Genomic DNA, 140635 nt, shown 5'->3' on the forward strand with positions numbered 1-140635 from the left:
AGACGTGCTTTCAATCAGCCCAGAGATTTGCTTGGCATGCCTCTGTCCTAAGCTGGAAGATCTCAGAATGTGGTATCAAAATTGCACCATATGCTTTCACCTATGGACAAGATAGTGTTTCTTCCCACTGTCAGCGGATTCAACTGCGAGATCGAGATAACGACAACGGCACCATTCTGAACTGCTGAATCGTTAAAAACAAACGTGTAATATCATCAGTCCCCTCGTTTCACGGTCCATCGGAGTATCTAAGTTCAAACTAGGGTCTCCTGTGATGGGAAACATTTGGCGGTCCGGAGGTGACCAGGCTACTTACAAAGTTGCACGGCCGCAACCTACTGTATGTTGTTGCAGGTGGGCGGTGCCGTTTCATGTGCCAAAGACGAAGCCAGAAACTAGCACCTTATTTGAAAAATCGAAATTCTACAGTTCCTAATTCGTCCCAAGATTCTACCCTCTGCACTAAATGACCTGGGGAAACATGCAGTTTCCATATTATGTTTCAAAAGGCGAGTACATCTACAGACGTTGATAAACAGTACAGATTTGTATCACAGACAACAAACGAAAGGGGCATTAACCACGCCAAATTGAACTTTAAACTGCATGCCTTCTCTACAGAGAACGTCACACTGACAGAGTGCAACACTATACTTGTTTTGTAGCTGACTGATTGTGTAGAGTAGAGATGATGATCAGTAACATGATAGGAACGCGTTCAGAATACCGTGTGACAATTGGCTCAGTATGTGGGGCACTAGGCACCGTTTGGAATCCGGGGTCAGCGCTGGCGTGCAGACACATATCAAAACCACATGCTCCACTCTTTTCTCTCAGTGTAAACACGTTCCCTTGCGATTGTATCTCTCAGTGGAGATATGCACTCGGTATCGTAATGTGAGGAGACGAGGTCCTGTCAACAGGACAGAAAGTTTTGAACCACAACAGCTATCGTACTATGACAAGTAATAACTCATTATCTTCAGAACTGAATAGTACGCACTGCAGCATAACAGAGAGGCGTGGCCAAAAAGCGGAACATAGTAGTCATGTAGTCAAAATGTACAATTTGTTACAACCATACGTGTAGCTGTAGCTTAGTGATAAATGATATCTAAAATCCAGTACAAGTTGCGCATTTCTCCTTTTATCTAGTTGATGCTAGCAGCATATGTTGGCTACAGTATCGTGTGAGTTGTCCGGACTGCCTGTGACCCATGGATGAGGCACCATGGCGACCTGGCCTCCTCCCTGCTTGTGTACAAAATCCTATCCTCAACTTTATACACTTACCTGCGCTGGCTCGGCTCTGAAAGCTCACGCCACATAAACATTTATCTAAGTCCACGCCACATGAGATCAAACATCTGGACACACTCACCTATGGCGAAGAGCTTGAGCTTGGGGTCGTAGGCCATGGAGCTGGGTCGGTGCGGGAAGCCATGTTCCACGGCACGCGTGAAGCCGAAGCGCGCGCGGCTCCGCTCCAGAGACTTGGACTTGAGAAACGGCATTGTTCAGTAGCGCTGTGTACACGTATGCACGGTGCTGTCACAGAACCTTGTTCCTTTTCACACACACAAACAGTAACTTGTTCCACCTCGGTAATCCTGCAGAACTCCCGCAGTCTTCAACTTGTTGCTATGTCCTCTCTCTGTCAGTCGTCAGCGCTGTAGGGGGAGAAGAAAACACAACTCTTAAACATCGAATCAGTAGACGCAAACATACAGTTTACTCTACCTAGATGTTGTTAGCTCCTTACCAAACAAGTTGCCTCATCGACGCTGGCTCACATCATGACAAAGAGGAACCACTGGCGAAGCGAAAAACGCTGCTCGTTAAAATGAAAACACGGAAACCATGGGCGTTTCCACTGTCTCTCCGCGTTTTAACTAAGGACTTCTGACGACAGCCCTGGACATCGACCAGAAATACCCCGCTCAAATAGGTACCAGATGTGTGGCGAATGCCTGGAACATGTACGGTAGTTAGCGAAAACGAGGGAGCCAATATTCGTAAATCCGCGGCCTCAATGATGGGAGAGATGCCGAGGTAGTAGAGACTTACTCTTTACGATCTCTGTGAAGCCTCACGAAAAGCCCATAACATGCTGGCACTCCAACCCCGCGAACATGCGGAGTGACTCAACTTTAGACTGATATGGCCTGCAGCTACGGACGGGCATCGGGGGTATGTGACCCGCCTGTACCGCGGAGTCCCTCCCGTGGGCCCGTAATGAGAACCAGCGGCACACATGAACGATTGTTTGTTTGTGCAAAACCAGGTGTTCTGGGTATACACAGAACCGCGGGGTCCTGTGTCAAAAAGTTAGCCATATCCCATGAGTTCGATACCCTACATATACATATCAATGATAGAAAAACATGTTTTGAAGCCAGGGATTGCTACGTAAACAATGTTTAGTGCAGCATCTGTAAAAACTCAGGAGGAAATTGAGTAAAGCGATTCTTATCACTAGCTGCTAGCGATGCCCCCCGCCCCTGTAAAGTTCTAGCATAACGCAGAAGTTTGATAAGACATGACCTCAGTGTAAGTCCCTTGGGGCGGTAGATCTTATGAACTGGTCTCTTTCCCCTCCCCACAATAATCTTCGACGGTAAACCCTCACAACAAACATATCTTCTATCCCCAATAGACACATTTCCAACATTCCCTGCTCTGCGGCGACAAAAGACATGACCCATATGTGCGTGAGCTATGATATCTCAACTCTCATCCCAAGCTACAAGTCGTACTCAAAATGGCCACAAACCGTACCGTTCGCAGGTGGTTGTCGGTCACGTTCAAATCGCGTCCAGTTCTTATTCATAAAACACACACCGACACAGCGTAAGGACTTGTTGATGTTGGTACTAACCGTACGTCCGAAATGGAGATAGTACAGGAAACGTTGACACCCGACGTTTTAACAATTAGACATTTCTACAAGTGACACAGAACACACCCTGTCCTCGTCTGCTTGGCGTCCTTTTTAGGAGTGAACCTTCTTCCAAGTGGATGCGCTTCCTTCCCACAGTATGATGTCACCCACCGCGCCACGCCTAAATCTTATCAAATAATAGGCTACGCACAGTCCCACCCATTGGAGGGGAAAAGACCAGGGTTGTTTACGTGAGAATGGGGAGGTGTGTGCGTGTATCGGCAGGCGCAGGCCCAAATGTCAAGGTTCGGGGGAGCCCGATTGTCCAATGACCCGCCCTTGTCCCGGTCGTCTGACGGAACTATCAATCAAATCCGCTCAGGTCACGGGAGGGGGACCGATCATAATTACGTTTGATAGCATTGGAACACTAGATATTTGGGATCAAATACCAAATTTGTGATGTCTTTTGTGCCAACCAAAATTTATAATACGTCGACATTTTTCTGAAACAATGTATGGCATTCAAGGTGTGACACAACATTCCTTTTCACTGTGCAGATTGCTACTAGTATAGTAGTACGTCCTATAGATTTTTTTGCGTACAGTACATTTCTTGTGCATTATTTGTGGACGAAGATTTTGGTAAACAAAAATCAACAAAACTTCAGAATTGGTTTAAAAAAAGGGAATGTGTGGGATGTGGAAACGAATAAAAACATGGGTAAAAGCTACAAGTATTAAATAACCTATCATATAGGGGGAGGAGTGACATAGCTATAAGTGGGGGGGGGTGATATTGTACCATCCAACAATTCATTCTTGAATTATAAAACACTCACACCAGCGCTATCTTTGAGAAAATCGCAGATAGGAGATGCCAACGGTGCCATAGCGAGACGACCCGTTCCAGTCATTTAATGCCTGCCCCCTGCCCTAATTTATATCGACTGGGGCGTTTACAACTATTACTGGATCTTTAAGTTAAAATAAGACCTGTTAGTGTCAGGCATGAAACATGGAAACAATGGCACTCTTTGCACAATTTATGCGATGTTGCTGTAAATTATTTGCTGTTGTTGTTGTTGTTGTTGTTTTTCTTCGGAATCAGCCTCGTACTAATTAACTTACATGATTTATTGCTGTCCAGGGACATGCTGACAGTACCTGAGTCATGTTCAAGTCCATGCCGTCCTTACATGCCGATCCTACGCGAAATATTTTAATCCAAAACAGACAGAGCCAGAAACAACAGCGGATCAAAACCACCAGGGACAGAGGGAACGGCAGAGGTGGGAGGGGCATCACGTGTGGTCGTGTACTACACCGGAATGGCCCGAGAACATTTTCAAACCACACTTCTAATAGAAGCTTGTCTATTTTGGCAACAAGAGAGGTTAACTGGAACGTCACTACTGTAAGCTCACAGACGAGGCATTCGAAGAAACGAAAAACAAACAGTCGAAGTAGTCTAAGGGGAGATGCAGTACCTTCAAGATCCTTCAAGTATAAGCCTCGTGGCATAATTTTGACGGTCGTTTTCTTCGCCTCAAGGCAAGAAATCTAAAATATCGGCCTGACAAATTATTCTCCCCTTCTTTATATTGACTTTGTCAAACCAAAGAATTGGGGGTACGGAAGAATTACGGAAGGATATTCAAGATGCCCCATGCAGATTTGGAGATTGTTAGAAAACTAGGCCACGTCAAACCCTTGAGAGACCCTCACTGAGTACCAAAACTACCGCCTTGAGGTAGAGCGGAGAAACCGAGACCCTTGCCCTCGCTTCCTCTAAAGAAACCACATATCTTAAAGTGGTTTCCGGAAAGATTGTACCATCTAAACTCGTAGCGTACTTACATCCTTCTCAAGTCCACTATTTCCCGTCCAGGCCCCCAACTCTCTCTATCCCTCGCACCGACACAAAACTGTTCTATCCGTAAATAAAATCCAATCTCCGCAGAGGTCCAGGGCCAATTCCCACCGGCGCGGGTGTGCGCATGAGACCGAGGTAAAAATATGCCCGCGAATACTGCCAGAACAAGCCCGGGGCTCGACAGGGTCTCGTCCAATTAAGCAAGTGCTGCCTGAAAGCGTTACTGAAGATATAAAACTGGCGGGAGCGAGAGGGCTTCCAAATTTGAACTCAAGGCCCTAACCGGAAAAACGGACAGCGGGAATAGTAACCCATTCGTGCCGCCGCTTCAGTTGCCGATAACAATTCAATAAAAAGGACATGTACACCCACCTCCTTACAAAACAATGAGCACGGTGTGGTTATTATTAGTAGGGAGAACAGTTGTCCTTGCATTATTTTTCATTACCTCTATCTATTATAGTTATTATATGCTGCGAGACAATATGGCCATACACAAGTCGCTCGATGTAATTGGGGTTGAGACTGCCCAAACGTGTCCGAGGGCCAAAATGCAAACGGCGCGTCTGGCCGTCAACGTCATATTTCTACATTAGGCTAAATTGCAATGCAGACGACATGCTTGTACAGCAGGTTTATGCCTGTCCCTTGCCTCTCGCTGCTCCTGTTTATTAATTTCGATCTGTGTATCATAAATAAGGATTATAGTTGCTAGATACACAGACGCGTGGTAATAAATGATCATAAAAAATTCATGACCATTGTGACAGAAGCGAGTGCCTTCATATTTTTCACCTCTGACGTCGGGCGAAGTCTTCAGCGGATGGCGGATTTAATTATGCGTATCTGAGGGGCCACGGTCGGCTTGGGCGGTACAATGAACGAAGCCGGTCGGAAAGCAATTATTCTGGGCTTGGTGCGGCTACTTCTGCAGTCTGGACGCGCATGGAGGCTTCACCTGAATTCTAATTTGGCCTACAGTCGATAGTTTAATGCCAGGGACGGCGGGCGGCCGACAATCTTAGCGCGACGGATTTCCAATGCGCGCTGGCCATGTTTTTTTTACAACCTCAGCTATGCAAGACGAGTGGATGACACTGCAAGCTTAATTACAGAGGAGTTTATCATTGATGAAAGTATAAATCGTCCCAGACTACGGTAATGGGTGCTGATTATTGGCCTAAAGCTCTCCCACAGATTACACGATGGTTTGCTGCATTCTACATCCTTCTGTGCTATCTAAAAATCCATCCCTCTACGTCCACACCTTGTGTACGTACGAAGCCCCGCGTAGGCATTTTTTCGGCACGACTGTAACGATAATATTGGCCGGTTACAAGCATACCGACTAGACATGCACGTTAAACCAGCCCGCGGTAAAGAGCTCGGGGCTGGGCGGGGATGCGCTGAGATAATTACCCCCGTACAAAACAAACGTAAGCGAACGATCACCCGCGGTCCAACACGGGGAGGTTTGTCGGTAAATCAGGACGGTTGTTCTCACCTTTCCAGCGGCAGGTGGGTTCCCAGAACGTTCCGACGACATGAAGCTCAGGTGTGGAGAGGGTGCGATCACGTACGTCGCCGTTGACGCGTGTGTTTTTTTGCACGGTGACGCGCGCGTGTTACCTGTGCGCCCCCCGCTGTAAGCCCGATGAAGAACGCGCCGTGCCGCGAGGCGATGTTGTCCGCCCGCTTCCCAGAGCAAGGCACAAAGGGCTGCGTATGCAAATCAGCGCTGGGAGTGATAAATAGCCCGGCCGAGCCGTCCGACTACCACAGTCGGTCACTTCCACAGCTAGCGCGCGCCGAACCACGTTCTCTTGTGCGGGGATATTCTGATTTCTTGGCAGGTGATGCTATATGAAAGTTTATTGCAAATTCTTGCCCGGGGGCTAATTGCAAATTACAAAACATAAAAGAACAATGAAGTAGGGTATAAAATAACTAAAGTCTACATGAAACGTTAGTTGTCTAGAACTATAACTATGTCTAAAACTATATCTGAAGGGTTTGACTTCTCTTCTGTAAACCATGGAAGACGTAATGTCCCACCTTTTCCAAAATTTGTGGGTTTTGGGAAGTTAAAAGAAGAATAGTTTTTTCTTGGTCTGTAAGTTTAGAGAAGTTGGGATAAATTGTAGAAGTTTGAAAAGTCAATTCATTTCGAGCGTCGTTATGGAATGAACAGTTTGAAATAAAATGTATTTCGTCTTCCACAGCCTTTGCACTACAATATTTACAAATTCTTTCACATACAGGTAGCCTTCTATACCGGCCTCTCTCTATTTCCAGAGGATGGGCGCTAACTCTAATTTTACTAATGGCTGAGCGTAGTTCGAAATCTGCGATATCGAGATATCGTTCTATGTTGTACATAGTTTTACATTTTGCATAAAATCTTAACTTACCACTATCAGTTGACAAAGTATGAAAAAATGTTTGTATATGCATATCTGTAAGTCTCCTTCTCAGCATTTTCACAACATGTTCAGGGTCACGACGTGAGTTATCGGAATGCCATAAAAAGGAATATCCATTGTGATCTAATATATCTTTAACACGTTGCAATAAAGTCCGTCTACGGGTATTTGTCGGAAGGCTATGCTGTAAGAGGAGTGCGTCCCTTTGAAGGGGGTGTGAGGTTGTCTCCATTTGTACCAGTCGTAACCAGAATTTAACTATATATATACAAATATCTATATCTAAAGAAAATCTACCTAGTTCTGCTCTACATGCGATATTGCTACTATTTCTAAAAACACCGAGAATATTTTTACAGAACTGGTTGTGTACATTTTCGATAGGTGAGGTATCATGTTGCTGTTCAGTCCCCCATATTTGACATCCATACAGTAAGATTGGTTTTACACATGTGTCAAAAATCTTTAGGAGGCTACGTGGTGAGACTGATGAACGGATGATAGATTTAAAACTATAAATGGCTTTACGTGCCTTCAGTGATAACTGCTTTTTAGTCAGGGTGAAGCTTCCTGATGATGTAAGGGTTAGGCCTAGATAACAGTAGGAGGGAACGCTGTCTATTGTGTTGTTTTCAAAGTAGTACTTTTGTTTTGGAAAGGAACGGCCAGCTTTGTTAAATATAACAACTTTTGTTTTTTTCAAATTTACTTGGAGCTTCCATTTATCGCAAAAGCTACTCAATCTATTTAAGGCCGATTGTAGACCTTTGTCTGATTCTGAAAGTATTACAACATCATCAGCATACAATAAACAAGAGACATATAGATTATGTAGAGCAGGTGGCATACATTCTGAATTATCTAATTCTTTCACTAAATCATTAATAAATAAATTAAAAAGGGTGGGGCTCAAGTTACACCCCTGTCGGACACCCTTATCAGTCACAAATGGCGGTGTAAGGCCAGATTTTGTTTTGACACAGGTTTCGGGTTTACTATACAAGCATTTGATTAATTTATAGAAATTCCCCCCTATTCCCGAATTTAGTAATTTGAAACGGAGCCCTTCTCTCCAGACTGTGTCAAATGCTTTTCTAAAATCTATGAAACATGTATATCTGAACATATAAACATGTATATATGATATCGGGTGGGAATATTTCCAAGCTGAGATATGATATAGAAATATCATGTATGCAAAATATACAGTGAAACCCTATGCTGCGGTAAGCTATACATACGTTTAATATGACAGAACTTCTGCAATGATAAAGACTGCTCTGAAAGTATATACCGTCAACAATTTTGCAGGGTTTGCAATGAATGAGTGTGACCTATATCTAGTTCTAATTGCAGGGGTGGACACTACTACAATGACTTAAGTGTTAAGAAAAGTGAGTCAAGAAAATAACAATAGAGTCTAGCAATACGCCAGAAGAACACAATTTCCATTATTATTAAGATCGTGATTGGAATATATTCACTTGGTTGTACTACTTCAAGGCCTTAAGGGCTATCAACGAACGAAAAACAACACCTAACGCAGATGATCCTCGATAGAATGATGAATGACTCTCATCATCTTCCGTTCTGGTTGCAGGCCAATCTTTCTGTGCTCGTTGATCCCCCTTAAGACCTTTTCCATCTTAACCCATCTCTGAACCTCTTCAAGTCTCCGGGCAGGCAATTAACGGGTTATCAATTTCGGAACGAAGGTGCCTTGGTGAAGAAGGCCGAAGATTTCCCACCGCTGTTTGCAGTAATTAGTGGAAGTGATTGGGACGCGCCAAAATTCGGCCTTCGGACGCGTCAGAACTGACGATTGGACCATGACAGTTGGGTGGTGACGTAATGTTTTTTTTGTCTTTTGTTGGACGTAATAGCCCCCTCAGGCGGTGGATTCCTTAACCGCAGGTGTGGAGTTCCGTTGCTCGGTACGTAAATGCTAAGACCGCTAAGTTATGGCTGCCCCCGGCACCACGAAGACTCCTTGGTTGCCCCGTCCTAAGAAACGCAGCGGGAACGCGTTACGTGACTCGAGATGACTCAGATATTCCGTTATTTCAGTATCGCACTGGTGAACTTATGATGTGAAGCGAGGTCAACACAATTGCTGCCCATGTACGTAGTGGAGAATTTAGGCCCATAAAATGTACATTATTATATTACAAATATGGTGCGGTAGGATGCAACGACGAAAAAAAAATTTCGTCCACAACATCTACTTCAAGATTTGCATCAAAGCGGGAGAATTTGAACATTGCACTTATGAAATCTGCTTGGAGATCAGCGCAAGAATGGGACATAACAAAACATGGGACGAAAATTGAACTTGACAACGGACGGGACGGTTCTGCATGGGGAGGCCGGCGTCGCGTGGGCCGGTCGGCAAATATCATCACCGCCGCCGATAGGTCATGTGTACTGAAAGGGACGGGCACACAATAGTCACGGCTGTACTCCTACGCTACGGTAGAAACTCGTAATTTTCTTTTCTGACCGCGCTGTTTCCGCTGACCTTCAATAGGGAAAGATTCACTGCTGAATCATAACCCGAACATGTGGATCTTTCCATGGTCTACTATATATCTTTTCTGTCGTACAAAAACAATAGGGGAAATATAATTCTGACAAAAAGACAGGCAGACATTACAAGTAGCACAGGTTACATGTAGTCGATGGTTCGTATATTATATGCCTCATGCTGTGCGATTGTGTTAAAAATAGAATAGTCTAGGGTTTTACAGAAATCCCATGTGTGATAACATCCTATACTTTTGTCCCAAGGGACGACGCTTTGAGAATACCTGCTACCTTCCCTTTTGCTCTCCAAGAGCATCACGGTAACTATTTTTCTATTAAGACATCAGGTCTGTGTGGACACGACAAGGATGCCTCATCCACAAAATCTAATTAAATCCCTGCCAATAATCTTGCCGTGGATGACCTCAAACATCCGCCGTGGCGTCACTAAGAAGTTGGGACCTTGTTACTGTTCCGCAGGGCCTGACCCCAGCGCCAGCCCGCCCAGGTGATCTCACACAAGGTGCCTGAAGGGCACGGCAATCAGACTGACGCATGTTTCCTCCGGATCATTGGTCAGAAATAAAGGACCGGGCCGGCTCAGGTAACGTAACGGAAGCTGGAGGTGTTCGGGCATAGAAAATGTCCTATCTTTTATTTATTTGAGATGCCAAATCACATTGTGGGAGGAAAGAACAAGGTCGTCCTGAAGTATGTGATGTCGGTATGACCAAGGAGTTTTAGAATGATTTTAAACCTCCTTGGTATGACGAAGAATGTTTCTTAAAACTAAAAGTTGATCTCCGTTGGTATTCTCAATTATGGGACACAATTAAACTATTTTCCAACACAGACATTGACCTTATTCAGTCCTTTGGGTTATACTGCACTTTTTCTGGGGACAACTGAGGGCTTGTTTCTTATCGTATATGAACCTGTTCCATTTTTCATTCAAGTTAGTTTTCTCCAATGCCTTATTACCAAGGCGCTGTAATATCAAATATGGAGATCATTTCGCGGTCTATTCGCCCTCCCCCTTATACATACTTGAATTTGAACGAGTCGCGAACTTGCCCTCTTAATCACGGGCGTAGTTTTCATGTAAATCTGCCATTACTGAGATGAAAGCAAGTCTTTACTTTCCCCAAAGGAAGAACATTTAATGCACGTGGATTTGCCGCCCTAATCCAACCGGCCAGTTGCCCGGGGAATAAAAAAAACAAACCCAGGAAATCTACTGGGATTCTGGGAGGCATTTATGTGGCACTTTCGCGTCAACAGACTCGTTTGTTATTGGGAAATGAAAATACGGGAGAGGCGGTTACTAAGTTACTTCTTACGTCAGTCGCATGTAAAGTGGACTAGAGTCTTATTTGTATAGGTTGAAAAGTAAGGCTTGTCTAAGTAGGCGAATATTCACTGGCAAAACGATCACCTCGACACTTCAGATTGCGTAGGCTGGCGTTTAATATAGAAAACTGTAGTCGTAGCTTGAAGTGGGTGGGTTTCTAGGCAATGATATTTCCGATGGCTTCACTACTTCCCAAAGAAGGGGACAACTGCATGTAGCCTGGTTTCCAGGCCTATTTAAGCTCCCGAGTCTTTAGGAGAGGGTAAAGACTCGGGAGCTAAAATAGGTCTGATAACCAGGCTAGACAAGTTCTCATCCAGTACCCATTTCCCCGCACTGCCACCCCCGACCTTCAGACCGCTACTTCATCTTCAAATTCGACAGACGACAACAAGGAAATCTCGTGGTCTTCCCTAGGGAAAATTAGGCCTCCCCTCGCCCTCCATTCATTTTTGTTGACCCCCGTTTTTCTACCTCATGACCGCATTAGTCTTCCCTTCAGGAAGATGGAGGGCGATGGCCTTGGAGCACTCAGAACCACCACATGAATGCAGCAACATGAAAGGAGCCGGCACTAAGTGGTTTTCTTGTTTAAGAAACTCGCGGAGACCAATCAATTCTTCTTTAAGGAAGTCTTGGGAAGTTCGTGCACGGCAGCCAAGACTACTAATCTCCAAGCAGATGTAGGGTTGGGCTCAGTGTTTTAAGCGTGCTACTGCAGATTTGGACTTCCCCATAGACGGACTATTTTCAATATACACAAAAATAAAGATATGGTACATATATAGATAAATCTATAGAATCTCAACGTATGATCTTACATAAAAAATACTTGCTATCTTGCCTCAAAGTCAAACTAAAGCACATAAAAGACTTCAATACAGTGTCATCAGTGAGTCTCGGCAGTTGGCACTGAAGTGTGTAGCAACCTAACACTAAAAGCGTGCGCAAGGCAACAGAGATGCAAACAGCAAGTGGTTTGAACCAGACAAATCCTAGAAATAAAGCGCAATGAAATTTTCCTTTGACGAATCTTACCTGCATTGTATTTGATGTCAAACCACAGGAACAGATTACAGTTCAGATAGAAAATAGTTGGAGGTCCAATAGATACGAGTGCAAAGTTGTGAAGCTTATACTTATACGAAGGATTAATAATTTTGATGCCCTCGAAACACAAGAGTGAAAAATCTAAGACTAATAAGGCCCCATTCCCACTCTGAAAATTGTCCGGATTGATCCGAATTGATTCACTTTGATCCAGCTCGCGCTTCGATCCGGCTCGAAGCAGGTTGGTCTTATTTCTTCATCCTACCCTTGACAGGCACTTGGTTCTGTCGCTGATTTAAAAATTCCTGCACGTAGTCAGTTCCATGATGGGATTAGGCGGTCGACTTTCCATGTTTCTCAATTAGGAGCGAATCTAATAACAGTTGCAGTAGGCAAGGGTTCGAGTCCCAGGAGTCGACATAACGGTGCAAATAACCAACAATCATAATGAAAACACTTCGCTTTTACACGTCTTGTACACTTCCTACAGCAGGGCAATAATTAGAAAATCACACATCGGCGTCTCGCTGCGCACTCATCTGCAAATATTTTTGACAGAATTTATTTCTTTTTCAATAGGAGCGGAATCTGGCCATGACTTATTTGAAGTTGATTTATGAGTCGTAAGGCAGCTGTCTGGTTTAATTGCCGTAAGATGACTCCGTTCCGCGTCATTGTAATGAAATTATATACCACGGAGGTGGTGGTTAAATCATTTCGTAAAAAAATAAGAGTAATAATTTTTGTCTCTATCGCAGAAATCCCCACAGCAGATGACGTTGGCAAACGTCGCACCCATCTGCGTTACTATAGCAACGGTGTGACGTCATGCGGGGAGGGGGGGACTTGACCGTCGAGTCAGGGCGAAAACAATACCTTGTTCTGCAGGGGAGTCACGTAACAGACAGGGCGTTGCCGTTATGTACGTTATCGCATTGTTTCTACATCAGCGAGTCTTGACAAAGAAAGGTGCTGTTGTGGCGTAGACTGTAGTAATTTATACCCAGACAAAAGACAGTTGGGAGGATTGACGACACTGTTTGTCATACACCACGATCCTTTTGTTGTTAGTCATGGGAGGGAACCTGTACATGACCAGCATATCTGTAAGTTGTTTATACATGCTCATGTAAGTAAGTCGAGAATGTAGTCATTTAACCCCGCGTTTACACCTATACTACACCTATACCTTCAAATTAATAGGAGCTTGCGAAACATTTTCAAACATGATCAACATGATTAAATGCACCTCCAACAAGAAAAAGTATTATTTGTGTGTGCCAAGGGTTTGTGTGTGTGTGTGTGTGTGTGTGTGTGTGTGTGTGTGTGTGTGTGTGTGTGTGTGTGTGTTTCTGTTTTATGTGTTTGTCTGTGTGCCTACTAGAGGAAGGTATTCGTCATGAAAGAAACAAGTAGACATTCGACCTCCTAGCGGCTTTCTTTGTTACTACAGTGAGTCGACTCGAGTTCTGTCATTTCAATGGCAAATAAATGGTACAACCCTGTGTTTCCTCGGTACGGCAAGCTTCTACCCCCACCTGGCTGGCTAATTCCACCCCGGGGACGTTCCTATTTCAAACAATTATCAGCTAAGCGTTGTAACAGTGGGGTTCAAACGCCACTCTTACAGCGTCTTCCTCAGGTGAGCAGGGAAAACTTTCCTCGGGGGCATGTCGGCCCTGGTACCGAAGAGCTGGCCTGTGTGGGCCCTGGTAACCGTCCGGGATTCCAGATGACATCCCAACGTTCTCTGATTGATTTCTCTCCAGTCGTGTCCAGTCATCAGAACGGCCTGTCCATTCAATTTTGAGGCAGACAAAGTTCAATACAGAGTGATGAACGCCCGGCGTTCCCAATGGCAAGGTGTAGTCTCCTCGATAAATACAAGGATACAAAAACCATTCCTCCGGCAAGTCGGACAATTCACTGTGTAATTCTGTCCCAAAATACCTTACCATCATGTGACTATACAGCTCTGCGGCAAGATGTATTTCATTCATTCAGTACAGTGAAGTGAAGTATATATCTTTACAGCAGCTGCTATTGGCATAGGAGCAAAGGTATTGGGTATAGTGTAAGTCAAGCTGAAAGCACACATATATAAGTCGTATTTCTGACTCACCTAGCGTTCATGGATTTTCATAGTCTGATCTTGACAGATATTGTTCGCTACTCAGATTTAAGACCTCACAAGTTACCCAAAAGGGTTTGAGTCTCTTCAAGGCGAAACATCTACCCCTGGAGTTCACTCAGTTGAACGGTGCCACAAGCTGGAATCAGGTCTGACTATGGTACTGAAAGCTCATCAAATGGATCGCTATTAGAATCGGCAATATGCACATAGCTTTTCCCTTTCAAATCTCTGTACAATTATTCGATTTTTCAATGTTCTTTGTTGATAGATAATTTATCTTTATAAACTTTTATTGCCATGTTCACCAAGTGTCACCAGAACGACCTTATACATATCCACTCATGTTACCTCGATGAGGTTTTTGTGCCAGAAATACATCGTAAGTCCGCCAATGAATCGTAGCAAATCGTACAGCGGCCCTTGAAGGCACAGACGGATAAATCACGGTCAAGAAGACGACAGTTTGATAGTGGTAGATTTGCTGAGTTCTAAAGGTTGCAGCCCGGTAATCAGCCACTGTCCATGTCGTAACAGCAGACTGCGGCATATTGACAGATGAGTCTAGAAGCCGGCGAGGCGCGGCGTCCTGTAATTAAAAACCGTCTGATCGGATCCGTCCAATTTGGCTCCTGATTGGTCTCCGTCCCTCTGATTGGCTGTCAGGTTCAGGCAGATTAAGGGTGTGTTTGTTCTCTTCCCAACAACGTAACGGGTTCGCGCAGGGGAATATAGAATTTAGAGGCATCCAAGGCAGTTTTTAGGGCTTGAAAACTAGATTTTTAATTCACGTCAATATTCTAAGTCACTTATCTACATACTGGGTTGAAATTAAACCACACTATCCCAATGTATATCGACATTCATGGAACAGACATACCGAAAATTCTGAGGAAAAATGGTTACTGGAAGGGCCCTGGGCTGATTTTTAGGGTACCACCCAGAAAATAAAGGACTAATCTTGAGGCTTGTTTCTGCAGTTTTAGATGCCCAAAGTATGAAATACTGATTCAAATGTGCTAATGTTGGGCAGTGTGTGTCAATATCATACAGATTGCTTTCTTTAGAATAGTTCCAGTCTTGCCGTCCTGAAATTGCGTTGGATGCCTTTAAGGGTAATGGGCGAGAATGAAAAGCGTCTGAGAATTTATGACAGTTTTAAACCTGATGGAGGACATGGAGGGAGAGAAGTCGAGGGAAGTGGTGTCATGACCTGAACTTCATACACGGTATAACCCCACCCACGCTTAATGTCTGGTATATAAAGGATATATGTAAAATTCGATGCTTATTTTTATGGACCTCCTCTCATGATACCCATTACATGTAAGTACAAGAACGGTCAGAAAAGGAAAGGAAATTGTTACTGGCAAAATGATTTTTCCATCGTCCCGAAAATGTGCACTCGCGTGGAATTGTCCTCTAAAATTGCTATGCAGCCACCACTAGTACTGTTACTAACAATCTCCCAAACCGTGGGGGTATTTCATATCCCACTACACTACAAAAAGAAATCAAACCCTACACTGGCTGACTTACAAAAGGTACAAGTAGATAGGTTCCCCTTTAAATATCATGATCAGTTTGTCGTTTACGTATTTGCAAATTGACTAAAACGTCCTGATGTAGCATTGTAGTAATTGGCCTTCGGGCATGAATTGCACTTACGCTTTTAGTTACTGGAAGACGTTTGTGAAAATGTTCCCGCACCCCTGAGTATGTGTTCCACATGCACAGCACGTTTCAGTAAAGCCTGTGTTCCGTTCCAACCTTCCCCAACCCCGGCAAATGGCCCCGGACTTATCACAACCCGGCAAATGTACGGTCAGGCCTGGTCACTGATGGATACCGGACAGAACATTAGGGACAATCCATTTCCAAGTGACCGATTGCCAACGCGCTGCGCTGTCACGGCTCGCTTGGGCTCCAACAACATCAGTGTTATCCATAACCGTTATTCAGTGCACGCTGAAACATCGGTTATGTGTGATGTACAAAGGTGGGGACATCATGCTCACCTCACATGTACGACAAGCCATCACTTGCTGCGGCTGAGACAAACTTGTCATCAGTTATCTCAGTCTCCCAGCCTTGCCTCTGGCATGGAGAGGTGCTTGGAAGCGATATGGAGGAGAGTTAAACCGACAATACAAATGCTGTTTCAAATTTTAGCTTACTTTCTCTAACCATTAAATCTTTTCTACGTATTAATAAAAGCCGTGAAAGCTATATGTATACCATATAAGCCACATCCATTGTTGTTTCCAAATTATTTCCAACAGACCATATACTGTAATGGCCAACACACAAAAAATGGCCATCTACATCGGGGCATTACAACCATCCCTCAACAGAGACGGGGGGCGCCACAGACTCTCTTCAAACTTATTTCATAAAGACCATATACTGTATTTTCTTGAAGTCTCGGTTGCACAATTCTTGTGGGATAATAAGAATAAAAACTACACAGGAAAATATAAGACACGGCTCAACAGCGTATAATGTACAACTTCGCCACATACACGTCCTGAATGCACAAGTATGGTCTTCACATATTGCATCATAAAGCTACTAGTACTTTGGAACGAGAGTCGTGATGGTAGGATCACCCTACAAGCTAGCAACTCAACCAACCCATCAGAAAGGGCTTAGTGACTACATAGCAGGACGTCCAAGGACAGGCCACTTCGAGATTTCATGTTTATATAATCCTCGACTGATTTGATTGCCATTTATTGTGTATTACCAAGTAGATTTTCTAGGTCAGGTTGCAAGGTCATACAGAGTTACGGTCACTAGTACTCAAAATATCGAGTACCACGATCGAACTATGCATTGAAATTTCTTTGTACAGTACTTGGGCAAATACAAAATTCCAGCATTTCAAGCTCAGTTGAACGAAAGAAAACTTAAATATTGTATCCTTGCGATAACCAAAATGCCTGAGTAATACACTGCGGGACAAAAACATTGGCGATTGTATTTGTAATAAAAGCACATTCAGACGAAATGCTATGCAGCGATGAAAAAAAATATATCTGTTCACTAAAAGAAGAAACTTATGTCGGAGTTCCCCAATGTAGAACATGTATTATATGCACGTATTCTTTAGTCAACCGGCAACCCAGTTGTTGAGAACGTGCCGATCTCTCTTCGTCAAGGTTCCAGCGGCTGGTCGATGCACACGCACGGTCCTGGACTCATGCGGACCCCGTGACCGCAATAACTGTACACGGTGTCTGGAAACGGACGGCCAGGCAAGAAACTTACCCTTCCTCACGTCTGTCCCTGTTGCACATTAGGCCACAGCACGTAAATTTTATGGATGACATCCTCCGGAAACTACAAATCTAATACGATAGGGAAAATTTTCAAATTTTGACATCATAAACTATGTTATACAAGAAATTATACCTATATTGCGCAAGGTTTACTGCCAATTATTACAACATTCATGTCTCACCGACACAACTTTGAAAAATAAAAGTTTTCAATAATTGTACAAATGGTTTTGATTCAGTGGGATCACCACATAAAAGGAATGAAATACATCACTGCATCAAAGTAAAAGACAAAACAATAAATCAGAGCCTTGTCTTCTCTCTCTTCGTATTTATCTACCACCTACGCTCCGGCATGGCATCAGGCATTTTTGAAACAAAATTTCTTTTTTTTTTCAACATCAGGCGAAAATTAATGCGTACGCTGACGTCATCCATAAAAATGACCTGCTGTGGCCTTATGTGACATACGTGCGGCACGTAGACCATGCTCATTAACTACAGGCTGGACTTCATTGTTCCAGGGTCGGACATGCATCGATCCAATGGTCTGTAACATATATTTGCGGAAATATCTAATTTCGTACCTTTCATGATGAATTGACCAGTGCATTATCATATATCAAATCAAGGGCTTTCCATTATATTTCCAGAACTATGTTACGGAATTTCTTGAGTTAATAACAAAATGAAGAAAAAGTCAACTTACTAGCACGCATACCGGCTGGCTTGAAATATGTGAATATTTAACAATCTTCTACTAATCTTCTAGCTTTTAGAAATCGCCAATAATAGCACTGCTATTGTCGGACGGGAAAAATCGATGCATAGAAATCGATCTAGCACCGGGAACCTCATCTGGCAAAGGGAAACTATTAGAGAAGAACGGCACAGGCTATCAATGCAGATCTATTCTGTAATCAGGGTATCAAATTTTATACAGATTCCTTAGCCACTGCTGGATCTTAAGTTGATTTTAATTTTGCTTTCTTTTCATGTTGCCTTATCAAATAAGTGAGCCAACAACGGTGGATCGTTTTGTTGATATATTGTGTGACGCCCCCACCCACTAAAAAGACACCGTGAACTCTTGAAATATCCAACGAACACTGCAAAAACATGTTAGAGATCGACGTTGTACATCACATACACCGTGAATGTTACAAACGACAACCTGACAACCTCTAACGTTAATCACCCGCACACGGCTTTTCTTCTATAACGATAATAGATGTCTGGGGATTTAATGCCCCGTATTTGGCCTCGGCCAGACCCATACAATAACCAGCCGTAACGCTGACTGTGCGTTTCGTTGCGTCAGAACAGCTAGCTCTTTTCTCTGGCACGAGCAAGGCCAATTCGATTATTTCAACGTAACTGACTCCTAAACTAGTGTCTGGACAGTTTGTGAGCCAATGAGTCGTTTTGTGTGCTTCTCCAAAGTTGTACGACCATGGAGGCAGACGTGTTATAAGGCGCACAATGAGGGAATTACGAGTTTATCTATACCCAGCAGTTGGAGACACAAAATAAAAGTCCAAGCAATTTGCAGTTTGCAGCTAATTCTTTGCCAACTCATCCAACGAGTAATATCGATCATGAACATGGTCGTTGGATTCAGATACACAAGACATAAATTCTCCTGGTCGATCATTTGTCATTCTTTTTCTTTAAAATTCATGAACAGTGACTTTTTTCATAGAAGCAACAGGTGACACGCGTGTCACAACACTCTGCTCCTCAAGCGATGGAAATTTATTTTCTTATCGCTAAAGATAATCCGTCCGTCCTCCCAACCCACCCCGAGGGGCGCGCGATTCAATCAGGACGGTCGGTATTCATGAGCGGAGTGCGATCCCAACTCCCACCGGCACACTCCGGCGTGACAAGTCATCCATCCTGACTGTCGTTAGATGGAGCTTACAATTCAAATTTTTAACCATCTCTCATTACAATTCAGATTTCAAACCATCTTCCTTGTTAATTATAAAGATTCAACTGAAGAACATTTCTAGACCCAGTAAAGTGGCGATGATGGCTCAATTAAAAGGCTCCAACAGAAAACCAAGATCTCAATTTATAAAACTTTTCTTATAAATGGAGGTTGAAATTTTCATCATGTCATATATATTAAGCATTTAATGCATGACATGAAAAATTGATTGCCATTAATCAGCAAATTAAAGCATTCCAGTTATCCATAATCAAGTGACAAACCGGAAAAAAACTTTGATGTCTCCTCCTCCCATCTAGCTGTCTATTGTAGCCTGGTACCCAGCCCTGTACGTGGTGCACTTTAAACTGACACTATCTTTGCTGAAGAGGACTGGATACCAGGCAATATCTATAGGTCAATCAAACTCTTTGATCGTAGTTAAGCACTAACTGACATGGAATCATCTATTGGCTGTGTTGGTGCATTTTTTAATATTGCACTTTTCAAAATTTCACAGGTCATATAGTGAAAAATAAATACATTTAGATCTTACCTTATCTTGAGTTTTCCTGAGGACCTTCTCTGTGCATCTGTCAGACCAATAATGAACCTTCCCCTAACATAAAAGTCTTCAATAGACCATAAACTGTGGTTGGGACATAACTGGATCAATATCTATGAATAATTAGGAAAGTGTTCAGTATATGATCCAGTTCTGACTCACATTGTGTGCTGAATCAATACCTGTATAGACTGTGCTAAAAGCCACAGCAGATGGTTTGCATGGTGAGTTTGCATCCAACAAAACCATGTAATGGTAAAAGACACATAGATCAAAGCACACAGTCTTTCTAATCAAAGTAAAATGCTAGAGCTCCCATAGATGTCACCCTTTTGCATTATGTAACAACTGATGCGGCAGGTATGGAACACACATTTGCTGTAATTCTCCGTCATTTAAAACAAGCAACACAAGAATTATTTTATCAAATGTCAACTTTCCTGCAACTATCTATACAACCGTTTTAAATTTCATAGTCAAATATCAAATCTTTTATCTAAGGTACAATAATAACATCGTGCATACATTATGAACATTCCAACTCAAAAATGTAAAAGGCATTGTTTGGAATATGCCAATGATATGTTTAATAGATTGATTTGTTCTGATTCAAGACATTTTCAGTTTTTGCATAGTTTGCATTGTTCTATGACTTAACATAGGTTACAACTTCACTTCTTTAAAAGTTAGTTTAAAAAAAAAACAAGTGAATTTACATTTAAGACACTTTGTTCTTAGATACATATCTCTCAGAATGAAGAAAATAAAAGTTTATTATGTAATAATAGATCTATACCTTTCTCTATTGCAGAAATTAGCAATAGTGTAATATTTTAGAAGATGTGAAAGAAATGAAAGGTTCTGGAGTCTGAAAAGTCATTTCAAGGTCATCTGGCCCAGCCAAACAAATCACCTCGCCGACAATTATCGGCAAACACATTACCAGTCTTCAGCACACCAATATGCAGCCGGCGCGGGAAGGTGCAATGAGACGTAATCGGTGTCTCGTCCCGACGGCACCCCAAAGCCTTCCCGGACTTTGTCTCGTGTTTATTGCTTGGCTGGTGAAGAAGTCTGAATCCCACAGATAGATTGGTGTCAGGAAAGCAGGTTAAATGGTATTCACGATCACGATTCCTCCAGCTTCATTGCGATAGTACAGAGCCTGAAAAACAGGTAGATCAGGGCTTAGATTTTCAGTACAACTATATGTATTTCTCACAACGTTTGCTAATATTGTATACCAGAACTTCATGCAAAAGTGATTCCTTTGTACAAAAACTTCATGTTTCCTTTGTCAGCTAAACTTCACACAACTTTATGACTTACACGTACCTACACTGTAAGTCTGGAGTAGCTATACAATGACAGCATACATTCATCAAGTACATGTACGTACATTTGTATCCATCACTCCATTTACTCTAAGGCTAACATTACAGAAAATAATGACAGTAAGATTCTAACTGCCTTTAACCATTATTTCTCCCCCAACAAGGGATTATTTTAAAAGCTAGCAAAGTATCCTATTCCTTTCTGAAAACAAGGAATGACGTCATGCAGTGCCTTTAAAAGCTTTCCAAGCTGGATGGGAAATTAGGAACGGGTCCAAAAACGGATGGACTTGGCTATATGGCCCCTACAGTTGCCAAATGAAGTTAGAACCAATTTTTGAACTGGGCTTCAGGGAGTGGCAGAACCTGGGCTCATCCGGTCACCTGCTACCATGTCTAGACTGGGGGAAAGCTTCGGGGAAATTAACTCTACTTGACTTTGTTAGTGTTACGTGTAAAGTGTTCTGTGGATCAATAAGACAATTACTGTATGAGGGCGTCACAGAAGTTCTTCATTTGCAACTGCTGAAAGAAAAAAGTTTCTGAATGCAGAGGAGAGCTTCACCTATTGAAATAGGAAAATTTGTCCACAATGTTTCAATGCATCTTATACTCTGGGCACTAAAAACTGTTTATTTAATGTTAGAAGTGTCTTCCGGAAAACAAAACATGATGACACTGTATTATGAAGCAAATCTGAACATTAATTTCCAACACAAGAATTGGAAATGTACCTTAATTCCTCACACTTGAGGCCTGGCTAGAACACAACTGGCTGTACTCATACATGTACATTCTAGGACAATTATTCAGCTCGTAAAATACTTCACTATGTCTTTATCATGCCTCATAAAATAGATGATAAGTCTGTAATCTTATAACAACATCAGTCAGGATTCCTCCCTGCTTGTCTCTGATGAGACACCTATCAGACATCAGGATGGTCCACGGGGCACAGAGAAAGGAATCCTCCTCCTGAATCTGGAGGTTGCAGACTGAATGCCTCTCTGTGATTTGGGTCTAATATCTATGGACTGTACCAAAAAGTCTGGGGGGTGCCTTTAGAAAATGTAGATTGGACCAGAACCATTAAGTATGGCAACATTCAGAGAAAAGTGTTGTTAATGGTGGTCAATAGTTGGTTCTTTTCTTTGTTTTCTGTAATATGTGACTAGTATTATTGCTTGACATATTTTTTTCCACAATCTCAGATGTAATCAGATGTAATCAGTAATTTTAAGCCTCTGTAATCCATGCAATTTGTGTAGCAAGTAATTAGCACCTGGATCTTGTTTATATTGTAACCAGCCTGCTTACAGACACTGGCTTCCTGAATTTAGCATTAAATGCTGTCAGAACCCATCCCCCCTAAATTAATGTGTGTAACCTACAAGTTTACAAGGATATCCCCACTTTCCTGAAATACCCACTTCATCAATGTTGTATGGAACAAGGTACAAGATTTGGCCCAAGTTGTTTTTGTGTACACTGCACAATATGAACCAGTGACCCAGTAAGTGAGAATGTCATGCCAAAGGCATGTCTGCCCACCCGCAACAACCAACTCAACAAGTTCATTAAGATTCTTGTGTCAAAGTCCTTTAGAAAAGAGGTCATCCTCCTGTTAACAACACGTCATATATATGGGAATCGGTGCACGGGGTTTGTTGACGTGACTTACGACAGTTGGCTGTTGTTCAAGTTAATCTACCTGCAGCTCTGGGTCTGGCCTTTTTTGTAGAAGAAGGAGAAATCTGTTTTGGCAAGAGAACTAGTATGTATAAGGGTCAGGGTAGCCAGGTTGCAGCACGTTGTATTGTTAGGTACACGTAAGTATACACTAACTGCTAATAAGTGAAATACTATGTTTGCTGCATTTCAGTTTGGCATACACTGCACCCGAACAGTACAATAAGTTCTGAAAGAAAAAGGAATTTGTTTTTCTGAGAGCACTGCAAAAGAGGGCAAGGACAAGATGAACAACAAACTACAAACTTAAATTTAAGGTAATGATTGGAAAGTCAATTCATAATGTTTACCTTCAAATGGTCTAGCCTAACAAACTACTGCTCTGTCTATTCTCACTCAAACAAATTTCATATACATGTATATGGTGACCAACCCATCCAGCACCAGTTACCATGGTGACAGCTATCTTGTATAGGTCATTGACCTTACTAGGTGTTTGGAGAAGAAGATGAAACAGAGCAAAAACAATGTTTACTTCCTACAAAGGTTAACATAACAATTTGACAAATAGGTTAAAAAATTAGTATTTAAGATAATTGATATTATATGAAAGGCAGATTCATAATTTTATTTCTCTTACAGGTTTCTAGTTTCTTCCATCCAATCCTGAATGGAAGGACAACATGGGAAGACAACACCACAGTAACTACACACATGTCAAAAGGTGAAAGGTGGCTGAACCCATTAAGCAGGAAAGTTGTGTGGCCCACCTGTTCTGAATGGTACTGCCCTCAGGCAGATATTATACACATGATCCTCCCAAGTGTTATCTACAAAACAGATCTACCAATTTCAAGCTCTGTAGATGACAGGGGAATGATGTACATAAAGAAGAATGCTGTTGTCTACGACACGTGCCATTCTGCTGACATCATGGGAAAAACCTTGACAACAAAACAGGACGGTTGTTGTCTCAAAGGACAGTAGGGAGCCAGTTATTACATACATTTATGTATGCATGTACAATGTATGCCCGGGTACTTGAGCACTGTATACTGTAAATATATCATTCCCTGCATGGCCTTATAATTAACTTAACTTAGAGGTAGGAGGTGAAAGAACCACCACGATCATTTAATGATCACAGTCATGTTGAATACCAGTATGTTATCAATGTTAAGGTTATGTTTTTGTGGATGCTTGTCTGTTTAGTTGCCAGCCATTAGTTATCTGGTCGACACTTTAATATGTACATGTATCTTGTTGTGCGTATGTCTTGCCTCAAGGAAGAATAAGGGACCAAATATTAGGTCAGATCTGGATTTTGATGCTGTAGGAATTTATGTTAAGTCAGTCTTGTGTATTGTGTGGGAGATGTGGTTTTGTATGGATCAGTAGTTGTGGGTGTGCAAGCAAAACAAAATATCAAGATTGTTGACATGATAACGACTAAAGAAAAGTGGACTTTACATGTTGTCGTCAACAAAGAAAGTGGTTCCTTATCAGATGGCATCAAATAGTTAACTGTTTATCTTTCATAACTTCTGCAAAGTGTAGGTGTTGTTCTATGTGGGGTATTTAGGAAAATCTGGGTCTACATATGTAATGAATGTTTTTACACATCTAAGTACAATGCTTATTCTTTTAAGGAGGGATGCTTTGAAAGCTATGACATGACTGAAATTGACATAAAGAAATGGGAAGTAGCATTTCTTGTTAAGAGTGGTCCTTGTCTATGTGATAAATGCCGAACAGTTATTAGGTTTCTAAGGACCAATTCTGGCCACTGCCTATTTCCATTCATACAATGTAGGACAGTTCAAAGAGCAAAATGGGGAATCTGGGTCATTGAACTCAAAGCACTAAAGACCACCCTAATTCTTTTAGACCTTAGAAGTGTGAGAGAGCACCTAACAGCATGGCACTTTGCAACATGAACATGACTTGAATGAAAAAACGTAAAACGAAAAAACGAAAAAATGTTTCCAAAGTACCGTAAATAGTGATATTTTTGCAGTGACTTTTCAAGTTGTCAACTCATCTCACTAGAAATATGTTCTGTTTTCTGTTGTGTAATATACTACAGTCACTGTTGTTTCGACTGTGACCACTACATTACATTACAGACTCAAAATCATCACTATGCAGCAAAATTTAAATGCTGTGAACTAAATGAACCTACGGTATATGGCAGGTACAATGTTTAATTGATCTAGCAAGGCCATATATTAACAGGCTAGTGATTGACAGTAAAGGGACAGATTATGATGAGATATATATTCCACTGTCCCTGATTGTAGTTCTCTTGATTGTATCAGAATGGCAGATAGCTATGCTTCTGCAGTGCCAGTAAATTAGAAAATGCCTGATACACAATAACGACATGCTCTCTATCAATGATGGGGACGATTTTGAATGAATGAATGGTGCAACTTGCCAAGCAAGGTGCAGGCTGGGAGATTTGAAGGGAGTGTGCCAGCTGATACACTCATCTTTTTCATTACTGGAGGATCCCTGAATATAATGGGTTTCTATCAAATAGACGCATTTCATTATGCTACAAGAAAAAACAAGCTGTGCAGCCACCAAATGGACTTCTATTACATAGCTATTTTGAGTTCGCTATTTTGAGACTAAATTTCATTTTCAATTAGCACCATTTCTGTTCATAAAAATATATTCTGTTCCAGACATTCGATGATTGAATGCCTGGAACAGAATATATTTTTATGAACAGATTGAATGTAGTGCCAGCAGATGTCAAACAACATGTTCACCCATACTGTACACGAGTATCGTCCGACGTAACATCATGACTTTCCGTGCACAATCTACGGGCCTGTACAAGTTTCCCATCGCGTGAGGTCATCCCGGGAAATAGGAGAAATTTATGACACCAGCGCAGCTTTCTTTTGATTTATCATTTCTGGGGTGACAGTAAATTCAGAGCTCTACCTGCTCCCCATGCACACGGAGGCACCAGGTGCGGCTGAAACAGTCTCCCACCTGACAGGACCTCGGAGAGCCATTAACGGTCAACACCACCCATCTATTTTCAGAACACCAATGACTCAGGCTTCAAAAGGGCAGCCCACGTACCAGCTGCAATGGTTTTCTTTTACAAAGGTCCATGGCCTTTTGCAGCATACATCTACAGAAAATCAAAGTCTTCTGCAATGGCTAACACCTTGATGTTCATGTATACCAAAGTCTTTTGTGATGACAGATCAAGACTTTTGAAAAATATTTGAAAGAAAAAATAATACATGACATTTGTATGTGCAATATGTAACTGTATATTAATGGTGCTTCAAAGATATACTTAGTCTAGACACATTTCGCTTGACTGTACTAGTGGGTAATAGGTAAAGACTAGCCAATTTGATTTCCTTCTGTATTGGCCCTGCAATCGAAATTTCGTTACGACGATAGATTACTGATGACTTAGCCAATTAGATCATATCTCTGAGTAAATTCAATTTCTTGATGACCTAGTCACTTACCAGTAAGCTTGTCAAGGGGGAAAGAACACAATGACTGGCAAAACATTTCTGACTCTACTTTACAAGGAATATTTACACATTAATAATCTACAAAATGTTGACTGTGACATTTTTAAAGTATAAAATCAATATTCTAACCCACAAATTCAAATATTCCTGGTAAAGTCCACAAAATAGGGGTTTAACAAAATCTATCCTTTTGAAAAAGATGTAAAGTTGATCATTCAGATAACTATGTCATAGACTAAATTAACATTCAGAATAGAACAGATAAAAAGTGATACAGTATTATAATATTATTCAACACATATAGGAAAACATTCTAACATCTACCCCAAACTTTCCACTGTTTTCTTACGGACGGTTGATAGTATGTCCCTGTCTGATGGTATGTCCTGCCTTCAGGGCATGATCTATCTTCCCTGAGTAGCTGACCTAGTTTTGCCTGCCAGCTCACATGATGAGAATGCTGATATGCCAAGGACAGGCTTACATGTAGGCCTCTCAAGCCTGGGGATGAAGATAGACACCTGTGATTGGATGAGGCTACTGACTGTTTCTGTTCTGTTTAGTCATCCTTGTCAGAGATGAAGCATGATAAAAATCATGCTTTTTCTATTAGCTATGCTTGTGCAATGCAGCTTCGCTACAGCTCGCGCATATATAGGGGCTGATGATATTAACCCCACCATGTGGCTACTACAAGACGGAGGTTTGCCAGGCCTCTGTTTGGGCCAGGCCGTCGCACACCGGGGCATACCCCTACTCTTTTATGAAAGGTGTGGTAGGTTCTTAACGTGCGTGGGGCTCTCCCAAAACACGGGAAATGCAACTGACCTCTAAATATATTATCTCCCTGCCCTCCATGTTTGGTACATGCAAACATCCTTTTGAAGTTTTTGACAGTTGGAACTCTCTATTACCAATCAATATCCAGGTCAGAGGTCAACCATCCTTCATAAATGACTTCAAATTTCAATTACAGTTGACCCAAACTGATACTGCAGGCAGGCAATATTTCATTTTAATCCATCTGTTTTGCATAAGTTTCCATGGTGACTGCCATACTGGCCTCTCATTGGCAGTTCATTTTAATTAGAACAGTTCCACCTACTAGCAGTTAGAGTTCTGTCTCCACAAAATTCATGGAACAGGGCTGCAGTGATCATGAGAGTTTGTCTTACATTCGACTAACCCTATTCCAACCTCCATCAACGAGTAAAACAAGCCCTTGCATCTCCGGCGACCTTTCGACCTTGCAGCAGAGGCTATTGTACTGATGGGTTTGCAAGATACATGACATAACTGTTCATCCTCCTGAAATGGAAGCCTCACACTTTATGTGCCATAAACATTATACCAGTGATATCTTTTACATTGTAAACATAAAGTTTTAGATTGTCTTCTTAAAGATCAGTACTTGCAGATTTTACTACATGTACATGTCAATGGCCAGCCATGCAGGTGCATGTATTTAACACCCATGAGGCTTAGACAATAAATGAAACTTTCTGAAGGCCAGGCATCTTTGTTGCAGTTCCTTGAAAGAGGCTTTCAAGGATCAGTCGGCCCCAGGACAGTCTTATGTGCGTCTAGTCTGAGCACTCTGTGCTTTAAATCCATCTAACAGCCTTTAGAAAGCTGCCAACCTTTTGGATCAGCACCACAGGAGTGATAGATAGACCTGCCAGGGGTAATATTACACTCACTAGTGCTTTAAACTTGCCTTTAGAAGGCAAACTCCAACCATAGAAACTTTCTATACATGGCAGGTTTATATGTCCTGAGATTTTATGGTCGACCATGTGAATGTCATATTGAGAAGCAGAAAAAAAGTAATCCTTATTACAAACTCAGTTCATAGACATGTTTTTCTGATAATTCACAGTCCAATTCAAATATTTTGAACCATTCATATTTCATAATGTACAGTACTTTAATATCTCTATACTGTACTGTAACATTTGTATGAACTCAATGTTTTGCCTCTGAACTTTGATGCAATAAATAACGGTAATATTATATTTAAGACTGTTTCACCTGCAAGATGGACGAACAAATGTTTAATGATCAATAACTACATGTATTGTCAGAAGTTTGACTACATCAGACATTTCAGGTATTGACTCCAATATCTTAATTGTTGCCAAACTTCTAACAGTAATCAATGATTATTAAAGACATACTTACTAATTAATCTGCAATACGTCTGCTTCTCTGCCTCCCCTGAGTGGTGCATGTTCACATAGTCTTGTGCCTTTGCTGTTATTGTCTTGCGGAGATCTTCATCAGCAAGGAGGCCCTTGGCTTCACTCACAAATTCCTGAACAAACACAGAAAGGTTCATCTTAGATTTAATGAAATTACTTTACTTTTTGCTGTATTATAAAGGTTCCATCAAACATATCTCTAGCTTTAACATTTTATAAAGAAAAAAGGAAAGTAAAACAAAGATAAAACAATTTTTCATGATCATAACCCTTACTAAGGCCCCACAATTTTTTATTTATACATACTGTAGACTTTTACAGAAAAAGTTTCCTTGCTGAAACCATTTAATCCACAAAGAAAAACATAATTGAATAGTAAGCAAGTCAAAGTCTTTCTGGTTCTTGATAGATTGATTACCCAAACTTACATGTACATAGACTCATGACTTCATGTGGCACTTAATTCCATATATAGCAAGCCACAAGCCAGTTTATAGTAATAAGCGAGATGGATTACTTTATTTTGAATTTCTTTCAGACTTTTTTTATTCATTGCTATGCAGATAATAATCAACTAATCCCCAAAAGAAAGATAAATCCATGTGCATGTGTCCCTAGTATGAAACTGCTCTTGCTTTTGGAATAAAATCCCTAGAACATAATAGCTAGACATCACTCAACGTGATATCACAAAGGTAATCTTGTTATTGTACATTTCTCATACTTGAGTATTTCTATTCAGCCCTGCCCTTTTGCAGGACGGAAGATAGAAAGGAGAACCTTAATTTAGTAGGGTTAATACGGATGTTGTGGGAAAGAGATAATGTTAAGCTGAATTAATATCTACCTTACATTAGAGATCAATCTATTTTCAACCCCCTTTGCAAAGCAGACAGCATATTTAGTAAGATATACTTTGAGGCCACAGCAATATAATTTGATGGTTCTTGGATCTATAGAAAATATGCTAACCGGAAAAAAACATGAGAACAAAGCTTGAGGGCCAGGTTATTAATTCAGGTGCATTCAGTTTTATGGAGTGAACATAGTTGGGTTTAAGTCTTCCTCCCTATCCTCTGCTTTAAAGATGTCTTCTTTTACTTTAAAATATCTGACTTAAACCTAATCATTAATACATAGTGCTTGTGTTGGATCTCAGTCTCTTCTTACTTACTTACATGACCTGGCAACTGTACACTATAGTATGATTTGAACACATCCTGTTATAACATCAAGTTCCACAATATTCCTAATAGAACTTGACTTATGACCTATCACGTACATGTAGAGGCTGGTTCTGCTCATGTACACATGTATAGCAGCATGATTCCAGTTAATCCTTACTTGCCTTATAGAAAATCATATAAATCAATTCTGACCGAAAGCAGGTTCAAGTGAAGGACACTGTCACGTACACTTAACATGCACTGGATTTAAACACACTGCCAAAAGTTCACATGGCCACAAGCTGAATGTCACATTGGAAATGGCAAAGACTTAGTTATGACTGACTAAACAGCTTTGACATTTTGTTGTATTCCATTATGCTCAGTTAGACTGTGAGAATAGCTTTTATTTCCAGTGTTGTTGGAGATTCGTTGATAAGGGTGACTGAGAGTCAGAGGTGGGTTTTATGCCTTAATGCAGACGGGGCTCTAGCCAGCTTGAATTTTTTCTGTCAGCCCAGGTTCATCATTGAATTTGGGGAGGGGAGCACCCTAGGAATTTTGAGAGGCAAATCATGGTGTTAAGAGTAGTTGTCAGTGGTCCTTCGGATGTTTTTATACTTCTACCCAAGATTTTTTTGTTGATTTTGTATGTCAAGGTTGACCGAATGGTTTAAAAAAAAATTCCGTCACACTCCGCAAAGTTCCAGTAATTGACGGAAAAACTGGTGCTGGCTAGAGCCCTATAACTTATAAGGTTTAGAGGTAGGTGATGATGCCTATCTGGCCAGGGATCCTCACTCACTTTCATCATAAAGTGCGGCTTATCTTCTTCAGCTCTATTCGCCTTGGTAGAATAGAGCCCTGCAGTGCATGTAAAAGGTTTAGCTTTGGATGCTGATAGGTTCTGGGACAGACATGGCATGAATATCAAACGTGTTGCAATGGCTTACTCATCACTGAATTATGTTATCTTTATTTGGCTAGTCTTAAGATACTACTGTGGAGTAAAAGAACTAACTACATACAGTAAAAACCTGAACATGTTATACCTCCTTTGGACATTCACCCACACTTTTACTTGCCTCTGTGAAAAATTTAAGGCCATGAATTGATTTGATGAAGAAACCTCAACTTAAAATGGGTGAAAAGGATATTTATAATATACGTATGCCCTGAGGATATTTGACAATTAACGATATGCTATACATGACATTTAGCAGAATAAACACAGCCAAAGCTAGGGCTTGAGACTCGTCCTTTGAAACTGGAGTACATGTTATGTGTTGATTTATGCCATCTACCAACTGCTGATAAAACGGCTCATAAATGTTGTTGCATCTATTACAGCAAACAGCTCTGAACTTACCACATAAAAGTTTCATGTACGGTTGCTGAGTGCATCCCGGGGGCAAGTGTCATAAAACTCACCTTTACTGCTGATGCTGAGGATTCTCGCTGACTACTAAACAACTGAATCAAAGGGCAGCACAGCACATAAAAACTTGTAGGTGGGCCTTCAAATGTTACATGACTTTGACATGTTTTTAGAAGTCCACGTATGAGACATGTTTGCAGTGGTACCTGAAAAAAGGGCTACAGCGTACTAAGAACATGCATCATGTACCTAGATAGGATAGATGAACAAAATAACAAGCTATTTATCTTGAGAATTTAATTAAAATCCAAAAAAAATGAATAGCATAATAATTATTGAATCCACAGTTAATACATTTGGCACTAAGGAACTTAATTTTCACCCTTTGAAAAAAAGATTTAAAAAGAATATCACCTTGAACTTAATTACAATGATCCCTTTTGTCCTGTGAGCTTTATAATTAGTCTGGTAATTTCCCACTTTCATTTGGGGCAGCAAAATATGAGGCTTTATCCTCTAGTCATTCCCAATCACCCAGACTGTACATTCAAGTATCCCAGACTAATTTAGTTGCTGGAAGACGGCCAGGTCTCCCAATGGGAAGTAATTTCATAGTTTTTATGTCAGGGGAGAGGCCATAAGTTGTTAAGTTAACATCGGCCAGGGTGATTGTGACCTTGAAAAGTGAGACAAACTTAATGAAAGTTGCTCCTGGTGCCAAAACAAGGATGTATCAAAAGCCAAGACTGCAATGAACCAAAAAGATAGCTGCTATCTATCTGCCTAAACCTGGTATTCAGAGTTGTACAGCTTTGGTATTTCACAGCTGTAACACACTGAACTAAGGCCATGTTGATTTGATTATATGGATGACATCCGCACGCGCATGAATTTTTGGCCGTTTCCAAAAAAAAAAAGTTTTCAACCATACTGTAAATCGTACAAAACAGTTGCAAAATGAGCAAAAATATACCATAAGTTACAAAAAAATTAATAAAAACTATACCAATGTCGTAGAATGCCAAAATCAAACGAAAAAAGACGAAATTGTAAAGAAATTAATTTGAAGACTAGATTATTCGCCAAACCATATTCTGTGCCATTTGCTCAACCCTCATGACCACGTAGATTTCATAATGAAAAGAACTCGTAAGAAAATTCAAACTCTACTACTGGATCAGTTAACGGATTTATTTCCGGACGTTTCGAGTGACATCCATCACTCTTCTTCAGCGTCACAAATGAACAGAGAACCGATTCACTCTTATATACAAGTAACTAGAAAAACCGGTTAAACAACAAGGTCCGTAAGAAGCTTTATCATGTAAAAGAACGGTTCACTCCATGTACAGGAATTAGAACTAGAAAAACCTGTTTAACAACCGTAAGAGTCTTTGTCATGTAAGGGAGGTTCCTATGGTAGGAAATTACCATGGAAAAGTTAACCGGTTTTTCTAGTTACTTGTATATAAGAGTGAATCGGTTCTCTGTTCATTTGTGACGCTGAAGAAGAGTGATGGATGTCACTCGAAACGTCCGGAAATAAATCCGTTAACTGATCCAGTAGTAGAGTTTGAATTTTCTTACGAGTATCGTTTACCTGGATGTCTAACCTTCATCAACGTATAATGAAAAGAACTTTTTTTTTGCAAAACTTTTTTTTTATTCGCACGCGCGCATCAGTTTTGGGGCTCCCGGAGGATGTCATCCATATAATCAAATCAACATGGCCTAATGCTGGATTACTATATATTGGTCAACTTTAAAATGACATGCATTACATATGATTTCTTGACAAAACATCCTGTTGACAAACTTTTACACAAGACATAAATATCCATATCTATGCAGGTATTGACTTAAGTTTATCAACTGAATTATGATATATATGACTATTTTTAACTTGCTGACACTTAATATATTTGTATCCTCTTTTGATACAAAATCCACTATGGACTGTCACAAGAACATGGCAACAGAAAATAAAACATAGCAATTCACAAGATAGATTGACAAGAAATATCAAATTCTGGCCCATCCAACCTTCCATAATGGAATACCCCTTTCTTTATTTCACCTTTACCTGTCTGTGTAACCTACATGTATGAGGTCAGTCTGGCAAAATAGTTAGATGGAGATATCCCAGTGGCACAATTTCTTTTTCTTCGATCCCAAATCTGGCTTTCAGTCAACCCAAATAACAGGAATGGTCTTGATTATGATAATGAAATTCCATCATTAATATTTCGCTCTGACATATTGACATATTCCTATCACTTGTTCCAGGAATTATTCTGCAAAATCTCCTAGGAGTGTGGAAGAGAGTCAAAATGCAGCAGGGGAGATGCACTATGTCTGAATAGAAAGATGTAGGGTGAATGGTGAATGGTCTTCCATACAAACAGAATAAAGTAAATCAGATCGTATTAATCAAATACACCAGAGCTCTACCTAGGGACCGGGGTGGGGGGACAATATGGTAAAATGACATGGAAATTGTCAGATGTCATTTGACTCATTAGTCTAGCAAATCTAATTCATCTTGGCATCACTAATTTAATACCAAGTAATCCTATATGCAGGTGAAATTACCGTGGAATTGAAAATAATTTTTTTTTTACCCAAACTCCTATATGACCATTTACAAAAAAAAAAAAAAAATCATCTTTCTAAAAGCTGTTACAGTAATAAATTTACCTACATACAAAAAGAAATATACCCCTATAAAAATGGTACAACCCAGCCATATATCTTGAGAGGTTCTATCAGTTCAACCCTGGAATAATGCGTGTCATTTAGAAGCGACTCACGTATTACAGGTGCCACCAAAGGGATACAATTTACCCAGAATGGATCAGATTTTACGCATTGGCAATGCTTCACCTGTGATTTGGGCTTGGGGCTCCCAACCTCAATAAAGGGGCTTTCAATATTTAGCGAGGGGACATGGTTCAGCCGATCGCCTCGCAAGGCAGTCGGCATTGATTTTCCTCAGAAACGCGAGAGAAATGCATGGAATTCTGTCGATAAATGGCCATAATGTGCCGAGAGGATTGAACAAATGTTCTGAGTGGGATATTAGGCAACATCGTGCCAGCCAAATGTCAAGTCTTTTAAGCCAGGAATGAATGTAATAAACTATTCGAGTCAAGACAGATTCATAAAGCACTGCCCTCTGTAGCACTGCACATTCTGATTGGGAAGGATTGATTTAAATAGGATGAAGCTCTCGATAACTTTATCATATTGATAAATGTGCAATGATTTTCTGTCATCAATGGTTACATCTTTTATTGTACAGTATTAAAGAGAGGGCATGGCAGAGAGAGGAGTCACTTGATAATACTTAAGGATGGATTAGTTTAAGTCTGCCAGCCACAGTCAGGGCTGATCAGAAGTACCAGTAGACTTCATAATCACCCATGACACTGTAGGAGGAATATTGGGGGTACAGAGAGGAGATTATTTGTAAGGGGCCCTGCATGCTCTTTTTTTTGTAAGGAGTAATCATATACATGTATGTACCTTTTAATTCTGTGTAATTCACAGGCAGCATCTCAAATTCAATGTAAATTTGTAATCAGTTACGTTTGTCGTAACACGTACAATGTAATTTACATGATACATAGTTGGCACCTGGAATTTTACTATAAAACATACATGTGTAAGTAATAAGTTATTCGTCAAGTGTAGTCAAACTTGCCTGCTATTGCCCAAAGTCACAGACGTGTGTCTGGCTGTGTGTGAATGGAGGAGGCCTACAAACAACAGTTTCAGTTTTCACAATTTTCAACTTCATTTCACCACAACATCACTTCTGGTTTGTCCACTTACCGGTATGAAAAAACTAGGGTGAACTGTTTTACATGATATCAGGGTAGACAACCCTGCCTGCACCCTCCATAGCCCGTGCCTCACCTCTGATACAGTGCAGGACCCAAGCAATTTCACATAATGTATATACATTGGCCCAATGGCCCTGTTTCCAAACTCTTAATATTCCACGGTGTAGTACAATTTACGAGGGGTCACGTTATGGTGTGACCCTCGCCTACCCTACCATGCCAGCACCATCCTGACAAATTACTCGCACAACGTTATCCCTCGCTACTGTTAGAGCCTGCATATAGCTTTAATGAAGGAGGTGCTGTGTCCCTATAACACAAACTCTTGCTGTTTGGCCCCATAATCCCATTGAGTGTGTGAACATACATGTACATGTAGACTTCTAACTGAAGGGAACAAGCTTAAAAAAATGAACCACCAAAAAGAGGCCAGTATGGCAGTCAATGAGGAAGCTCACGTGAAACAGAAAAAGAGAACAGTTTTGATTGTGACCACGGTATAACAAAGCATGGCAACCATATGCTCAATTTTTTGATAATCAAATGTAATTGGATTATGTTGCCGTACATTGTATTTGGATTTGGCCTGTTTCACCTGGCTTACACTAGTTACAGGTATTTGTCAGCCATTGCCTATAGGACCTATCATTCAGAAGGCACTGCTAGTGATGCAATAAAATCAGGCTACTGTGGATAGTGTCAGGTACTTTCTGTAGCTTGAAGTCTAGATCTGGACAGTAAGGGAGCGGGCTTCTTGTCATCCAATATACTAAATGCATTATTCATTTGACACTAAAACTAGAGGTCACAGAGCTCCAGTGAACGGTAAATTACCCAGGAGGTAGAAACACATAGCGTCAACTTTACATGAATTTTATGACAGCATAAAGAAGATGATTGCAAAGCTTCAGGACATTACATTGAAATTAAAACAGGTTCTAAAGAGAAGATGATTCGTAATATGTGTTTTTTACAACTAGAAATTTAAGCTTGAGGATGAAAGGTAATGAAATAAGGAATTAATGTTTCATACAAGTCCCATTTCATGGCATGTTACACTGATTAACAAAGTACATAATCACTGTACAGAAAAAAAAATGTATTGAAAATCACATTTACAAATTGTATGAAGCACAAAATAAGCCATACAGAGGTAGATTATGGATGTGTGCATGCAATTTCTGCAGCAGCATGTAAGAAATTAAACGTGTTCCCTTTCCCCATATTGAGCGTTGCTGACAAAATGGACGGCATTATGGGCAGGGGTAATAACGTGCCTCCTGGCAGCACTCAATTCCACCGATGGACGTCAGGGGAGTGGAGGCTACCCTGGGGGGAGGGAACTGTCCCAGATAACAAAATTCTCTTCCCTACATTTCCTCTTTGTGAACTATCCTATGTCTGTTTAGTATATACACCTTTACCTCAAAGGGATCCACTGCAGTTACAAGCTAATGTCTCCAGGTGGCTTCACTGTTCAATTCATGAAGCACACCAAGGAATATTACACTATCAGTATATACATGTATTATAATGAGATGCTGCTAATGTCATCTGATGACAATAATAACCAGTAAGCTTTTATGGCTTTATTATGGACTATGGTAGTGGTTCATAACACATATTTTCCATAGCAGTCTGAATTGAAGTGAGTAATGTCCCCCCTTAGGGTGATGATATATGGGTAGTAAATCTTATCTATTCAGGCATATAATATTTTCAATGCATGTTTAAGTTGGCATAAAACATTTGATATGTTGAGTATAATACATGTACTAATAGACTAATGTCTTAGTTATATGAAATGCTTGTAGATGTTAAGTTGACATATGATTCTATCAATCGATAGCATCTGATATAGTTTTGTCTATGCCAATTTGTAAATATAGCCAACTGGGCCACAGTTACATTGTATCTGTCACCCGAAACCCTTTGCAGGAAAGCTTTTTCTTTCTTCATTGCCTTAGCTCATGTAGCTATATCATAGATTTTCCATTATGTCAAATTACTAGTGCTTAAAGCCATATAACAAAAAAAAGTGTCCATTGCAGGCATTTTGGCTGAAAATTTTCTTACTTTTCTACTCAAAGGTTTAGATGCGCATGCAGAGCAATGAAGTATAAAACAAGGAATTTCGCGTGGATTTCTTGTACAGCCTGACCATGAATATCTCATCAGTGACCCCTAAACCCCTTTGATACCCTCGCAGATTGCGAGCAGTAAAAGAGGCCAGGTTGCAGAGCCCATGAAATTGATTTCCTGTCAATCACCCTAAGCTGGTAATGGACAATTCTGAACTCCCAAGCCCCCTGAAAGTGGCACGTATATTACAGGCACTGCTCAGATAAAATTTCCAATATGGATGGAGCATTCCATTGTAATGGGTAGGGACATTGACTGGACATAAATGTTTGTATTCTGTAGTCAAATGAGTAATATATACACAACAATACCTTTTGATGAAAAGTTGTAATATAAAACGTGTATAAAAATGAAAACAACAGTGTGTTCACATTTCCCACTCTCTATTGAATCTTAAGCATGAAGGAAAAACACAATCTTCCCTTTAGCCAATCTGCATATATTCTATGCAAACTGTAAATTGAATAAGACATTTACATAATGTTGTCATTTCAGGCCCTTTCCTAATGTGATTGGATGTGTCTTAATCATGCATTCTAAGTCCATGCATCTGTTAACTCGTGTCAACACATTAAGTCTCTAGGAATGATGATATCAAAATAGAAATACATGTATACATTAAATATAATGTTTGAAATGAAATAGGCATAAATCAGTCAGATGGTTTGTAGTCATAAAGACAAGAAATAAACAGTCAAACTAATCAGTAAAATGAGTCAAATCAGTATGACAATTCAACAACATTAGTATGATGATTATACAATGTACTTATCAATTTTGAAATGCAGTATTGAAATGGGACACCCAAGATCTACTGCAGTACTTGTGCTAGTTGATAGGTGTCACCCATGCATACATGTAAAATTTGCTTCAGATTGTTACAACTCTTTTGCATCAAATAAGGATGTTCAAGCCCCAAGAAAGCCCCTCCCAAAAAACTGGATCATCCACATTTCAGTCTTTGTTTTCATCAGGACTTACCTCTGGACTGTTGTAGAGCAGTCCTGTCTCCTTGTGTGTGATGATAGCAGCATTGCTGGCAATGTTCCTGGCTATCACAGGCACTCCCAAACACATAGCCTAGTCATTGGGACATACACATGTAAGAAGATTCAAAACTATCTAAAACTTCTGCACAACTTAAGTCTGATGATGTTCGTCCATCACTGTCTATGACAACCCTGACTTCAGTTGCCCTTGTGTGTTTGGGTGTGGCTAATGAGTCAAGTTTTTATGTCCAGTAATTTAAATGGACCATTCCAACTCAAAGTCTACAAATACAAATACAGTGTTGATTACAGGACAGAGTGCGACAACCAATGAAAGTTTGAAAATATTATCAGAAAGAATGGTTGGAGTGTGTTTCACCTCCAAGATGGCTGTTGACATCCCCTCGCTGACTGAGGAGTTGACCACAGCACAGGAGTGCAGCATGAGTGTGTGGAGGTCAGTCTGGGGGAGGGGGGGCAGCAGGAGGATGCCTGGACATCTGGGAGTGCGGCACAGATATAATACATTACATTACATCGCATACACATCGTAGAAATGTCATTCATTTTTTTGCCTATCCCAAATATATACTGCAACAACTATGAAGGTCACAATTTAAAAATGCTGTATTCATTTGGTACCTGCAGATTTCACCTTTTACTTTTCTTGCATAGTCCTCATTCATCTGAAACAAACAAAAATTAAAATTGTTTTGCATTTGAAGGGGATGTTAAACTTTTGGCTCAATGCGTCGATGAAGGTTATACATCCAGGTAATATGATACGCCAAAAAGCAGTTACTCAAGCAACTGCATATGATTTTGGAAAATCCAAATCATATCCAGTTGCTTGAGTAACTGCTTTTTGGCATGTTGGTTTTATGTTTAAGGAGAGCCATACCACAAAAATGTTAAAGAATTCACCACACGTATCAATAGAAGAGGTGATTCACTTCATGTATTCCCAGCCAGGATGCAATCCAACAATCCAACCTATTTCTTAGTGCAGCTTGTATTCAAAATCAAATCAAGCTAGCCATGATAGATACAATTTTATTCATTGTAAAAGGATGTTTCTTACCTCTGGTCCCACAATAATAAGAAGAACCCTGCTGTCATTTCTATGCCATTCTGCAATACCAAAGAAATCAATCTTAGATTTGCTTTAGTAAATGTGGGCAATTGTATACATGTAGGTTAAGAGCACTTGCAATATCTACACTACATTTTAAGTGCAGAGAAATGTATTGCTGTCTTACCAGAAAATGCCTGCAGCAGGTATAGTGGGTCCTTCACTGGTCTAAGTCCACATACAAGGAGGAAAACTTTTGTGGAGTCATCCAAATTATCTGTACAACCACCTGGTAATTAACAAAAGAACCCTTTATCAACAGAAGATGTGACTAAAGCAAAATCATGTACAACCATGATATGTTTAACTGACTCAAAATCTACATACACGTGTCACACATGCAAAATTGTACACAATGTAGTTACAATGCAGCACTCTTTTTGCTTACTCAGAGTCACTGTTATGAAATGGCGCTTTTATGCACAGCTGTAATAGCAAAATTACAGTGACAGCTTGCAGGTGCAGCTGACCAGAATATACCCCTGGCCAGAATATTCCTACATGTACTCTAGATCTAGCCAGCTTGGGGTATGTTCCAGACTGCTACACCTGTATTGACCTATAGTGACTTACATGCACATGAACCAAACTCAGCAGTTCTGTAAGCAGTTAAGATGTCACTGCGGTGAGATGGCGTAGAAGCATATGTACAAACACCTGCAACAAAAACATACAAGCAAAATACATGTGCTACTAAGAACAAAGAAAGGCCTTTTTTCCCTTCCAAGTATGAGTATAGATCAGATTATGGGCACTAGATATTCAGCAGCAATGTAAAAGAAGCACACTCAACTTTCAATAGATTGAAGTTAAACAAATATCGGGTACCTTGTGGCTGTATGTGGATCTTGTCAAGAACATGGGGCTGAAATGTAAGTAGGTTCTTATTCATTTACAGTTCTTAAAATTCATTATAATAATCTCGTGACTGTCTTATGATACATACATGGTTTGTATGAGGAGTGAAAAATATGCATCCTGAAATTTAAACAACAAGGTTTCAACATAATCTGGTAACCTTATGAATGTTGTACTCACCCAGAGTCTTAAGGCTTGTTGTTTAAGCTCTTTTGAGAAACACACCAGAAATCTGAAGGTCAAAATACAGGGTATTAAGAACAATAAGGATGACAGAACCGTCATCATTTTTGTCTGGGATGGGTGGGATTAGGGTGAAGCATACATTGTAGTCCCGGTGCAGACCTTTCATAGCTAGGGTCGACTGAATGGTCCCCAAGCATGTGTTTTCTTACACTATAATTGTTGGCAGCAATCTTGGGACATTTTTAAGAGAAAAAAAGTGAAAAGGTCCACCAGACAGTGATGTTCTCACCTGGCTTGGTTGACAGTAGCTGTCATGAGGTCCATACTGTCTGGAATTGCTGGACTTTCATTCAGATCTGTCCCTCCAAATACCAGTCCAAATGGTACTGGGCAGTCTGCAATCATATATCAAAGATATTGCCATCTGGTTACACTCTAAAATACCAAAAACAAGATTATTGGGCAAGACAAGTTTTGATATACAGTACAAAATGCATATTTTACAAATCCCTGGTATACACCATTTTTACAGTAACTTGTATTAAATTCTGCCGTTTCAACGAGTGCACATTTAACATTACCAACATGATAATATTACTCTTGGTGTGGCTGAAGTATACTATAGTCATCATATTTGCATATCCCTGCTCACCCCTGAGAAGAAGTCCTGTCCTGCAGGCGTTGATTCCCATAATGCACCTGATGCCATTGTCGGTGATGAATTCCCAGAATTCTTTGCAGCCATCAAAGTCGCTGGTACACTTCCTGATACACCTGTGCCCACCGCTTTCTAAAGACGTCCTGAAAAAAAAAACAAAAAAACTTGGTTTCAACTTTTAAGAGGAGACAAAATTTTCTTGGCCTCCTGATAACTCTTGCTGATAATTGGACGTAGGGTTTTTCTTTTTCAGCACTGTACCAGTACCCTCAAACTATTCCTTCAATTTTGCTTTCTTTACCCAATTTTCTAATGCACCACTAACCTTCCTACATGTATGCATTGGGGTGAAAACATTTTGAATTCAGACTTATTTTATAAAAGTTATAATTTGTCTAACCAAAATGAAACGTTACCTTTTGCGATAAACTGAAAGACCCGAACCTTACCTGATTCTCTCTGCAGTTATTAAGTTCCCTGAACACGGGAAGCAGTAGGCCAGCAGGAGGGTTGTCATGACTTGTTCTTTCTCACATCCTAGCTTTGTTTTCTCTTTCCACCTGATGTAACCATATTAGGAGAGATGAAACATATGTTTCATAACTTATTTATCTGTTCATAAGCTCCTAAACCTTCTCTAACGCTACGTCATGTTGAAAAAGGTCACTATTGTTTCATTAATATCAGAGATAACTTGTTGTTTCTTCTCGTTTGTGTGGCACGTATGCAGATTCAGTTATATCAAGCTAGATTGTCACATATGCATGTAGTTCAAACTGTTGAAGGCGGCTGCCTCAAACGAAAGAAGAAGAAGTAGTTAGCTCCACAAATACGTCTCCAAGCATGCCCAAAAAGTTACGACGGGCTTAAAAGCGTCTATAGACTTCAATATCGTCCTTTGGAGACCAACTACTCCGTGCAGATTGGAAATTAGAACTCACAAGAAAGTTTTTGGTCTAAATCCGCCATGTTGTCACTTGCGCACTTTGACCTACGGTGGACGAGTTCACTTCTCTTGGAGGGGTGTAATTTGTTGGGAATAATTTTTAACCACATCTTGTGGGAGTGTTTTATGTGGCGAAGTAACGTTACGTATTATCATTTCTAAGGCCACACCAATTTAATTTCTTGGTTAACGGATTTTTCTAGAAAAATAATGGAGCGGGCGGGCGAAAAAAAAATAAAAATAAAAACAGGCCCAGGCATCCTATTATGGCCCAAAATGGTACAATAGGAGCCATGAAGTCAACACACCAGGCTGGTTCAAAATTTAAACAATGAATTTTCAACTTTTAATGAAACCATTGCATTGAAAGATGGCAAAAAGGCCTTTTCATCCTAGCCGTTACAGTTATTCCAACTGTTCAGGGCAAAATATGAGCATTTTGCAGTTGATTCTGGATTTTTATTTTTATTTGCAAATCAGAAAAAAATGAAGCGGCGAATCCGTTAACCAAGAAATTAAATTGGTGTGGCCTAAGATAAAGATTTTAAGATAAGATATCAAACATAACCTTCATCTCTTGCCTACCATAAATTACCCTCTGCGTCAATGGCCAGTTCCTTTCCCTGTCCTTGGTGCTGAAAGCAGCTTTCACCAAGAAATATCTGCAGCAAGAGTGTTTCTTTTGTTCATAGTAGGGCTGTTAACGTTTTCCTTGTAAGAATTATCCTCCACGAATTTAATGCCTTGTAAATATCATGTTTGTATGTAAAAACATCAATGGTACCAGTGTGTCTTCTTTGTCCTTGTCATGAAACATAACACAAGCCTAAATCGTTTTTACTTTTTTTACCTCCAAACAAGACACTGCTTCACAAAATAGTTGTCCTACAGATTTCAGATCCTTTCCCCTCATTGCAAGTGTTCAATACTGCACTTGTAAATGTACAATATAGCATGAACTTGTACCACTCCATAAATATATCCTTTCCCCTCTATTTTTGCCCCTTCCAAAAAAGATTATGCAGTTGATAAGGAAACACAACACACACCACCACTTGAGAGTAGAACATGCTTTATTTGCATTTCCACATAACAAAATATAAGTTTATTACCTCTTCCAAGCATGGAGACATGGTGAACATATCCATGTATACCGTTTACCACAGTAAATATGGCAGTTTGTGAGCTTTAATTAAGTCTATCACCTAAACTTCATGTTAGGTCTACATACATGTAACATTTACATTTAGGAAACCATGAAACGTGTAACATGATCTTGACTGGTGCTACAAAAGTTTTCTAGAGAAAATCTACAGAAATCTTTCTCTTGGTCAGTAGTGGTTACAAAATATATGAAAATAGAAAGTTCGATCTGTTAATATACATATATAACGTTACCTTTTTTTTACTAGCTCTAGGCCACACCAATTTAATTTGTTGGTTCTCGGATTTTTTCAGAAAAAATATGAAGCGACAGGGCGAAAAAAATAAAAAATAAAAACAGGTCTATGCATCCTATTATAGGCTTAAATGCTACAAAATGAGCCATGAAGTCAACACAAAAGGCTGGGTTAAAATTTAAACATTGAATTTTGAACTTTTAATCAAAACACTGCAATGATAGATGGGAAAACTGTAACAACTAGAAAGAAAAGGACTTTCCTCAACTGTTGGGGGGCAAAACATGAGCATTTTTCAGTTGATTCAGGACCAGAATCAATTTTTTTTTTTTTTTGCAAATCAGAAAAAAACGAAGAGGTGAATCCGAGAACCAACAAATTAATTTGGTGTGGCCCTATGTGCTAACATCTACACTATGGGCACAATAACAGAGTACAAAAGAGCAGTCCAGAACACGACAGAGTGAAGGTGAGCCAGGCTTGGTGAGCTGATCATCAGGGAGAAGCCAGGGGGAACCTTTCTGCCGCTCCCGTCATTGGCGCATTGGCACCAGACGTGGGTCACAGTCAGTCTGTCATGAAGTGCCTAATGTGGGAGAACCATAAAAAATTCATACAAACCATGCTTGATTAGTTACATGCTGGTTTCATAGCCTATCTAGATACAATAATGAAGAGATACAAGCCCTCCACATGTTAGCGTTACATGTAACAGTTAACGTTACATGCTTTGTTACAACACATTACAGTTTTTACAAAATACTGAGACTGAATTCTTTTTGTAAGAAATAAATATCTGTGCCGTACCTGACTTTTGTAGCATTTAGAGATCTTTGTTAATGGCCTCCACCACCACACTAGGCTCAGGGAACTTCAGCTTACGAGGTGGACCCTTCTTTATCCCTGTCCACACCAACATTTCTGCAAATAACAAACATCAAATCATCAATATGTCTATAAGGTAAACATTCAAAGCAATTGTGCAACTAAAAGAAGAAAAAAATGATAGCTTGTATCTCAACAGCTCTGATCGTTACCAAAAACTGCAGTATTTGTAATGGGAAATGCTGCATAATTAGGACAAAGATGGCCTCATCTGCCTCATAATAGTCATATATTTCCATCTTTTGTCCCAACCGGCTGCATTTGGATCACTATGGATCGTCCCATGATCAGAATAAACTTTCTTTTCACAGATACTAGTACTCACCCTTCCCATCATCCTTTACAACGGTGCACTCAAAGCTGTTCCTGCGCCCGACAGCGGTCTCCACGGTGACGTCAGGAAACTCCGCCCGCAATGCCTCGGCCAGCTGGTCAGCATTGCGCTTGTACACGCGTCAGCTCTTGCTGTGAGGGCAGAATGCTTCTAATGTTAATATGATTACATTTTTTCATATCTACAGTCATCTTAATTTATATTACGTTATACATGTACAGTAACTTCAATGAGATATCAGGTAACATTGCAAAACAGGCCTCTCTACAACAATAGCAGACTGAGTTATACACTCCATTTGTGTTGGTATATCTGACTCTAATCACTACACATGCTACAGTTAAAGTGGCAAAACTGATGTATGAACTATTCAATGAAGGCAAGAAAATGTTAGTCCTGCTGAACTGATAGGGGAGGACCAGGATGTAGATGGGGGTAGGGAGGAGATGCACATTACCTTGCCAGGACAACAAAAATGCTCACGCAATTTCTCTTTCCTGTGTTGAGCTGTTAAAGTTGAGTTGTCCAGCTTTGTTTGTTTGAATTTGTTATATAAACTGACAATGACGCTAAATGAGCTTTTTAGGTCGAGAACTGATCATCATCAACATGGAAACACAAGGACTTTTCTTCCCACTAACCAGTGCTCGATTTTCACCCGAAAGGACGCTTTTCCCGCGGATTTGACCTTCTTCGTTGCCGGAGCAGCTGTAGGAGTTTCTGCCACAGGTTCCTGTCCGGCGTCGGTGCCTCCCTTCGCAGCTGGGGCCTCTTCTTTACCAGCATCCGCAGCTCTTTTCTTTCCACGAGGAGCCATGTTTTCTTCTGCTCCTCACACGTGCAGCCCGTGCAGCAAAAACGCCCCTTGCAATTTGCTCACATATTGCAGACAGATTCTTGGGAATGCAGGTCATCTTATCTTGACTTTGGATCCAAATTTAGCTTATCTGACCAACCAAATCGATGCAGTCACAAGAAATGGTTACTGATAACTGCAAAATGTTACATAGGAGACTTTGTTTCGGTTTGACTAAAACCTACACTATTTAATACCAAAGCCTCGCTAAACGATTTATTACGCAAAACACCCCCTTCTTGTAGTGGCTCATTCCAAATATTGAACCCGGAAGTGGAGTGTGTTTGTTTGTTGTTGTGCAGCTGTGTAGTGTTGGATGATCAACGTCTAAAGTTCACCCATATAACAATAGCAAATGATCGCACTTTGGAATATATTACGAGTAGTTTGACAGTCCTACAAAAAGAAGACACGATGAGTGCGGAAGAGGAGCATATTTTGAAGGAGGTAAACTAACGCGTTGTTAAATATTTTTCGTCTTCCACTGACTCCAACACAGAAGTCAAACCTACAAAAACGTAACTAAGGAATTATAATACCGGTATGTTATGTTGCGCTTTACTGTTTTTGCCCTGTTACATGAAATTGGCCTTCAGAAAAGAACTTGCAATGAACTTCTTATTGAAGGTCCTGCGTTCCTTGAGTTGTGGTGCATTATTAACTGAAGGTCAAAGGAACCCCTAGATATTGGATGTTGCAGATCATACACTGATCGTATTTATCGATATCCAGCCGCCTCAAGGTACTTCTTTGGTACATGGTGTATTCAGTCCCCAATATATAGTAGGTCTGAAGCCCAGAGGGTGGAAGCCATACCCAGTGTTTGATAATTTACACCAATCTATAGCAAGCCCCATACAAGTTTAATACCAGATGTTCTCTGCATAACTGTTACACAGTTCCGTGAGAGACTTCAGGATGTTGCCCAGCCCCACATGGATAACCAGTACCTCAACAGGTGGCTGAAAGGTGAGGCTATTGTTAAGTTGATTCAGAAGTTCCTGAATGGACCCTAACAATTCTTGATCTTGTTCCTGTTTGTTCTTTATTGACAAAATATCACCAAACAACACATAATTTTGTTCCGTACCTCAGCTGAAGTTAGTGCCACTGTAACCTCGTCTACAGAATACTAGTATTACATGGGTTGTTTATTTCATTGAAGTAAGATTGAAGTAATTGAAATTACCAAATGTTTTGCTCACGTTTTTTTCTGTGTTTTCCTGAACAGCAAGAAGGTATAAGATTGACAAGGCTGAGCAGATGTACAGAGCAGTGAGTATACTTCAAGTTATTTTATGTTTGTTTTCCTTTTTTCCCTTCCTCCTTTGGTACAATGTTACCCTTATGATTCTCTGTTTCATTCCAGCATCTTACCTTTAGGAAAAGTATGGATGTTGACAACCTTAAAAAGAACTTCAAGGAGCCAGAGGTAACAGTCATCAACCTTTACCGCCAACTTTATTTGGCTTGTTTTTGCTTATTTTTGCTTGATTTTGCTTATTTTTGCTTTCTCTGTAGACCCGTTATTAAGTACATACTTCTCTCCTGTGTTAAAGGTTATTGAGAAGTTTTTCCCAGCGGGAGGTTTCTGTGGTGAGGACAGGGAGGGTAGCCTGGTGTTTTACCAGGTGTTCGGGCGTCTGGACGTCCACGGGATGATGAGATCTGTCAAGATCCTGGATGTCATCAAGTTCCAGATCTGTATGCTGGAGATGGTGGAGGACATGTTAACTGCACATTCAGCAAAGGTAGAACATTAGGAGCCATTTACCACAGAATATAAACTTAAAAGATTAAAAAGAATGCAAAGATTACAAGTTTCACAGTTCAGCTAGCCTGAGTACCAACATGGTTAGTAGATCCTTTCCAATAGTCACTACCCATGGTTGTTGTGTAGTGACCATTGGAGTGGACATAAAACTAAGCAGGATAGTACCCAGGCTACTGGTCAACTGTTGCTTCTCAAAATAGCTCTGGTATGGTACTGTATGGTAATCTTACATATTATTACATAGAAGTAGCCGTGTGGTTACAGGGTTTAACAAAAGAGAGAAGGTTAAGAGCACCTTTCATCACTAAGCACCGTTAACATTGGTACATTTGTGATTATCGTCTCTTACCCCTACTTTCTATTAGACTGGCAAACAGACATTTGGGATGACTGTGGTGTACGACTTGTACAACTTCGGCATGCAGCATCTTTGTAAGCCAGGTACATACATGTAACGTTACTAGCTTCATACAGTCAAAAAATACCAGTCTTCTACTTCGTGTATTTGCTACTTGTTTGCTAACCGTTTGTTTGCTAACCGTTTGAAATAACTACTAGTAATTAACAAAATTCATGAAAGTTGTTTTATTTTTTCAGTTGCGGAGGCATTTGTTCAGGTACATATTTATCTTTTTTGTTTCTTTATTTTTTTATTTCAAAATGTTCCAAATTCCATACATGTTTTTGACAAATATTTCCCTTTTTTATGTAAAGTTTCTGAAGATGTTTGAGGCCAACTATCCAGAAATACTGAAAAAGGTCATTGTGGTACAAGGTGTGTGATATAATGTTTTTTTTTCTGCCACAACATGATAACTACATACATGTCTTGTATATGTAATACAGTAAATCATGAGGATATTCAATGATAACTGGAAATTATTTTTTAATAATTTAGTTTTTCCAGTAAGTATTAAAAATACCAGTTGCAAAACTCAGTAAATACATCATATGCAAGCAAAGAGACAAACATTATATTGGGCATATTTATTTAGTTTTATCACAAAATGATACAGTAGTGAAACATTGCAAATATCGTTGATGATTCTTTTTTCCCCCACAATACAGCACCTTCTGTCTTCCCCATTGCCTACTCTGTTGTGAAACCCTTTCTGAGTGAAGACACCAGAAACAAGGTGTTTGTCTGTGGCAGTAAGTACTAACTACACAACATGTTACTGAACCTAGAGTGAAATTTCAGTAAGGACTAGTTAGTGTGAGTACAGTTTCAGTTCCAAGGACAGAGGCATGCTGGGTAGTGTAAATACAGTTTCAGTACCAAGGCAGGGGCATGCTGGTTAGTGGGAATACAGTTTCAGTACCAAGGACAGGACCATGCTGGGTAGTAAGAATACAGTTTCAGTACCAAGGACAGAGGCATGCTGGGTAGTGAGAATACAGTTTCAGTACCAAGGACAGAGGCATGCTGGTTAGTGGGAATACAGTTTCAGTACCAAGGACAGAGGCATGCTGGTTAGTGGGAATACAGTTTCAGTACCCAGGACAGGGGCATGCTGGTTAGTGAGAATACAGTTTCAGTAGCAGGGACAGGTTTACATTCTCACAAGTTTTTTAAGGTACTGCATTACTGTTGAAGGTCAAGAATTACTGAAAAAACATAAAGCCACAAGTTGAAAGGTTGATGGACTTGTTTTTGGTACAGGTAATTGGAAGGAGGTCCTGGCTGAACACATTGCACCTGACCAGATCCCTGTACACTATGGAGGCACCATGACTGACCCAGACGGGGATGTCATGTGTAAGTCAAAGGTACAGCCAATGGTTTGTCATTGTACATTCCTCATCCTGACTCTGTGTCCATCAAATGTGTTTCCAGCAGGAGAACTCAACGTCCTGCCTCTGATTTACATTAAATTCTCTTAGAGCAGTGGTGAATGGTATTCTGCAACTGACAGAACAAGTGCTAAGACAATCAACATGTCTTCCTGACCTAAAGTTATGATGATTAATGACTGTTCAACTGTATGATATTGAAATATTACATCCTAGTATGGGATACAATGTCTCCTATATTGCCTCCATATCTTTAGATCAGATATGGGGGTGTGGTTCCTGAGTCCCACTACTCACCGGGAATTCCTGCTGAGATCCTGGAACAGATGAAGTCAGCAGACGTGGAGCCTGGGACATCACTGGGGCTGGAGGTGGACGTGAGGACCCCTGGTGCCGTCCTCAGGTACTGCAGGACAAAGCTGCTCAGCTATATGCTATGAGTTAACAGTTTGTATAGTCATCAAAGCTATCAAGTTTATAAAACTGTTTGTCTTTGTCCCTCAGGTGTCCCAAATAGAAACTATATTCCTAAGTCTAAATACGTTGTGTCAGACATCATGGTTTGATGTCTGTCAGACACCTTCCTTAGAGCTTCTGACTAGAGTAATGCTTCTCGCCACTATATGTAGCTTATGTAGGGGGCGCTTTTGTGTCAAGAACACACTTATTTTTTTAGATCCTTAACTATCATGTCTGTTCTAGGTGGTTGTTTAAGACAGAAGATTGTGACATCGGGTTTGGAGTGTACAGGCAGCAGGGCAGTGGTACCAGATACCAGGACATGGAAGAAGTAGTGCCATGCTCCAAACACAACAGTCACCTCATACTGACCGACGGGGAACTCTTGTGTGCAGAAGCTGGCAAATGTAAAGTTTGTTTTTGTTTGTTTGTTTGTTTATTCAAGGAATGTATTAGAAGTGAAGGTGTAATGCTACTGTTTTATATTTCAAAATTGATGTAAATCACACTATATATTTACTACAGTATGTATGATCCACTCAGTAACTCTTCGGAGTGGATCATACATTTGATGAAGGTTGATGAGATCAACCAAAAATTTATTGCAAATTCCTTTCTTGTGTTGGAAGAATGTTTAAATTCTACAACTGTGGATTCTACCAATGCAGATGACCTTCCATTCGAATGTATTAACCATATACTACAGAACGTTGTTACACTGTGTATTGTATCTTGTTTCATTTTATGTCCCCACAGATGTTGTTCGATTCGACAATTCCTACAGCTGGGTTCGGAGTAAGACACTTCGCTACAGTGTGGAAGTGCTGGAACCTGGCGATGAATCTCTCACAGGGGTCAGAGGTGATGTGTCACAGTTCAGGGATGGGCAAGATTCCAGCCAAGAGTAAGGGTAACAAAGGTCAAACCTGGCCGGTAATGTGGAAATCTTCCAGCTTTGTAGAAAAATGTATGAAAAAGTACCATGTAGGAAACAAAGTTGAAATAGCTAATGTGACAATGTTATCTACAAAATTGTGCCTCAAAAGAAGTCATTTTAGCAGTGACCAAATAAGATTTCCAACATTTCACAGGGATAAACCTGTGGAAAGAAAGTCTTTAAATTCAGGGATGGAAAGCTTTGTGAGATTAGTTTTTTATCATTTTAATAAGTGAGAAACACTTGCCTCCTTGACTTGCCCTAAAGAATAAATAACAGAGGTGTTGCAGGTCTTGACTTAATTCAACTATACTCTAGAACTGTTATGTTTCAACTACTTCTAACTGTTGTTTATAATCTTATTATGATGGGACAAGAGTGTAATAATACTAACATTCATCTATCAGCTTTTTTGTTGCAAGTTTCAAATTTTGGTCCAAAGCCCTAGTTGTGGGAACATTGCTCAGGCAGAAAAGACCAGAATGCAAAAGCACATATTTGTAATAAATCTATTATATTTGATTTTCATTGTAAAAATCATTCTGAAATTGCAAAATGTACAAACATATTACATTAGCTTTGTCATTAAACATAAAACTACGTCTCAAAATATATCAAGAATGGCAAATAACATATCAGAAATAAATATCCACATGTATTTTGGTCTAAACTAAACTGCAAATTTCAATAATAAAATGGACCTTTGTTGTAAGGTCTTGATCAATAAACTGCATAATGTTACAGAAGTTCAGTGATTACAATGTCTCATCACACTTCTTGTTTACTGGTAAAAATCATAAATGCAACAGTTCTCAACAGACATACCTAAAATTATGCATAATCATACAGTTCTTAAAAAAATAGATAAGTAGTCAATACTACAATTTTCACATGAATTAAAACAAACGGTACTCAATTTTTTTTCATCTCAATTTCAGATTTTCACACACTTGATCACTCATTATCAAACATTACATCATTATCAGATCTTACTATCTGCCTTATCTCTTTATAACTTGAAGTTGTGAACACAACAAAACCTTAACAGTAATGCACCTGGGTGAAAAGCGTACCCATTCAGCTGATCGGTTTGTACCCTGAGTATGCCCAATGGAATTCCTAACCTACATATGACATGAAACTGCACATCTGCATTCTAGAATCACCATTATAATTCCCCCCCCCCCTCCAGTTTCAGGGTGAGAAATGTCGATGTTGTAAAATAGTTATAGTGTGACCTGAGAAGAAGAGAGTAAGGAAGCTAGTATATATGCATATGACAACTTAGTTATTGGTTGCCTGATTTATACAATGCACATTATAACTTAATAAGCTATTGCTGTACCTCCTATATATCCATGAGATTCCTAACATGGAAGGAGCAAAAGCTACTGATGCCTTCTATCTTACGAAAACAGTTTTGACCATGAGTGTCATGGATTGTAGCCAATCACGTTCTACAAATATTAACTTTCACACCGACTACTTGGTGCAGTAGCAAGGAAATTTTTAGCACGTCAAAGTCACTGAGATTGTGCTGTGTTTATCAAGCTGAACACTAAAAGCAACTGCTACAGTTTCCTGAAGAAAATCTGAAAGGTTTCCCTAACAGCCACAAAATTAATCAACAATTTATTCCTGATTGTCCTATTACAAACATCTAAAAATCATCTGGCAGAAGTTATGCTATGAAAAAGGATTAACAGTAATCTGTACAGCCGGTATAACCGTCTTTCGGGGTAACACATCAGCACCAGTAAGATAGCTACTAGAGACCCAATAAGACATAAGTCTTCACATACATGATCATTGTGCATTCCCAACTTGAAATGTGAGTTTACTATAGATGGATTACTAAGAAATTATATCTTTTATTCCAAATTTTACACTTCTCTTTCAGATATAAATTTTGACCACATACATTCACAATTTTTTTTTACCAACGAGTGTATAATTGCATAGAAAGCTGATGATCTCTTTATATCAAAATCAAAGAATAGAACTTTTCTACTCAGAGAACCAGTCTTTGTGTTTTGGCTTCTTTTGCAAAAAGTCGCTTCTCAGGAGGCGGAAAAACAGGAAGACGTTGATGATGGTCATGATAGCGAGGCCAACGCTTCCGAGCGTGAAGGGAATGATGGGAACTGCGTCTCGATTGATGACGATCCACCTCGTCATCCACGCTAGCGTACAGATCCGGAACAAGATGTACATCCCGATGTTGATCATGCTGTTTGTACGGTATATAACGTTCCGTTTGCTGACGCCGCCCATGTGTAAGAGTTGTCGAATGTGTAGGAACGCACTGCTGAGTTCTATAGTCAGGGCCACCAGAGCAAACCCAGTGTACAGCTTGGTGACGACAGCACAACCAAAGCATGATATGACCTGAAGGGAAGAAAAACAATTTGGAAATAAGTATGTCATAACGGTAGTAATGACTATTTGTCATCAAATCAGCTGTAAATGCAAAGAGGACAGGTTTTATGTTATATTGTATCTAGTCTTCATTCTAATTTGGAAAAAGGATGATATTTTAGCAAACCTAAATAAAACTCTTATCATTTATGACAAGCATTAGAAGTAAATACCTCCCTAATGCTCTCTATTTTTTATTTATTTATTTATTTTTTTAACAATCTTTTTTAAGGGACTGCGGCTGCGCTGTAATTTGTTTTCTAATTTAGAGGTAAGATAGCACAGTTGGGCTTTAGTCTGCTCCATTTGTTGCTACCCTATTGTACTGAATTCTAATGATATGCAAATGCCGAACACTTGGAGTGAAACTGGGGCCAAACTTGTTGGCAGGAACAAACAGTTGGAGTGGACTATGCAGTTGTGTTGTATGCTTGGTCTGAGGATAAAGCCTGTATTGCATTGTTACAATGTCAATGAATAACCCGGCCTCCTCCTGCTAAAAGGTCACAACCCCAGAAAAAAGTCCACACAAAGGGCATTCTCACCAGGTGACCTAGATTTTATATGGTCTTCAAACAGTGCTTCAGCTGGCCACTACTTCTCCTTTTGAATAAATCATCTCTAGATCTAATGTTACTGTAACACACGAAAGTTAACGTTGTACTGATACATGATATTTTTACATGCAGATGTTTCCTTTCAACTCTCTATTTCAAACAGTGTAACATCTGCTGACAGATCAAATTCTGCTGGGTACCCTTACACCACCACATTTTTTTTAAAAATGCAAATTCAATGGGTACCTAATATCAAGGCCTTCTCAAGAATGTTTTGAACACCTGGATATCTGAAGTGTGCATAGCTTGGGGGATTACTGATGCCACATGAAAAAGGATTGATAGAGGGTCTCTCCCATCCCATCTGGTATTAGCCTCACAGATATAAAATAAGAGATAAAGACTGACTCATATCCTGAGTGTCAAAACGTAATTTAGCTTGACAAGACAGGGCTACTTTACTTTAAAAGGGGTGTGGTCCCTGTTCTGGCATGCATATACTGTTGTTGCGTTGGGTTGGGTTAGCGTGGGTGCCATACTGGTTAGTTTATGCTGACTCTAAGCTAACTATGATGGCAACAAGGCTTGGGTTGGGTAGTTACATCAGATACAAAGTTTTGCAACAACTATTAGCAACAACTATTAGTAAGCAGAAGTTAGCACTTCTGTGTTTGTCACTTTAGCCGACCGTTGGGGTTTACAGAGGATACAACAGCGAGAAACACTTCTTTAGTCAGAAAGAAAAACAACGTCAATGGAAGGAATACTGCAAACAACATGCCAATTACATGACACAGACACCTTATTAGGTCCTCTGACCCATAGCTCAGCTACCACCTTGGAGTACTAAATCCCTTCACTCAGACTTGGACAGTAGCCAATCAGACACACCCTCTTATTCTACTGGTGCCAACAGCCAATCAGACACACCCTTTTTTTACTGGTGCCAACGTGCCGGGCAACTTTCCAACGCCCTCTTACATGTTCACTCTCACGTCCACAAACAACCTCTCCCATTTCATCGCCTGCATTCCTTCTCCATACATAAAGTAAAAGCCTTCTAACAGAAAAAAAAAACAAAAGAGGGGAAATACATACTGTAATACAAAAGAGTGCTTTAAGACATTTATCTATTGTTACATTCCTGTATAGTTTTTTTAAATCCATTTTCAGCAACATTACATGGCATTGATTAGTTCTGCTGGGGGTAGGCATTCCCACTTTTGCATGCATCTGGATTGTCAAAGGATCATGTTATACAAGGAGTAAAGCCTTGACCTTAGTGTCAGGGTCAAGGTGTATTTGTTTGTTTTGTCATAGGGTGGGTCACTATTTGCTGTGTTACTGTCTACATTCTTCACTGTTTTGCCAACATCTGTGCAGCATACTACAAGATTCTTGAGCCCAGGCAGAGCAGCTATCAACAAAGATGACATTATCAACTTGTCAACAATCTAGCTGTGTCATAATTCTCTCTTTCTTGTCCCTTCCAGTTTGTGTTAAGTTACTTAACAAGCCAATAGTGATATCTTAACACACAGTAACCAGACTTCATTATGCCTTTGTGCTAGTTTGCTTGGCTTAACCTCAAGCCCTCAGAGAAGCTTTAAAAAGTCAGCAAGTGCAGTTTTCTGTCGAACTGTAGAGTTGGTAAAGTGGTTTGCAAACTGGGTTAACTAATGAAAACATGTACTAGGTCTACTGAATCCTACCTACCAGGATAAATATAGCAGCTCAAGTAATAATACATGGTGCACTTCATGGGCAATAATGAAAAGAAAAAACAACATTTTTTTTGCCTTTATCACGTTGCACACGAGGCACATTAATGTCTAATAATGACACCATCCATTTTAAAGTATGCCAAAGTTACTTCCTGTCTTTCAAATAACAGTGACTTGCACAACACCACAGAATATACTATACAGTAGTAATACCATTATTCTTAACTTTGGTTGTACTTTGGTTGTAAAATGAACTTACCGTGATGTGATGAAGAACAAGCTCCCAGTGAGACATTGCCTTCTTGCTTACAAACAAATCTAGGACATCGTACATAAAATAACCTGGAAAAAATATAACAAGCAATTACTTGACACCATTTCATTACTGCAGATACTCTTATGTTACCTGAGGTGAAAATCGACAAACATTGAAAATTACTGATCAACAATGAAAGGCTATTTTAAGCAAAAGAATGCCTTTATAATACATGTATAATATCAATGTAATAATATACAAACCTACCTGTAGACAATGACACCAGTAGATGTGAGGGCATAGTAACAGGTGTGATCAAGTCTTTGGTCATGTCTGGTGCAAGGTAAAAACTGGGGAGAAAAGTAGGGAAAAAGTATTAGAAAATTATACGGGCAAAGCAAAACAAGATATCAAATTGGTCTGGCCCGGGGACAATGAGCTAAATTATGTTATAATTGCGAGAGGACTGTTACCTGGGTGCTGGGAGGAATCTTGATGAGCTCTTTCATTGATGTTATCGATACAGATACAATCTTTGAATACTACTCTGTCCTCTGCGTAAGTTGAATCTTGATAAAATCGTACACGCGTTGTTTATCTAGCTACTAATCTGTTTAACGCATTAATTCTCTAAGCTGCTTCATCAACCGATGGGTGGTAATCATAAATTATGTCTACAATGAGAAGTGTCGTTTCGTTGCCTAAAGCAAAAAATGTTTTAATATGAACAGGAATTTCTTATGGCAATCGCCCAGAATATTTGTCTTCTTATGCGTTACAAAGCTCAAACTGGACAATAGACGAATTTAATAACTGACTGGCGACCTCATTAAAAGGACACCTCATAACAAAGCGCCAAGACGGGGTGTTCCTTACTGTGTTACGGTCCATTTCGTTTGCGATCGCAACACTTTCTGGGTGACAGAACGATACAGTTCCCAACAATTAAAAACATATGTCTTCCATGTAGTTTTCCAGAAGCGAAAACATCTTCAGTGATTTTCAACAGGAGATAACGTTTCTTTACACACCATAATCCATGGCAGTAACGCTAAGAACAACGGGACAGGCACAACAAGACGGCGAGATCTTCCCTCTAACTTTAGTCTAAAAACCGCCTGGACATCGCACTTCCTTATTTGAAGACGATCTGAAGCCCTGCTGCGGAAGACATTCTCAAGAGGTACCGAGGCGTGGGCCGGGTTTGTTTACTCACCACAGTAGAGCGCCAAGACCCGTCAGCGAGCTGTGGACGAGCGACACGAAAGTGTTGGTCCACTTCCACGGGTTCCGCACACTTCTCGGCATGGGAAGCCTCAAAAACGTCCTACTGATCATGCCGAACACTACCATGGACGTGACGGCTACAGAAGGCCCCACGATCCCGCTTTCCACGCTCATAATGCCAGAGTTTTCTCGGAGGTAAACAACTCGTCTTGAAGGAAATCCTCCTCTACTCACGCTGCCCACGCTCCAGTCCGCGCCCAAAGCAGATTTGATTCTGGTCACATGGTCAGAGATTGGTTGAGTAACAGGACGGGTCAAAGTTCAACAGGGCCCGTGTTATGCAACATAGCCTGGACAGCAGTCTTCTCGGAGGGTCTTCGGTTACGCCGCAGGGTAGAGTCATGGAGGTATACAAGGACCTCCGTGGTAATATTCACAAATATTATGTTTGATATATGTATAAAACTGTAGTATCAAAGCTATCTGTATGAAATCATAGAATTAAAGCTAGTCGCCAAGGCATTCTTACAAAGGGCTGGTTCGTGTTTAAGGAATCATTGCATAACGGAGCAAGGTGTGTTTGTATCATGATTATGCAAGCAAAAGGGTTCAATAGGATTGCGCCGTATTTGGGTCATGAGAATAATCTCCTTATCGGGCTTGTGCTGTATTGAAGGATCGGTTGTGTAACAGCATAAAGATGTTTATATTAGTTGCGTAAGGTATTGTTATGCGTCGTAGTCGTCGAGGAAGGATGCAAAGTACAACAGCTACCGTGCACACTGGAAGTACGCACCGCGGCCGTGCTTAATTAAAGTCTTCGCTCCGTCGCACACTTACCAGATAATGGTGGCATTCATTCAATACTATATGGTATGTGGTATTATGTGTATATGTCACACTACACGTATCTTGATTTAATTTTTGGTTCCCATTGGCTATTGAAAAAGAATTTGTAGTGAACTTTTCATAGTCGAAGCACCAACACGCCAGAGAATGGCCTTGGAGTTGTGTAAGAGGGGGGCGGGGCATCGTCACATTGCATATTCGACGGATAGCATTACTTTTATTATAGTACGTGGGTTTACTTAATGTATTGACATAAATCTGAAATAACTTATGGTGAACTTTATAATTGAAGTAAAGTTCAAGCCTAGATTGCCATGAGGAGTTGCTAACATGTTCTAAGGTTGTTTATGGGGTTGTTTGTCAATCTGGGGACAATTAATTAAGGTTACGGTATTTCAAGTTCCCAGTCCTAGTGTTATGGCTTAGGCCATGTTGATTTGATTATATGGATGACATCCTCTGGGAACCCCAAAACTGATGCGCGCGTGCGAAAAAAAAAAAGTTTTGCAAAAAAAAAAAAGTTGCTTTCACTATGAAATCTACGTGGTCATGAAGGTTGAACAAATGGCACAGAATATGTCATGGCGAATAATCTACTCTTCGAATTCATTTCTTTACATTTTTGTCTTTTTTCCTTTGATTTTGGCATTCTACGACATTGGTATCGTTTCTAAATGTTTTCCTTGCAACTTATGGTATATTTTTGCTCATTTAGCAACTGTTTTGCACAATTTACAGTATGGTTGAAAACTTTTTTTTGGAAACGGCCGAAAATTCATGCGCGCGAGGATGTCATCCATATAATCAAATCAACATGGCCTTANACCCTTGGGTCGCGCATGGACCCTCTCTGGCCAAATTGGATACTGCCTGGCCAATTTGATACTCTGCATTATTATCTGAGATTATTTAAAAGCAATATATTACGGGCCCGTATACCTCACTAGATTGTACCACTACATCAAAGATTTCAAGGTTCCCAGTCCTAGTGTTATGGCTTAGGCCATGTTGATTTGATTATATGGATGACATCCTCTGGGAACCCCAAAACTGATGCGCGCGTGACGAAAAAAAAAAAGTTTTGCAAAAAAAAAAAAAGTTGCTTTCACTATGAAATCTACGTGGTCATGAAGGTTGAACAAATGGCACAGAATATGTCATGGCGAATAATCTACTCTTCGAATTCATTTCTTTACATTTTTGTCTTTTTTTCCTTTGATTTTGGCATTCTACGACATTGGTATCGTTTCTAAATGTTTTCCTTGCAACTTATGGTATATTTTTGCTCAATTAGCAACTGTTTTGCACGATTTACAGTATGGTTGAAAACTTTTTTTTTGTTTTGAAATGGCCGAAAATTCATGCGCGCACGGATGTCATCCATATAATCAAATCAACATGGCCTTAGTGGTTGAAAAATTGTTTTGCTTGGCAAGCAATTACAGTATGCCATTGATTGGACGTCGTGTACTTGTACCAGGGACAGGCATGGCTTTGTGTTAGGTGTTCAGTACCAGGGACAGGCATGCCTGTATGTTTGATGATCAGTGCCTGGGACAGGCATGGCTTTGTGTTAGGTGTTCAGTACCAAGGACAGGGATGGTGTGTTAGGTTTTCAGCACCAGGGCAGGGACATGCATAGTTGTTTGTTGCATGTTCAGCACTAAGGACAGGCATGCTTTTGTGTTAAAGAATGAGGATATAATGTCTACCTGTACAATACTTTTTTGCAGATAACATTTTCCTGCTCTAAGTTTTGCATGTTTCCTGCCATACCTACCAAGTTGGAATCATCAGTGGATCACACCTCACTATCTCATCAAGCCCATCTTAGGCACTGCAGCAAAGTTGGTACAGATTCTTACAGAAAGGTTTAGCAAAACACCAGACAAATGAGGATGAAATTATATATTTTTGTTTACTAGTATGTTCAACATATATGTATACATCAACATTAACATTGTCAAAATATTGTCTATAGGGACCACATTTCTACAAAATACTATGATATGTGTACAAAGTAGTAAGATTTGCATGTTACAAAACCACCGAAGTGAGGTGGAAGATTAAACATTTTCTATTGCTTAATTTTTAACCAAATGGAATGACCATTCTGTGCTTGTGAAAGAAACAACTTGAACACCACATCTTTGCATTTTTCAAAAATATCCACAGCATGAAACTGTTTTGATTGTAGAATATTTGTAGTGGTCCAAACAAGTTGAAATATATAAATTATGCATGTCCACGACATAAGCTTCTTTTCAGACATGTCTAACATATCAAATCACAAATTGCACTTGCATCACTTCAGAAGAGATGCTCTATAAGCTAAACTATGGATTTAACGGAAAATTAAATCATGAAGTAAATTAAGTCTTCATATTCCAGACTTGATTAATACAATTTTCAAACTGAATTAAATACATTATATAAGTCATAACATGACAACAGGTGTATCATATGAAATATGTTTGAAATAAGCAAATCATAACAGACGTACATGTAAAATCAACATTTCTAATAACTGATTATTAGCTCATTGAACACCAGTACTAATTTGTGCAACATTATGTGCATAGGCGGAATATGTATGTACAAATTGCAGAGTGACATTGGATCTTTGTGTGTCCTAGTGTTTTCCCTTCTTCTTTTCGTAGGATTTCGACTGTTTTAGATCCTTTGCACCCGACAAGTCATATGTAAATGTCTTCTTCTGTCCGGCTGCTTTTTCTTTTTTAATAACCTTGAAAAGAAAAGAAAAAAATGAGTTAATAAAAATATGATCAGAACAAAATGAAAATATTATGGCTGACACATATAAAATAAACTTACAGGACCATATTCACCGACAGTACTAATTGTATACTCTCCAAGCAGATGTTGCATTGGGAGATGGTTACCACCTAATTTGCCATTTTCTAACAGCCATCCATTCAACAGAGGACTTGTGGTCAGGACCTGGGAGCCTAAAACCATCAAGATTTTGTCCCTGAAGATCTGCTTGGAGGTTTGAGTTCTTGTGTAAGTCGTGTACTCACCCCTTTCATGACCCTGTTCTTCAGTTCACTCTGTGTGAGCGGTCTCTGGTCTTCATCACTTGGCTGGGCAGAATCATCACTGTCATAATCATCACTGTAAAACACCAGTTTGTCTGAGTTAATAGATGTTTCCATGGATGATTTTTACATCCTTTGGAAAGTACATGTCAGAAAATGGGATTCTACCAAAGACACTGACATACATGTACGTACCAGAAGAGAATGTTTCACCATAAGGGAAGATTGACCACATATACTTACCCAGTAGTGGGAGGTTCTATTTGTAGAGGAGGTGGTGGTTTGGTTGGTCCCTCCCCGAGCAGACTGTTGAGTTTCGGGTCATATGGTCTCTCATAGTCCTAAAAAAAGTAATGGAATAAATGACAATTAAACAATAACACACACTCACTGACAATAACAGTCTAATAAAAGTTATTATAATAAATTTTTGGGGATCTGACACTAAATCTTTCAAATCAAGTCACCTACATTTAATACGGCTTTAATTTTTTTTACCATTGCATTACAGATCAACTTCATTGTTTTTTGAAATTATCACTCCAACATTGATTCCTACTTCACTGACCTTTGACATGAGGTATGCTTGAGATGCCAACAGTTCATTGGTCCTCTCCTCGATGACCCCCAGGTATTGCATCATGTTGTCGTTCCTGACACCCTCCGTCCCCCCAAGCATGTCCTGCAGAGCTGTCCGGTCACAGCTCAGCTTGTCGAAGAGCGAGTTTATCCCTGTTCACAATGAAGAAAGGGAGGGAGTAAAAACATTGATATTTTCTGTGTTCTTCCTACTCTGGTTTGCTCGTTGCTTTGAGAAAAGTTACAGGTTCAGACAATTTCCTTTAAGAAATATTTCATGAATAACCTGGAAAACAATTTTCATGAAATTATCATTCTGAAGATAGGATAAATATCATTTACACCATTTGTCCATAGCACTTGTGCAAAAGAATTTTCTTGCTATGGTGTTTTCCAGGGCCAGAAAGTTTACCATTCAGATTGTCAAACCAAAGTCGCATACGTCGGTGAAGATTAGACATCCAGGTAATAAGATAATTTTACCCCAAAAAACAGTTACTCAAGCAACTGGATGTGATTTTGGAATTTTTTTTTCCAAAATCATATCCATTTGCTTGAGTATAAACTGTTTTATGGCAAAGTTGCATCTTTACAGCATATGGTGCCTACCTGCTTTCAGCTGGTCCAGGATCTTGTTTATAGCTTTGCTCCTCTCGTCGTGCTCGTTGGCGGTCTTGCCCGCCGTCTCCGACTGCTCCTCCAGGTCCTTCAGGATGAGCTGCCGCTGCTGCTCGATGGACACGCCCTGCTGCTGGAACCGCTTGATCTCCTCCTGGATCTGGGAACACCAATTTGCATAATTCATGCTAATTCTACATGATTTATGCTAATTTACCATTATGATAATTCATGCAGCTTGGTTGTTAAATGAAGGTTCAAATTTTTGTCATGCCATTTGTAATTAGAATTTTTGCTTCTTGTACTGTAGAAAAGTTTCTGCTGAGAATCTAGTCTGCAAGATATTTCATGGGGAAAATGTGAAGAAAGGACAACATTACTACGTAGTATTATATCATTCTAGTGGATATGCTTACAGTTTGATTACTCAAACAAAAAAGGCACATGAATAAAGACGTTCCTACCTCTTCAATTTCATCATGAAGCTTCTCCAGCTCATTGTTCTGCTCATTCACGTAGTTGAAAAGTGCAAAGTTTCGATCCTCCGCTGTAGAAAACACAGAAAAATTAGGATCTACAGAATGGAAAAAAAACTGACAGCTCTCAAACTTTTAGAAAGTCAAATTTCAAGTAACAAAATATCAGACTCTACTATCTGAAGACTCATTACTTTGTTTTTGATGGAAGTCAAATACATTTGTATTTTCAAATTTACAGCAAAATAGATCACTGTTCCTCACTCTCAATAAACTTTTCCACCAGGAGATCCAGGTCTTCTTCCCCTGTGACTTCACGAATCTTCATGAAAGCTTCTTCGTAGGTCTCCACACTTTCCTCCTTAGCCTCCTTCTTCTTACGCTCTGCTTCCTCCATCTCTGTTACAAAATGCACAAAGAAGTGTAAAAAAAAAAGAAGCGTCAACACAACAAAATCTTTAAAAAAACCGACCCTAATTTCTTTCAGGACTGAAACCAAATATTTTTCTTCCTAAGCCCTACAGCCATTCGATTGATTGATTGAGACTGACCCCTCTTAATCCTCTGTGCCCGTGCCTGTTCGTCCTCCTCCCTCTCCATGGTCTTGATGCCCATGAACTCCTTCAGCTTCCTGTCGTGGTCGATGACCCGCTGCAGCTCCTTGGTCTCCTGCGTGTGCTGCGCCAGGTCCTTGTCTGCCTTCTCCTTCAGCAGGATCATCTTGGCCTGCGCCTCGTCGCGCGAGTCGTACGCCGCCGTGGAACTCTCGATGGTCTCCCCGATCTCCTTCCTGGTGTCTTTCAGTTCCTAGAGAACCAATAAAACCATTAGACAACGGGCATGCTTGTGTAGGCAGACCTTGCACAGCCTACATACATCACCTGTGTGAAGATGCAGTTTGCAGACTAGAAGACCTGCCCAGTACTATGGAGGATAGCGCTATGGGCTGGCGGAAAAGAGTCCTGAACAACTGTGAAACTCTCACAACTAGATGATGATGATGATGAGACAATGGAATATCAATGTGATAACAATGGGATTTAATCTAGCAACCATAGCAAAATATTCTTTCAACTTTCACAAAACATTCATTGGTAGAATGCACTAAGATGCTACTACTCCCTCAACAATAAAAATTACATCATCTTACCTTGTCCAGTTTCTTGAACAGCTGCTCAAATCTGGCCCTCTCAGTCCGGAGACTGTCAATCTCCTCCCTCAGTTTTGCATTCCTTGTCAGTGCCTCATTGAAACCCTTCGTACTCTGAAACATATACGACAATCATTTCACAACAGCTATATGAATCAGAGGAAATGTGGAGCAAAAAAAATACTCAAAAATGTCATTTACCAAAAGGAATAAATTTTTGTTATACTCAAAGAATATTTTCCCAACATTTTTTTTTAAACATCATTGGACCACTTACCCTGTCCAGTCTGTTCTCCAGGACCCTCATCTGCTTGCGAACCTTGACCTCGTGCTCGCGGCCGATGTTGCTGCCTCCCATCGACTTCCGCTGGCTGTCCACTTTCCTTTCCCACTTACGGATCTGTGGGGCAAGTTTATTGGAAATATTCAATGGTACTGCAACTTTTTCACAATAATGCAATGATAAGCATATACAAATCTTGGATCCCTTTACAAATGTGTGAGTCATGTTTGATAAACTGATGAGAAATCCAACAGGAATCCATAGTTACCTCGATGTCAAGTTCAGCAATTCTCTCCTTTTCAGCCTCAATGGCTGATCCATATTCATCTGCAATGACAACAATATATGATTAAAAAGTGCACTTCACTCAATATAATCTTTAATCTCAGATGTAAAAGGTTTTATGACATAAAACATGTACCAGTAACTTTCTAACTGCCTAAGCAATACTACTTTTGTGCCAAAAGGCTGTCTCAGTATAGAAAGGGTTGAGCAGCAAGATTACTGGCTGGTGATCTGTAAGACAGCACCTTTAGCAGCCACCAGGTTCTTCAGGACGTCCTTGTTTTCCTCATCCTTGACCTTGTTGAATTTGCTGCGGGACAGCTTCAGGTCCTTGAACAGCTCGTTCTGTTCTGCCTGCAGCTTGTCAATCTCAGCCCTAAACAACAACAAGAACAACAACATTGATATCCGTGACGTCCCTGAGACATCATCAAAAAGTGGCATCTTAGTTATTCTTCTTGCAGCTCACTATTAAATACATGTACTTCATAAAATGAAAAACGCATCTGATTTGGTCACTGCAAAAAACAAAAAGATCAACAGCATTGCAATATACTTGACAGTGAACATAATGTTGCTTTATTATTATCTACTAGCATTATACAGTTCATCATGCATGTACTGACTATCTCTGAAGGGTCTTTTGGAAATCCACCCTACCTTTGTCTGCGAATCAGATCCTGTGACTCCACGCTGTATGCCTGACGATCCCCCTCCATAATACGGTACTGCCGCTGTAGCTTCGCCAGCTCACTTTCAGCTGAAAAAAAGTTTAAGGAAATTATGGAATCAATGTTTTGTAAGTTGATGTGTGTTAAACAAACTTATAAAATTCAATAAAAGTCACATCCTATGCATTAAGCAAGCTAGAAACAGGAAACTTACCCAGTCCCTCCATATCATCCACCTCACTCGCATCGGAGCGGCGGCCTGCGGAATGTCTGCGTGGCATGGTTTCACTTCAACTCAGCAGCGTCTCCAGCAAAAATCTGACAGAAAAAAAAGCAAATCACCTTCGTGAGCACTGTATAAGTTACTGGGTTACTGGTATATTGAATGTGAACAAAGATACCCCAAATACCCCAAAAGAAACTTTTTCTCAGACCAGGCAACTTCTGAACCACCTGTTTTGAGCTCTCCAACAAGTCCCATAATCTTACTACATGTAGCACTTTTCACAACCAAAAAATGAAACAGCTGGCATAGGGTGGCTCTTTGCAAACTATGAACTACAGAAATTACAGGATGTTTTTTTGATGAAGCTGACTTTAAGATTTTGATGAAGCCATCTAACTTACAATCAGTGGCAAGTCAGGGTAGAATACCCTATGATTACTTAAAATAAATCACAACCCGTCTACACTCTTAGTCTATACAGCTCTTTGAAAATCACCCAATTTCTACCCCCCTCCCTCTTCCAACTTCAGCTATATAGGTTACCCGATTTTGTGGCGTCTTGATCGACTTAATTCTCGTAATCAAGCTGCCGTCTAACGAGATACTGTCACCAGACCCCTTGCTGTTTCTTTGAGGCGCCGGTGTTACCTGTTTCCGACTGTTGTTTCCGAGCTTGTAACCGTACAAAAGGGAACAGGTGTAAAAAATACGGCTTCCTTTGTGAGTTCGTAACCCGAGGCGATGTCACAACAATCGCCTTTAAGGAATAATAATTGAAGGGTCATTAGTGTTACCCACGGGAAATTATTCCTGTGGTGATAGCAAATCATTATGATATGGAGTGGAGCAGCTTTTGGCCAAGACAAACGCCTTAATATGGGTAAAACGATACACGTTCCTCCAAAATGGCGACCTCGAGAAATTACCAGGTTTCTTTCTTGTGCCCGAGCCAAATTCAATCAATTATAGATGCGATTTTCTTTGTCAAATTTGCAAGTCATGCATGGAGTCTTTAGAAACCAGATTTTGCCAGTTCTCTTTGAATTTGTTAACGTTATCTGACCAGCAAAACGTGTCATGTTTTGTTTTGGGTACAGATTTTTGGCACTGAAGCTTCATGCTCAGTCACGCCGAAATATGCCTTTAGGGACCATCCTCACAGGAATATGGTAACAAGATTTAGGTATCACGCTGTCTTACCTGAAATTACGACGTAACAGACGACAAGCTCACGACAGAGGCTCTAGACAGCAAGGGTAATCAGAAATGGCGAGAAATTCTGCATAAGCATCGGTCACAACTCTGTGTCGTAGCACTAAAGCACACAAACTGTTGTCGTTGTCAAGGCGACTGCTGTGCAAATACCTCTTCAAGTCCGCATCACTGAGCAAAGAAGGCCCCAAACTAGGGTGTCCGCCGTACCGAGCTTTCTCCCTGAAAACCTGTGCCTACTTTACCGTTTGCAATACAGCCTTACGCGTTATTTTCCCAAATGGAAAAGAAAAAGAAGCCCTTTATATCTATCATCTAGAATAGTTAGGTGTTTAGTGTCATCATCTGATGGTACATTATAACTTTTACGTGATGTTTACATCAGGCAAAACATTGTAATATTGTGGTCTGTCTTGGCGGGAAATTGGCATAGATACGCTTTGTCAAATTTAAATTGCATGGCGAATTGCAAGAAGTTTGTCCTATCAGGTACAGATCTAAAATGCTACCGTTAACAAGTATATTGCAACATGCTTTATTTTCTGAAATAACATATTGCCATAAGACAATTATCATTGATAGCGCTTTCATTCTTACCAAGGAAACCATACGGAATATAACAGTTATATAGATAACGCATGATATCAATGCACACAGCATGACTTATATGCGTGACCTATTACATAGCATTATCATCCACGTGTAACAATGAAAATTGATTATCTAACAGTAAATCAATTTTATTTCATAGATGTCATACTTTCTGAGTGCTGGAAGAACAGTGGTAAACTAGCTAATTACGTACAAGGGAGAACCACGAAAATTAACCAAACAACAGAAATAACTTTTGTCAATGTTTAATCCGCTAATGAGAGCGAACATGTTGTTACGACTTAAATGAGGAGAAAGTACAAAAGAACATTATTTTTCGACATTTCTACACGACAAAAGAAAACTTCAAGATAGGATTTTATTAAATTACATATAGCAAATCCAAATGAGTGGACATAGACTGTTTCAGTAACACTACAGGCCACGGAAGTGCCTCTTGGCATAGCCGCAGAGAGCTGCACCGGGACAGTCGGTGTCCCCACTGCTGGCCCCGAGATCGGAGTGACAGTCCATGGCGTATCCGCGCCTGATCTTCCCCATCGCCACCCCACAGGCGATCAGGTTCTTCCCGGCCTCCCGGGCTGCTCTAGTCGGGAGGTTGTCTTCGAAGTACCCGAGGAAGTTGATGCCGATGGCGATAGAGTTGCAGCAGGGAGTGTGAGAGCCCCTGGAAGAGAAAGCGTCATATTCCGTGTTCAATTGACATGATGGAACTGTAACGTTATATCATAGGCACAGTCGTTCCAAACGGTTCTAACGTTATAATCATTACTAACTTATTACTACTTTATTGATTTATGATGATAATCATAGATTGGGGTATTTTACTATATTGGCAAATTGCTAATCTCCAAGAAGATAATACGGTGGCAAGGCAGTATCCATTGGCCAGAGGAGTGTCCATTAACCACCCTCTGGCCAATAGATACTGCCTTGCCACCGTATGATCTGCTTGCAGATTAAAATTGTAGCCCTGTCCTTCATTTTTCAATTATTATCCTGCTTGGCTTTTATAAAACCATTCTCACATACACTGTATATACTATGCATTGGCTGACGTTGCTATGCTGGTGCGACTGTTTGATAATGATTTAAAGCTAATTAGCCGTACATGCAGCCGAACAAAATTGCATTGCTGTCGTGGGAATTGATTTCTAGAAAATATATCTATTTCAAAGTTTTCTTTGTACGATCGCTTGTATGAAACCAATGAATTTTTGATCGTTTGGAATTAAAATATTGAATCTAAAGCTAAAGTTGACAGGAATTAAACAACTCACTTATTGTCCCATCCGCGCCCCACATACACGTTTCCGTATCCGTCGATGAGAAAGTTGTAGCCGATGTCGTCCCAGTTCTTGTCCATGTGATCCTCCTGGATTTCCCTCACCCTCTCCTCGTACTCTTCCTGGTCGCTGTACCCTCCCCAGTTGAACAGGTCCGTCCAGCGGCTGTCGCTATGGTGAATCACTACCTTCTGTGTCGGGTGGCTGAGCGGCGTGCGGGCCCGGGGCGCCGCTGCACCCCAGGCCGCTCTGCTGACCATGTTCAGTCGGCGACAGGCGGATTGTCCCAGAACACAGGCTGGGACAAGTAGCAGAACCAGGTAGAGCAGCTTCATGGTAACTACAGAACGCCGGACTCAACTTGAAAGGAAAAACTAGAACGTCCCCGCCTGCGTGAAGAAAGGTATAAAGGGGGATCTAAGTTAGAGACCAAGTTTTATATCGCTCTGCCCACTTTGATATTCCCAGGCAGACAATTGAAACGTCAAGGCGCCACTGATGATGGGCGGGCCTGGCAAACGGACAATCATCACAGTTTACTCAAGAGTAAAGCAGATAGCTAGCGATACGTGATCTCACAAATCCCTACTTATTAGAGGATCGACAGATAAAAATCACTGTTCTAGCAAACGTCGCGTGATTTTTACCCTCGTGAAAAGTCACATTTTGGACACGGAAGAGGTAGACCGTAGACATCAGATAAGTCAATTGTAATTGATATTCTGGTCACGTTTATGACCAGCCAATTGCAAAAAAAAAAGAAAGAAATACAACCTACCTTGAGAAGGTGCAAGAAGTCAAGAGTGGTCGAACGCCGCCAATGTGTGCTGAAATAACGGTACGAAGCGTCTTTTATAGTGTCCGACTGTTTCCGGTGCTTTCCTCAAACAGGAGCTTACGAACAGCACATTCAGCAAATCTGGAAGGGAGAACCTGGCACTAATCCAACCGTTAAACATTTGCACTTGGGATCTCGGTAGTCTCGAAATCCAGACAATGCCTTAAAGTTTTAGAGGCCCTGACAAATTACCATACCGTAAACGTTTATTACTTTATATCCAGACAGTCCAGAGTGAGCTGGATCCAGTGCCTCCATTGCCATAGTTACTTCTACATAACTAACGTTATATTCGTTAAATTTCTGGAGTTCTAGACTTTTGACTTCCGGTAGTGTACTGATGGGATAACACGTGTTGAAGTTTGGCGCTCGACTTCCTGGCGTCTTCTCTGTGCACGGACGGCTGGTGAGTCTTGGTCGTGTACCAGAGAGTCTTACTTCACATGTGTTCCAAGAATCCAAATACTAGTAGACAGAGCTGTAATCTGGAGCTCCACGTGCTCGAAGAATCCAAAGCTATTACGTGCCAAGATAGATAGCAGTCATTAGCAAATGAATCACCCGAGCAAAATAAGGGAAAATTTCCACTTGTAGTAACTTAGTAACTTAACCATGACTTTCAAGCTCCTGGGCAATTTCACTTTGCCTAGTAATAATATTCTCGAGTATTATTAAAATTTCATCAAATTTCATAGCACAATACTAGTTCTCTCCGCCCAACAATAGATAACACTTAAATGGCCGAAATCCATCACTCCAAATTGCCACAATGTGACACCGATTTTTTGGTGCTAGGCGTATCAGAAAAGCGTCATGGCACTACATGGGCCAGGTCCTAGGCTACACTACTGAAGTACATTTTGTATATCACCATAGAAACGTTTACACCGCGGCATCAGCTCAGCTATTAGGTTATACCACTTTTGATAGGGGCGTTATTATTCGTAATAATGTACTATCAGTGTTTCGGGACAGAGATAGTCTTAGGCCTTAATACTACTTTCAAAGCTGTCTTGTTGTCATTGGTGTATTATCTTATGACACATAATCTTCACTGTGAAATAGTATCCTCTCGTCTCGTGTTACCTTTACATTGTAGTGGTCTACTCTAAAACCAAGATGGCGGCGATTGGGAAAAGTTTTTTGGTCTTTTTAAATTCTTCGTCGTAAATCTCTCTCAATGAAGCCATTGTCATAGTAACGTGTGAATTTTCATTGTCTAGCCACTGCTGCGAGGACTATTGGACAATTTAAGAGTGTTATCACTCAGAAAAGGACATCGTGCATGTGAACAGTATGAGCTGACTTTTCTAGTGCACCTCATGATCGGTGTTGATTACTGTTGACCTCTCTCACGAAATCATGGCATCACGGAGACCGACTGCGGCCGGGAATGTGTCTCAAGCAGGCAGAAAAACAACGGATGGATCCCCACAACCTCCACAGAGTAAGCAAAGCGGATTAGTATCTTGGGTGTGTGTGTGTGTGTGTGTGGGGGGTCTACAGTCTTGTGGGACTGTCCCAAGTGAGAATGTCCGGATGAGTTACATGTACATGTATGCTCAGTTCTAATGTTAGCCTTTCATTATTGTTGTAATTCCTTTCTAGTACATTGTATTTACTTCGATTCTTGTATTTATCCCCCCCCCCCGGGAATGAACATACTATAAAGATTCTATGACCCTATGCTGTATGCACGAAAGATCACGAAGACCATAATTTGCTTAACATCTTTAAGTTAACTTAATCCGTTAACTTAATTTCTGCTTACTCACTTAATACATGTACTGCCATTCACTTTCTTATGGTGCTTTCTAGTTGTGATTTTGGAATTCAAAAGTAGAGTAGAGTCATTCGGTGGGGTAGGATAATGCATATAACTTTAGATATCTTTGCCTAAGTATACTCAGTGTGTATGTTTATAGAATGACCAAAACAGAGGAATTTCCCCAGCAGGTGTTGGAGGTAGGAGATCAGTAACAGAACCGAAAGCTTCTCAACCTCCTACCAGACCAGGTGGTACGGTCCGGTCCAGCAGTGTTGCAACTGGTCGCTCCAGAAGGACCAGGAAGGTAATTTAAAACATTTCATTTTTTGTACCAGAACTAAATGTTTAGTAGTTGCAAAATTTGACACTGATGGGTTTAGTTCTTTTCAATTTGGCATAGTCTGAGTAGTTTATGGAGATAGACGATGGAAACAGACTTACACTGTATTATACATTAAATTGTATGTTTATGTTTTTTTCCCAATCTATACATCATTTCTGTAGGAGTCAGCTGTGTATCGTCCACTGACATCATCACAGTCCCGCCGGCGCCCCACTCAACCCGGGGTGTCCCGAGCTACAGCCCGCTCCATGCAAACCATCACTGAACGATCCGACACTGATTCCATGGTGCGTGGATTGTTAATCTCATTACAACTGACAGACTGCTATCTACCACCAGTATCAAATGAATTACCTTACCTTACCTTACATGTACAATGTACCTAACATATACCTAGTCTGTAAGAAAATTAGGCAGCAAGAAATGTAGATTTTATTGTACAATAATGCTGTACCGCAGTTCATGTCTGATTTAATGACAGAATGGTATTCTGCTAAATAGTGGAAAAGTTAAAGAAATGAATAAAAACTGATATCTATCTTTGATATTTAGTACTCTTACCCCCTTGCTTTTAATAGCCAAAAAATGGGTACTTGTGTGTTCATTCTTATTCATATGAATTTAAGTACTAGTACTACGATTGTAGGAAAATTGTTATTGAATGTGTTATACTCTAGCTGGGTGTCCCAGTGGTGGAACGTCTCCGCTATGTGGTACCTGAGGATGACCCCCAGCTGCAGAGGAGGATGGGGATCATACAGAGGTACCTGCACGAGAAGAAACTCACGGCAGACATGAAGGAGCTCTGTGGGATGCTACTGAGCATGCCCGACCTGCCATATAACCCGTACCCAGGCTTTGTGAGGAGGCTCAGGAGGAACTCTGAAAAGTAAGCCTGTGCCTGATTATTAAAGATATTAGGCTTATTAAAGATATTATATATTTTTAGATCATTGCATTTTACAGGTCTCCATTTGTTTTGAAAAGTTACAAAATCACTGTCACATAAATCTTTAATAGATGATGTATACATTTTGCACAAAGTATGCTGCACACTGCACATGTATAATCAGTGTATGTGAGCATTTATTTTATTTTGTTAAGTGTAACTATTATTCTTTTCACAGATTCCACATGTTCAGAGGGGATAATGATGAGAAGATTACCCAGCTCTTAGGTATATATTTCTGACTTTATCTTTCTCTTTGATGACATTGTTACATGTTTCCTGGTTAGTGCATCACTGTCTATTCTAATAGTGTGATGTTTAGGAGTCATAACCATCTGTATCATCATACAGAGAACCCTACATATGCAACATCTCTGGGCTATGTGAATGGTGTGAAGGGTTACACCAATGTGTGGGGCCTGTCCACCATCCTACGCTGTGTAGACCCGCCGGCACTCCGCCAGTACGAGTGGCTTCTGGACGACCTGACTCCAAAAGAGTCCTCCATACACAAGGAGGAAGGTTACAGTGTATGTATATGTTTGCTATAACATGTAAGATAAAAGACACCTGTATCTCAAATCTATCCTATGAGTATGAAACATACAATGAATTTTTTTATTTATTTCATGTTCATCACAAAACAAGGCTCATGGGAGCCACTCAAATGTTTTGGGTTACTGTACAGACAGTCAGGACAGATGTTTGTTGACCTTAGACTTGAAACGTTTAAGGTTATACCCATATAGAAAGCAATCAATGCAACTAATTCTATGTTAGAAATGTTTAGTAATGTTATATAATGTATATAATGTAAGATGCCAGCAAAGTTTGGAAATTCATTGTCAACTTAAAAAGTGACCCTGTGGTTAGATGTAAATCAATTTGATAATCTAATTACAGTGTTGAACATTCAATGATGAGTTGTTTGTTTTGTGGTTGGTTTTCAGTGCCAGGTTCTGATGGCCCTGGTTGGTCAAAGTGTGTTCACCAACACATTCTACCCCCATCCTGACATGGTGACAGTCAGGGTCTCCTATGTGTCGGTAGGACCAGATGCTGAACAGGTAAACCTGGTCACTACCATTCATCTAAAAGATCTGTTTTGTTAATACAATGTATAAGACAGTACATACAATGTACGTACGGTACATACGGTAGTCTCTTCATATACTACATGTAGGGTAGACTAGCTTCTTTGAATTGTGGTATAGGTTACCATACAATGTATTGTATATGTAAGATATTCCATGATATACTTGTTAAGATATTACTGTAACATTTCTTATATTCCTTGTTTGGGTTGTTTTTCCAGGGAATTTCTATGTTTGTTGATAGTGTTGTGAACGATGTCAACAACATGGACAATCAGAACACTCATGTCTATTTTGGTAAGTCATGCCTTCACTCGCTTGTAAGGTGCCTTGAAATTATATAGTGCATAGAGATGTGATGTACAATTCCTCGCTAGATCTGTATGTCATGTAGGCATTGGGATATTCATTTCTGATTATAAAGATGTACACTACATTGTTGCAGGTGTCAGTGTTCCAACTAAGGATGAGGAGTTCCCTGGCCTGTGGGATAACGTCTTCTGGGACCAAGAGATGGTGCTGAATAACCAGGTCAGTAAAGAGGGCACAGTTCAGGGGTCACAGGTCGGAATGATAGGTCAAGGTCAGGCATTAAATGAAAGAAGAGAAGAGTTTCACATCAGCCAATTATTGTTGTATATATTGGCAAGTTATCCTTTTACAATATATCTAATGTTATTATCAAGGTTAGGGGTTTAGAATGGATACTGCTTTTTAAGGCCATGCCTGTGATGCTGTTTTTCGATGTTTAACAATTGTTTCTGCAGTTACATTTCTAAACTGCATGCTTTATTTCCAGGCTGATTTCTGGCATGCTATATCTGAAGCAACAATCAACAATAAGATGGCTACTTTTGAGGTAAGGATTCCATGTGCTATCTTGTATTGCTTTAATGTATACCATATTCACACCCACCTGTTGATTCAGAAGTGATTATTTTATTTAGTTTCAAGAACCTTGCAGAATTCCTCACTTTTTCTGGGTTTGTGTCCTCCCCACAGGGAGTGTTTCGAGTTGACCCTTTCTCTGACACGTTCCGGAGGGGACAGAAGCAGTATGAACTTCACTTTATTGAAGTCTCAGAGAAAGACAAGACAGAAAGGTAAGAATCTAAAGTATATCGTGCTCAATGATCCATTCCTGATATGTAGCAATAGAATGGTGAAAACAACTTACACTTACCGCTTGCTAAGAAGCATAGTCTAGTAAATGTTCCCATCCTTTCCGTAACACCCCCCTGTGGTGAAGAGTAGTAGAGTCCAACTTCAGCCCTGAGGGGGTTAGCTGAGGAGTTACTGAAACATCGGCCATCAACAGCTACCATTTGATTTGTGGAATGGAGAACTTTCTTTTCCTGTGACTTACCACTCTGATGCTTCTTAGCTATTCATATCACTAACAATCATTCAAAAAAGTGGGAGACAATATAAAAAAAGTAACAAAAGGGTTTAGAAAGTTACAAAAGTCTGTTTAATGTTGTTGCCTTTTTTTAGATTGGTGAGTTTTGCAGAGTTCCCCCTGGGTACCCTCCATGAAGGTGTGTTCCTACAGAAGTCCCATGCTGAAGCTTACCTCAACATCTTCATGCCGCGGCACGAAGTCATGGACAAGGACCAACCTCCGCCTTCCATGCAGCCACGCTACAAGTCAGACCTCTCAAAAAATGAACAAGGTATCGTCCAATTATCAATTGTACCTACCGGTAGTTGTTTATCATATAGCAAAGTAATTCTGGCATTTTAAAATGACTTTTTTAGAACTGAAATTTGCCGTCTGCAGTCTTGATCATCAATGAACTGGACTAATAAAAAAGTGATCCTCAGATTTTACACAAAGATGTTTCTTCTCTACAATATTTCATCCATAGCTGAGGGCAAAAAGAAGTCTAAAGACAAGGATGACAAGAAGAAGAGCAAGGAGGAAGAAAAGAGAGATGGAGAGAAAGGGGAGGCGGAGGGGTTTGTTGGGTCATCTGGGAAGTATGGTCCTGACTCTTGGCAGGTGAAATCGCCAATCAGGTAAAGAACACCTTTCCTCTCATCTCTCATGCCTTTTTTTAAATGCTAACATTGGCTTCTATAAATCCTGTATGCTTTGGTATTGTCAGAAGATGTGTGTATCATGAATTATGTATTACTCAGTGTAAAAGTGTGAGTTGAGTGGGAAGAGTGCTGAACAAATGTTGATGTTTATCCTCCAGGGAGCACATACAGAGGAAGATAGCCAGTATGCACCCTGAGGCAGAGGTCTTTGATGTTGCCTACAATTCCATCCTTCTCATCCTCATGGACAGGTGATAATTATCATCAATTATCATTCAACCTTTATAGCAATGAAGCAAAAATGATGAATATTGAGACTATGTTTGTTGTCCAAACACAGAGCAATGTTGTCTGTTGTTTTCAGGAATGCCTATCAGCAAAGTGCACTGATACAAATCTACAGGCTGCTGCGTAGCACGGCAGCGAGGCTTAGCTCCATCATGGAACACAACAACGTGATACGCAGCCTGGTGGCCAAGTACGAAGGGGTAGGTCTGAGATTTGGAACTTCTCATAGTTCTTTCTGAATTTTTAAAATGTACTTGACATTTCGCAGTCTAGTGTTGAAAGAAAACGCTCCATGAAATGGTAGTTGAATTGTTTTTCTTTTTTTTTAAACAGGTTTTACAGTCCCATTTTGTACAAGGAGAGTTCAAGAAGTACAAAGATGCACTCTTGAGTCTTCTGGATAGCAGCCTGTGAGTTTTATTCCATGAAGTTTTCTATACAAACCTTAAAGTTTTTCAGTGTTCAAAGTACAAAAAAGATATAAAGTTCTTAATGCAAATGGTTTGAGAGAATTTCAAATTACACATTGTATCACGTCTTATACCATGTGTGTGCCCAGGCTAGAGAGGTCCTCTGATCTGAACTCAGCTTACATGGACATTAAGCAGAGGTTTACTGGGGTGATAGGGTCAGACGATGCTGTGGACCCACACAGCATCCCTCTCAACAAGAAGGTAAATGTCACATGTTTTAAGGCTATTTTAGAAAATCTAAAACTTCTCTATTATATGCTTGTTGGAATTTCAATTGTTTTAAACATGGCTATAACAAAAAGGTGTTTTAGCATATTATAATATTATACTTGTTCATCCACATTAAGGTTGTGCAGTGTGAAAAATCACTTTAATATTACTGATATTCATGAGGTGCACTTGGGACTAACAGTTTTTATTTTATTTGTTGTCTTCACTTTCCTTGATCAACAGATGCTGTCCATCCTGCGGAGCATCAACCAGTACTGCTCCTGCATCCAGCTGCAGCTGATTGAAGATAGCCTGATACACGCCCCCATACTGGAAGTGTGTGGTTCAGCTCTTATTATACTACTTTTTGTACTTGCATGTTCAAACATTGGGATTCTTAACTCTGTGTTTCATGCTCAGCTGCCAAAATTCCATTTCGTTTGAAATTGATATGCTTAATGTTAAAATGTTACCATTTGCACCACGAATATGAATTCTGTGACTTCGAAAGTAAACCATTTGAATTTGTGGCTGATTTTCTCCCTCATCAAACCAGGAGATAATCCAGATGATGTACTTGACCTTCCCTGAAGAGATGCCACGCCCACAGACCAGACAGATGGAGAGGCGACAGGTAAGCTGTGATTGGTCGTGTTCGGACGTACATGTAGATGCTGTTTACCAATGAATGGATCAATAATTTCACTTACTTAATTTGTGTAACCAGTGCTATCATGCAATGTTGTCTTTGCTCCTATATGATATAACACTGTATAATATGGTTAACACTACTCCCCCATGGTTTCTTGATCAGGACAAGAAGAAGAAGAAGGGTGCAGCCCCTCTAGTGTCTGAGATCTTCACACACGGAGCTGAGGATCCAGATCTTCTCAAACATGACAAACTGGGTAAGGCCTGGTTTTCTGATTTTGGAAATTTTGAATTCAAATGACAGCATACACTTGGACTTTCAAATCAGCAAAGAGGATGGTAACAAACACAGCAACCTTATGCATAATTAAGACAACTAAAAAATCTGTTCCAAGTTAGAGTACCCCTTTGTGCTTAGATTGCCTACAGTGTGATCAGTATGCCTTTTTATTCCTGCTCCAGCGGTGGATGTTGAAATAGGTATAGAGCGGGCCTCGGTGCCGAAGGTCATTGCTGTGGAGGCTGTCCTGATGCAGGTCAGTGACATCATGTATTGTTCCATGTGGTCAGCTTTATAGCAGACTCTGACAAGCTACAGGTACTGTAACGGGTGCTGAATTCATATACATTGTATTAAAAGTAGCGATTCGGAAATGGATTGATGCACTAGCCCTTTGTGCTGTACATAACAAACACGACAGACCTGTCCTTGGTGCTGAAAGCCATCAAATTTCTTGGGTTGGTTTATTTGAGCAAGCTACAGGTACTGTAACTAATGATGAGTTCACATATTAGGACTAGCCAAATAGATTTATGCAGTAGGCCATTGTAGTGTACATAACAAACATGACAGACCTGTCCTTGGTGCTGAAAGCCATCAAATGAATTGGGTTGTTTTACTTGAGCTGAGTTCAACATTGGGGTAAACCATTTCAGTATAATAACATTTTTTTTCTCTTTATTTTGGGACATCTCTTGTAAGATACATTTATTGTGGTGAACTTGAAATTATGATTTATTAAAGGCAATAAAACTTCTCTATCACTGCCTTGTAGAAAATTTTGGAAATAATAATTTTGAATTATTCTCTCCCTTCCCTACAGTACATGGTGGACACAAAGCTGGATGAGACCTGGCATGACTTTCTAGTGGAACTCCTGTGTGGGGCCTACCTGCCTCCAAACCCCTACCCACGCTTCGTCACGGCCATGAGACAGGCTGCACTCAAGTGAGAAGGGACTTAAAATGCTTAGTGTGCTTGACAATTGTGTTTTCTCACAGACAAAATACAGCACATGATTAGACCTAGACTGTATTTAAAGATAGTCTGTCTGGCATATATATTACTACATTGTTGTGGTTTATTCAGTGATCATCAAAACTAGGTTGCAGTAGCTGATAATGACAGTGAAGGATTTGAAACTGTCAGCAAAGAAAGACCAATACTTTTCTTAGAAAGGTGCCTGACTTTGGAAGGTCCATGGAGGTCTGCATTGCAAGTTAATCATGAAATCACATATATGTGTACCTTTTGATGCTTAACTGCTTTTAAACACAAAGAACATAGTAGTTACACCTAGTAAATAATTGGTACTTATAAAAGCTTGTCTTATCTTTCAGGATGGAACTGTGGACAGAAAATCCCGACAAGTTGGTTCAGAAACTTGTTCACAGATCAGAAAGAATGATTGATCCAGACAACTACATCTACCACATCCCGGGGACGGAGGCGTATGGACACGTGAGCGCCCTGATGATCCTGGACATCGGGCACTTCCGTCTGGTGTCCCTCCTCGCTGACATGCTCGTGAACCAGGAGGCACCGAAGAGGAGGGGAAGTTTCAAGGTACAAAGTGATTTAGTTTACTTATTGAACTTGAAGTTTAACAACAAAACTACCTCAAACACTAGACCACACCCAATACCCCCACCAACCCATACACATTCATTTTTATTGTCCTTATTGGTAAGTTTCCAAAATTTCCAAAACAACTTCTATAAATTTGATTACTGTATGTTCTTGATTCCATAGATATTCCAGGCCTTGGCTATAGCTGGAGCTAGCGGGCTGTATGGCAGAATGGCCCCCTACCTGTTGAAGTTGGAGCTGCATGAGCACACTTACATCAAGGGACCCAAGGGCTGTAGTGGGGAGGCCTTGCAGGCCTACCTTTCCATTGGTTAGTTATCCATCCTGTTCTATTTTATTTGTTTTCTTTATCTTGCTTTGTCAAGGATTCTAAGGGATATGTAATGTATACAATATATCCAACTGTTCCTGGTAAACATTCCTTTCTTGTACTGTAGCAAAATGGCAATACAAGCATTAGTATGGTTGAGTTAGATAAGTTGAAATATTTTTACAAAATCCATTGACATTTTTGTTCCATTTTTCCTCACCTCTACACTAGTATATGACCACCTGATAGACCTGTACAGGACAGGGACTATCCTGGTATACGGTGTGTTTCTGGGTGACAGTGGGGAGAGGTGGTCCATCCATGCTGTCATACAGAGGAAGAACGCTTTCATGGCAGAGTTGGAGAGGACACTACAGTGCCAGGAACCTGCTTTTGTCAAGGTAGATTATATCTAACAGTGGAGAATAAGGTTCTTACTATATACTTATACAGTACAATTATATGCTATTCATTTACCCAGAAAATGTTTCAATAACTTCTTTGCTACCTTCCTGAATCAGTGAATTTTTCTTGAACAGAAGAGAGATGAGGGAGATATAGACTGAAGTCTAACTGCATTCTTGTCACAGTGCCTAGGAGCAATCATCATACACCTAGATTTTGTTTGTATCAAGTTAATCTTAATTGTGACAAATTCCTTGCAAGGCCAGAGGTCTTAGTTGGATGCTAATCCTCCAGAGGATTATCCTTTAAGTTGGTTAACTATTCCATGTTGTTTCTGCAGGTGTTTGTTGTACAGGAGAAGGGGTGGAGATATGTGCCTGTAGAAAAACACTTCCTGCTGCACTATGTGGAGGATGATGAAGACCAGTAAGTCATGGGGAGCCATCACAAAAAATCAGGATATCTTTTTAAATGATGTTTGCCACTTTTGAAAAAGTTTCTTACAATATACAGTGTAACAGCACATTCTTTCATCAGCAAATTGTGTTCATTTCTCTGTTTTTCAGAGTTCAAAGATTCTTCCCCTACAACACAGCATCCCTGTATCAGAACATCTTCCTGGTCAGAGAAAAGGTACGTCATATATTACACTGTCAGAATTTCCACTCAAAATAAGTAATGCTGTATAAGAAGAGTGTGGTAAAATTTCCTTTACATTCTGTATCTTGACACAGTTCAGACACAGATCATGACATGTCATGTCTGTTTTCAGGCAAGGTTCCACTTTGTGTACGGAGGGCCTGAGGACAACCAGGACCCTTTCACAGGGCCAAACCTTCGGGCAGCCAGCATGCATGTAGACCACCTGGTTAAGTGAGTAGCTGCATTTCTTTGTAGCAATTACATTAAGTACAAATGTATTCAATATGGAGCCAGTCTGGGCCCAGTTCAAAATATATACTTCTATAGAGATTTGTAGCATATTTTAGTCTTTGACATTGTCACACGCTATTGCTCACTATACAAATGCAGTATGTTATTTTAGTTTGTATGACATCCCAGTTCACATGTTTCTGCTCACCTGTCTCACCTGTTGTACAGGTATTACCTGGAGAGGAATGACCTGCTGTCTGTGTACAGATGGCTGACTGCAAGGGCACTCATGTACCAGGTGAGGTCATGTGTTATTACTGCCCTTATTTTGGTGAATTTTCAGGAATGCAGTACCATGATTCTTCTAGCTCTTTAACGTCTAGTTTCAGTAAAAATTTGGCTAGGTCCAATCTCTTGTGTTGGAAATCACAGTTTAAACTGCTTCATAATGTCTAGTTTCACTATTTTGAATGCCTTTCTTCCATTTTTCCCCTCAGCACATGTCGTACCTGCCTGACTGTTGGCGGATGCAGCACAGCCCTGCGGCGACCGTGGAGTACCTGAACACCCTGAACATGAACATGCAGGAGCTGGTGCTGTACGAGCTGGAGCGGACAGGGAGGATGCTGGGGGAACACGACGTCCTGGTCGGGAATCAACTCATCAAACTCACACAGCCTGAGGACGATGAGGTCAGGAGAGAATTCAAACTGCTACTAGTTTTTAAAAACTGAAACGGAAAGCCTTGTTCATTTATTCCTTTCCTTTAATCATTCTTTTCCTTCATTTCTGTCTTGATGTTGCTGTTATAGAGTGTACGTCTTATACTTGAATTGTTTAATAAACATGTCTGGATGAATGATATATTGAAATATGGATTGTGGGTTTAATTTTCTTTTACTTCCAAAAATAATTTCATCAGGTTCTTAGAACATATAGTGATTTCTTCTACAACCAGTAGTGTTTATGTCACCTGCTTATGTTTCAATGTCTGTCAGACACCTTTCTCAGACTTTTGTTTGTACAAATGCATCTCATGTCTTGATATTGTATTCAACATCTATGAAACCACAACTTTCTTCATGTCATTGCTTCTTTCTTCAGAGCCCTCTCAACACAATCCTGTTGGGGAAGATGGCAAATGCATATCGGCAGAAGGTGAGTGTGTTACTGAAGAGTGCAGCAGCCATGGCCCCCCGTACTCTGGAGGAGATGGTCCAGTCCAAACTCCAGATCATCACAGAGAGGGACCCCATCACTAAGGAGCTGTTCCTACTGATAGATGGGGAGGTATGTCACAAATTATTTTTGCACTTCAGATACGGAGTACTGTGGCCGACTATGGTACAAAACACTGAAGATGGGACAATGTCTCAAAAAGGCCTGAACACTAGAAATTTGACCATTGACTGTAAAAGCACATTCCCATCCCATACTTAAGTCTTGGTAAGGTAGATAAGCCTCATAGTATGTTTGCTATGTAGCACTAGATACCATACTTTGTACCTTATACAATTGTTGTGCAACAAAGTTTATGACATAACTCAATGATTCAAAAATGCATTTAGGACATCACTAAGTCAGCAGAAGCCCTAATGACATGACCTGTCTGTTCCAGACCCTGAAGCGTCTGCAGGATGTGCGGGACATGATGCAGCACATTCAGGACTCAGTCATTAACGACGTGCACAGCTGCTGCAGGGAGGCGCAGCAGGCCATCAAGGTCATCGCCATGGAGACGCAGGCCAGGACGACCCGGCAGCGCGTCACGCTGGAGTCCGGCAGGAGCTCAGACGGACAGACGGAGTCCAGACTCAGGATCGCGCCAGGGTGGTCGGAAAACGACAGGGTGTCAGATGATAGATGGTGAAGGAAAACGACAGAGTTGACAAATGTTGAAGGTTTGTGTCAGTTTCCATGGTAACAATTTTTTTCACCAAAATAACACTACTTTGTCAACAAACTGCCTCCCTAAATGTATGCCAGTCAAAGCATAGTGTTTTCTCAATCATTGAATATCTGCTGTAATGTAATGCCATGCATTTCTATATATCAGAAAAAAAATTTTGACTTCCATCTTTCAATTTAACCTTGTCCTAACAAAATTGACAAGTGGACCATTGGGTATAAAGTATCCATTTTAATTTAATTCATTTATCAGTTGTCACTTGTTTTTGTTGATCACTTCTTTGTGTTAATATTACTGTCCCTAATAATAACATTGATGCTCCTTGAACTACAAATGTTTGAATGTCCCAAAATTGCTGATGGACGGGTACAATTTTACAATGACAAAGTGACCAGTCATGTATTGTACAATACAAGTACTAAGAGAGAAGAAGAAAACTGTTGAATATGATCACAAATATCTTTGGGGGGAAGCCAGTAAAATCACAATTTGATGAAGCTTCTGCATACATGTACCATTTTCCACATCCCTAAATACTAGTATATGAGAATACTGGTAATACTTCTGTCAATATTGTGAGTTGTTTGCTAGTAAATTTCCTGGTGTGTGTGTGTGTGTATTGAAAGTCACTTACATAATATCATGTACATGTTCATCACAGTCATACAAGGCTTAATACATGTACATATACATGTATATATACTGACAAAAGGTAGTAGATGCTACCTGAAATGTCTGACCTTTTCCAAAATCATATCCAGTTGCTTGAGTAACTGTTTTTTTTTTTGTGTGTGTATCTTATTACCTGGATGTCTAACCTTCACTGACACATGTACATATTCTTTATCTGTGATAAATGCATGTTATGTAACATTTATATGACATGAAGGTACATGTAAATGACAAATTTTTAACTGTTTCATAGTGAATTCTACTTTGGTAGCCCTAGTATCCTCTGGACAAACATTATTGTGTTTATCTTACAACCAAATTGTCCATACGTAATAAATGATCAATCTGTTGTATGATACAGTTCATTCCAATCACAACTCAAAACCTGTGGAAAGGCGTACAGAATTGCATTACAGCATGGCAGAATTTTCTGTATATATACTTGCCCATCCTTTAGTAAAATATTTCATTTAGCAACACAGTGCCATTATATATGGCATCATATACATTGTACATGTGTACATTCAATACAAAATACTGTACAATATATACATGTTATCATTGTATTTAAAAGGGGAATTTCATACTACACCTCATCCTTTTATCATTTGGTCTTTATCTTTACAATGTAACAATGTCCTCTCTTTCAAATTGGTCCTGAGTTAATAGAAAACACACACAAATCAGAAGTAAAATCATAACAAATATCCTGACTGCATGAGTACAATGTTGGTTTTTGAAAATCTATTGGGGTTGGAATCCTGGAAGTTTCATGCCTTTCAACTCCTTCAAACACACCAAAGCAGATGGTCTTGAATCTTTATCCTTGTTAAAGCATTTCTTAATGAGCTTCTGCCATTGCTGAATTGGTGGCAGTAAATAAGACAAAAATAGCTGTGAAGGAAGATCGGCCTTCTCTGTAATCTTTTTCAAGAAGACCTGATCTTCATATACAGGTACGCCATACCAGATCTCGAGAAGGACAAAACCAAGGCTGTAGATGTCTGCTGACTGATCATAGTCCATGTTCTCTGCAAACACCTCCGGAGCTGCATACACAGGGGTCCCACACATTGTACCTGTCTGGTCAACCATCTTCTTGGTTAGGCCCAAGTCAGCTAGCTTCACAATTCCACCTGCAGTGACCTAGCATTACATGAAGATTATGTTAAGACCAGTCTACAAATTTTTAGATACATAATTTAGCAGAATCGATTGTAAAACAGCAGACAATATGACAGTCATATCTACATGTGCATGTAGAAAGCATAGGCTAATTTAGCCATGGACGACTCTAGTAATCTTTTTGCATTATCATGCAAAATGGATTACTAGAGTCGTCCACGGCTAAGGCTAACTTATTGAAGAATTAACAATAACATTCATGGTAGATCTAAATGTATTCTAGACTTATGAAAAGTATCTCAACTGTCTGTCTGATGCAGATTTCAGCCCAGGGATGGGTGATATTCTTGCTTTTAAGCTTTTGGGGATTGAAGCAAACAAAATTCAATCCATTCAGTTTTGATGTTAATATGCTCACGTATGACATTGTTACCACTTAAATTTGAAAATCAATGGACATGTTAACTGTGTATGATTTTATGAAACTAACCAGAATGTTATCAGCCTTGAGGTCACGGTGTATGTATCCTTCCCCATGGATGTAAGACAGTCCCTCGCACAGTTGTGTGCCAATTTCCCGTATGTTGAGAAATGCACCTATGTACATTCCATACATGTCTTGAGTCTCATCTCCCCATCTTGCTGGTGTCCTCTCCTTATAGGATTGCAACCTGCAATCACAGCAAAAGTCAATGTTGTTGGTAATTTAGAAATACAATGTAGAACATAATTTTATGAAACGTTCAACCTCATGTATTACCTACCCGGTATTTGCAGTAAATGATTGCCTATCGATAAGTATTCTGTTATGATGACATACATATTTTTGTCATCAATATGTATTGCAGGTGTCAAGTATTTTTTAGATGATACTGGATATTGCAAGGGCTAATCAAGGTCAGTCATTTGAAATAAAAATAAATAACTTATTTGAAAAACTCTCTAGGAAATTATAATTGTTGAGAAGGATAGAATATGACAATGAAAGCACTTTTTAAAAATTTGATATCTGGTTTTGAAGACTTACCATTCCATCAAAGTTGCTTGACAAAGCTCAGTGACAATGCCAACTCTCACATAATCTTCATGGATAGCTGTTGCTGTTGCATAGTACTCCAAAACATTGGCATGATTCAGGAACCTATGAGGAGAAGAAAAATGACGTATAAGAGTGAATGACTTGTATCTATATCACTCTCAGGCTGGGTACACATGTAAGACAGGAGCACTGACTTGTAAGGAAAACATTTATTAGCATGCCAGTCAGGCAACATCTCTAAACAATGCAACTTGCAATGTTTACAGATTTTGCCTTACTGGCATGCTGTTTTGGAACACAACTTTAAGTATCAACTATCATCATGGTGTTTTGCCATGGAGCAGCAAGTCACAAGATAACATTTGACCATAACTTATAGTGGAACAGGGCATTCCAAAATGCAGTTCTGAAGCATACCTCAGGTTGTTTTTCTCTTGAAGAAATGAAGTGACATTGTTGACAGTGATGGGTTCCTTGGCCACCTTGATTGCTGCATCAACTGTCTTCTTGCCACGACTCACTTTCACTTTGAACACATCGCCAAACTGTCCAGAGCCAATCTTCTGTGTCTTATCGTTGAGGATTTTGTCAAGGTTGTTCTTGCAACTGCTCAGAAACTTCAGCTCAAACATTTCCATCTGACCCTGCAGTGTTCTGCATCCCTTAACAAGTGGTAGATATAGGCTGAGAAGAAAGTCCTGGCCACGTGATTCAGCTGCAAGAACATCAAGCAAGTTTTTGTCAGCTGCAACAAGATTTGGTATGGCTTCCTTGAGGTTGTTCAGGATGGCAATGGGTTTTGAGAGCCTTTTCTCAACTAGGCTAGACTGTAGTTCCCTGTCTTCAGATATACCATTTAAGGCCTTCGATGTCAGATCTTCAAAGTACCTCTTCCTGCTTTCCTCATTACGATACATTTTGATGAATCTACTTCTCTCTAGTGCTTCTGAAATGTTCTCTTTGGCAGCAACAAATGCAACAACAGGCAGTGCCAGCACTAGTGCAGACAAGCCAGTTGCAACAGTGAGAGGGATCCACAGTGGTGCAGTTACACCAAGTGCTATCTTTCCACCTGTGGGCATTGAGAGGTCATCATCATCAGCTGTAACCCTGTTCTTCTTCTTGGCAGGACCTGTCTTCAAGTCAGGATCAAGCGCTTTCTGTATCTCTTCATGGTGCCTGTCCTCAATCAGATGAAACTCTTTCTTGAAATTGTCGATCAGATTATGCTCCATCCTGTCAAAGTACATGTTGGTGCTGTCCCAGGCCTGTACCTTTTCCTCAATAAGGTGTGAAACCAGGTTTACTGTGGTACTTCTGACACCTTTCCAGTCCTTTTCCTCCTCTTTGGTCAAGGTTGGTGCCTGTTTCATAGCCTCTTCTACAATCTCTTCTCTCATTTCATCACTGCATAGATTATTCAGCAAGTCATGATTTGCATCTGCAATATGTTGCTGGAGTTGTTCATCCAGCCTTTGCATGACTTCATCTGCATACTGCTTAAACATCTCAAGTCTGACCCTGATAGACTTTGCCTCTGCTTCTCGTTGCTCTTTTGTCTTGTGGGCATTGTGGAGCTTTACCTTCAAGATCTTATGGAGTTCCTGAACAACTTTCACAATTATGCTTGGGAAATAAGACAAAAAACAGAAGAGTAGGTTAATAATGATTGAAGTTGGTTTGTTTTTGTTTGAAGTTGAATATTATTCCTTATTTATCACCTTTGTAAGATCCAAGATGGTGGGAAGAGTGTAAGACAGTTATTTTGTATTATTCATTAAAAGCCGATAAAGGGAATCCAAGGAAAGTGTTTGAAATTAGTGTAACTTGTAAGATTGTAAATCTAAAATTTGCCTTGTTCTACAATGTCCTATATCTGTAATACTACACTGAACATCGTTAAGCCTTGTGGAGTATCATGTTTTTGAAATATGAATGCATGTACAACCTTCAAATAGCAATGCAAGTACCTATCAATAAACATCAGGCACACAAAGAATTCAGATAAAGTCCTACAGATACCCAATGTTTAAAACAGAAATGTAGGAAATATAGATTTTTTACCAGGGTTTTCACCCTGCAATGAGCTAACATTGTTATGGGAACATAACATCAGTTATGGGAACCTCTACATCATCAAAATGATATCTTTCAAATGATGGCAACAACATGGCCTGACCTCATGACTTGATCAGAAAATTATAACACTTAAAGGATCAAAGTGTATTTTGATGATTCCAACTGTGATCAACAATTGATTGTTTGTTTGTTTGTTCGTTTGTTTATTTGTTTGCAATTTCTCTGTACAGGTAATTGCTGTAATGTCTTACCAGGGCATCACTGTCATTGAAAAGCAGTGACTAGATACCGAGCAACCCTGGCTAAAGAAAACAACTACTGGTAAATAAACAAAATAGTATTTAGTGTGTCAAAGGTATTTCATGTATAGATTCCCTACCAGTATTGCATGGTAAGCTTGTGTCGAAGACTTTGTGGGAGCAATGCATCGATGCCTTCTAGCAGTTGCTCAAGGTCTTCTGCAACATATCCAACTTCCTGGGCCTTTTCAGCCTGGAAAGCAACAAAACAAGTAAGATACTGCATTAAGACCAAATGACTAGAAATGTTACTGGCACATTTTGTGTGTATGAAATGTAATCACCTACATTGTACATGCACCACACTCACAGCAAGACAGCTAGTGGGGTTTGAATACTACATAGATCAGATGTCCCAGTGATGGGTAAAAAAATATATTTAATATAACTGTAGCTGTACTTCCTACAGGAACATTAGGCCATGGTTAAGTACTCTTGTCCTTATTAATCTTGTCAGTCTATGATAAAGAGACAATAACCTTTCACAGTACCACATTTTGGATACCTTGCAACGGGCTTATGGAGTTTTTTTTATGTTTTGACAATAATAAGTGAAATACATTAAAACACTAGTTGTGAAAATTATAGAAATATATGTTTGGTGATAGTACATGTAACAAAAGTATGAAGAAAACATAATTCAAAATTATGCGTTGATGATTAAAACTACAATAAAAATAGTAGATTAAAGGCCTGTTCTTACTTTTCTTTCCCTCTCACAAAGAAAACTGCACTACAATGGGGTAACCATTTTAAAGAACTGCACTTGCCTCAGTGGCAGACAGGCAAAACACCTGTGACTTTGGATCCAGCTTGTAGTTCCTGCTCCAGTGTTTTTCCAGCTGTCGGATGATTTCTGCCCTGACCTGTTCCCTCTCCTTGTCAGGTACTTGATCCCATTTGTTACAGACAAACACTGCGGTCTTTGGATCAAAGAGCTGCATGTCTTCAGGATGTTTCTCACGACAGTTCGCCAACAAAGATTGGAGCTGAAAGAAAGAAAGAAAATCTTATATGCATCACAGCTAGGGTACTCTAGCCTCTCTATGTCCTTGGTGGTTGAAGGCATCAAGGGGACTTACATGTACTGGTAGAAGTGATGACAGTGGTGTAGCATTAATGGCTATATAGTTTAGATGTTGAATCCACCAAAATAAACAAACAAAAGATGACTAGTCTCATGTAGATTCTATGTAAATTGCACACCTTCCCTGGTTGAACACCACCGGCATTGGAGCTGTTGAGGACGTAGATGAAGGCACAGGCCTGTCCTATGTATTGGCTCACCAGGCCGTCCATCAGCTTGCTTTCTCCAACCCCAGGACTGTCTACGATGAATATACCACCCTGCAAGGTATTGTACACATTACTTGGAAAACTTCACTTAACAGGGGTACAGTAACATAGTACAACAATAATATGCCATATACTAGTAGAATGAGATATAAATCATGTGTGCACTAATATTAATCATTGTGTACTGATGCAGACACAGATGACAAACATGTTTTGGTCTCGTGAAATTTATGAAATATGCAATACTGTTATAACAATATTACCACCAAGTGTCAAGCTACTACACCCATATAACTAAAAATATAAGTCACCCTGTGCTCATGACTTCACATGACTTCAATCATTTAATGTTCAAACTGGATTCAAGCATAAGATTTTATTCTCTGATGAATCATAAAACTTGCTTCTGTAGTAGTAGTAGTAGTAGCAGTAGCAGTAGCAGTAGCAGTAGCAGTAGCAGTAGCAGTAGTAGTAGTAGTAGTAGTAGTAGTAGAGAGCTGCTTTACCTAAATCACAGATGCTGTGCAAGCTGAAAATTAACATACCTCAAGGAGCGCAAGCGGCCAGTAGATCTCAACTTTTTCATAGTCAGGGGCAGTCTCTCTTTCCTCTCCTTTGAGGTGAACCTTATCTGACAGCTTCTTCATGTTTTCTTCAGTTGACCCATCCAATAACACTGTTTCTTGTCTTGAACGGGTTGCAGGTCCATGTCCCTTCCTGTGGAAAACAGCCCTTTGAGGCCGACCGTGCTTGAGTTCGCAGATGATGGATGTTGTGCTGAGGACGGAGGTTGGTAGGAGAGGTTCTCCAAGAAGGACGTTCAACAGTGTGCTTTTACCTGCAGATGTCTCCCCTGAAATATGTGTAAGGGTAGAAACTTCAGTCAATTAGCATAAGTATCAAACAGAGACGTCGCTATTCACTCAGCAAAGGGCCTACATTTTACCTTTCTCCAATAGCTTTTTCCAACATATGAAGGTACCTAAAGATTTCAGATTGAGAATGAATTTTAGTTACTTTCGGACCGTTTAGAAATCGTTCACCAACGTAGAATGAAATGTAGTCGATGTAGTTCACACAACAACCCCATTAATAGCGTTTTGTAATACCATAAAATTTTGCTGTTGTGACAAGAAAATTGCAGCTGCCAGTTGTCTTTTTTCAGATCAGATATACTCTCAACGTGCCCACCATTCCCTGAACACCCGGTTGGCCAACTCTTAGAAGGGCAGGTAACAATTAACTTGAATGATTGGAGATGGTTACAGCAAGGATTGTTTCAATGCAATGCAATGGCCATACATGTAGTTCAAGTGTACAATCTTTCCTACATTTACCTGCTACAAGAATGGGGCAATCATCCTTTCTCAGTTTATGTTCACAGTAACCAAGAACAGCCCTCACACTGCCCCCATGGCCACATCGGAAGTCCAGCTGTTGTATAACATCAGGCTCCAAAGATCTTAGAAACCCTTGAATGCTTGACAACAAGCTGAGAAGTTCCTTCCTCCTTTTCTTGTCAACATCCAGGGCCCCTGCCATCACCACTGCCCCCTGAGAACATAAAGATACTTACCGGTAAGTACCAAACAGGCTGCCGTGTTCTTTTGCCGACCATCCGGCCCAGAGAAGGTTTGTACTCAGCACTGAGCCTGTTTGCGTTCGGCACGAAGAAAACGTAATTAAAAATCCCTTTAGACAAATTGCAGGCTCCAAATTGGTATAGACTTGCGAAGTTTCCGCGCCCCGTGGAGTGCTCGGCCCGCCAGCCGTGACGGCGTTGTCACGCCCCCGTGGGCATTGACCGTACAACTTGGCGGGTATACGTACAAACCTTCTCTGGGCGACTGGTTGTAGGATGGCCGGCAAAATAACGCGTTGAAATTCTACAAAGCGCAGTATCAAAACTCTCACCCACCCGGAGGCCTGCACAGGAGGCTAGAAAATCCGACAAAGCCCCCAAACAGATGTTGGGATGAAAGATTGTAACATTTTTTCTGAGTGACGACCGGACTTCTCTGACAGTCAGATAAACAGTAAAATAGTTATGGGAAACTGGATCATGTCCATGTATATCCTTAACCTGCTCATTACGTAAAATATATGATAGGATCCTTGCGTGGCGCCTACGGATCAATTCTTTTTATGTCAACTAGTGTCTTGTCTTAATGTCATAGATGCCAGGACCTATTTGGGAGAGTTTGCACTGGTTTAAAACCTACAGTCTTGTGTATTTTCACGATTTACTGTCTGACTTTTGATCAATGAAAGACTGGTTTATTTTCAATAATAAAAATCACACAACAGCTAAAAGATATAAAGATATGTTATATACAAATAGTTACCACAAATATATTCAGAAGAGCGGACGAGGCCAGCCATTCAGTAGGTCGGCAAGGAAAGGCATGGTGGTATTGAAGTCGGGACTACATATCCTATCATAACCTAATCTGCAGTATACGGATAGGTGCACCGATGGCATGGAAGAAAAGGGCTAAAACGTGCACGTATAACAATACTAAAAACCTTTTTAAGACTTTAGATACACCTGACAATTTACAGTCGACAGGTGTACAATCGACCACCTCTATTGGTAAAATGCGAGGGACACGTGTCATTTATGGTCTAACAAGTGTCCACGTAGTGTTGTGATCTGCACATTCTGCCACTCGCCAGATTTGCTTCAAATTCCGTAGAGCTGGAGCCAGCGATCCGGGTTCGTGCCTGAGTCTGGACACGACTGGGAAAGAGTCGCATCGTCCTGTCGAATGGGGACGTAAAGCCGGCGGCTAGCCTCCGTTTGGTGGTCTTTGGCTGTTTTCTGATTAGCCCAGTTCTAACAAAAAGGGGGTTATTCAACCAAGCCGGCTATGTTATCTATATGCAATCAGAAATATAGCACATAAAAGCTCACAAAGACCATGAAGACCCCCCCAAACCACCCAGCTTTTGGCATGCTATGGAGGCTAGCCGGCGGCCCCGTGCATGAGGGAACTTATGTCACCCATGCAATGAAACCCATCACACTTTTCGCGTAACCCAGTGCGTTTGGCCAAATATGCGACCCATGCATGGGAAACCGCATTGCATATAGGTTGGTGCATTGCACAGCCACTACTAGCTAGCGCTTCATCTATCAGTCTCTCAGTCTGAGCTCTACCGCTTTGTTAAACTGTGAAATGTCTCAAACAAATTTTCTCCATTTTCCCATTCCCGAAAAGATCAGAGACATGGCAATGAATTTGACGGTCGTCTTATATTTAGCCACTTTTCCTACGCCGAACGGGAGCGATAAGGCTCTGATAAGGTATACTTCCCCGTGAAGAGATGCGAAAATATGCAAGATATTGGGGTTTAAGAACTTGAACATTTTCACAAACAGGTTCAGATGTCTTCACATGCATCGAAGAGTTTTAGAGAATCAAATTGGCATAAAAAGGATCAGTTTTACTATACTGATATGGTTGCCAGCCGAGGCCCATGTCCATATCACAATTATTAAAGATACATAAATGTGGGGCATCATTTGCTTTCCGTTAACAAATCAAGCATTTCACTCTATTGATTCGTTTATATAACAAACATCTGTCCACCCGGCCATAAAAAGAAATAACGGGGACATACCTGCAAAACATGGTTTAACATTGTACTGAGTACAACATCTTCATATTGATTATATTGAAGAATATGGTTCCTACACTTATACATGTAGATACGCAGGGCAAGATATAAGCATAAGCCATAGTGTACTGCCCAGATATTGATACCTGGTACTCGCACCTTTACAGGATACCAACAATTCCAAGTGTTACATTGACGCTTGCTGATATTCATCCTCATTCATCGTAAACGGCGTTTTTATTGCACTGACGTTATGTGTGAATACATGTACTTCAATTATACTTTCTGCAACAACATAAATGCTATTTTGCGGTCTTTCCCATCAGATATACGAATCCAATTTTACTTTACTTACGTCTCCAGGCTTTCTCATAGTTGCTCCTGACTGCTGGTAGTACTTTGCCATCAGCAATCGTTGCGCTCCTTTCACATCAGTAACACCCTCAAAGGGGATACCGTGAATAGTAAGGAGTTTGAAGACATCAGCAATGTTGTTAAGCTTCTCGATTTCCTCCTTGGTCAGCGGAGCACGTGCCATTTTTGTGCGTTTTGGTCTTGAGAGTGTCTCCGGTGAGATGATGCTTTACGTACCACGCGTTATACCTTCGTTGGTCAGAATAATAAGATTAACATAGCTGCGATTGAAACGGCGAAAAACACTATATTGTGAACACAGATACTCTTTCGGGGCGTCGAATAGTTGAAGCACACTGCCTTCTACATTGCCACTCCCCGCGTTGTTTGTTCTCTTATCAACAGACGCCACCGGACCAGCAATGTCAACTTACTCCCACTTTTGTACACCCAATCGAGGACAAAGAACGATTATTTTGGGACTTCAAAGAGTTCCGTCCATGGACTTCGGATCTGCAAAATGCTGACTCTTAAGTAGGGTGTTTATTTCATGCGCTCAGTGCAAAGCTGATGTAATAGTTCAAATGTTGTTTGGCATCGACTCACCTCAGATGTGAAGCATGCTTTTCCTCGAAAGGTGGAAAAAAACAAATCGAGCATGCTTGGCGTGGCAAGTGTGTGAGATATGCCCTCATTAGTGTAGTTTAAGTGCCGAAAAGACTACGAAGTCCCTGGGCTGCATCGCACTAAAAGATTACTCAAAGCTCAAAGTCTACAAGCAGTGAAGGTAGGTTTATTTTCGCAGCTTACTCATCAGTAGTGTGAAATGCTCCTGACTTTTTGTTACTAGGCTAAAACCTTTGTATTATATATGAAAGTTAATCTCTTACGAGATGATGTGTCTATTTCAGTTAAAGCAGGAAATTTAGCTGGATGTGGCTGACGCGCAGATCGGGAGGGTAATACAAAAACAAAGATCAGGGCTGGAACGAGGAGTTGTTTTAGAAAAGCAAACAATTCGAAACGATGTCATAACGAACAATAAATATAGTTAGTTCGTTGCTGAATATTGCGCCGAAAACGGTTTCCATTCCTTGTCACCTAAAGTCATGAAAGCTGACGTTACGCGATAATTCGCTGCGACTCGTCTCAAAACCCTGTTGTTAGATTGCCCTGCTTGAATGTCTGAATGCATCGCGAGGGAAACGTAAAATGGTACAACCGTACCTACAAACTAATGACTTACAAACTCAAAACATCTGATGAGTCTGCGGTGGCATGAAAGATCTTTCTACAGGTCACGTTAATAGCGTTAGAAATGTTCATCAAATAGGTGAGTTTTTACCTATTTGTATGGGCACTTTTTTCCAAATTCAAATTAAGACAGAATTGAATTTTTATGGAGCTACGAATAATTCCAGAATAATTCCAGAAGAATTAATGCAAAAATGATTTTGTATCTGGATAAGCCCGTTGCTGATGCCCTTTGAAATATTGAGGCAAATAAGTGCATGACCCTCCCCCAGAAGTCCAGGTGAGAGAAACTTTTATGGCTTTGGTCTTGACTGTTTTGCTTAATAATTGGAGAGAACGTGCATGAACAATGTCTTCATTAATCTCATGTTGTGTGCGGGAAAATAAAAGATAAGCAGGCTCCAACTTGAAGAAAAAGAATTTCAGTGACATTATTTTTTACTTGCCTTTTTCAGTATGGTTACTGGTTCAGAGAGAACGAGGAAATATTGCCACTGTCACCGTTTCCTTACTGTACCAATTGTACATAATAATCACGAGGACAGCATGACATGGCAAACCGTCGTCACTGCAGAATGCAGTGTCGTCGTAGCCTTCACCAGGCCTTCAAATTCTTACGGGGGATATGGATCGCAGAATTCGGCAAAAAAATTCAATCGATAATTGGCCTGGAGAGTCAGTCCCTCCGAATGACAAATGAACTCTATACGTTGGCCAAACTCCCCTGGTCAATTATTCCCCTATCTTAGTTTTTGTACCCGCGATGTTAGTCTGGTTGTCCCCAGGTGTCTGTAGAACGTCCTTGCTATTACGATTACCTGAGCGCTGGCGGTTTGGTACTTTAAAAACCTCATATTAGTCAACAGTTCGAAAAAAGGAGGCTAGAGTTACAAGATAGTTATTTGGAAGGTTGGTGAAGAGAGCCACACCCTACGCACGTTAACAACCCACCACGTACACCTTTCCAAAAGAGTAGGGGCGTGCCCTTGTGTGCGTTGGTCCAAATACTTTCTTCTGGAAGATGGTGATACACTACAATTCACCCGGATGGAGGCCCGGTGAACCCTCGTCTCGTAATAGTCTGACCGAGGGTTCATTCACATCATCCCCCTGACGGAGACCCTGTCTTGTATCGCCTTCATAAGGGTGTGTCACCGTAAGGGGCGGTATAACCCCGACTGAGCTATGTAACACCACTAGTCGGCCTACGTACTGTACTACTGCTTGATTGATCATGATCTCACGTAATACTCGAATGAAGGACGGAAAAATCTTATACGATTAGGAGTTTCCACGGCCATAATAGCTCGACCATTGTGTCTTTTGATTATAATGATTGTTAGAGTTTAAGAGCATTGCCAGCACCCGACGTCTGCTTGAAGAGAAAAAATGGTGAGATAGTACGCAGCGGACCACCGTGAAGCGTGGATATCATAAAACACTGTTCTTCCTCCAAATAACTGTGCAAATTTTAAACTTTTAATCGCTCTCTTCTGTATTATCTGCACATGCATATTGTTGAATTTTCTTTGTTCCGATTTACGTATCATCTTAATCAATATATGTACTAGCATGAAAACAGTAAATCAAATGCACCAATATATACATGTAAAAGCCTCCTTAGGCTATTAAAGGAAAAAAATATTTCCCGACACCATCGGCCTCCTTCCGTCTCGGTAGACGATAGGGTCGGTCCAGGAGGGTCCCGGCACCGTTCCCGACCGACCCTCACCCTAGCAAAACCCACCTACCTTCAGTGTTGGCTTGACCGTCCAAGCAAGCCATGCCGCCAGTCCGTAGCAAGGTGGTGTCACATTGTCGCCGATATTCGACCAAATTGGTCACCGAATTTTAAAATCGTCAGATGAGTCGAGCAAATTTTTCGCCTGAAAACTTTGCCCTATTACATTGGACGGAGCTTGGAGATCTGGGAACGTCCACCGATCTCTAAGATCGCGCAGAGATCGAGGGGGCCCCAGCTGCATTTCTGCCGAAAATGGCAATAATTTAGAGCTCGCAGACTCGTTGGGCTGTGTGTGATGACGCCGCGTATAGTAGTAGTAGTAGTAGTAGTAGTGGTGGTGGTAGCCGTTTTAATAGTAGAAAATAATTTCAGTTCTTATCTATACGGAAAATCAGCGGTGATAACTTCATACTTGTAAGTTATAGTGGTATAGTATTTTATTTGGATTGATGGACTGATACCATCCAGCAAACATGGGCAAATGTTCTTAACTTAGTGTTTAGCTGGGCAATTGAGATGCCACAATGCATCTATGCAAAAGATATAATAAAAAACAATATTCATCTATTGATTTTCAAATAAAACATTATATCATGCACATAATGTAGTCGGCGGACTTCAGACAAGACTGTAGTGCACAAGGTGTATTGTGTATAAAGATTTTACAGACAGTATTCAGAAAGGTGTTCTTCTTTCTTTCTTTTTCTTTGATGTATGCTGTTTCCAATGAACATTTATTATATTTCACTCCATACCACAAGTATGGGAGTGAATTATATTCAAATTTGTTTTTCCTGATGTTTCTTCTCCTTCCCTGATGTTTCTGGTATTATAACCAAATGGCCAAACGATGTTGAAATTTGGCATGAGAGTGCCTGGAATACATGCCCAAAGGGTTTTTCTAACATTTTTGGCATACACAAATGATCAATTTGGGGATTTGGGGCTATTTTAGGACCAAAAATGTAAATTTTGGCTCCCATGCCCTCGTATCAAAAAAACTGATGACATAAAATTTGGCATGTGGAAACCTAGGACATGTAGGGCACATGCCCACAGGACCTCATTAACACTTCTGGTACACACCAATTTATGATAATATATTTTGAGTTTTTTTCCTATTTTCAGACCAAAAATGTGTTAGGTTCTTGCAGTGTTTAATGGAAGTCAAATGTCCTGGAATTTCGTATGGGGGTAGCTTTTGCACTAGAGATGGGGGAGGAGTAACTTTGAAAAATTTTCCATGGGGGTGTCTATGCAAGAGTCCGTATGGAGTTCAAATTCAGAAAATTCCAGTTTGGAGTGGTATAGTGGATAGAAATAAATTTGGGATGGTCGGTCCATTTCTGAGGTGATATGGAACAGCTCATTTTTTTTTGCATTGGGAGGGAAATGGAGTGCAAAATGCTTCATTTGCAGTTTTTACTTGTTTTTAATGTGGCATTTCTAGTTTTTACTTTGATTGTTATAAATTAAAACATGTAACTTGTTGCTACATCTAATGTATGGTTCAGTTTGATGTGTCTCTGATTTCATGTCAAATGTTAGATAAAGTATCTGTCAGTCTGTTTTAAATTTCAGCTAGCTGTATATAAATTATGAAATACAGTAAAGTTAACAGAATGTTGAGAAGTCAATAGTTTTGTAGGTCAGAGGGCTCTCGTCCTGTGAAGGCACAATGCCCAAGGCTTTTGCTGACTCAAGTTGAATGATGCAAGAGGATTGACATGTTGTTTTTCAGTCAGGTTGTTTGTACAGATAAGGAACAAAGTAATGGATATCAATTTGAATGTTTGCTCTGATAAGTTGAATACATTGAATTTCACTTATCGGAGCACTTTCTGTTGGCAATGATTAACATTACAAACTTCAATTCTAGCTGGGTCCGCGTGACGCTGCTGTCACATGGCAGAAGACTTAGAAATCACTAAAATCAGTAATTATTTATTATATTATTAACAATTACAAATGTACCAGAATGATTGTTTATGGAACAATTGAGCTGTTAAATAGAATAAAAGAAATGTACTACTGAAAGAAATGTATAATTGTATGGTTGTAAATGTACTTTGTAGCATGGCAGCTAGCGAGGAATTGACAGAAGAAATCATTGACAACTTAAAAGACTTTGGGATGGCATATCCCTTACTGGAAAAGTACAAGATCCCCATGGATGATGTGAAGGATCTCTTCACAGCAAAGCTGGTACTGAAGCGCCATCTACAGTCTATTAAGAACCCAGGGAAATCAACAAAAAATGTGAGTATTGCTGACAGGGAATCATCTCATCACATCTAACAATAGGATAATGCTACATGTATGTGCTGTGCCATGATTTATAATTCACTCAAGTGACGATGTCTTATCGAAGTTGTTAGTATGTCATATTTGAGAAATGGCACCTTGGACTTAATAAAAGACTTACTAACTAGTAGGGCTGTGGGTGCAACTAAACTGCAGTTTTTAAAAAAAAAGTATCAGATTCTATATCATTCTGTAAATAATTGTGTAGCACTGCTATAAACACACTTTGGCAGAACACATTATTCAGCATCACAGGCATTGTGAAATGACACGTCCATGTATATGGCCAGTAACTTTTTAAGTTCAAGATGACATCAAAATGAATATTTTTTAAATTTTATTCTCAACAGGCAAGAGAAATTGTTGGGAGGTTGAAAGACGACTATGAAAAGAACAAAAAGATACTCCAAAAGTTCTACCAAGATACAAAGAGTCACCTGCCAGATGTAGATCAATCCATTCTGAGTCAACTAGAACGGGACAATGCAACTTCACAATTTCGACAAATGATTGAGGAAGCCATGGAGATGCTTCAAGATTCAAAGTGCCCTATCCTGGTAGCAGGTATAGTTTCGTCTTGGCATCAATGGCACTTCTTCATATCTGCTAATTTTCCAGGAATTAAGGGCAAGAGAAAAAACAGTAACTCCTTTAGGCCACACCAATTTAATTTGTTGGTTCTCTGATATTTTCAGAAAAAATATGAAGCGACAGGGCAAAAAAATAATAATAGAGACAGGTCTAGGCATCCTATTATAGCTACAAATGCTACAATATGAACCATGAAGTCAACACAAAAGGCTGGGTTAATATTCAAGCAATGAATTTTGAATCACTGCATTGATAGATGTAACAACTAGGAAGAAAAAAAACCTTTCCTCAACTGTTAGGGGCAAAATATGAGCATTTTTGAGTAGATTCAGAACAAGAATTTTTTTTTCAAATCAGTAAAAAAAATGAAGAGGCGAATCCGAGAACCAAGAAATTAGATTGGTGTACCTCATATCATGAATAAATGTTTTCGCAGCAACTTCCAGTTTGCATTTAAGGAACTGAATTACATGTTGTATGCCAGCCTCCTAATTCAAGAAAATCATTATCCTTATACAATACAGGGAGGTACTGAGTTAATATTGGGTATAGACACAAAGCTTTGGGATCAGTTAGGCACCAATTCATGAGTTAGGCAACTGATTCAAGGGCACTATCCTCACAGGCACAAGGCTGGGGGAGCAGTTAGGCAACTGATTCAAGAATAGTATTGTCACAGGCACAAGGCTATGGGAGCAGTTAGGCAACTGATTCAAGGGCACTATCCTCACAGGCACAAGGCTATGGGAGCAGTTAGGCAACTGATTCAAGGGCACTATCCTCACAGGCATGAGGCTGTGGGAGCAGTTAGGCAACTGATTTAAGAACAGTATTGTCACAGCATGGAGTCTACCTCCATGGTCACAGGCACAAGGCTGTGGGAGCAGTTAGGCAATGATTCAAGGGCACTCTGACAAATCTTCAAGAAGATCTTTTGGTGGCTGCAATTCATTATAAAATTGGTAGTATCCAATATGCCATGCAAGGGGGGGGGGACTCAGGTGGCCAGTTTCATCATCCCCTGCCCCCAAATTCATCTGTTTGGAGATGTTTTACATGAATTGTAATTATAAGTAATGTCTCCTTGATGTGTTTATCTGGGCACAATGAGTGCTCACTGGGTTGGTAGATATAGGAGCAGAAAATACAAACAAGTTTGTCTTTCAGGACATTATCAAAATTGTGTGAATGTAAATTATTACAGGCGAAACATCCTCAGGAAAGAGCAGTCTGCTGAACCTCATCTTAGGGGAGGAGCTTCTGCCAACATCCACACTCAGCACAACGTCAGTCATCTGTGAGATCCGTTATGGGCAAAAGCGTAAAGTAAAAGTCTTTACGTGGGAAGGGGAGATGATAGAAGTTCCCCTTAGTGATGCGGATGATGACAAATCCTCCCTTCAAAAGCTTTCAGAGTATGTGCATCAAAAAGGAAAAAGGGATGAGGAAGACTTCCCATACAAAAAAGCAGAAATATACCTGCCTGTCGATTTTTTGAAGGTAAGATACTTGAAGGCCTCAAATGCTTAAGATATGTGCAACTGTTGTGTTTTACTGTACTCTTCATAGTGCAAACTCTACATATAACTGCCTCCTTAGAATCCTTTATTACTACTAATGGGCTCCTCCATTGTCCCTAAGCACATTTGAAGGTACAGGTACACAGCTAGAGTTTGACTCTGTTTTAGTTGGGTGATGAAACCAATTTTGGAAGGTTTGTCTATGCCAGCATCAGTCATGGTCCTTTTCTTTTGTTAGTGATGTAAATCACTTTTATTATATTCGCTAATTCGCATTAGCAAAATTTGCGGTCTGAGAAAAATGGACATGTTCATGGAACTATATTTTTGCAGTGGAGGCAGATGCAGAAGAAAGAAAGTTGGCAAATTATTTGTTTGCAATAATTATAAATTAGCGGCACAGAAGTAACTGCAAAAAAGTGAATATAATAGTACTGCAAATATACGGTACTCACTAAAGCTGCAAATTGGCAATGACATCACTAACTCAAATCAACAGGATGGCATCACCATTGTGGACAGTCCAGGAGTTGGGGAAAGTGAGAAGATGGATGAGGTGGTATATGACTACTTACAAGAGGCCTTTGCCTTCATTTACGTCATCAACAGTTCAAATGCTGGGGGAATTCAGAAAGACAGGGTAAATGACATCACATTATTCAAAAATATTATGAGCATTTCTTATAACTGTTGTGTGTGTGTATTTACATCCTTAACCACTGACCATCTTTTCTGTACCGGTAATTACCTCCATGAAATGTGTCATGGAGGTTATATTTACCTCCATGAAATGTGTCATGGAGGTTATATTTACCTCCATGAAATGTGTCATGGAGGTTATTACCTTCGCCAAGAAGGTTATGTTTTCAGGGGCGTTCGTGTATGTGTGTGTTTGTGTGTGTGTGTGTCTGTCTGTAAACACGATAACTTGAGAAGGCCTTGATGGATTGTCTTGATACTCGGTAGGTGGGTAGGTCTTGATGAGACCTCAAAATGATTAGATTTTGGACCCCCTAGCGGCTTATTATGGTACTGCAGCTGAACTTCCGGTTTTGATATCTCATGATCTAGACATGCTATGGTATTGAAATTTAGATGGTAGGTAGCTCTTGTGCTGGGAAAGAAGTGACGTGAGTTTAGGCCCCCTAGCGGCTTGCTCTGGAACTGCAGGGATAAATTCTTGAAAATATTCAAAAGGGGATAACTCAAGAACCGGTTGACGGATCGTCGTGATTTTTGGTATGTAGGTAGCTTACGTGATGCTTAATATAATTATGTGACAATTATGCAAATATGGATGTAATTTGCATAATTTATGGGGGAATTCTATAAATCAGCTGCATTCCATGATAGGACAATTGAAGCTTGTGACATTGGTAATTGACAACGAGAGAAACACAGGAAGATATTGATTATGTTAAAAAGACTTAATTTGCATAATTAATGAGACAATTTTTATAATTATGTAATGATAACTGCCTGGAATTTCATACTTGTGGTATTTGAAAGTTAAATTGAGGTGAACATCATTAAACATAATTTATTGAAATCAGGACCTCATTTGCATAATTTATTAGGAAATGCTAGAATGCATTCTTTGTTAATATAAGACTTTTTTGTCTTTTGGTTGAGATTATGATAAAACAATATAATTCATGAAAATTAGGTTCCTATTTCTTAAATCAGGGGGGAATAATCTAATCTAAACTTTGTCAGTCATAAAGATTAACATCATTTGGCGAAGGTATGAGATCGGGGAACTCTAGTATTTTCAGTTGCGTTTATCTGTCCGTCCGTCCGTCTGTTGGTCAACAAGATAACTCAAGAACGCCTGGATGGATTGGTTTCATACTTGGTGTGTTGGTAGGGTGTGAAGAAAACTGGAAATGATTAGATTTTGGTCCCCCTAGTGGCTTCCCTTGGTACTGCAGCGCAACTTCCGGTTTTGATATCTCGCGATCTGGACATGCTAGGGTCATGAAATTTGGATGGAAGGTAGCTCTTGTCCTCGGGAAGAAGTCACGTGAGTTTGGTCTCCCTAGCGGCTTGTTCTGGAACTGCAGGGTAGTTTCTTTGAAAATCTTCGAGAGAGGATAACTGAACAACCGTTTGATGGATCATCATGATTTTTGGTATGTAGGTAGCTTAAGTGATGCTTGACATAATCAAAATATAATTATGCAAATCAGGATCTAATTTGCATAATTAATGAGGAAATTCTATAAATCAGCTGTATTTCATATTAGGGCTATAAAACTCTATAGACATATGCTAGTGAGAACGACAAGATCATTGGCAGATATCGATTATGTAAAGGAAGACCTAATTTGCATAATAAATGGCAAATTGGTACAATTTTATGGTGATAACTGCTGGGAATTTAATACTTGCCATAATTGGAAGTTCAGTGAAGGTGAACATCACTAAACATAATTTATGTCAATCAGGACCTTATTTGCATAATTTATGAGGAAACGCTAGAATAGCCTTATTTCTTAAGATAACCCTGTCATTTGATGGAGAGTATGATCAATTGATACAATATATGCAAATGGCCTCATATGATTTGAATATATGCGGTGAAAAATGTAAGCCAATTACAGGTGGTCATCACCATGCGTAAGATTTATAAAAACAATACACATGTCATGGAGGTATGCGATCATCGAACTCTAGTTTCAGTTGCGTTTATCTGTCCGTCTGTCTGTTGGTCAACAAGATAACTCAAGAACGCCTGGATGGATTGGTTTCATACTTGGTGTGTTGGTAGGGTGTGACGAAAACTAGAAATGATTAGATTTTGGTCCCCCTAGTGGCTTCCCTTGGTACTGCAGTGCAACTTCCGGTTTTGATATCTCGCGATCTGGACATGCTAGGGTCATGAAATTTTGATGGAAGGTAGCTCTCGTGCTTGGGAAGAAGTCATATGAGTTTAGGCCCCCTAGCGGCTTGTTCTGAAACTGCAGGGCACTTTCTGGCGAAATGTTTAAAAGCCAATAAGTCCAGACAGGAACAACATATTTTCATTATTTTTGGTGTGTACGTAACTGAGAGAGAGATGTACATAATTAAATGCATAATTAATGAGGAAATTCTATAATTACAGTGTTTTACATTATACTACTTACATACAAGTAATGTATGTAACCTATGGCAGGCGGAACTTCAACAGATACTAATTATGCAAATGATGACCTAATTTGCATAATTAATGCGAAAATTCTATGATTTCGTAATGGTGAATGATGATAATGTCATACTTGGGACATCTGTAAGTTAATCAAAAGTTAACATACATCACGATGCATATATCATGTTAATGCAGAGGTCATTTGCACAATTAAAGAAGAAATTTACATTTACATATCAAGATCATATTTCATGGAGGTATGAGATCTCGGAATTCTAGTTGTATTTCAATCTATGATGCAAGTGGTATATGCCCCTACTGCATTGCCATATCTCTAGAAAAGACTTCATCATCACAATGATGACTATCATCACAATGATGACTTGATTTGTTTTATTCCACTAATTATTTTTTATTAGGATATTAGTGTTACAAATTCAACATTCTACACCTGATCCTCCCAACTGCAAATTCAACAATTTACACCTAACCCAAATTAACAGTTGCTTTTTTTCTTCATTTCAACTTTCAGCTTGGCAAGCTGATGGCTGTGGTTACCTCTAAAAACCAACAGCACCTAAATGCAAAAGACCAGAAAGGTGGTGCTATTCGAGCATTCTCCCCAAGTGCTGCCATTTTCGTCTGCAATAAGTGGGACCAGGTGCCACCACAAGAAAAGGAAGCAGTTCAAAGAGAGCAGCTACGTGTCCTGAAACGTTACTGGCCAGGTTGCACAGAGGATCAGGTCTTCCAGTTGAGCACCTTGACTGCTGCAAAGGCCCTACATCACGACGTCATGATGGACGACTTCTGTCTGCTGCTTGGAGGCATCGAGCAGTTCATTCCCGCAACACTGCAGAGAAAGCTGCAAGTGCACTACTGGTTAGTCTCTCTTAGTAAAGTAATTGCTTTGTAGTGACTGATCAGTGACAAAAATAAAACAAAAATTTCTTCCAGAATCTCTCTATCAGAACAGTACACACTTTACTTCTGTTTAGTGTGCTGTTTATACTGCTGACCAATTCAAAATGTTTTCAAATTGTCAATTTTGTACCTTCCAATCATATGAATTATTACTGCTAACTTTTTGGGCAAAGTTTCTGACTTTGTTACCTAAAGATCTCTCTAAAGTTTCACACACAGAGATAAATAAATTATTTCATTGTCTTTTTTACACAGTTGGCTTGAACAGTTCTTGAGCAGTATCCTTTACAAGGCAAGAGCTCTTGAAGTAAATGTAGCTGATGGGCAATATAAGGAAAAGCAGTTGCTTGAGAGAGAAAAGAGGCTAAGTCTTGCAAAATCAGCTGGATCAAAAATCATTCTGGCCATGAAAAACAAAGTTGAAAAAAGAACAGAGCAGGGCATACAAGAAGTAAGAAAGCTTCTTGAGGATCCAAAGATCAAAGAAAAGGCAACTTCCTGGTCATTGGCTGATGTTCCTATGGGAGCAAGCCTTTACGAACTGGACAGAATGGCTCAACATGAGGTTCTTCTCCGTGTGCAAAATCTCATCATGGACTGGGAAGAGGAGACCGGTTTTTTCAGAGACACAAAGTCAGTGTTGGAGGGCTTGTTTCATCAAGCTCTTGTTAAGCTGGAGAAGGTCATAGAAAGTGCTGATCAATATCATGACTACGACTGGCCTGATGAAAACACAGAAGTCTTTGACAAACAGTCGAATGATAACGGTGCAATGGCTGCTGAAGTGATGAGACAAAGAAATGTTGGTATGTTCATTGCACAGAAGGCAATTGGAATGATGTCTTCATTTTGGGTTCCCCTGGGGTTCTTAAGAGCTCTCCTTCAGGCACCTGCTCTAAGGTTTGTAGACATTATCAGCATGAAGGAAAACGTCAAGGTACAACGCAAGCATACAGATCAAAAAGATCCAAGAAGTCAGTTAGCACACCTACAAAGTGGGAGTAAGAAGGTCTTTGAGAAATTCAAAGACAGCAACCAGGTGAGGAAATTTGTGACAACACAGATGAAACAGGCAAAGCGCGTCATAGAGAGCTATGAGGGAACGATTGATGACATCATTGAATCCAACAGGCAGATGGTTCTCCAACTACGACAAGATGACAGGACAAGTGATGAAGTCCAGAGGGCCCTAGGTCAGTTCAAGGCCACAATCAGTCACATCTATGAAGATCTCTGCATGTTTGGTGCACAGCATGTGAGAACATTTGACTATGATGCTGCACAGATCTCAGTAGAAGAGCAACCTATTGTCAGTTCATCTTTCAGCAACATCTACAAGGCCAAGCTGAACACAAGAAAGGCCAATGACAAAGTCACAGTAAAGAGCTACATTGGAACATCAGAACAGAATGCAAATTACATGGTCTCAGAGGAGAAGTGCCTCAGGTTAGTTATTATCATCAATTAGTTTTTGTGTTTATCTGTTTATATTTGATTTGATTTTCACCTTGCTGTAGACTGAGGTTCCTTAAAATGCCATTCATTGACATTATAAAAATATAGTTGAAAGATAACAAAGCTCATAATAGTGATCCAATTCTTGATATTTACAGAGGGCTACGGCAACGTAACATCATTCAGTTGATGGGCACTGCAAGAGCCAAACAAAATGGAATCCCCATGCTCATCCTAGAAGACATGCGTCAATCAATTAGAATGAGATTTACCAGCTGCAAAGCCCACCTTCCCAAACCAGTGGTACAGGGTTATCTGATAGACATAGGTGAGGGTCTTAAGTACCTACACAAGAAGGCATTAGTCCACCTCATCCTGTCTCTGGACACAGTAGTGGTAAGTGGAAGAAAGTTTATTGTTTTTGTAATTCCAAAACCTTGGTAGGACTGTTTGTATTACCTAATCTACATTGTATCAGTATTTCAGACAACTGATAAGCATAACAATTAGGAGAAGGTGTAAAAGTGTTAGCATGCTAGGCAGCTTTTACATGAATTTGTTAACCAACATTAAACCAACGGAATTTCCATAAAGTTTGAGTATTTATCTATCAAATTTCAATGTGGAGGTGACTCCCTTGTCTTATGTGATTCACAGGAAGCAGCTGATGGGAAAATCAAGCTGACAAATGCCTGCACACCAAGGTGTTTGATGGAACCAGAGGATGCTGATGACCTGCCAAAGGAGTACATGTACCTGTCCCCCAAGGTGCTACAAGGTGCAGTGTATGACCAAGCAGCAGACATGTACAGCTTAGGCTTGATAATGTGGGAAATGTGGAATCATAAGTCTATCAGTCTTCCATCTACTTATACTAGCATAACATTAGATCTGCTCAAAGCAGGTGTGGTAAAACAAAATCTTCCTCCTCCAAGTGTGTCTGCTCCAGCAGAAAATTGGGAGCACTTGATGAATGTCTGCCTAGACTCTTCTGGAGATATTGAATACTGGCTTCGTGAACTAAAGAAACATGGGCATTTGGAGACTGAAGTTTAATCCGTACAACCATTAACTGGAATTTAACTGGAAGTTATTAGGCTGAATTTATTCCATGGCATATGACAGAGGTACAGCTCTGTACTTTCTTTGTGATGCACTAAAAATGAAACTTAAGTTTACACAGCCCATAGCACCTTATATGCCAGGAATATTTTGTAGTTATTATATATCCCAGGATACATGTATGTCAAACTGCAAAAAACAATTGTAACATTTTTGGATATCTGCAAATTTGGACTTCATAGCCAATGTACTCAAATAGATTGTCAATGACTCATGAATGAGTGATTTATGTTTAAGTTAATATACTATGTTCAAATGTAGGTACAGCTGGTAAATGCAGGAAATATTTTTTTCATGTGTGAAACTTTTTTCATGTGTGAAACTTAAACAGGCAAAAGTATTATCATGAAGTAATGTATAGCATATACATGTATATATGAACACATCAATGTTATACTCACTTTCAACCCACAAAGTTACTGATTACAAATAGTTTGTTAATACATGTATATGTATATGTATAAGAAAACGTAGGCCACCACACAACTTTAATTTCTTGGTTCTCTACTTGCTCCCTTTCTTTCCTGGTTGAAAAAAAATTCATGTGAAAGTTTTCTACTTACTAATGCATTCAAAGATCAACTTTGATAGTTTGAAATGCTACCTTGCCTGGTCATCAGTTGACTCTGTGGCTCTAATTGGCTGTGTCTTGTTTATTCCATTGTGCTTGCCCGCTCCATTTATTTCCTGGAAAAAAATTAAGAAACAAGAAATTAAATTTTCCTGGCTTAATATAGAATTCAGCTTCAGAGCTCTTGCGAGCCCAACACCTGAGTAGAATTAAAAACAGGCAGCCTAGTTAAGTTTTCAAGAACAATTACAAGCAATGTTCAATAACAACATTTCAGCTCAAATAACTTTGTAGGATAGCCATGTCACAAATGGTCCACAGTTACATGTAGGTGACTGACAATTTGTGTAACTATTGGTGATGATTCCTTTGTATCAAGTAATAATTTGATACTGATTATCATCAATAATACAATGTGTATCTTGTCTCAATGCATATGCCTGTTATACAGGCTTGTTAGACTGCCGCTGAGTTGATATCAGACACAATCTACTTTGAAAATAAAATTCACTTCAAATAGAGAATGATAGAGAAATTATGGGAAAGAATATGGAAATCAAGACTTCTTCTGTTGGCATCCAATCATCTAATGTACACATGTATATAAGCATTAGAGGTACACAGATGGCACCTATTGTAAAAATGAAATTGTAGTTTAGAATTTTATGTTTAATGGTATACCACATAAAATTATATACATTTGTATATAGGGCTCATGCAGACAGTTTATCTCAAAATGTCACGTATGTTACACATTTCATGGTGTAATGAAGGTCATTTTGTCCTTGGTGTAACATTACATTGTTAAGTGAAAACTCAGAAACTGAATATAAGGCCGAACTGATCCCATTTATTTTTGACTGACTGCATTGTGAAAACATACTTAGTATGTCAATCTTTGACAATACTTGCACACAAATCCTCCCTCTCCATATGTGGTAGATAAATATGCAAAAAATCCACTCAATCTCATTCAGGATGATGCCTTTTTACCCATTGATAAGATTCAATGTTCCTAAAACCATCACACAGCTGCAACAATAAAAGTTGCTCTGATAGTTTTCAGACAATAGAAAAAATTATCCAATTACAGTTACTAACCATTAGTATTTCTAAAATTGAACTATCAGAGACATTCAAGTTCTATGCACAATTGCAGCTGCCCACCACTGATTTGACCTACATTGATGAATCCCTATGTCTGTAGGTGCTTTATAATAGGATGGTCTGACAGGAAATGTCTACCATTCAAAAGGCCTCAAAGGAAAACATCAGGCTCTGGGGTCTGAATTCAGCAAAACTATGGTGCAGCAATGCAAAGAACTATACAGCCAAATCAAGTACTTTTTAGTACAATGAAATTGAGTACTTTTGGATATAATTAAAGTTTTGTAAACAATAAATTGCACAGAGCCTGTAAATTTGGCAGAACAAAAATAGTATGAATGTATTATGTGAAATGGAACATACTAGTACTCTAAAACAATCTTTATTTTTCAACTCTCCTTCACTTTACACAAACATATATAAGTTGCACTCTCTGTAAGCAGTCAAGAATAATTTTTTTCACTTGGAAGGCCACAGAATAATATTAGAAATCCTTGGAGTTTCAGTGGCCCCAAAACCAACACACATGTTCTACGGACCCATTTCTCGTTAACTCTTTAATGTGACCTGCACTCTGCACTAGTAGTTAGTCTGACTAAATCACGCTCCTGGCGGCCACCCGCCCCAAAGTTGGGGAGCGGGTCATTAACTCCCGGCCGAGAGCTCCAGTCTACACTTAGTAATATGCCGGCCTGTCCGTTAACCCTTTCACATCCTCCTGCAGCTGAGTTTCCCTGTCAAACAGTGACATGTTGACAGGTACAAACTTGGAGATGCCAAACTGTCCCAGCTTTTCTCTCATCTGAGGATCAGCGTGTGCTTCTAGCAAGGCCTGGGTTACCTTCCGTTTCAGCTTAACTGTGGAAGAACAAAAACTGCTGATAACACAGTAAGTGCAACTAAAAAATGTTGAGAAAACTAATTGAATGTAAAAGTCTGAGTGCTAGTACTTTTGACAAGAAATGTATCTGTATATTGTTTATATTATCCATTGTATCCAGGGTATATACATGTACATTAACAGTACAAATGTACCTGTAAAATAAGCTGCATGTGACCTTTCACAGGAAACATTTGACACTGAGCACACACACAAAAAAGAAAGGTCTAGAGTCTAGACAACAAGAAACAGTTACTGGTACCTACCATCTAAGCCTGCTCTGAAGACCAGAGGCTGTATAGGGTATGGTCCCCAGGACTCGATGACATGGATGTTTTTCTCCAGGTCCAGATTCTGAGCTTTCTGCATCATGAGTGAGAAGGAGTCTACAGCTGCTCCATCCACAGTGTGGTTCAACACCATCTGCAAGGACTTCAAATGGCTCCCTGGGATGTCAAAAACATGGGGTTAAACTTTGACAAAATAGAGAAAAAATTCTAATTTCAAGTCCTTACAAGGCCAATGTCGGATGATACTGTCTTGCTTTCTATGATGATTTGAAGTGAAATACTTCTACTGAACTGTATAAACTTTAGACTTGGAAGTTGAAACATAAGTTTGTCCTAAACTGTGACAGTCCACATTCAAGATCTCAATAAGATTTAAGATGCTCATTGCCTTTACAATGGATAGCATTGCACTATGTAACTCCATGACAATGCTTTGAAACTATATCTGAAACGAGAAATTGTTCTCGTACCTGACTGCACTGAGTGACCGAAAAAGTTGGCGTTTTCTCCCATCTTCTTCAGCATACTCAGCGTAGACAGACAGCCGGACAGGGACGTGGGTTCATTGTACGCCCAGCGCGCTCCGCGAAGGTTCTTGAATTCTGGGTACTTTTGACTGCAATGTGAAATCGCTTTAAAGTTTGAAACAAACTACACATGTACAGTACATACAGATCAAAGGAATTTTTCATTTCAGCATTAGTTTGGAAGTTGTGAATAGGAGATAGCTGTTGCAAGTACAAATCTTTAGTTATCATGGATAAACTAGTACGTGTCAGACACCTGGATGATCAAACTAGTATGTATGGAATTTTGTTATGCATCTTAAGGTTTAAAAGACTATAAGTCGTTATGACATAACTGAATGTTACACTCACACGTTGTCTTTGTGAACAATGACATCAGTGAAATAGACAGGTCTGTTCCCACTGTTTTTAGGGTGCACGGCAAGAGGACCAGCAGGGAGGAGCTCACACACATTAGGCTTGCTCTCCAGCAGCTTTAGGAAGGGTGAACTGCACATAAAGCCTGAAAAAACCTAGACTGGTTAATTCAAGAAAACAAAGGATTTATTTGAATAATGTACACAGGAATTAGAATATTGTTATTTTTGCTTACAGTTATGCTGGCTGGGTCTGAGCAAGGAGGTTAGTACTTGTATTTAACCTCCTTGGTCTGAGCAAGGATGTTTTTGTCCTAATCATTGATTGAAAGCTTACATGGATGAAAAAATGCAGGCCTCTAAAAGTCTAACAAATAGGACATTTGGCAATTCAAAAATATGTGGCTGAAAAAAATTCTACACAGAGTTGTGAAGTGGACCTTGTTATTTCCATAAATTTGTGTCAATGAGGCATCCTTACTAGAAAGTTTTAAACAATGCTTGGAGAAGATATGTCAAGGTTAGGTGTGACAGACTGGTCGATGCTCATTGTAACATAGCCAGCTGTCACATGCCTCATGCAAAGCTGGTCTGTTATGCCAAAGGGTAGCTCCAATGGTTGAATGATACAGATAGACATCTGCACACATTTTTATCAAGACGTAATACAAAGTCAAGGAAAATGTTACCGTCACCTATGTCCACTTCATTGAGACTGAAGGGGTCAGCAGTGTCAGTGGGAGGTCCGGAGAACCGCGACTCATACAGAAGAGACACGTCACAGCCCAGCCTGTCTCCCAGGTAGTAGATGATGGTCTCAAAGTACTCCACAGGGATGCTGGGACACAGGTACGTGATGAAACGCAGCTTGGGCGGATGGCTCGACATGGTTGACTGAATCATGAATAGTGATGACATGAGTTAGCATAAATATGCCTTTGCAATGTTCAATGTCAGTGAGTGAAGGTTATGCCGAATACAGGAAAATGTTTTTGATACTTACTCATTGGTTAATGACAATAATTCGATCATCTTCTGGTAAAATATGACAGGTCAATTACGAAATACTGCAAATTATGTAGACGTCATAATTACTTACTCCATGAGTATATTAAAGTTGGGTGGCACCTGTCGCCATGACATTAACTTTTAAACGAAATCAAGGAGGCTTCCATCTGAAGTCTACAGTCTCTATCATTGCCATGCCACGTGTGAACATATACAGACACCCTTAACATCCACAAGCGCAAATTTGGGAAATTGGACTGTGATTGATAGGAACTTGATGCCAGGCCGAAAGTGCTGGAACGTCACCTTTTTTTCCAGGTCATTACCAATATTTCAACACACAGACCCTTTCACCCAATACGGGAAGCTTATTTTGGCCAATAGCACTGTCCTCGCAATAGCTAACAATATGTTCCTACCTGACAGAGCAGAAATTGCGGAAAATAAAGGTTTACAGGACGTCGAGCTGTTGAAACACCTTCTACCGGCTCCAGATTCGAGACGCTGATGAAATACTCACCTTTGACCCCTTAGCTGATATTTGGGATATACCATTTTACTTTAAGGGGTGTGTAAAGTTGATGCTGAAGTACATGTAGGTTGAGCCATAGTGTTGCAATAGAATTTATTAAAATGTGAAGAATTGGTACTCTTAGAACAAAAATAAGTAAACACATGTACATTGTACATGCATTCTAATAAGAGGGATGGGCATCTGGACTATATCTTTTTTGTGTGTGTGTGTGTGTGTGTGTGTGTGTGTGTGTTTTGGGGGGGGGGGTGCTGATTATCCTGTAACGATAATCGTTAAAACTACTAGTATGTTTAAGGTTACCTATAATTCAATCAAAGGACTCCAATGAAATTTGCTGGGTCCCACTTCCTTGGTGTTCACATAAAAGTTGTTATACATGTACCATTATACCTCCCGAATCCTACATCCTCTCCGTAAAGGAACACACATCCATGTCCTGAATGTTGTCCTGTGTCTGATGAAAAATTGATAAAATTGCTTGACTTATTACGTGTAGTTCTGTGGATTTTTATATGATATGAGAAGACAGCACAAAAATATGAATTAATTTCTTTAATTCAGACAGTGTAATGATTTTCTACATCATGTATCCATTATGGGATATGTTGTAAGCATAGAGAAACCCCAAAACAACACCATGCATGATTGTACCAAGTTAAACATAATGTTTGCTTGTAAACATGAATTATAGCAATAGTACATGTAATTTCAATTCATTCATCATTACATAGCTGAATAACCATATTTTAGCAAATCAAGTATCATCAACCATATTTTGGCAAAGAATAGTACTATACTGAACATGATGTGCAAATGGCTGGTTAGGCCATGTTGATTTGATTATATGGATGACATCCGCGCGCGCATGAATTTTTGGCCGTTTCCAAAAAAAAAAAAAACTTTTTCAACCATACTGTAAATCGTACAAAACAGTTGCAAAATGAGCAAAAATGTACCGTAAGTTACAAAAAATAAGTAAAAACTATACCAATGTCGTAGAATGCCAAAATCAAACGAAAAAAGACGAAATTGTAAGGAAATGAACTTGAAGATTAGATTATACGCCAAACCATATTCTGTCCCATTTGTTCAACCCTCATGACCACCTAGTATTCATAATGAAAACTACCTTTTTTTTTTGCAAAACTTTTTTTTTTATTCGCACGCGCGCATCAGTTTTGGGGCTCCCGGAGGATGTCATCCATATAATCAAATCAACATGGCCTTATATTAAATACAGTGTAGTAAACAATAAAGGATTTAAAGTGCCATATTTCAGTACACATGTCTAGTGTGGAACATTATACATAGACTCTAATTCCTTACACAGGGCAATTATCATGACTATGTTAAAGCTAAGACACTAGCAGCAGAATTCCTGATATTACTTACAGGTCATTTCAAGTTTGTTCCAATACTAAAGTCACTTTCCAAGGCCTTTAAATTTTTAATTTTACAAACTAGAATCTTTGATCTTTATAATAAAAAAGTTGTACAGTAAAAGACTCAAATTTCTGATGATAAATGTATTTCTAAGGATTATAGACGGGCAGAATGCGTGCGATGACACGCCGACATATGGGGCACTTCCTGGGCTGCAGCAAGTCTGCACAGTCGGCGCAGCAGCAGATGTGTCCACAGTCCAAGATGATCACCTCGCGTGCGTTGGTCTGACACACGACGCAGGCATGCTCCTCGTCTAAATCCTCTGGCGGTTCGCCGTCCTGCCGTCTCCGCGCTGCTCTGACCTGCTCCGTCTGTGCGAAGAACTCCTGGTTTTCTCGGTATCTCCTGTACCACTTCGCTGCAAAGGCACACAGGGCGATCAGTGTCCCCACCCCAAACAGGATGGTGAAGGCCTTCAGCATGGTCACTTTGGTCTGGTACTGCTTGGCCAGTTCTGACGGCGCCAGATTGGTGATGAAGTATGTGGCGTTGTTGCTTGGGTTCCTCAGCACAACCTGCCCTTCCTCTAGGGCCAGCTCACCGTAACCAAACAGCTGTGTGCCCACCTTCAGCATCTTCTCTGTCTCCTGGTACCCTTTAATAGCCTCGCCACTCATCCAATCGACTACCCTCTTCCCCATGGTGGCATCTTCGGGTTCGAACTTGTCGTAGATGACATCCAGAGACAACATGGCTGCCTGTGTGGGCTCCAGGACTCTCACCTTCCCCCCTTTGCAAGCCAGGGAGAAGGGGATGCGATTGGTTACCCTCCTTATAGTCCTGGATGTGTCATACCTGAGAGGTAAACAAAAATAAAAGTTTGCAAAAGGTTATGAAACTAGAAAGGTAACATTTGCAATGCAAACACATCATGTTTACCGGTACCTTTACATGGCCCAGCTATAACAAACTACTGCTTTGTTTATTCCATTCACACTCATATACAGTGTATATGGTGACCATGCAGCCCTACGTGAACTCAGTTCTGCATGGCACTTGCATCATTATGAAACCCAACACCAGTTACCATGGTGACAGACGTCTGGTCCTGGTCATTGACCTTATTTATTTGGAGAAGAGGAAGAAGAGTAAGAAGAAGAAACAGAGCAAAAACAATATGCTTTCCTTCTGCCAAGGTAAACATAATGATTGTTGTTAACAGTGTTATTTTGTAGTGCACGTCTTCACCTAAGGAACAAGATTTTTTTTATCTAGCAATTTTATGTTCTTACCATATCCTGGAGACTTTGTTCCAGACCCTCCTGTGTTCTTCCATCAGTAGCTCCTGTATCACCCCCTCCACACCCAGCTGACTCTGCAAAGGTTTCCCCACGGGCACTATTACACCTTCTATCACTGCATAGGGGATGGTCTGGTTAGGTGTGCCTGCCACCACTTCATAGATGTTTGCATCGATGAACATGGCATCCTGATGGGAAAAAATGTGAAAACTTTATCCTCAAGCAGATGTTTGTTATGTTATGTTAAGATGCATATGAGCTACCCATCACAGTGCCACAGGATTATTGGTTCGTAAAAGAGGAGATGGTGACTGGTGGTCTTCTTCACTTCAACTCAGGTGAGCATATCATGCAAATATGATATTTTTAATTATCATGATCTTTATTCAATTTAGGAAAACCATAATCCAACTTAAAAGGGTCAGAGTCAGAATGTTATCTGTCTAAATCACCAAGGGAAAATCTATGTGGAGTGTTTTTAAGTCACCTTTATGGTGTCCCTGGTTTTCTTGCCCCTTCTCCATAGATAGGCAAAAAGGGAAGTGCAGGCAGTGCCCACTCCTAACCACACAAGGTCGGGCTTGTCCACGGCACTCCACAGCGTGCTCAGGTGCTCCATCCTTCTTCAAAGTTTGTACAAAACCTAGATAGCGTTTGAACGCTGCTAGAACGGCATTTTACGTCAATTTGACGCTCAGAAATCCACGTAACACAGTTTCACTTCCACATACTTTCACCTTTGTGTCAGCAACAAGTTGGGTCTTTGGATGACCAAGGCTGCCGCCTTCAAAATATGTTTTGCCTGAAATACATTACAAACTGATGAAAATATCATTCAGGCAGTAGCTAAAGCAAGACCATTTATCTATTCAATTTTGATAATCACTGGTTCTAAGGAAAAGCAAAAGTGTACTCTCCGTTACCGCATTTGTTATAAGAAAGTTAGGCTCTTATATTTTTTATACAGTGGACCACAAATGTTTGTTCTCGCGAGATTTAGAATTCCCATGAGAGTTGGTTGGCGCGCTTTTCGACGATAGAGGATTACCTCATCCAAGATGGCGCGGAAGTACTTTCGTGTCGTCTGAACTTGCGACATTTCGTCATGTTTAGTCATTTTAGTCACATTTTAAAGGTTTATAGGAAGGATGGGAATATTTGACTATGGCTAACCCAGGAACACCGCGACCCGTACCGCACTTTTTCGCCGAGGAGGGCCCGTTCTCCCAGAAGAAGTACCGGCTTGCGAACGGCCACACTCCTCGGGACTCCCAACCTCCGCGCCCGCCGGCCAAGAGCGTTCCCCCGGTCAGTCGAGTTTTTGTCAACAATAAGTTAGCTTTCCAAAGACCCCAGAGTGTGTCTTTTAGAGGTCCCGATAGCTTGATTTCAAGTCCCCACTACGACGCAGGCAGTAAGGAACTTTTCTTCGACCAGTGTTTTGAAATTGTTGACAAACTTGGGGAGGGGTCCTTCGGCGAAGTCTTCAAAGTGAAGAGCAAAGAAGACGGGAAGCTATACGCCGTCAAACGGTCCAGAGAGAGATTTCGAGGAGAGTATGACCGCAAGAGAAAGATAGGAGAAGCCTACAGGCTGGAGAAACTCCGAAGGCATCCTAACTGTGTGCAGTTCTTTAAAGCCTGGGAGGAAAGGCAACACCTCTACATCCAGACAGAACTGTGTCAGTGTAGCCTAGAGCAGTACCTGGAAGGGCGACATGACATACCGGAAGAAACAGTCTGGAACTTCCTGGTGGATTTACTGTCTGGATTAAAACACCTACATGACCATAGGCTCATTCATCTCGATATCAAACCGGACAACATCTTTGTGTCCAATGACGGCGTGTGTAAGATTGGGGACTTTGGACTTGTTGTTGAGATGGACAAGGAAGACGTGTCTGATGCACAGGAAGGTGACCCTAAGTACATCGCACCTGAGTTGTTGGAGGGACATTTTGGACCACATGCTGACGTCTTCAGGTTAGTCTGCATGAATTTTTATGATTTGGTGCAATGTCACAGACATACTAGTGAACATATGATTGCGTGCCTCAATTTCTCTATTACCTAAAAGTTGTTTAATATATAAATCCTAGGTAAGATACTTTTTTGGTATCTTTGATATTATGGGGACTGCAGAGAAAACAAAGGAAATTTCCATTCTTAAAATAGACTCTAGTTCCTTGTGTATCATAGACAATAGTGACAAAAACACAACAAAACAACCACCCAGACCATCCATTGTTAGGTATTGTATTCAGTAAGTGAAGCAGAATGTACAATGATCCATTGACAAATCAGACCCGCCCATTCATCAATTATCACCTCTGTGTAAGTCAGGGTAGCAATCACAGAACAATAACAGCCTTGTTAAATCATGTTTTAGAGAAAAATCACCACTTACTAGCCTATTATCTACCCATCAATGCCGTGCCATGGTGATAATGGAAATTTTTAGCACCCAGACTTGGTACAATTAGGACACAATTGGATAACAAAGGACCAAATAAATACATCCCTACCTAGTGAAGTACCCATACCCCCTTATGTTCATATATTTTCTTGTCACAAAATACTCCACCAAATACTAGTACTGTACAAGAATATGGTCATGCATTGTTGTACAATATTGTTATCATCATTTAAAGTTTTGTCTCAATTCAACATAACCATGGTCCATGATACACACTGTTGATGTAATTACACTATGACAGTAGATATTTCTGGACAATTTTAGTACAATTGATGAGGAAGTAAAATTTGTATTTTTCTTTCTTATCCTCAGCCTGGGAGTGACTATTCTGGAGGTGGCCTGTGACCTGGAGTTACCCCGTAACGGTGTGGGCTGGCAGCAGCTCAGACAGGGCATGATCCCAGCAGCCTTCACTGCAGGGCTGTCCCACGAGCTCAGGACCCTCATCCAGCTCATGATGCACCCAGACTATTTCCAGAGACCTTCAGTGAGTAGCTATACACATTAATACTAGTTGTAGAATAAGTAGAGTAACACAAGAAACAAAACTCAAATCAGAACAGTCTCCAAAATGTATCTCATATACCGGTATCTGACAAGTATTTTTGATGACTTTGATTCGAAAGCTTAGACGTTATAGCTACTAGTAAGTTTCTTTGAAGCAATTCTTCAAGAACAAATCTGTTCTCCTTTTTGTCTCAGGTCCCTCACCTTCCCTTTCCTACCACACACCTTTACACAATTATCCTTCCTCCAACAACACTTACTAATAGACATATGTATTATGTGTCTACTTACAAATCACCTGCTTTGTCTTTCAGGTTGCTGACATCCTGGCCAGGCCTGAGGTCAGTAAAGTGTTGTGGAGAAGGAGACGTCAGCAGGCTGTGCGGTTTGTGCAGGGTGCTGTGTTATCTGTGTACGGCTTCATGTCCAGCCTGTTCCACACCATGTACTGCACCATCCTGCTCCCTGTCAAGGCAATCAAGGGGCAGCCACAGGAGAAGCAACGTAAGTATGGCTTACAGTAGCTCTTCTGTTTGACAAAAAGTTGAAAGTTCATAGTAACGTCACATGTACTCATAAAAAAGTATGTTGACTCAAACATAAAATTCATTTTTCTGTTAATCCCTTCATCAAATTGTCATGTTTTTTTAATGAACAGACCTTTCTTTTTACTTTCGAAAGGACAGCGCTCGGTGAAAGACAATGTTTCAAAGTTAGTATAGTGAAGAAATGCTCTACAAGACTACCAACAAAACAAATAGCATTTGGCTAGTTGCTTAGTAACAAGTTTGAGTTATACTTGTACGTAAGGAGCGCAGAAGTTTCTTTGACTAGCACATGCTTTACTTTGAAATGTTCTGTTCTTGCATCAGCAGAGAGGTGTCGTCATCCCTCTGACTGGGACTACAGCTACTCTGAAGATGATGCTTTTGAGAGTGAAGGCCACAGCAAGGACTCGGCTGAATCTGGTGTGGCCAACCTCAGCCTGTCAACTGATGAGGAGCTTGAACGACCCAGACAATTCATCACCTGTCCCAGGTACACTACCAACATGATTATCCTCCATGATACTGATGAAGGTTAGACATCTTGGTAGTGAGATACATCAGGAAAACAGATAGCAACTGGATATATTTTCAAAATGCTTGAGTAACTGTTTTGTTGTGTGTCTATGTTCTGAGATGGCAAAGTCCTCTTCCATAAGACTGTAATTCTCCTCTTCAACATCCAAGTTTTATTGTTTGGAAAATACGAAGGATCAACCATTGCAAGACATAATGCCACTTTCCATAGGTCAATACATGGGCAGTTAGTCAATTTTGATAACCAAGTTCTATTTTCTGTGAATTGTACAATGTATTTATAATTATGACATACTTTTTGCATTTGTAGTGAAGTGAGGTTCACCCCTGATGCTCGCCCTGCCACGCCCATCCTGCGTCACTCCAGCCCGATGCCCAGGAGCTCCTCCCCTCTCCATGGCAACCACACCCAGGCTCACCTGAGTCCCAACCTGAGCCTGGTGACCAGCCACCCCTACACACCCACCAGCCACTCCGACAGCGGCAGCAGCTACGGTGAGGATGGCTCTGTAATGATCCGCTCAGGGATCGGGCCCAAGAACCTGATGAACATATTTGATGACGCTGCCTGTTCGGATGACGATGATTAAATAAGTGAACCAACAGATATATGCTGAAGTCAGGTGAAAGTTTCAGGGGTCTGTGATTTCACTACTATTATCTTGTGATGTATACATTTCTATTTACTGGTACTTACTTAGAAAGGCTATGGTAGCCTGATTCTGAATCAGTTTTATTGTTACCTACATAGGTTAATGAAATATTTCCTCACCTATCTTTCGGAAATAACTGCCATGGGTGTGTTTTAAAGACAGGGATTCTGAAGCCCATCTTGCCTATTATACGATTACAAAGTACATACACCCTGACACTTATTTTAAAACTTATACTATGACTGCACAGGCAATGAATGCAGAACAAACGGCAGTCCTTATTTGATTCCACTATGAATGAGTAAGCTCCATAGCAAGATGCAGGAATATTAGAATTATCCTGTGGCAAGGGCTTGGTAATGTTGTTTTAGATGCAGTCCTTTTAGGTTTTTAAGAATGTTGATTTGGATTTTTTGTTTGCTTTTGAAGACACAGCATATATGCTCCTGATGTGTGCTATGAAAGAGATGTAATGGTACAAACTGTACTACAGCTATATGATGAGATTAAAAGAGAAGATGTGGTACGGTTTTAGTTGCTTGATATAGTATTGATTCAAGTTTTAGTTCCATGAAATGTGCAAAATACATAAAGATATGGTGATAAAGACTGGTGGCACCAAATGGTCTGTATGCAAATGAGTTCAGAGGTATAAAAATTTCCATATGAAGTCTTTTCAGAACATGTATTAGTGGTAAGTTGTCCACTTAAATACACAGTAGATGATGTACATGTTCATTCATTTAAATATTACATACACTTCTGTCCTGTATAGGTAGTGTTACTAGAACTGTTATGATTTTGTGGTGACACAAGGTTTGAAGGTTGTTCATGAACTGTCAGCCCTAACTGCCACCTCCCTCTGTGTTTCTTATGTACCTTTACAAAACAGTTTACCTTTCCTTCTGTGATATCGCTGCAAAGTTTTCTAATAAAAGTCCAAGAAATCACAATTTGGGAGCATTTAGTAATCATTGGTAGATGCCATTGTAGTAGTTATAGTGTCTTAAGCTACACAATTTATTCCTGTACAATGAGTTGAATATGTTGAAAAATAACATAGATTGTAACATCTATATTCTAGCAACTATGTCTACCTAAAACTGATGAAAACAAATGAAAGGATTGAATTAGTTCAGACCTTGTAAGTTGTAGCCTTTTTTTTAATGTAACAAAATTTCACCATCTTGTATTTTTTACGTCAATCACAAACCAAGACCAGAAAGCATGTCAACCACATTCTATATTGGATACAATATGGTATCTCCTGTATACAGAGACTACCAGCAACATCTTCCCAATTGCTCCCACGGAAAAACATGCAACAATTTTTGGCAACAGTCGTATGATAAGGATATCAGACCTTAGTAATCATATAACAACTTTAAACTACTGCTATTATCTGCCAGTTGGTAAAACTGTCTACCACTTATATATAATAGCCTGCATACTCCAATGAATTGCCCACTGAAAAGGCAAAGAAATATTTACTAGATACTACAAATCATGGAAACTTGTACAAGAAATTTACAACATTTTTGCCAAACTTGGAAGCTACAGAGACACATAATGTTAGGAACAACATTTCTAGCTAACCTAAAGATGCTCATTTAGGTGGATTAGCAGTGTCAATTCAGCCATGAATCTAAACACAATTTTGAAGGACTTGAGTTACAAAGTATTTATCAAACAGTCATTAATTGTAGACACTGGGAACTGAATCAACTGTCCAATTCCCTTGATTACTAGTATCAACGAAGTCCCCATACAATTATCAACAGGATTACAGCAGACAGAATATTAGTAAAGGCATGGCTTATGGTGACCAGTGAAAACTGAAGTGATGCAACGAGTTACTGGTAGTAAGACTTATTACAATCAACATCATACATTGAATTACATTTTTGGGGTTTAATCAAATTTATGATAAGCTTCGAATATCACCAGTGGTCAACTTGAAACAGATAACATAGGCATAGCACACTCAAAATCTGTCAATTCTGTTGAACAAAGTGGCTGGTTGTTTATAGGTTGGCCTTGACCAAGGAAGAGAAGATACTGTCCTCTTGCTGCAGAAGAACGCTAGGTTTGTTGTTCTCCACGATTCTACCTCCACCAAACACGAGCACGCGGTCACATTCAAGAATGTTTTCAACACGATGCTAGGGGCAAAGACAAAACAAAACTTAAGTACCGTTACACAATTTTTGTATGAAATTAAAGGGCAAGGATTAGACACAATGAGACTAAAATCCAGCAATGACAAGGAAATGGCTACTCACAGCAATAGTGATGACAGTACAGCTTGTGAAGGCAGTCTTCACCACTCTGTGCAGCACGGCTTCCTGGAATAGAAGAGAAAAATATGCAGTTGAAATCTCTTGGAATGCTGTTTAAAATAAGGTATTTATGAATGCAGTCTCAGTTTTGAAAAAGAAGTAAAAAGTTCAAAATCAGAACAGAAACGCTGCCAGGACTTCAGTAAAACATGCAATCCTGTGCAGGTTGACTATATATACTCACAGTCTCCATGTCCACTAGTGCTGTAGCCTCATCCATAACCAGGACACGAGACTTGCGGACAAAGGCACGGGCCAGGCAGAAAAGCTGCATGAGTGAAGAACAGTGGAATGATAACTGTAGGTATATCTTTCCAACATGACATTTCAATCTAGTCTACAGTGTACCAAGACTTCTTACTATTGAAGCCATTCTAGGTTGAGAATACAGCCAAAAAATGATATAGTATAAAAATATGGTTTTTACCTGTCTCTGCCCAATACTGAAGTTAGAGCCACCTTCTCTTACTGCTGTGTCTGGGGAATAAAAATAAAGACATCAGACCATGGAAGCTCTCTCAAACCTGAATACATCAACTGTTAACATATAAATCTCATACTGGTACAACATATTACTGTAGCACTGCGTTGAACATACAAAGTCCCTTTGCTTTTCTCGTAACATAAGCTATCAAGGCACCAAAGTGGGATAAGATTTTCCCTTCCCTTGTATGGAAGAGACAAACATGATAGATGACTTACCAAGACCCTCAGGGAAGGAGACAACCAGAGGCTTCAGCTGTGCGATCTCCACAGCATCCCACAATTCCTTGTCATTGTACTGTCCCGCTGGATCCAGGTTAAACCTGAAACCAACAGCTTTCATGAAATAACATCACCTTAACCATAGCAATAGCCTAGTGGATAAAATGCTCACTTTGCATGTGGTAGGTCAAATTTGATTCCACAACTGAGTCACATTCAAGACTTATACATTGCTTATCTGCTTGGCACAAGTTGCGATGGTATGTTACACCAAAGGGTGGTAATACCAGCTATACAGATACACACAGATAATACACAGTGCTACCAATGGACTAGCCCACTGGTATTGTCTGTGTTTTACACACTTAGAAAGTATGGCCATTGTACCTGATAGTTCCGCTGAAGAGGATGGGATCCTGAGGGATGATGGTCAGACGTGACCTCAGGGTGCTCAGGGGGACGTCTGAGATGTCTATCCCATCAATCACTATCTTACCTGGACAGAAAATATGGACATGTCATTGCAGTTCCATTCACTAAAGAATGCAGATACCTTGAAATGTTGACTCTTAGTAATACATATTTCTACCTCTCCTTGGTGCTGAATTGCAATCCATGGAAACAGTGAAGTATTCCTTTCCGTGGTGCTGATTTGCTTTCCATGAAAACAGTAAAGTTTTCCTTTCCATGGTGCTGAATTGCATTCCATAGAAACAATGATGTTTTCCTTTTCATGGTGCTGGTTTGCTTTCCATTGAAGTTTTTTTTGAACCAGTGAAGTTTTCATCTCCATGGTGCTGATTTGCTTTCTGGCATGCAAACCCTCTACATGTCCCTGATAAGTATCCTTGAATGACAACCATATGTTGAATACAGGACTACCATACATTAATTAAGCGGACACATGTACAGAGAAGTCATCTTTGGTGACTATTACCTTGGAAGTTGTCAATCATCCTGAAGAGAGCCATGGAGAGGGAAGATTTGCCACTGCCAGTTTTACCACAGATGCCCACCTGGAAAATAACAATTACAAAACAAAATTCACAAACTTCAGATCGTCTGTTTATTGTATGTAGTAGTCAAAAGGAGTTTGGGAATTTCCAAACTACATTGAATCTGTATATACTGTACATGCCATCTTGTTATTTCCAGGGAATATTTTAATTTTTCGGTAGGCTTAATTAAAGTTTATTACATTCTCGCCAGGCTTGATACGGAGGTCGACTTCCTTCAGTACAGCGGGCAGATCAGGAGCGTAACGTGTGGACAGGTGCTCCAGCACGATCTCACCGCGCCCTGGCCACTCACGGTGCGGCTCTACGTTACCTGGAAGAAATAAACAATCACTGTACAGTAAACACTGCTTAATGACAGGTGTTCAGTATCATAGTACTGAGACTAATACTGAGCAAATACCATGCATGTCCCTTAAATCTGCAGATGAAAAATTATGTAGTGTATGGTGTATGTAATACTGGGACATATCAGAACAAATTTCAGACACCTTTGCACTATGTCATGTGCTCTTCTTACAGAGTGTAGTTTTATTCATCAGTCAATGTATCTATTCCACTTAAAGTCTTAAATTACATGTTCTTACCCTCTGCCTTCCTGTAAGGTTCAATGGGCATTTCTGAGAAGGTGGACACCATGTGGACAGCATCCATCTGCATCTCAATGTCTGCAATGTTCCTCACACCCCAGTTCAGGTAAGTGGACACCTGTGATTTGAGAAAGTAACAGATATAGCAAAGTATAACAGATGACAAGTCACTCAATTTGCATGATTTATAACTAACATGTTAGTAAAAAAATGTACAAGAGGGTCACTATTGGTGTATGAAGTCTAACTTACTAGTCCACAGGGCGCAGTAGCAAGGTTGGAGGGAATGGGGGAAGGACAGGCAAGCAAGGGACATTGCTAACATTACTTACCATGAGTGCATATGTGAGGGCCAAACCCACAAGTCCCACAGGGAGGTCACTGTACACAGCCACTGCCAGGGAACACATGGCAGCCCACAACACCACAAACGCACCTAGATAGTCCTGCACAATGTCACAGAAAACATTGTATAACATGGTAACCATGATAGCATTCTGTGAGAATGGGTACAAAATGTACATTGCAATGAACAATGATGTAAATAAACAAAGAGAAGAGAAGACAGGAAAGGTAAATAGTGGGACTCACCAGCCTGACTCCCAGCCATCTGTTGGCAGTGTTCAGGAACAGGAAGGCCAGGGTGTTCTGGTCAATCTGATCATTCAGCTTCTGTTGGAAACGCTTCTCATCCCTAAACAACAGCAGGAAACATAATACTCAACCTAAAAATATTCTACAGAACAATATGAATCACAGTCAGTCTTGTTTAATTCAACAAAAAAGCAGCAGCAAAGGGGCAAACTATTTGCTTTCTCCATTGCGTAACAACATGTTTGATGTTCAAAGAGACAGTCTGAATGCACTATTTGCAGTGGAAGAAAGTATTAGAAGTTAGTAGTGTCTGTAGAAGATGAAAAAGCAAACTGTCAAAAGGAATCATGACATGACATGCAGACACACAGACCTGTAGGCCCTGACAGTGGACAGCCCCCGCAGTGTCTCAGAGAAGTGGTACAGGATGGGGGACTTAGTCAGGATGTCCAGATGCTGCAACTCCCTGTAACAGAACAAAACACAAGACTACTCAACAGAATGCAGAAGGCCACGCCAATTTTTTGTTTGGTTTCAGGCCAAACAAAGAAATATTATTAATAGTGGAATCTTGCTTAAAATGGGGATTTGCTCAAACCATAAAGAGGGGGACAGACTCTGTACATATATATGTAAGTTGGTGAATCAAGCAAAAAATTGGTGTGGAAAAAGCAACTCAAATCTGATAAGCAGGGTATAGGGAGAAACTGACAGAAAATCACAAATCACTTAGGGGTGTTCTAGAAAAATGAAAAAATAGGCAGCCAACGTGGCACTTTGTTAAAATAAAAGAGTCTGACCTTTTATCTATTATCTAATGTTACATGTAATCCTGCTTTACATTGGGCAAACAAACTTTACCAACAAAGATTATCAAAATCTACTGCCTAGCTTTTGGTTTCTCTTGAACATCCCTACACAGAACATACCTTTTACTAATCACTGTGCAAGACAGCAGAGCCCCATAAAGACGTCTGTTAGTACACAATACACAGCACACAAATTGTCTTAGCTTGCACATTGTAACAACAATGGCTAATATCTATCCACCAGACCGTGTAAATGTGTGTGATTGCTAGATATCACCCATTGTTAAAAGTATGTTCTCTCATTTAGTATTTTGCATGTATGGAACACAGATAAAGGTTAGACCTACAATGTATCTTTCATTCCAAAAGTTCAGTGGTGGTCAAAGCAACTTCACCATCTTTCTAACTACATTTTTTTCTGACACTACAGTTATTAGGTTACAAAATACCTTTGAGTTAAAAAACTTTTGCTGAAGAACCCACCTTACAGTAAAGAAATCACAACAAAACACAGATTAATCGTTAGCTTACAAAATATTGAACATTCAGGACAGTCTACCTGGAGGATTGGATAAAGAACTTCTGCAGCAGGTAGAAGCCGAGGAGGATGACAGCAGCAGGGATGAGGAAGTACGGAGTGACGATGGCATTAACCAGGAGGGCAGCGACACACAGGAGGAAGGTTCGGATCAGGGACTCTGCAGTCGTCGGGAGTTGCTACAGAGGGAAGGTGCAGACAACAGAACATCAGAAAAAATAGAAAAAATATTAAATCACTAAAGGCAATGACTTGAAAGGGCAAAGATAGAATGACCCATTGAAGAAGAAAATATTCAGACACCCACAGGCAAACACAGCTTAGAAGAAAACTACAGCAAACGAGATACTCGGTAATAGAAAATATGAAACATACAATACTAGTAAATGTATGAAGCCAAGATTACCTGGTCAATGGTGGCAGTGTCGGAGGAAAAGCGACTGAGAATGCGTCCATATGGAGTTGTGTCAAACCACCTGTAGAAGAAGTTGAACCATTATTAATGTGTAAATATAGAATACAACACGGTGTATTCTGTACTACCCAAGGAACCAGCTGGCTGTGAGTCAGATTGACCCAATGGCCAAAGGCCGGAGGAAAATCCAACCCATGGGAGGGTATTTCTTAATATCAACAATACTAGTAAGTAACAGGTTGGATTTGAATGTTGATAGACACATTGTATTTGAACAACATTGATGAAAAGATCTACATGTAGTACTACCTCATTGGAGCCAGGATGATTCTCCTCAGCATCTTCTTGTGCAGGTTCTTCCCGGCCTGGACTCCTGCCAGCACGATGATGACGGACGCCAGGAATGCCAGGAAGATTCCCGACAAGGACAGTCCAACGTAGCCGTAGATGTAGTAATGCCACTCATCCTCGGTTAGAGCCTGCCAATACAATTGTCAGTAAGAGCCTGTCAATGAAATTGTATGTCACATTTCTTCAATCTATCTTGGGCAAAGACAGTGTAACAGTTGTGACTTCCATAAGACTGTGACTGTGATAATAAAAAAATAATACTGTCTTCTATGAAACACGCTATGGCTATGGACTTTCTTTATCAGTCAAAGATACTGTGTGCAACTAACATTTGTAGTAGCGAGAAGATGTGGTACATGTACCCTTAGCAAAAGAAGCTAGTCTACGCTTAAAGACTGAAGCGGGCTTCACCAATATGCTTCTTAATGTTGATGTGTAGTTTTACCGTTCCATTCATCCACAGTGATGACCATTCAGCTAGCCAGAAGTCTCCAGCCACCATCACACCGTGCTTGAGAATACTGATCACCAGAAGGATGACCACCCACAAAATGCCGCCTGCCAAAATGTACGTCATGTAGGCAGACATGGGCACTGACATCACGTCTTTTGCCATCTGTTTCTTCTCAGCTTCCTCTGAAATAAAAAGGTGGGGTGTTCCCCATAGGTTCATTCTGGAACCACTGCTGTGTAGTATTGAGATTGCCACTGGCTTTGGTCTTTAAAATGTCTTGGACCATAAATATCTTCTTATTCATGTACATGTACTTATAAAAAATGTACACTCTAAAAATACTGTGATATTTGAAGGTATATATGAAATGTGCTACGACTGTGTTGATCATGCAATCCCTCTAATAGCATTGCACTGTGATAATAATGAACAACACAAGGAAAATCACTTCAACATAGTTAATACACATAAAACAAAGACACACAAGTAACTCGTGAACAAAAGATAAAACATGGAGATATAATCATGACATTTTGTGCTGATGCAATGTGGAATGGTATAATGACAGCACATAATACAATGAATTAGATGATATGATATAATGACAGTAGATGATCCAAGTGTCCCAGAGTGAAAGGGGTATTCAGTATCCACCCTTGAGGGTATTTCAAAGAACTTTCCATTTCTGTGACGACTGGAACATACTAGAAGCAAATTAGTCTTTGTACAGTCAAACTGGCTACTAATTTTGCAGCAGCTGCAATTAAATGCACAGTGTTAGCCTCTGTGAGAGTTTGCAATGCAAAGCAGTTGTCATGGCATCTGTCTTAGTTTGTTGTTTGCTATTCATGTAGATAGTAGTACAAGAATATGGTTTTATCAATTATGTTGTTGGGTTATACTATGAAAAATTGTCAGGTTGTGAAAAAACACAAAATTAGCACTAATAAATAGTTGTTGGGTGAGATGTAAAGTTAACAAGATTAGTTCACTTTTATGTAAAGTACTACTCCTAGATTGGACAGGGCAAAACCATATTCAGAAAGGGGTACTAATAGCTTTAGAGTTAATTACCTTCAGCAGCTACAGCGGTAGAGTGTGGACAGAAGAGTGTAGCATGGGAGAGGTAGAGGAAAGCATGGAGGAAACGAAGTGAAAGACTACGTCAACTGTAAATGTCATATGCATGTCTCAAATTTGTCAAGCAGTTCTGTGATTGTTATAATACACCGGTTTTACATAATTAATTGTGGCATGAAACCCATTGTAATACTATTGCCAAATATCTTTATTTTGGTTCTGACATGAGACCTATGGCCTAGAGTTTTTATCCGAGGATGGGACATAGACTTCGGAGAATCGGACTCAAGTACCGGTAGAAGGGTAGTGATAAGGATAAGGGTAGTGGTAAGGATAAAAGAACAACAATGAAACATAGGAACACTGCACACTGCACAGCATCTCCTACATACTAGTACTGTCCTCTGAAAGACTAGTCTAATATCCTGGTGAGACAGTACAAACAACATTAAGACATGTAAAAAACCATCATTACTTCAGTTGAAGATGCAACTGAAACATATAACGTTACTGTCAGCAAGTCATTACTGGAATAAAAAACAATTTCATCAGCACATGTTGCAGACAACAATTTTGTAGGATGATACAAAAGACACCACAGTTGAAAAAAGACTTGAAGCACTGCAATCTAAATCAGGTTCTGTAGCACAGTTTTCTAAACTATACTACAGCTACTTGTCTAAATTCAAAAGACTTCAGAGTTGACAGTCAGAGTCACAATCATCAACAACGTTAACAGCTACTGTATATCACAGTCTTTACCCTGGGTGCCATAAGATATGTAACGGCAACCCCCAAATTTTTGCTGTTACAAATTGGATGGCACCCAGGCTACACAGTCTTTAAACACAATTCAAATACATGTTGTGTTTTTCACAAGAAATGATATGATTTGTACTTAATTTTCTGCTTTCTGAGTGCCAAATGATGATAATGAGATGCTGATGATAAAATCTTTGTGTACCTTTAAAATATCAGACTGTGAAATGTGACAAGCAACTCTTGACTAACGTTCATTCAAACACAAGTCCTGGCTACTGTACAGAGGGCATAAAAATGTGCAAAGAAGTTAAGACATGGTACGGAAGACGGGATTAGTCTAAAAGTCAGCTGAAATGCAAGACGTGAACATGTGACCAACATGGATATGCCAGAAGAACAGTACTTGGTGAACTGAGGAGGTCTTGAGATGACACACTGGACCCTTTGCCAGAGTCTTTGTCCTCCTGGTCTTTCTTCTTGATGGGAACTTCCGCAATAGAAACCACCTCATGGTGGACCTTGTGGTCATCATCTGGTGTGTGGATGAGTGAATGATGTGGATATCAGAGGGAAACAGAACCATCAATGTGATACCAAGGTGAAGAAATGGACAGAAAGGTTAGAATGTAACTTCAATACAACTTGAGAAAATGTTGCCAGCAAAAGGAAAATACACATTTAACTAAAACAATTAATGAGCTTGCCAATGTAGACATCATGTACTTTCTTCTCTTCATCTGCAAACATGCCGGAATATAAAGGAAGGGGTCATGATTACCATATTTACCGGCATAGTAAAATGAAATGAAATTCTAAAAGTCTGATGTGCAATAAACATTAAATACAATCACGATAAATGATGCAACTTGCCAATGTATAACTCATGGGTGCGGCCCTTTTTGTCTGCTGAGGACAAAGAATGATAATGATGAAAATTTTACCCCAAAATAAGTAACAAGCCAAAATAGTTGAAAATACACTAAAGAATGATACAACTTGAAGAAGCTGAAATGATATGTATCAAATGGCTTTGAACTTGCCAACATATATTTCTGGTTTTGGTATACAAAGGGTTGGTGTACTGGGCTGATGTACAGGTTCTTCTGATGGGGGAGGGGGGCAGAAATGGAGAGGTTAGTACATAGAATCACACTATTCAGGATACAGTGAATCGATAGTGAATGTAGTAAAAAAACTGAATGAAAATACAGCTCAAAAATAATGCTTCTTTACACAGAACATGAGTGCTATCAAAGAGAATCACAGTACTAATGAATGGCAGGTAAACATTGTGAAAATGTCCAGTATTTCTGTAGGTGTCATCAATTGTGGCAGTGAGTTGAGTAGTACTAATGATATTGATATGTACTGAACAACAAATTCTTGAACAACAGGTTGTAGAGACTTAATACTATTTGTTCCAACCTGACAGGTCCTCCTCCTCCTTGTGGTGTGTCTTGGTTGCCTGGCGACGGAGATATTTCTTCTCCAGCCCCCGCTGGTCCTTCCTCCTCTCCTCCTCCTCCTGCTGAGCCTGCGAGCTGTTCAGAAAACCAACCCATTAACACAATAATATCTGTACTAAGACATTATAGTTACTTTTAAATCAGTGAGGAATACTAGTAGGGTAAAACAATGTAATGATTGGCTGTTGATTAACCTGATATATAAAATTTAACACTCAGGTTCCTCCAGATCATTACAATCATGACAACTCAGCATGCTAAAAGCTAAGAAAAATGACCATCAGAGATGGCAGACTTCACCCCTTCACTCATAACATAAACCTTGCTAATCAGTCAAACAGGTTCACGACCTCACCTGATGGTGTTCTTCCACATCTGATACAGGGACGGGTCCTCTGTGGTGATCTCACTAAACGTACCCTGGTGGGTCACATGACCGTCTCTCATCACCAAAATCTGGGAAAACAAACAGTCAACAGATACACTTTATTATGCCTTAAAACACAGAGACAGAACTAACGCAAAGGGGACCATAGGCAAATCTTCAAATGACCATGAGGCAATAGAACAAGATCTCTTGAAAACCATAAGTAGGAATATCAAATACATGTAGGAGAAAAAATATTTACATTATCTGCCTCTTTGAGATACTCCAGCTTGTGGGTTACTAAGATGACGGTGCGATTCTCCTCCCGCAGCATACCCAGAATGCCCTCCTGCATCATGTGACTTCCCTCATGTACATCCAGGAAGGACAGAGGGTCGTCCTAGGAATAGTAGGATGTAGAGAAGACATGTCACGAAGCTGTGCTTCAATGTCAGACACTGACTAACAAAAGCTATATTACCAGCCTATACTAGGTACTGAATACAACAGGGTAACAATCATTATAACAGAAAAATAAAAAAAATTCTGCAAGTACAGCCTCTGTACTTTGAACTTACCAGAATGACAATGTCAGAGCTGTAGTATATGGCCCTGGCCACACTCACGCGTCTCTTCTGCCCTGGAGTCAACCAAATTCCCTGGGACACAGAGAAACAAATTTTATGAAAAATTCAGCCAGCTTGCAATAGAGAACATGTATCACTAAGTATGGTATAATTGCCTGTGGAGCAGTGTGAACCATCGCAGTTACTCCAGTGTTAGTTCAGGAAAGGACACTGATAATCTTAGAAAAACAATGTCTGATTTGTCACTCGTGATCAGACTCACCCTCTCTCCAATCTCAGTCTGATCTCCTTGAGGAAGGATGTCGATATCTGCTTGTAGAGAACAAGCTGAGATGACACGGTCATATCTGTAACAAAACAATAAAAAGGCTTAAGTCTGTAACTCAACGTACCTTATAAAGATTAGGCATAACCTCAGTGGGTTTGGATAGCATGAAAAAAATCACTTAGTGTTTAGTACAGACGATTAACCAGACAGTGAGTATGTTACTGTAACAGTTTAGTATGTAGGATTTTGGTCAACATACCTGGCTTGATTAAAAGGTTGTCCAAAGACAATGTTGTCCCTCAGCCTGGCATTAAACAGCCAGCCTTTCTGGGCATGGAAGGACACTTTGTTCTTTTCCCTACAAAAGGTCAAGACATACAACACTTAAGAGCATGTAGCATGAACAGAAATGTGAGAAAATCCACTACCCAATGTGTTGGCATCTAGCTGAAACTAGAGGAACTTGTATGTGGAATGTGTAACATTACTTACAAGCACCAGGCCACATCCCCAGCCAGTAGCTTCATCTCTCCAAGTATAGCGTTTACCAGGGAGGTCTTCCCACCAGCATTGGGACCAATCACAAGAGTCAGGGCACCTAGAAAACAGATGAATGAAAATAGACACTGACACTGTCTACATCCACACAACATGTATTGACAAATAACATGTACGCTAGGAGAAATAATAATAAGACTAAAGTATTTTTATAAGCATGAATTTTTTTACTAATTGACATTAGAATTTCATTTCGGTTTCTTCTATATATAGACAGGGACACTTACCTCTAGGGACTTTAAAGTTGATATCATAAAGTGTTGTAGTTGGTGCATCGGATGACAGGTCCCACGCAAAGTGTCCATTTGTAACCTGAAACAGGACAAGTTTTAAAAATGTGTACAACAAAATTCCATCAGTAACATCAGGCACATCAGGCAATGAAAAAAATTGCGTTCTCCTAAATACACATCTCGCTTGTCTCATTTCTTAGTATTTGTAGGAAATTTCTTTTTGTACCTCCAGTACAAAGTTGTCTGGCACCATCTTGCCTGACTTCTGTCTTTTGATGCTCTTCATGTGGATGCCAGACATCTGTAAAACAGCACTAGACATTTAAGGTATTGCAAGATCAAGCAATTACAGTAACTGTATACATATACGCATGTATATAATGTTCCTATTTTCCATATCTTAATATTGCAACATAACAATACAGATTACTTTGGGCAGCACAACTCATCTCTGCCCAAGAATCTGGTACCACCTTTGATTATGAACACTTGTCCTTTAAACTTGACCTGTTCACTGAACTTGACACCTAAACTGACCCTGAGCAAGGTGATGAGCACGTCCTGTGCATCTTCATGTTCATCCTCTCCTGTCAGGTAAAATCCACGGTCCACCTAATCACAGGGAAAAACAAATAAAGTGTGACAATGCAAATATAGACTGTGACAAGGCATTTCAAGCTTGTGCAACAAAGAACTGTATAATCCATTCACTAAAAGAGTGAAACATTTAGGACTTTCACCAAAAAACAGTTACTCAAGCATCTGGATATGATCATCACATGATATATCATATCCAGTTGCTTGAGTAACTGTTTTTTGGCATATCTTATTGCCTGGATATCTAACCTTCATCGATGCATTTAAGACTTTACCTCTGGGATATCTAAGAACGGCCTGAGCCTTTTGGCACTCATGATGGCATTGACCATGGCCACCACCACCATGGGGAAGTTGAAGAGAGGGACCACCAGGATGTTAAACAGGACCAGGGTGGCGAAGGTCCTGCCGGCTGTCAGGGCCTCATCAGACATGTAGTGATGGATGCTGAAGGTCTGGGAGAAAACAGGGATGGTTACTGAAAAGTGATACTAGTATTCTATACATTTCATTATGTGTAGGCTGTTTGTGTTAAAGTAATCCGTGTATCTTAATGGCATTTACCAAAAAAAGTGTGCAGAGTGAAAAGGATATTTTGTAAAAATTGTAGCAATCTTAGTAGCACTACAGACAACCCCAGTACCAGCATATGAACAATCCATGTTATACTATTACTGTATGCAAGGTGTCACATAGAGCTTCTCCACTCATTGATTATATTAGACGAAGTAGAAAAAGAAGTACAATGTTTTACTTACCACTACTGTTGCAATGATTGGAGTAGCTGCTGTCAAGAACACTGGAAAACAAAAGATATTTGTTAGAAAGACATCATAATCACAATCATAATCTAGAGGCTAACAATGCCTTGTTTTCATACAGGCCAGCAAATATTCTTGATTTTATTATCATGCTGATGACACATTGCTGTTTGGGATGACAGTTTGTAAAGTAAAGGTCTGTCGCACCTGATTTGTATCGTTTTTAGCTTCATGTATTTCAATAAACACAAGAACTCACATGAGATGACAAGATAGATAGATGACTTCCTCATGCTGCTGATTTCTCGGTTGCGAGCTCGATCCACCAGCTTACAGAAGATGCCTTCCCAGGAGTACAGCTTCAGCAGACGGATGCCCTGCAGAAGGAAACAACACTTCTTCATTACCTCCGCTTATAATTTCTGCTACTGTAAGTGCATTTATGTTACAGGTCACGAGGAGATGAGTTTGCGAATATCGCGAAGCTAAAAATCTCGCGAACTTAAATGCACTTACAGTATTCTTGCTTTTGAGCAAGTGGTAAGAACAGATTTTGATAAATTTTTCTACTGTAAAATGAGTCAACCTGAAATCTTTTCAAGTGAAAAAAATGCCAGTTACTTGCCTGTTACTTGCAAGTGTATGGTGGTAGTCAATCTGAATTTTTTATAATGTCACTTCTTACTAAGCATGTATTTTAAAGTAAGCTACAGAACTTAAAAGTAAGTCTATTACCTTGAGCATCTCGTTGAATTTCTTGAACCTATCTTCAGAGTAGTCCATGGTGTCCTTCTGCATGTGAGTCATCTGCCGTGCCACCAGGTACTGTACCGGACACAGCACGACAATGATGGCTGCACCGATCACTGCAGGGTAACCCATCTGGTAGTACAGCATCACCATGGCAATCACAACCTGTAAACAAACAACAAGGAAACAGTCTTGATTCCTTGACAAAGACTGAAGTGGTCCTTGAAAATTTCATCTCTGTGCAATCCTTGTATTGGAATAAAGTTCAACATTTTTACTATGATTACTACCAAATAGTACCAAGACAGATGAACTTTCATGATAAAGATTGGAGTTGTACAGTCAAAAATCTGGGTAAGTCCAATTTCTTTTTTTGTTGGAAATTACAGTTAAAGCTTGCTTCATAATGACTTCTATTTAGTGGGAAGCTACTCTTCTATTGGTCTTGACATGATCATGAAAGACAAAAAAATTGTATACATTGTACCAGAAAATTCCTCTTGGTTTTTTGACAAGTGCAATTAACAGTCAGTGGACAGTAGCTTAATGTTCTGTCCAGACTGTTCCTGATCAAAGAGGGGAAACCACATGCAATAATTCTTGAACTGCAGCACTTGTCACAAGCATAATAGCACTTGGCACTATGGCCAAGTGGTATTATGCTATTATACTGAATTGTCAGGTAAACTGTTGGAAAGATCCCTGACAAAAATGTCTCCCATCTCCACTCACCTGAACAGGCATGGCCCAGAGATGAGGACAGAACCATACAAACAGCATGATCTGGTTGGCGTCCACAGACATCAGGTTGATGATCTGCTCGATGCTCCAGTCCCCATTGGACAGGCTCCAGGAAGACATGCGAAGGGTTTTCTCATATACCAGTCCCTGTGTGCGAGAGAGGGTGAATATGGGGTTTTAATGCAAATGTAAGGCTCGTGCAAAGTGGTTGTATGTAACCACACTAAAATACAATATTTAATCTATAATGCAATACAATTGGCCAGGGCTGAATGGAAGGTAGAAAATGAATGAAAAAAGACGGCTTAAAGAAAAGCAGTCAGGAGGCCAATTTGAGTTTTTTTTGTGAATAAACAAAACATCTTACCACCATTCATTTGCAATCAATTTAGTTATTACAATGTATTAGTAAGACTGACAGTATACTTTTCTCATCAAAGAAGGCTTATCCTACACTAAGATGACTTACTACTATGCCAGCCTTCAGATTGATGCCCTCCTTGATGGCGAGGTAGTAGGACATCTCCAGGAAGGTGTGCTGCAGCAGGGTGGCCATGAATAACAGGTACGCCAGGATAAACCCATTCTCCATAAACTCCTCCAGGGAAACAAAATAGTGCTCCTGTAGGCAATACGAGGGACAGGGAATTAATTACACATTGTATGGGAGGAATGGAATTTAAACTTCTGATTCATAAAGAAATACAAAAGTAAGAAGCTTTTAAATTATTCTTTTCTACATGGAGCATAAAAAATACATCTGTTCTGTGTTAGGTTTTCATAATAATATAATTGCAAAGGACCAGAACAAAACCCACTTCATTGTTCACACATACATGTACAGGTTGCATGTACATTGTCAACATTTCTTTCCCACATACATGTACAGTTACCAGTAATCAAAATTAAATGGAAATCACCTTCACTTGCTGTGACTCATGAAAGGAAATGGTTCCTTGTCGGATCTCCACCAGGAACTTGACAATCCCAGCAACACACAGGGGACCAATGAATCCTAACAGATCACCGAGGTAACGGAAGATGGAGCTGTACACAATCGGCACGCCAAACGCCTTGAAGAAACACTTCCAGATGGAAGGGGTCTGTCCTGCCTTGGCAGCTCTCTCCTGAATAGTGTTGTACAAGTTATTACCAAAACTCAATGAAATCAAAACTCTGATTGCCATGAATACTTAATCAGATAGGTGATTCAATGGTTGACAAAGTTCTTTGCATACAACCAATCTACTCCAGTCATGAACCAAGTACATGTACATGTAAGTACAAGCTTACTCATGTCTGGAATTGATTCAGCCTACAGCATTAGTACTAATAATACGAAAAACACGTTGGATATTCTTGTTAAGTATAGTACATGCTGTGTATTGCATATTCCATATTCCATAGGAAAAATAAATCATTTGTTTGTACCAAAAAGTCCTGACCACTCCTTCTGTATTTCATTCTTAACATTTTAATCTGTTGGAAAAAACATAAGGGAAACAAAATGCCCTGAATTTTCCCACATGACAACTTGGTTGTGTCAAGTCAGGAATAATTCAAGGCTTGTCAACACAGGACAAGAACACAGTCAATCATGAAAAACATTTTTGAGTGCACACATACTAGAAATATTTAAAAACGATATGATGGAATCCTTAAACAGTATAAACATACATGTTATCGGTATTTTTACTTTTCAGGCACATACATTTGTACAAGGTGCCAATTTCATATGGTTATGAATTTGTTTCATGAAAACAACTGTTACAACTCATCTAACAACAACAACATACCTTTTCTTTCTTGTAGACATTCTTGAACCTTTCTAGATTTGCCTGTGCTTTGTGTTGCTACGGAAACAGAAAAAAACAGATTAAATTCCAGATCATTTACTGAAAATTACTACTGTACAGTATATGACCATGCTGATTGGCTGCCTGTACTCCAGCATCATGAATTACATGTACATGTAAATACAACAGCCTTTACCATTGGCATTAGCCCTAGGTTGTCCATGCGGATTGGTTGCCTGTACCCCTGTACCATGAGTTTAATGTAACAGGCCTTACCATTGGCAGCTGCCCTAGGTTGTCCATGCTGATTGGCTGCCTGTATCCCTGCACCATGAGTTTGTTCATCCACCAGTAGGTGACCTTGGACAGCAGGTTGACATACGGCTGGTGGAAGTGCATGTCCTGCTGCTGTAGGTCCTCAGGGATGTCCAATCCCTTGGATGGCGGCTTGAAGAACGCATATCTCTGCAAGCCAAATTTTCCTGTCATTGAATTTACCTAAAAACTACATTTTTTAAAGGACATTTCTAAACGATACAAGGTAAAAGTACTAAAAATGTCTGATCATTCAAAACCATTGTAACAGTTTAAAATAGAGGAACCATTTCTTACCTTCTGTACAAGAAAGTTGATTTCTATACAGATGTACAGGAAGTAGATAGCCACAATCAGCCAGTTCAGGTCCAGACGCAGATGGAGAGCATTCAGACCTAAAGGTCAACATACACAACTGGCCAAGTCATCCTTGATACCAAAATAACCAAAGAAAAATGTTCTTGTTTGTGTCTTCAAAACTGCAATCTGCATGAGCATGGTCAGTATTGATTTTGAAGATACTTGGGAAAATACTAGTAGTATGAAACAACCCAGTTGTCCTGAAAAGTGTTTTATGTAAAATCAAAACATAACTAAAATTGGCGTAAACAAAAGGTTACTGCTGCATATCTGTAGGTCAAGATGAGGTCTGAATATCTATGAACCTTGAGTATCACATTACAGTACATAAAGTGACCAATGATTTATATTGCAGAGTTAGGGGTGGTCTAGGTTTGACCTGGGAGCAAGGCATGGGACCGTATAACCCTGAAATATTTGGATAGGCAGCAGCTGTCACTCTCTACAAATGTCACGTCCTTGGCCTGAAATAGTCAAATATTTGCTTAACTTCTTCAGGATTGAAACTAAGGATCCTGTTATAGCAGTTTCCTGCTACGACCATATCTACCATTATACCAAAATGTTTGAAAAATCTACATATAGAAGCTTAAGGGTATTTATTGGATTATAAACAAGATTAGTACAGAATGATACACTGTTATGCACATACAAATTCTACTCCAAACAAGGCTTCCAAAAACGGATGTAGTTGTGAATTCTCAGAATGTCTTTTATGTCTACACATCATATTCAAGTATAAAAAGGTGAACTCTGAATAGACTTTTGTTCAAAGTAAATGTAGTGAAATTGACATAACATGAGTAACGTTAAGTGTAATAATAAGTGTAATAATGCTTGAATATTTTGTACTATCACATAGCAAGAAAATTCCTTTCTTCTACATTTATATGCATGCCAAAGGGCTACATGTACATGTATGTTATTCCCACTACAGCATGCCTCACATAGCCACAGAGCTCTAGTTGGAGTTACCCAATATTTTTAATACCTGCTATAGTTTTGACCTACCTTGTACATACAGGTTCCACAGTTTGAGGATCCTCATGATGATCGCGATGACCCAGTATCCCAGCAGCAACAGCAGAAGCTTGGGAAAGTTGGACATCTCCACATTGTGGTAGTACACTGCTGTCACTAACGTCGCTACAAACGTTACACCCGAAGGTATATACAACTGGGGAAGGAGAACATATACATATTTTATACATCTTTACTAATTGTTACAAACAACTTTGTAAAACAGCCACATTTAGTTATAGAATCTTAAGATTCATTAAAATTTAACACATTGTTACTCAGGGTCTATACAGGCTATACAGATTATAATTTATAATATACACAGATACAGAAAATTATTGAATAAAACAAAATCAACTCCGATGCAGCTGTGTTACTGAGTTTTAGAATATTATAGTGGCTAATTTTACCTGTAAGTATGAGGCAGTAGAGTGCATATCAGACAGCAGGCCCTCTGCTATCTCACAGGACAGGAAGAACAGCAGCAGGACAGTCAGGCTCCAGCGCAGGCTGTGGCCGGGGTAGTGCAGCCAGGAACTGTGGTTGATGTTGACTGTGCCATATCCTGTATGTTACATGAAATGGCACATTAAAAAGTCATTTTTTGTATCACTACCTTTCAGAGTTTGACAATATACAGAAGAACTTAACTTCATCATTTTCTCAACTCATAGGAATTATTCTAAAAACAGAGTTCTAGTACTCCATGACAGATACAAATTTTGTGCCAAGGGATTTCCTCTGCTGAGAAAGCCTCAGCAATCTAAGAGTTTTGTTTTGACAACTATTTTAGACACAACTGCAATGATCGTCTTAATTCTGACTCCATAATTACATTCCTGGCAGAAGTAGAAGAATATCTCAATGAGAAAATAGATTACACAATATAGAAATCAGCTGGTTTTTAGCACACATTTAAAACTTCAAGTGAGCATATCAAAAAGAAGTGTTCTTACCTCAGAAACTGTTATCCACACTGGTTGGAGTCATGCATGTCAGGAGGACCATGCAGTGTTGGCTTCCATATCCACACACCATGCTCTGTTTAAATGTTAGTACAATCATATGTTAAATGTGAGGCAAAAGTTCCAATCTAATTAGAAAGTTGCATCCAATTCTAAGATAAGATTTTGATTTTTTTTACTCCTCATGAAAAAAATATTAGAAAACAAATGAGTCGTCATTGATACGTATGCCAGTATTTACAAATCTATACTGACAACATTCCATACTACTTGCATTAAATATCAATCATCATTTTATGTGATCAATCCAATGACCGAGGCATTTGTTAGATCTTCTTGATAAAAATGAACGCATGAATTCCGTCTGCTGGTCATGACTGATTTTACTCATAACTTTAAATTCTAGTGATCCTTTCTTTTGCTTGATTCAAGGAGGTTCAAGATTTGAACCTCCTTGCTTAATTAGAGATGACTGGTAAACAATTACTAGAATTAGGCAGTTGATTCATGCTGGGGGCAGTGCATAAACCACTCAAAAGGATAAGATCTCCTGCAACAGAAATGAACCTTCCCTTACCCAGGAGCAGTATGGGAAGGGCAGCGATGAGGAACAGGACGTGTGGAATGATCCCGATGGCTTCCACAAAGCACATGTTATCCAGCGTGCCATTGGCCACGCTGTAGCCGCTGGCTTGGTTCCCGCAGAACATGCCGGATATCTGCTAAGTCGGCCTGGAAAAATCTGGCAAAAAAGACAAGACATGTAATAATTATTGATGACAATCAATTTTTTGCAATAGATATTGACCTTTGACTTAATAAAGAAGTTTGAAATAAATCATTCACTACTGAATAACAATGATTCTTATCCATTTAATCAAGTTAAATTAATTAAGTAATGTTAAGGTAGTTTTAGGCGAAAAGATAAAAGATATGCTTGTCATGCTTAGTAATTACAACGTTGAACGGTCCATGATGAAATAAACGTAA

General features: G+C 40.0%; 14 protein-coding genes across 16 annotated transcripts in view; 4 read left to right on the forward strand and 10 right to left on the reverse strand.

Annotated features, from left to right (window-relative positions):
* Positions 1–3164, reverse strand: part of LOC109464082 (neuroblast differentiation-associated protein AHNAK-like) — a 36837-nt gene extending 33673 nt beyond the window's left edge. Inside the window, 2 exon segments of the mRNA XM_019761013.1 lie at positions 1382–1670; positions 2779–3164. Of these exon segments, the coding sequence (XP_019616572.1) occupies positions 1382–1514 (133 nt within the window). The 5' untranslated portion in view covers positions 1515–1670; positions 2779–3164.
* Positions 3165–37725: 34561 nt separating this feature from the next.
* Positions 37726–42206, reverse strand: LOC109465069 (glycosyltransferase 1 domain-containing protein 1-like). Its single transcript, XM_019762245.1, has 13 exons — positions 42046–42206; positions 41554–41664; positions 41099–41247; positions 40736–40841; positions 40441–40492; positions 40231–40267; positions 39976–40059; positions 39530–39631; positions 39352–39401; positions 38913–38956; positions 38650–38770; positions 38263–38361; positions 37726–37734 (listed from the first exon to the last, which is right to left on the reverse strand). The coding sequence occupies exons 2-13, from the start codon at positions 41619–41621 to the stop codon at positions 37726–37728; spliced, it is 921 nt and encodes a 306-aa protein (XP_019617804.1). The 5' UTR covers positions 41622–41664; positions 42046–42206.
* A 933-nt stretch (positions 42207–43139) lies between these two features.
* LOC109465168 (selenoprotein H-like) lies at positions 43140–45486 on the reverse strand. Its single transcript, XM_019762350.1, has 5 exons — positions 45311–45486; positions 44661–44785; positions 44258–44371; positions 43846–44036; positions 43140–43464 (listed from the first exon to the last, which is right to left on the reverse strand). Exons 1-3 carry the CDS (start codon positions 45484–45486, stop codon positions 44274–44276), a joined length of 399 nt encoding a protein of 132 aa, XP_019617909.1. The 3' UTR covers positions 43140–43464; positions 43846–44036; positions 44258–44273.
* A 346-nt stretch (positions 45487–45832) lies between these two features.
* Positions 45833–50464, forward strand: LOC109464173 (SEC14-like protein 2). Its single transcript, XM_019761113.1, has 13 exons — positions 45833–45972; positions 46425–46494; positions 46757–46800; positions 46895–46957; positions 47085–47276; positions 47665–47740; positions 47897–47916; positions 48014–48074; positions 48368–48451; positions 48963–49069; positions 49351–49496; positions 49796–49959; positions 50309–50464. The coding sequence occupies exons 1-13, from the start codon at positions 45940–45942 to the stop codon at positions 50458–50460; spliced, it is 1212 nt and encodes a 403-aa protein (XP_019616672.1). The 5' UTR covers positions 45833–45939; the 3' UTR covers positions 50461–50464.
* Positions 50465–50657: 193 nt separating this feature from the next.
* Positions 50658–56895, reverse strand: LOC109464239 (TLC domain-containing protein 2-like). Its single transcript, XM_019761179.1, has 4 exons — positions 56661–56895; positions 55712–55794; positions 55448–55530; positions 50658–52877 (listed from the first exon to the last, which is right to left on the reverse strand). Exons 1-4 carry the CDS (start codon positions 56843–56845, stop codon positions 52497–52499), a joined length of 732 nt encoding a protein of 243 aa, XP_019616738.1. The 5' UTR covers positions 56846–56895; the 3' UTR covers positions 50658–52496.
* A 2504-nt stretch (positions 56896–59399) lies between these two features.
* On the reverse strand, positions 59400–64957 carry LOC109464133 (coiled-coil domain-containing protein 63-like). Its single transcript, XM_019761076.1, has 14 exons — positions 64856–64957; positions 64631–64730; positions 64216–64346; positions 63954–64012; positions 63680–63802; positions 63403–63516; positions 62804–63059; positions 62517–62651; positions 62241–62323; positions 61768–61936; positions 61148–61311; positions 60823–60920; positions 60562–60655; positions 59400–60266 (listed from the first exon to the last, which is right to left on the reverse strand). Exons 1-14 carry the CDS (start codon positions 64920–64922, stop codon positions 60153–60155), a joined length of 1707 nt encoding a protein of 568 aa, XP_019616635.1. The 5' UTR covers positions 64923–64957; the 3' UTR covers positions 59400–60152.
* A 1963-nt stretch (positions 64958–66920) lies between these two features.
* On the reverse strand, positions 66921–68878 carry LOC109464250 (peptidoglycan-recognition protein SC2-like). Its single transcript, XM_019761189.1, has 3 exons — positions 68756–68878; positions 67972–68366; positions 66921–67358 (listed from the first exon to the last, which is right to left on the reverse strand). The coding sequence occupies exons 2-3, from the start codon at positions 68310–68312 to the stop codon at positions 67106–67108; spliced, it is 594 nt and encodes a 197-aa protein (XP_019616748.1). The 5' UTR covers positions 68313–68366; positions 68756–68878; the 3' UTR covers positions 66921–67105.
* Positions 68879–71608: 2730 nt separating this feature from the next.
* Positions 71609–83727, forward strand: LOC109464092. Its single transcript, XM_019761025.1, has 30 exons — positions 71609–71815; positions 72054–72103; positions 72227–72405; positions 72826–72942; positions 73191–73266; positions 73415–73500; positions 73769–73828; positions 73972–74072; positions 74464–74642; positions 74838–74988; positions 75171–75263; positions 75377–75500; positions 75634–75710; positions 75860–75974; positions 76227–76319; positions 76540–76617; positions 76798–76891; positions 77097–77170; positions 77738–77862; positions 78255–78480; positions 78667–78814; positions 79046–79215; positions 79560–79645; positions 79786–79852; positions 79992–80092; positions 80321–80390; positions 80590–80784; positions 81197–81382; positions 81711–81993; positions 83630–83727. The coding sequence occupies exons 1-29, from the start codon at positions 71673–71675 to the stop codon at positions 81960–81962; spliced, it is 3516 nt and encodes a 1171-aa protein (XP_019616584.1). The 5' UTR covers positions 71609–71672; the 3' UTR covers positions 81963–81993; positions 83630–83727.
* On the reverse strand, positions 81964–92818 carry LOC109464099. The gene is made up of 10 exons (XM_019761036.1): positions 92488–92818; positions 89849–90065; positions 89057–89364; positions 88422–88562; positions 87986–88204; positions 87296–87408; positions 85255–86463; positions 84826–84939; positions 84289–84469; positions 81964–83819 (listed from the first exon to the last, which is right to left on the reverse strand). Exons 1-10 carry the CDS (start codon positions 92668–92670, stop codon positions 83418–83420), a joined length of 3087 nt encoding a protein of 1028 aa, XP_019616595.1. The 5' UTR covers positions 92671–92818; the 3' UTR covers positions 81964–83417.
* Positions 92819–93088: 270 nt separating this feature from the next.
* LOC109464110 lies at positions 93089–107691 on the forward strand. 2 transcript variants are annotated; one of them, XM_019761052.1, is made up of 9 exons: positions 93089–93273; positions 97560–97743; positions 98139–98352; positions 99584–99879; positions 100399–100539; positions 103562–103911; positions 104209–105399; positions 105567–105804; positions 106066–107690. In XM_019761052.1, exons 2-9 carry the CDS (start codon positions 97561–97563, stop codon positions 106462–106464), a joined length of 3012 nt encoding a protein of 1003 aa, XP_019616611.1. In that variant the 5' UTR covers positions 93089–93273; position 97560; the 3' UTR covers positions 106465–107690. The 2 variants fall into 2 exon arrangements, with proteins under 2 accessions (XP_019616611.1, XP_019616606.1); XM_019761047.1 differs by lacking the exon at positions 93089–93273 and having other exon boundaries at positions 97353–97743; positions 106066–107691.
* An 840-nt stretch (positions 107692–108531) lies between these two features.
* On the reverse strand, positions 108532–111809 carry LOC109464220. Its single transcript, XM_019761158.1, has 6 exons — positions 111689–111809; positions 110957–111155; positions 110257–110407; positions 109849–109994; positions 109355–109534; positions 108532–109066 (listed from the first exon to the last, which is right to left on the reverse strand). Exons 2-6 carry the CDS (start codon positions 111147–111149, stop codon positions 108885–108887), a joined length of 852 nt encoding a protein of 283 aa, XP_019616717.1. The 5' UTR covers positions 111150–111155; positions 111689–111809; the 3' UTR covers positions 108532–108884.
* Positions 111810–113036: 1227 nt separating this feature from the next.
* On the reverse strand, positions 113037–115259 carry LOC109464211 (mitochondrial ubiquitin ligase activator of nfkb 1-A-like). Its single transcript, XM_019761147.1, has 3 exons — positions 114979–115259; positions 114483–114679; positions 113037–114045 (listed from the first exon to the last, which is right to left on the reverse strand). The coding sequence occupies exons 1-3, from the start codon at positions 115108–115110 to the stop codon at positions 113337–113339; spliced, it is 1038 nt and encodes a 345-aa protein (XP_019616706.1). The 5' UTR covers positions 115111–115259; the 3' UTR covers positions 113037–113336.
* Positions 115260–115520: 261 nt separating this feature from the next.
* On the forward strand, positions 115521–120091 carry LOC109464156 (membrane-associated tyrosine- and threonine-specific cdc2-inhibitory kinase-like). 2 transcript variants are annotated; one of them, XM_019761097.1, is made up of 5 exons: positions 115521–116473; positions 117279–117453; positions 117788–117977; positions 118346–118511; positions 118866–120091. In XM_019761097.1, exons 1-5 carry the CDS (start codon positions 115656–115658, stop codon positions 119143–119145), a joined length of 1629 nt encoding a protein of 542 aa, XP_019616656.1. In that variant the 5' UTR covers positions 115521–115655; the 3' UTR covers positions 119146–120091. The 2 variants fall into 2 exon arrangements, with proteins under 2 accessions (XP_019616656.1, XP_019616662.1); XM_019761103.1 differs by having other exon boundaries at positions 118349–118511.
* Positions 120092–121190: 1099 nt separating this feature from the next.
* LOC109464268 (ATP-binding cassette sub-family C member 8-like) overlaps positions 121191–140635 on the reverse strand; it is a 20143-nt gene continuing 698 nt past the window's right edge. Inside the window, exons 2-40 of the mRNA XM_019761214.1 lie at positions 140223–140387; positions 139091–139245; positions 138672–138837; positions 137598–137695; positions 137262–137450; positions 136986–137042; positions 136161–136316; positions 135659–135811; positions 135181–135336; positions 134434–134613; positions 133958–134075; positions 133696–133736; positions 133213–133392; positions 132878–132952; positions 132567–132641; positions 132335–132419; positions 132042–132147; positions 131809–131907; positions 131544–131628; positions 131273–131353; positions 130957–131094; positions 130683–130783; positions 130287–130402; positions 129585–129598; positions 126524–126693; positions 126206–126275; positions 125821–125978; positions 124826–124918; positions 124450–124552; positions 124191–124304; positions 123856–123976; positions 123451–123581; positions 123190–123268; positions 122640–122748; positions 122250–122353; positions 121975–122024; positions 121732–121815; positions 121491–121553; positions 121191–121370 (exon numbers count right to left, since the gene is read on the reverse strand). Coding sequence (XP_019616773.1) covers positions 121233–121370; positions 121491–121553; positions 121732–121815; positions 121975–122024; positions 122250–122353; positions 122640–122748; positions 123190–123268; positions 123451–123581; positions 123856–123976; positions 124191–124304; positions 124450–124552; positions 124826–124918; positions 125821–125978; positions 126206–126275; positions 126524–126693; positions 129585–129598; positions 130287–130402; positions 130683–130783; positions 130957–131094; positions 131273–131353; positions 131544–131628; positions 131809–131907; positions 132042–132147; positions 132335–132419; positions 132567–132641; positions 132878–132952; positions 133213–133392; positions 133696–133736; positions 133958–134075; positions 134434–134613; positions 135181–135336; positions 135659–135811; positions 136161–136316; positions 136986–137042; positions 137262–137450; positions 137598–137695; positions 138672–138837; positions 139091–139245; positions 140223–140355 — 4344 coding nt within the window. The 5' untranslated portion in view covers positions 140356–140387 and the 3' untranslated portion in view covers positions 121191–121232. The remainder of the gene's footprint in view (positions 121371–121490; positions 121554–121731; positions 121816–121974; positions 122025–122249; positions 122354–122639; positions 122749–123189; positions 123269–123450; positions 123582–123855; positions 123977–124190; positions 124305–124449; positions 124553–124825; positions 124919–125820; positions 125979–126205; positions 126276–126523; positions 126694–129584; positions 129599–130286; positions 130403–130682; positions 130784–130956; positions 131095–131272; positions 131354–131543; positions 131629–131808; positions 131908–132041; positions 132148–132334; positions 132420–132566; positions 132642–132877; positions 132953–133212; positions 133393–133695; positions 133737–133957; positions 134076–134433; positions 134614–135180; positions 135337–135658; positions 135812–136160; positions 136317–136985; positions 137043–137261; positions 137451–137597; positions 137696–138671; positions 138838–139090; positions 139246–140222; positions 140388–140635) is intronic.

Source organism: Branchiostoma belcheri, unplaced genomic scaffold (assembly GCF_001625305.1).
Source record: "Branchiostoma belcheri isolate BF01 breed outbred unplaced genomic scaffold, Haploidv18h27 scaffold1, whole genome shotgun sequence".
Classification (NCBI taxonomy): domain Eukaryota; kingdom Metazoa; phylum Chordata; class Leptocardii; order Amphioxiformes; family Branchiostomatidae; genus Branchiostoma; species Branchiostoma belcheri.

What these genes read in the sequence shown, in the direction of transcription:
- LOC109465069 (XM_019762245.1), bottom strand. Translation starts at nt 41,621, where the DNA reads ATGACAACCCTCCTGCTGGCCTACTGCTTCCCGTGTTCAGGGAACTTA. An exon ending in AACAAGCCTTAAGACTCTGG is followed by an intron (nt 40,268 to 40,440) that starts GTGAGTACAACA and finishes CTTACATTTCAG; the next exon opens with CCCCATGTTCTTGACAAGAT. An exon ending in TGAGTTTGGTTCATGTGCAT is followed by an intron (nt 39,632 to 39,975) that starts GTAAGTCACTAT and finishes GTTAATTACCAG; the next exon opens with GTGGTTGTACAGATAATTTG.
- LOC109465168 (XM_019762350.1), bottom strand. Translation starts at nt 45,486, where the DNA reads ATGGCTCCTCGTGGAAAGAAAAGAGCTGCGGATGCTGGTAAAGAAGAG. An exon ending in CGGGTGAAAATCGAGCACTG is followed by an intron (nt 44,786 to 45,310) that starts GTTAGTGGGAAG and finishes GAGCTGACGCGT; the next exon opens with GTACAAGCGCAATGCTGACC. An exon ending in TGTAAAGGATGATGGGAAGG is followed by an intron (nt 44,372 to 44,660) that starts GTGAGTACTAGT and finishes TGTTATTTGCAG; the next exon opens with AAATGTTGGTGTGGACAGGG.
- LOC109464173 (XM_019761113.1), top strand. Translation starts at nt 45,940, where the DNA reads ATGAGTGCGGAAGAGGAGCATATTTTGAAGGAG. An exon ending in AGAACTTCAAGGAGCCAGAG is followed by an intron (nt 46,958 to 47,084) that starts GTAACAGTCATC and finishes CCTGTGTTAAAG; the next exon opens with GTTATTGAGAAGTTTTTCCC. An exon ending in TAACTGCACATTCAGCAAAG is followed by an intron (nt 47,277 to 47,664) that starts GTAGAACATTAG and finishes ACTTTCTATTAG; the next exon opens with ACTGGCAAACAGACATTTGG.
- LOC109464239 (XM_019761179.1), bottom strand. Translation starts at nt 56,845, where the DNA reads ATGAGCGTGGAAAGCGGGATCGTGGGGCCTTCTGTAGCCGTCACGTCC. An exon ending in GGTCTTGGCGCTCTACTGTG is followed by an intron (nt 55,795 to 56,660) that starts GTGAGTAAACAA and finishes TTTTCTCCCCAG; the next exon opens with TTTTTACCTTGCACCAGACA. An exon ending in TTGTTCTTCATCACATCACG is followed by an intron (nt 52,878 to 55,447) that starts GTAAGTTCATTT and finishes TCTTCCCTTCAG; the next exon opens with GTCATATCATGCTTTGGTTG.
- LOC109464133 (XM_019761076.1), bottom strand. Translation starts at nt 64,922, where the DNA reads ATGCCACGCAGACATTCCGCAGGCCGCCGCTCCGATGCGAGTGAGGTG. An exon ending in TTCATGATGAAATTGAAGAG is followed by an intron (nt 61,937 to 62,240) that starts GTAGGAACGTCT and finishes TGGTGTTCCCAG; the next exon opens with ATCCAGGAGGAGATCAAGCG. An exon ending in AGAACAGGGTCATGAAAGGG is followed by an intron (nt 60,267 to 60,561) that starts GTGAGTACACGA and finishes TTTCTTTTCAAG; the next exon opens with GTTATTAAAAAAGAAAAAGC.
- LOC109464250 (XM_019761189.1), bottom strand. Translation starts at nt 68,312, where the DNA reads ATGAAGCTGCTCTACCTGGTTCTGCTACTTGTCCCAGCCTGTGTTCTG. An exon ending in GGGCGCGGATGGGACAATAA is followed by an intron (nt 67,359 to 67,971) that starts GTGAGTTGTTTA and finishes TTTCTCTTCCAG; the next exon opens with GGGCTCTCACACTCCCTGCT.
- LOC109464092 (XM_019761025.1), top strand. Translation starts at nt 71,673, where the DNA reads ATGGGGATCATACAGAGGTACCTGCACGAGAAGAAACTCACGGCAGAC. An exon ending in GACAGATGGAGAGGCGACAG is followed by an intron (nt 76,618 to 76,797) that starts GTAAGCTGTGAT and finishes TTTCTTGATCAG; the next exon opens with GACAAGAAGAAGAAGAAGGG. An exon ending in CAAGGGCACTCATGTACCAG is followed by an intron (nt 80,391 to 80,589) that starts GTGAGGTCATGT and finishes TTTTCCCCTCAG; the next exon opens with CACATGTCGTACCTGCCTGA.
- LOC109464099 (XM_019761036.1), bottom strand. Translation starts at nt 92,670, where the DNA reads ATGGCACGTGCTCCGCTGACCAAGGAGGAAATCGAGAAGCTTAACAAC. An exon ending in AAGCTTACCATGCAATACTG is followed by an intron (nt 86,464 to 87,295) that starts GTAGGGAATCTA and finishes TTATTTCCCAAG; the next exon opens with CATAATTGTGAAAGTTGTTC. An exon ending in TCAAGGCTGATAACATTCTG is followed by an intron (nt 83,820 to 84,288) that starts GTTAGTTTCATA and finishes ATGTAATGCTAG; the next exon opens with GTCACTGCAGGTGGAATTGT.
- LOC109464110 (XM_019761047.1), top strand. Translation starts at nt 97,525, where the DNA reads ATGTATAATTGTATGGTTGTAAATGTACTTTGTAGCATGGCAGCTAGC. An exon ending in CAGGGAAATCAACAAAAAAT is followed by an intron (nt 97,744 to 98,138) that starts GTGAGTATTGCT and finishes TATTCTCAACAG; the next exon opens with GCAAGAGAAATTGTTGGGAG. An exon ending in GGGGAATTCAGAAAGACAGG is followed by an intron (nt 100,540 to 103,561) that starts GTAAATGACATC and finishes TTCAACTTTCAG; the next exon opens with CTTGGCAAGCTGATGGCTGT.
- LOC109464220 (XM_019761158.1), bottom strand. Translation starts at nt 111,149, where the DNA reads ATGTCGAGCCATCCGCCCAAGCTGCGTTTCATCACGTACCTGTGTCCC. An exon ending in CGGTCACTCAGTGCAGTCAG is followed by an intron (nt 109,535 to 109,848) that starts GTACGAGAACAA and finishes TTGACATCCCAG; the next exon opens with GGAGCCATTTGAAGTCCTTG. An exon ending in CTTCAGAGCAGGCTTAGATG is followed by an intron (nt 109,067 to 109,354) that starts GTAGGTACCAGT and finishes GTTCTTCCACAG; the next exon opens with TTAAGCTGAAACGGAAGGTA.
- LOC109464211 (XM_019761147.1), bottom strand. Translation starts at nt 115,110, where the DNA reads ATGGAGCACCTGAGCACGCTGTGGAGTGCCGTGGACAAGCCCGACCTT. An exon ending in AAACCAGGGACACCATAAAG is followed by an intron (nt 114,680 to 114,978) that starts GTGACTTAAAAA and finishes TTTTCCCATCAG; the next exon opens with GATGCCATGTTCATCGATGC. An exon ending in AACAAAGTCTCCAGGATATG is followed by an intron (nt 114,046 to 114,482) that starts GTAAGAACATAA and finishes TTTACCTCTCAG; the next exon opens with GTATGACACATCCAGGACTA.
- LOC109464156 (XM_019761097.1), top strand. Translation starts at nt 115,656, where the DNA reads ATGGCTAACCCAGGAACACCGCGACCCGTACCGCACTTTTTCGCCGAG. An exon ending in GCAGCCACAGGAGAAGCAAC is followed by an intron (nt 117,978 to 118,345) that starts GTAAGTATGGCT and finishes TTCTTGCATCAG; the next exon opens with CAGAGAGGTGTCGTCATCCC. An exon ending in CAATTCATCACCTGTCCCAG is followed by an intron (nt 118,512 to 118,865) that starts GTACACTACCAA and finishes TTGCATTTGTAG; the next exon opens with TGAAGTGAGGTTCACCCCTG.